The sequence below is a fragment of the Salmo salar genome, chromosome ssa01, assembly GCF_905237065.1.
Source record: "Salmo salar chromosome ssa01, Ssal_v3.1, whole genome shotgun sequence".
NCBI classification, from domain to species: Eukaryota; Metazoa; Chordata; class Actinopteri; order Salmoniformes; family Salmonidae; genus Salmo; species Salmo salar.
The window spans coordinates 94044283-94188461 of NC_059442.1; the positions used below are offsets into that span (position 1 = coordinate 94044283).

The 144179-nt window shown below is 44.7% G+C and overlaps 1 protein-coding gene across 1 annotated transcript; it reads right to left on the reverse strand.

Moving 5' to 3' along the window:
• Positions 1–35329: 35329 nt before the first annotated feature.
• Positions 35330–89453, reverse strand: LOC106610540 (heparan sulfate glucosamine 3-O-sulfotransferase 3B1). Its single transcript, XM_014209931.2, has 2 exons — positions 88567–89453; positions 35330–39647 (listed from the first exon to the last, which is right to left on the reverse strand). The coding sequence occupies exons 1-2, from the start codon at positions 89154–89156 to the stop codon at positions 39029–39031; spliced, it is 1209 nt and encodes a 402-aa protein (XP_014065406.1). The 5' UTR covers positions 89157–89453; the 3' UTR covers positions 35330–39028.
• Positions 89454–144179: the final 54726 nt, after the last annotated feature.

The window sequence follows — 144179 nt, forward strand, 5'->3', positions numbered from 1 at the left end:
GTTTTGGTCAATCATCTTTGCTTTTAGCTCCTCCCCTCTCTCCTTTCCTCTCATCTCTCCCCTTCTCTCCTCTCCGCTTCCATCCTCTCCTGCCCACTAACTGCGGTAGGATCAGGAAACCACAGAGAAGTCCTCCAATCCTACGTGGTCTCCTGTCCTGCAAAGAACTGTCATCACATTTCCCTGTATACCTATATTCCCCAAGCTATTAAAGGCTGCTCACAGTGTGTTTTAAGGAATGATAGCACCTCTTCCTGCACCTGTCATCGGGGTGACATGGAGTGGGCAGGCAGATAGAGAGAGCAGGAGAGAGGGAGATGAGAGGGTTAGGAGGAGAAAGATAGATTTTTAGTTGTTTTTTGTTTCTGCTCACTTTTGTTTATTGTTTATTTTACTTTTCTTTATTGTTTATTTCACTTGCTTTGGCAATGAAAACATATGTTTCCCATGCCAATAAACCCCTTTGAATTGAGTTGAGCCCGACAGAGCTGTGAAGTGGTGGAGGTACCAGAGAGCTACTGTGGGAATTCTGCAGTGTTCCTGCTGCTGTAACTACCTCTCTCCTCACTTATCTCCCCTCTTTCTTTCTTTCTTTCTTTCTTTCTTTCTTTCTTTCTTTCTTTCTTTCTTTCTTTCTTTCTTTCTTTCTTTCTTTCTTTCTTTCTTTCTTTCTTTCTTTCTTTCTTTCTTTCTTTCTTTCTTTCTTTCTTTCTTTCTTTCTTTCTTTCTTTCTTTCTTTCTTTCTTTCTGTCTCTGTCTCTGTCTCTGTCTCTCTCTCTCTCTTTCCACCACTATCAGGGGACGGCTCAGAAAAGAAACACTGCTAACTGCTCCTTTCCTCATACTTACTCTCGACAGAGGAGAGGAAAGAGGAGACATCCGTCTACAGACACATTGAGGAAACTGGGTAAAGGAGGCGGAAGAGGTGGATAGAGGTGGCAATCCTTGGGTCGTTCCACAAAATGAATGCATTTTGCTTCCCTTTAATCTTTTTGTAGAACTTGTGCACCAATATAGAATTTTAAAAGCCGTTTATCAAATCAAATTGTACTTGTAACATGGGTCGAATACAACTACTGTAGGCTTTACTGTGAAATGCTTGCTTACGAGCCCTTCCCAACAAAGCAGAGTAGTAATACAAGGAATTAAATAAAATACACAAGAATGAAGCTATATAGAAGGAGTACAAGTACTAGATCAATGTGGAGCTATATACAGGGAGTACCAGTACTAGATCATTGTGGAGCTATATACAGGGTGTACCAGTATCAGAACAATGTGGAGCTATATACAGGAAGTACCAGTATTAGATCAATGTGGAGCTGTATACAGGGAGTACCAGTACCGATCAATGTGGAGCTACATACAGGAAGTACCAGTATCAGATCAATGTGGAGCTATATACAGGGACGACCAGTACCATATCAATGTGGAGCAATACACAGGAAGTACCAGTACAAGATCAATGTGGAGCTATATACAAGGAGAACCGTTATAAGATCAATGTAGAGCTATGTATAGTTAGTACCAGTACTACTGTAGAACAATGTGGAGCTATATATAGGGAGTACCAATATCAGATCAATGTGGAGCTATATACAGGGAGTACCAGTACCAGATCAATGTGGAGCTATATACAGGGAGTACCAATATCAGATCAATGTGGAGCTATATACAGGGAGTACCAGTACCAGATCAATGTGGAGCTTTTTACAGGGAGTACCAGTACCAGATCAATGTGGAGCTATATAAAGAGAGTGCCAATACCAGAATAATGTGGAGCTATATACAGGGAGTGCCAGTACCAGATCAATGTGGAGCTATATACAGGGAGTACCAGTACCAGATCAATGTGGAGCTATATACAGGGTGTACCAGTATCAGATCAATGTGGAGCTATATACAGGGAGTACCAGTACCAGATGGATGTGGAGCTATATACAGGGAGTACCAGTACCAGATCAATGTGGAGCTATATACAGGGACTACCAGTACCAGATCAATGTGGAGCTATATACAGGAGGTACCAGTACAAGATCGATGTGGAGCTATATACAAGGAGAACCGTCATGAGATCAATGTAGAGCTATGTATAGTTAGTACCAGTACTACTGTAGAACAATGTGGAACTATATACAGGGAGTACCAGAATCAGATCAATGTGGAGCTATATACAGGGAGTACCAGTACCAGATCAATGTGGAGCTATATACAGGGAGTGCCAGTACCAGATCAATGTGGAGCTATATACAGGGTGTACCAGTATCAGATCAATGTGGAGCTATATACTTCCTGCATGGAATCTTCTCAGGTTTTGGCCTGCCAAATGAGTTCTGTTATACTCACAGACACCATTCAAACAGTTTTAGAAACTTTGGAGTGTTTTCTATCCAAAGCTAATAATTATATGCATATTCTAGTTTCTGGGCAGGAGTAATAATCAGATTAAATCGGGTACGTTTTTTATCCGGCTGTGAAAATACTGCCCCCTAGCCATAACAGGTTAAAATCTGACACCGCGATTGCATAAATGAGTTCTGTATCTATAATTCTTAAAATAATTGTTATGTTTTTTGTCAACGTTTATCGTGAGTAATTTAGTAAATTCACCGGAAGTTTGCGGTGGGTATGCTAGTTCTGAACATCACATGCTAATGTAAAAAGCTGTTTTTTGATAGAAATATGAACTTGATTGAACAAAACATGCATGTATTGTATAACATAATGTCCTAGGAGTGTCATCTGATGAAGATCATCAAAGGTTAGTGCTGCATTTAGCTGTGGTTTTGGTTTTTGTGACATATATGCTTGCTTTGAAAATGGCTGTGTGATTATTTTTGGGAGGGTACTCTCCTGACATAATCTAATGTTTTGCTTTCGTTGTAAAGCCTTTTTGAAATCGGACAATGTGGTTAGATAAAGGAGAGTCTTGTCTTTAAAATGGTGTAAAATTGTCATATGTTTGAGAAATTGAAGTTTTAGCATTTTGGAGGAATTTGTAATTCGCGCCATGCTATACCATTGGATATTGGTGAGGTGTTCCGCTAGCGGAACGTCTGTCCCTAATTAAGCACATTTTTATTCCTGGACTTATTTAGGGGTTGAGTACTGAAGACATTTCAGCTTTTCATTTTTATGAATTTAGCAATTTGTAAACGTTTCTCAAAACATACATCCACTTTGACATTATGTGTAGGCCAATGACCAAAAATCTCAGTTTAATAAATTGTTAATTCAGGCTGAAACACAACAAAATGTGGAAAAAGTCAAAAGGTGTGAATACTTTCTGAAGGCTTCGTTGGGTTAAGGAATTAGAGCAGGCTCTACCTCTACAAGTCTTCATATTGTTAAGGAGTGGGGGCTGTACCGACATATTGCTTTGTTGAGGAGTGGGAAGTAGAGGCGTGGGGGCTGTACCGACATATTGCTTTGTTGAGGAGTGGGAAGTAGAGGAGTGGGGGCTGAACCGACATATTGCTTTGTTGGGGAGTGGGAAGTAGAGGAGTGGGGGCTGTACCGACATATTGCTTTGTTGAGGAGTGGGAAGTAGAGGAGTGGGGGCTGTCCTGTTGTTCTAAGGTTGATGGTGATTCCCCGTCGGCTGCATCCATACCCATCAGGGATCAGGAAGGATCAGAGGCTGACATGACAGATTGCCCTGGTGGCATAGGGAGCGTGGGGCTATGTGCTCTCTCTTGACCTTCTATTGGAAAAGCCTCCAGCAACGTCACACGCCCTGCTGTCCTAGGGACTGGACCACAGACCACACATACCAGCATAGAATACAGAACACCAAATGAGATGATAACACCACATTAATGATATACCTTTATTTGACTGTTTTATCTTCAAATCAAATATTATCACTGATGATACCACCCTTATATACACTGAGTGTACAAAACAATACGAACACCTGGTGATGATGCCAACACTATATACACTGAGTGTACAAAACAATATGAACACCTGGTGATGATGCCAACACTATATACACTGAATGTACAAAACAATATGAACACCTGCTGATGATGCCAACACTATATACACTGAGTGTACAAAGAATTATGAACACCATGACATACACTGACCAGATGAATCCAGGTGAAAGCTAATGACCTTATTGAGGTCACTTGTTAAATCCATTTAATCAGTGTTGATGAAGGGGAGGAAACCGGTTAAAGAAGGATTTTTCAGCCTTGAGACAATTGAGACATGGATTGGATCTGACTGTGTGCCATTCAGAGGGTGAATGGGCAAGACAAAATATTTAAGTGCCTGTGAATGGGGTATGGTAGTAGCTGCCAGGCACACCGGTTTGAGTAAATCAAGAACTGCAACGTTGCTGGGTTTGACATTCTCAACAGTTTCCTGTGTGTATCAAGAATGGTCCACCACACAAAGGACACCCAGCCAACTTGGCACAACTGTGGGAAGCATTGAAGTCAACATAGGCCTGCATTCCTGTGGAACGCTTCCGACACCTTGTAGTCCATGCCCCAACAAATTCAAGCTGTTCTGAGGGCAAAAGGGGTGATGCAACTCAATACAAGGAAGGTGTTCCTAAAGTTTGGTATACTCAGTGTATATTTCACAGATACAAAAACTAATCTAGTTGTAAAGAGATCCATCCATGTCTAGTGGCATGTGAATGTTCCTTGAGATTGAAGCTCAATTTCCTTCTTTTTTTTGGAGATCTGTGGTCAGCAGCAGGGTATTGATACCCAGGTCTGTCCTCAGCTGTGGTCAGCAGCAGGGTATTGATACCCAGGCCTGTCCTCAGCTGTGGTCAGCAGCAGAGTATTGATACCCAGGCTGCCCTCAGGTCAGGGGGATGGTAGTGGTGATTTATTGAGATAGGCCCTATGGTCCCACACTCACTGAACTTCACCCTCACAGCAACAGTGTGGTGTGTTTACCCTGTCCACGGCTAGCATTCACCTTGATCTTTACTCCTGTTCTCTTCCTTTCCTCTCCTCTCTTCTCACCATGTTCCCAGTGAAGACTCATACCCCTGAGCCACTCCTCAGCTGACACAGACTGTTCTACACTTCCCAGTGAAGACTCATACCCCTGAGCCACTCCTCAGCTGACACAGACTGTTCTCCACTTCCCAGTGAAGACTCATACCCCTGAGCCACTCCTCAGCTGACACAGACTGTTCTCCACTTCCCAGTGAAGACTCATACCCCTGAGCCACTCCTCAGCTGACACAGACTGTTCTCCACTTCCCAGTGAAGACTCATACCCCTGAGCCACTCCTCAGCTGACACAGACTGTTCTCCACTTCCCAGTGAAGACTCATACCCCTGAGCCACTCCTCAGCTGACACAGACTGTTCTCCACTTCCCAGTGAAGACTCATACCCCTGAGCCACTCCTCAGCTGACACAGACTGTTCTCCACTTCCCAGTGAAGACTCATACCCCTGAGCCACTCCTCAGCTGACACAGACTGTTCTCCACTTCCCAGTGAAGACTCATACCCCTGAGCCACTCCTCAGCTGACACAAACTGTTCTCTACTTCCCTCTCCTCCCTTATACAGTCAGTGAACTTTATAAGGGATGGAGATGCAAGAATATTCCACATTGTACTTTTCAGTATTGAAAAGCCTGAATTGGAGTCTTCTATGTCAGAAGCCCTAACAAGGAGGACTGTTCTCCCAGGCAGAGGGAACAGATTTCTTGTCTTTCTTCTTGGCTTTTTTAATATGCAAATTAAATGGTATATTGATTAGACATTTGTCTTCCAAGCTGTTGAGGGTCTGTGGGCGCTCGGAGAGGCCTGCTGGGGGAACACATGGAGACCAGAGGGGCAGGAGTTGGAGAGAGATGAGAGAGAGGCCCCCTGTCCCACAGGTCATTGATTGGATCTGTGTCTGTTGAAGAGCACAGGGATGAAATCAGTGCAGATGTGCACACAGACGCACACATGCCAGATGCCAAATTCAGACACACGGAAACACACACACACATACACACATACACACACACACATATACACACCAAGCCTGCACCTGTTGAACAGCAGGAAACAAGGCTAGGAGTATTGACCAGTAAACGAATGCAGTAAGAGACCTTGTGAGGAATAACATGAGGACAAAGTAGGACAAAGTTATTGGTTATATTGGGAGGATGAATGCATCAACAATGCAGGTATACATTAAACAGATGTATGCATAAACAATACATGTATACATTATACAGACATATGCATCAACAATACATGTATAGATTATACAGATGTATGTATAAACAATATATGTGTAGATTATACAGAGGTTTGCATAAGCAGTACACGTATACCTTATACAGATGTATGCATAAACAATACATGTATACATTATACAGAGGTATGCATCAACAATACATGTACACATTATACAGATGTCCTGCCTGTTTGGCCCTGTCCGGGGGTATCATCGAATGGGGCCACAGTGTCTCCTGACCCCTCCTGTCTCAGCCTCCAGTATTTATGCTGCAGTAGTTTATGTGTCAGGGGGCTAGGGTCAGTCTGTTATATCTGGAGTATTTCTCTTGTCTTATCCGGTGTCCTGTCTGAATTTAAGTATGCTCTCTCTAATTCTCTCTTTCTCTCTTTCTTTCTTTCTCTCTCTCGGAGGACCTGAGCGCTAGGACCATGCCTCAGGACTACCTGGCATGATGACTCCTTGTTGTGTCCAGTCCACATGGCTGTGCTGCTGCTCCAGGTTCAACTGTTCTGCCTGCGGCTATCGAACCCTGACCTGTTCACTGTGATTACTATTATTTGACCATGCTGGTCATCTATAAACATTTGAGCATCTTGGCCATGTTCTGTAATAATCTCCACCCAGCACAGCCAGAAGAGGACTGGCCACCCCTCATAGCCTGGTTCCTCTCTAGGTTTCTTCCTAGGTTTTGTCCTTTCTAAGGAGTTTCTCCTAGCCACCGTGCTTCTACACCTGCATTGCTTGCTGTTTGGGGTTTTAGGCTGGGTTTCTGTACAGCACTTTGATATATCAGCTGATGTGACGGCCAGCCGCCCAACAAACTGCCCGCTTGACCCTATCCCCTCCACTCTTCTCCAGACCATTTCCGGAGACCTTCTCCCCTACCTCACATCGCTCAACTCATCCTTGACCGCTGGCTACGTCCCTTCCGTCTTCAAGAGAGCGAGAGTTGCACCCCTTCTCAAAAAACCTACACTCGATCCCTAAGATGTCAACAACTACAGACCAGTATCCCTTCTTTCTTTTCTCTCCAAAACTCTTGAGCGTGCCGTTCTTGGCCAGCTCTCTTGCTATCTCTCTGAGAATGACCTTCTTGATCCAAATCAGTCAGGTTTCAAGACTGGGCATTCAACTGAGACCACTCTTCACTTGGCTCTGTCATATCCTCACATGGTTTCTCCTATCATTGCTACGCAGACGACACACAATTAATCTTCTCCTTTCCCCCTTCTGATAACCAGGTGGCGAATCGCATCTCTGCATGTCTGGCAGACATATCAGTGTGGATGACGGATCACCACCTCAAGCTGAACCTCGGCAAGACGGAGCTGCCCGTTCCATGATCTCGCCATCACGGTTGACAACTCCATTGTGTCCTCCTCCCAGAGTGCTAAGAGCCTTGGCGTGACCCTGGACAACACCATGTCATTCTCAGCTAACATCAAGGAGGTGACCCGATCCTGTAGGTTCATGCTCTACAACATTCGCAGAGTACAACCCTGCCTTACACAGGAAGCGGCGCAGGTCCTAATCCGGGCACTTGTCATCTCCCGTCTGGATTACTGCAACTCGCTGCTGGCGGGGCTCCCTGCCTGTGCCATTAAACCCTTACAACTCATCCAGAACGCTGCAGCCGGTCTGGTGTTCAACCTTCCCAAGTTCTCGTACGTCACCCCGCTCCTCCGCACACTACACTGGCTTCCAGTTGAAGCTCGCATCTGCTACAAGACCATGGTGCTTGCCTACGGAGCTGTGAGTGGAAAGGCACCTCCGTAGCTTCAGGCTCTGATCAGTCCCTACACCCAAAGAAGGGCACTGCGTTCATCCAGCTCTGGCCTGCTCGCCTCCCGACCTCTGTGGAAGCACAGTTCCCGCTCAGCCCAGTCAAAACTGTTCGCTGCTCTGGCACCCCAATGGTGGAAGAAGCTCCCTCACGACGCCAGGACAGCAGAGTCAATCACCACCTTCCAGAGACACCTGAAACCCCACCTCTTTAAGGAATACCTGGGATAGGATAAAGTAATCCTTCTAACCCTCCCCCCCCAAAAAAATATATAGATGTACTATTGTAAAGTGGTTGTTCCACTGGATATCATAAGGTGAATACACCAATTTGTAAGTTGCTCTGGATAAGAGTGTCTGCTAAATGACGTAAATGTAAATGTAAATGTAAGAAGGGCTTTATAAATACATTTGATTTGATTTTGATTTGATTTATGATTCAACAATACATGTATACATTATACAGATGTATGCATCAGCAATGCATGTTTAGATTATACAGAGGTATGAATTAACAATACATGTATACATTATGCAGATGTATGCATGAACAATACATGTATACATTATACAGAGGTATGCATCAACAATACATGTATAGATTATACAGAGGTATCCATCAACGATATGTTTACATTATACAGATGTATGCATAAACAATACATGTATAGATTATACAGAGGTATGCATCAACGATATGTTTACATTATACAGATGTATGCATCAACAATACATGTATACATTATACATCTGTGTGCATCAGCAATACATGTTTAGATTATACAGAGGTATGCATTAACAATACATGTACACATTATGCAGATCTATGCTTAAACAATACATGTATACATTATACAGAGGGATGCATCAACAATACATGTATAGATTTTAGAGGTATGCAGCAAAAATATGTTTACATTATACAGATGTATGCATAAACCATACATGTATATATTATACAGAGGGATGTATCCACAATACATGTATAGATTATACAGAGTTATGCATCAACAATACATGCATAGATTATACAGATGTATGCATCAACAATACAGGTATATATTATTCAGATGTATGGATCAACAATACAGGTATACAGCTGAAGTCGGAAGTTTACATACACTTAGGTTGGAGACATTAAAACTCATTTTTCAACCATTGCACAAATTTCTTGGCAAGTCGGTTAGGACATCTACATTTTGCATGAAAGAAGTAATTTATCCAACAATTGTTTACAGACAGATTATTTCAGTTATAATTTACTGTACCACAATTCCAGTGGGTCAGAAGTTTACATACACGAAGTTGACTGTGCCTTTACACAGCTTGGAAAATTCCAGAATACTATGTCATGGCTTTAGAAGCTTCTGATAGGCTAATTGACATCATTTGAGTCAATTGGAGATGTACCTGTGGATGTATTTCAAGGCCTACCTTCAAACTCAGTGCCTCTTTGCTTGAAATCATGAGAAAATCAAAAGAAATCAGCCAAGACCTCAGAAAAATAATTATAGACTTCCTCAAGTCTGGTTCATCCTTGGGATTAATTTCCTAATGCCTGAAGGTACCACGTTCATCTGTACTATAAATAGTACGCAAGTATAAACACCATGGGACCACGCAGCTGTCATACCGCTCAGGAAGAAGATGCGTTCTGTCTCCTAGAGATGAACGCACTTTGGTGCGAAAAGTGCAAATCAATTCCAGAACAACAGCAAAGGACCTTATGAAGATGCTGGAGGAAACAGGTATCTACATCCACAGTAAAACGAGTCCTATATCAACATAACTTGAAAGGCCACTCAGCAAGGAAGATGCCACTGCTCCAAAACCACCATAAAAAAGCCAGACTACGGTTTGCAACTGCACATGGGGACAAAGATCGTACTTTTTTGAGAAATGTCCTCAAGTCTGATGAAACAAAAATAGAACTGTTTGGCCACAATGACCATCATTGTGTTTGGAGGAAAAAGGGGGACGCTTGCAAGCCGAAGAACACCATCCCAACCGTGAAGCACGGGGGTGGCAGCATCATGTTGTGTGGGTGCTTTGCTGCAGGAGGGACTGGTGCACTTCACAAAATAGATGGCATCACGTGGAAGGAAAATTATGTGGATATATTGAAGCAACATCTCAAGACATCACTCAGAAAGTTAAACCTTGGTCGCAAATGGGTCTTCCAAATGGACAATGACACCAAGTATACTTCCACAGTTGTGGCAAAACGGCTTAAGGACAACAAAGTCAAGGTATTGTAGTGATCGTCACAAAGCCCTGACCTCAATCCTATAGAAAATTTGTGTTCAGAACTGAAAAAGCGTGTGCGAGCAAGGAGGCCTACAAACCTGACTCAGTTACACCAGCTCTGTCAGGAGGAATGGGCCAAAATTCACCCAACTTATTGTGGGAAGCTTGTGGAAGGCTACCCAAAATGTTTGACCCAAGTTAAACAATTTGAAGGGCAATGCTACCAAATACTAATTGAGAGTATGTAAACGTCTGACCCACTGGGAATGTGATGAAAGAAATAAAAGCTGAAATAAATCATTCTCTCTACTATTATTCTGACATTTCACATTCTTAAAATAAAGTGGTGATCCTAACTGACCTAAACCAGGGAATGTTTTGTAGGATTAAATGTCAGGGATTGTGAAAAACTGATTTCAATGTATTTGGCTAAGGTGTATGTAAACTTCCAACTTCAACTGTACTTTATACAGATGGAGGATTTTCATTTGATCAGGAAATGTAAAACTGGTACATTTTGAGGTTTAAGTTGGTAATTTCCACTTTGAATTTTCAGACTTGATTTTCCTTGACATCATTTTTTTCCCCTAAAATATTAATGAATTATAATCCATGTAATGTTTCCTACACATTCCTGTACCCCTCACATTGACTCGGGACCGGTACCCCCTTTATATATTCTCGTTATTGTTATTGTATTGTTGCTCTTTTATTTTTAAATTTTTTAGTAAATATTTTCTTAACCAACAATGCACACACACACAAAACGGCAACACAACAAAAAACACATTAAATGTGTGCCAGCTGACCTTTGGTGAGGTGTCACCAGGGAGTTTGCCCCGTGGCCTTGTCAACATCTTTTACTGAGGAAAATCAAAGGGCCCCGAAAAACCAATCTCATATCCACTGATATTACGCTTCCTGGATCAACAAAAAGAGGAGTGGAGAGAGAGGAGGGAGAGAGAAGAGAGGAGAGAGGAGGGAGAGAGGAGGAGGGAGGAGAGAGAGGAGGGAGCAGAGAGAGGAGGACAAGGAGGGAGGAAGAGGGAGGAACAGGGAGGAGAGAGAGGGAAGAAGGAGGAGAGAGGAGGAATAGGAGGGAGAAAACGAGAAGTGAGAGAACAGCATGGTGAGAACTGTGTGGCTCAGTTGGTAGAGCATGGCAGTTGCAGTGCCAGGGTTGTGGGTTTGATTCCCACGGTGGACCAGTATAAAAAATGTATGCACTGAAGAAAGATGTTCTAAACGTAGTAGGGGAAGAATCTTCTACCGTACAGGATTGTTGACAGCATGGCTGCGATTGCTCAACTTGTCATGCCTTTTGTTGTTGGAGTGCTTGTACTGTATGTCACTCTGGATAAGAGAGTATGGTAAAAATGTAAATGTAAGCACTTAAGGAGGCACACACACTGGTCCCAGTGCTGTGGAGCAGAGCCCAGTGTGAGATGCTTTCTGATGATCATATGGCAGCGATACAGACACATATGAGTGCATGCCTCTGTCAATGTTGTATTTGTTTGTGCTTGATACTCAGCTATTAGGCCCTCATTGGAAGAATGTACTGTAAGTATGTAAAGTGCAAACAAATGTAAAATGAAATAAGGGTGACTGAGTACAAATTTTTCTCCAAATGCACCAACATTTCTATTATATGTAAATAGTTTATGATTAGATAATGCCATAATGTAGTTATTTGTTAGTTTTCCATGTTAGAGAAATCATATTTTTACCAAAAGCCATTTTAGCTCTTGCGCTAGCTGTTCGGTCCGAACAGATTCACATCTATGTAGACGTTGACTCCCTCAGAGGCACGTGTTTCTAGGCAACCCCTCTGAACTTGTCGGGGCAGGCCTGCTCCCTCCGCGACTTAAGCCAGTGTGAGAAACGTGCTAACAAACGTTTCTGCTATGAAACTAAATGAATACTGCACTCTGACCCACAAAATGTATTCGCTAGATTCATGATAGTGCTGTTAGACAAAGCAAGGAAAGTGGACTTCAAAAGGTGATGTTGTTTTATTGGAATTTGCAGCTGTTGTTGGTAAGTAATTAATCTGCTAGCAGTAAATTCAGCCCCAGTGTAGTCTGCTCTCCTCCTCTCCTCCCCTACTCTCTTTCAAAGGCATTCTTCCCTACCTCTACATTCCCCTGCCATTCCAGAGAACATTCCCTTCCTCCTTGCTCCTTACACATGGATCCTCATGCATGGGAAAGGAAGAAAAGTTTAGCCAGGTTTCCACAGAGACACGTCTCTCTCCTCCCAGTCTGACACTAACACAACACACAGAGACACATCTCTCTCCTCCCAGTCTGAGACACTAACAACACACAGAGACACGTCTCTCTCCTCCCAGTCTGAGACACTAACAACACACAGAGACACGTCTCTCTCCTCCCAGTCTGAGACACTAACAACACACAGAGACACGTCTCTCTCCTCCCAGTCTGAGACACTAACAACACACAGAGACACATCTCTCTCCTCCCAGTCTGAGACACTAACAACACACAGAGACACGTCTCTCTCCTCCCAGTCTGAGACACTAACAACACACAGAGACACGTCTCTCTCCTCCCAGTCTGACACTAACACAACACACAGAGACACATCTCTCTCCTCCCAGTCTGAGACACTAACAACACACAGAGACACGTCTCTCTCCTCCCAGTCTGAGACACTAACAACACACAGAGACACGTCTCTCTCCTCCCAGTCTGAGACACTAACAACACACAGAGACACGTCTCTCTCCTCCCAGTCTGAGACACTAACAACACACAGAGACAGATCTCTCTCCTCCCAGTCTGAGACACTAACAACACACAGAGACACATCTCTCTTCTCCCAGTCTGACACACTAACACAACACACAGAGGTTGACACTTCGACGCTGCATCTCTCACCCTTGGCTTCCCTTACACTACGACTTCTGTCACCCAGGTGTGAGCAGCAGCAGCCTTGGTATTTTATCCAGGTGTGAGCAGCAACGGCCTTGGTGTTTTATCCAGGTGTGAGCAGCAACAGCGTTGGTGTTTTATCCAGGTGTGAGCTGCAGCGGCCTTGGTGTTTTATCCAGGTGTGAGCAGCATCAGCCTTGGTGTTTAATCCAGGTGTGAGCAGCAGCAGCCTTGGTGTTTTATCCAGGTGTGAGCAGCAGCAGCCTTGGTGTTTTATCCAGGTGTGAGCAGCAGCAGCCTTGGTGTTTTCTCCAGGTGTGAGCAGCAGCAGCCTTGGTGTTTAATCCAGGTGTGAGCAGCAGCAGCCTTGGTGTTTTATCCAGGTGTGAGCAGCAGCAGCCTTGGTGTTTTCTCCAGGTGTGAGCAGCAGCAGCCTTGGTGTTTAATCCAGGTGTGAGCAGCAGCAGCCTTGGTGTTTTATCCAGGTGTGAGCAGCAGCAGCCTTGGTGTTTAATCCAGGTGTGAGCAGCAGCAGCCTTGGTGTTTTCTCCAGGTGTGAGCAGCAGCAGCCTTGGTGTTTTATCCAGTTCTGAGCAGCAGCATCCTTGGTGTTTAATCCAGGTGTGAGCAGCAGCAGCCTTGGTGTTTTCTCCAGGTGTGAGCAGCAGCAGCCTTGGAGTTTTATCCAGGTGTGAGGAGCAGCAGCCTTGGTGTTTTCTCCAGGTGTGAGCAGCAGCAGCCTTGGTGTTTAATCCAGGTGTGAGCAGCAGCAGCCTTGGTGTTTTCTCCAGGTGTGAGCAGCAGCAGCCTTGGTGTTTTATCCAGGTGTGAGCAGCAGCAGCCTTGGTGTTTAATCCAGGTGTGAGCAGCAGCAGCCTTGGTGTTTTCTCCAGGTGTGAGCAGCAGCAGCCTTGGTATTTTATCCAGGTGTGAGCAGCAGCAGCCTTGGTGTTTTATGCAACACTCTTTACTATCTATCTGTTTATTTATTTACCCTAGGCTTCTCTTGGGATGCATCCCAAATGGTACCATATTCCCTATTATTAATATTATTTCATATAGTGGACTACTTTAGACCAGAGAGAAGTGCACTATGTAGGGACTAATAGGTTGCCATTTGGGATGCATACTCCTTTTCTTCTCTCTGAAATCTCCTCTCATGTTTTGGTTCCACAGCGTTCAGGGATCTCTCTCTATCTATTCTATTATTCATGTATGTCTAGGCTACAGCAGTAATCCTGACTGACACTAAAAGTCTGTCTAGATTTAGAGTCATGAAACTTTTATCACTAAATGTACAGTCCTGCTCTCTCATCTTCTCTGTCTTCCTTGCGTTCTATCTATCTATCTATCTATCTATCTATCTATCTATCTATCTATCTATCTATCTATCTATCTATCTATCTATCTATCTATCTATCTATCTATCTATCTATCTATCTATCTATCTATCTATCTATCTATCTATCTATCTATCTATCTATCTATCTATCTATCTATCTATCTATCTATCTTTCTTTCTTTCTTTCTTTCTTTCTCTCTCAACACCTTTAGTCAGGATTCTGCTAGACCCATTCCTTCACACCACACACACCACACACGCACACACACACACACGCACACACAGAGACAGACACAGTTTATCACTGCCCTCTGGGCTGATGGGAGTGTTTACTGTGACACCTCTAGACTCTGTGATCTCCCTGGCCAGATACAGTAGCTGGGAGGGAGGGAGGGAGTGAGGGAGGGAGGTGAGGGAGAACTGTTGAACACACATCAGCTGCTGTCCATACTCACTAACAAGGAATATCACCCTGGAACTGTTTTGTCCTCTCTCCTCCTCGAAATCCTGTGGGCCACACGTGTCAAGGAGATGAGTGTCTGTCTCGCTATCTCCAGGCTAAGGGTTTTACTAAGGTGAGACCTGTCGGTCTGGGCCCTGGATTACACTGTCACACTTGATATTAGTGAGCCAAAATAACAACCCTGGTTTCCTTGTGAAGTCTGATTATGCAGTTCAGTCTTATGGTAAAACGTGTCCTATTCATTCACACAGAATCCTCCTGACATCCTGAATCCTCTTTGATTTGGTCTTTGCTCATTTGATGATTACGCTATTAGAATGTAGCAACATAAAGCTGGAACTAACTGCCCTACATTCTGCTGGAGACTATACCACACAGGCAGCTGCCTTGCCCAAGGCCAGGACCAGAGAACAGAGAAGAAAGTCATCATGGAAAACATGAAAATAATCATGGCCTGTTGGGAGGGGGGTAGAGTGAGACAGGATGAGAGAGAGAAAAATCCAATTCTTTCTTGGAGGAGGCAAAAACACTTAATGCGGTACATTTGTATTTGTATGGAAGAAGACCGAGGTTATGACTTTGCCCTGAGTACGTTTTAGGACAGTGCCGGTAATCTTCTGCAGCGTTTTCTTTCATATTTCAGCGACAACATAGAAAACAATCTTTTAAAACCCACTGAACCTTTCAAGTGAGTAATCTGTGGAAAGGGCAAGGCCCTGGCCTCCGTATCTGTTCATTCCCTTTGGCTTGGTGAGAAAGAAGAGGGGCAGAGGGTAGGGGGATTCGATCAACCTTCAACGCTCATTGATGTACATTTATTGAGCGTTAAGTGGCAGCCACTATAGAGCTATTAACAGGCTGTATTAACCTGTTAGGGCTAGGGGGCAGTATTGACACGGCTGGATAAAAAACGTACCCGATTTAATCTGGTTACTACTCCTGACCAGTAACTAGAATATGCATATAATTATTGGCTTTGGATAGAAAACACCCTAAAGTTTCTAAAACTGTTTGAATGGTGTCTGTGACTATAACAGAACTCATATGGCAGGCCAAAACCTGAGAAGATTCCATGCAGAAGTGGCCTGTCTGACAATTTCTTGCCCTTCTTGATTATCTCTATCCATTACAGGGGATCTCTGTACGTGACACTTCCTACGGCTCCCATGGGCTCGCAGAAGGCGGCAAAAAGCTGAATCGTGGCTTTGCAGGCTCTGGTTGAAAAAAAGTAGCGCGTTTGGGTAGTGGCTGGTTACAGTACTGTGAGACTCAGGCGCGTGCCCGCGTCGACCGAATGCTTTGTTTTCTTTCCTCTGTTTACATAAACGCAGATTCCCGGTCGGAATATTATCGCTTTTTTACGAGAAAAATGGCATAAAAATGGATTTTAAACAGCGGTTGACATGCTTCGAAGTACGGTAATGGAATATTTAGAATTTTTTTGTCACGAATTGCGCCATGCTCATGACCCTTATTTACACTTCGGATAGTGTCTTGAACGCACGAACAAAAACGCCGCTATTTGGATATAACGATGGATTATTTTGGACCAAACCAACATTTGTTATTGAAGTAGCAGTCCTGGGAGTGCATTCTGACGAAGAACATCAAAGGTAATCAAACTTTTGTAATAGTAAATCGGAGTTTGGTCAGGGCTAAACTTGGTGGGTGTCTTAATAGCTAGCCGTGATGGCTGGGCTATGTACTCTGAATATTGCAAAATGTGCTTTCACCGAAAAGCTATTTTAAAATCGGACACCTCGATTGCACAAAGGAGTTCTGTATCTATAATTCTTAAAATAATTGTTATGTTTTTTGTGAACGTTTATCGTGAGTAATTTAGTAAATTCAACGGAGGTTTGCTGGGGGTATGCTAGTTCTGAACGTCACATGCTAATGTAAAAAGCTGGTTTTTGATATAAATATGAACTTGATTGAACAAAACATGCATGTATTGTTTAACATAATGTCCTAGGTGTGTCATCTGATGAAGATCATCAAAGGTTAGTGCTGCATTTAGCTGTCTTCTGGGTTTTTGTGACATTATATGCTAGCTTGAAAAATGGGTGTCTGATTATTTCTGGCTGGGTACTCTGCTGACATAATCTAATGTTTTGTTTTCGTTGTAAAGCCTTTTTGAAATCGGATAGTGTGGTTAGATTAACGAGAGTCTTGTCTTTAAAATGGTGTAAAATAGTCATATGTTTGAGAAATTGAAGTAATAGCATTTCTAAGGTATTTGAAAATCACGCCATGGGATTACACTGGCTGTTGCGTAGGTGGGACGATTTCGTCCCGCCTAGCCCAGAGAGATTAACAACCTCCTTTATCAGGGACAGAAAGGCCCTTTAATTGGCTGTCAGGGTAATTTCTCTGTGAAACTCAACTAGTATAAAGGTACAAGGGAGGCAGCAGGGAGGATACAGTCATTGAGGGAGACAGGCAGGACGGGAGGCAGAGATAGGCTGTTTACAAAAGCAACCCACCAATTATAACCTTCATGACTTGAGACGGGTAGGACTAGAAATGACTTGAGATGGGTAGGATTAAGAATGATTTGAGACCGGTAGGACTAGAAATGACTTGAGACGGGTAGGACTAGAAATTACTTGAGATGGGTAGGATTAAGAATGATTTGAGACCGGTAGGACTAGGAATGATTTGAGACCGGTAGGACTAGAAATGACTTGAGACGGGTAGGACTAGGAATGACTTGAGACAGGTAGGACTAGGAATGACTTGAGACGGGTAGGACTAGGAATGACTTGAGATGGGTAGGACTAGGAATGACTTGAGACGGGTAGGACTAGAATTTACTCGAGATGGGTAGGACTAGAAATGCCATGAGACGGGTTGGATTAGGAATGACTTGAGACGGGTAGGACTAGGAATGATTGAACCGTTCAAACACTGCACTGATGCAGACAATTGATATAATCGTCATTAAAAAAATGCTAAATTCATCTTCATCCTGCCTCAGAGAAAACCCCAGAACGGGCCTGATGTACATGCCAGGGCTGGGGGAAGTACAGCTGAGAAGGTTCCACCGCTAAACCACCTCAAACAGACCCAGACCCAAGCTGAGCCCCAGGGACAGGGGAAGGGGCAGAGGGAGGCAGGCCTCTCATCAGGGTAGATTGGACTCAGTGGGTCCTGGACGGGCTGGAGGAAGTGGGGACACAGGGTGATGATTTCCAGATTGAAGCAAGAGAGGAAAGTGGATATTCACTACTCAGTTTGGAGGCCTGCAGAAGAAGAGAGAACTGGAGGTGGGTTTTTTTAAGTTCCCCTCACTCTGACATTACCCAAACATCTATTTCCCCCGGGGACTCAATGGTGTTTATGATAAATACTGTATATGATATTGTGAGAATAATTCAAAATGTGAAAACACACATACGTACACACACACACGCACACACACACACAAAAGGAGTGGAGAGCTAACCTTATGAAGATACATGAATTGAGACAGGAGTTAGGACTTAAACACTCCCAGAGACTTGGGGAACCTGACTTCTGTCTTCTTCCACATCTGGTGAAACTCTAATGCCTTGGGACAGAATAACAACCATTAGATGAAGCTGAAATGAACTGATGAGGTAGAAATAGAGGGAGAGAGAAGGTTTTTGCCTCTGACTGTCTCTCACACACACCCCTTAATAACAGCTGGTCTGGCCCCACTTTGACTAAGCATGAGATATTGCCTCATCTGTAAGTTAATGTTTTAAAATCAAATCAAAGTTTATTTGTCGCATACACAGATTGGCAGATGTTAAAGCAGTTACAGCGAAATACTTTTGTTTCTAGCTCACAATACTAATACACACATATTCTCCCCCAAACAAGAACAAACAAGACATTAAGAAATATCAGAACGAGCAATATCAGAGTCAGGGATGTAAATATGTGGTGTGTATAGACAGTGTGGACAATATATAAGTAAGAAAAGGGACGTAGTTATATAGGATGCGCTATGTCCAGAATACGGTATGTACAGCAGTGGTTATATAGGATGAGCTATGTCCAGAATACAGTATGTACAGCAGTGGTAATATAAGATGAGCTATTTTCAGAATACAGTATGTACAGCAGTGGTTATACAGGATGAGCTATGTCCAGAATACAGTATGTACAGCAGTGGTTATATAGGATGAGCTATTTTCAGAATACAGTATGTACAGCAGTGGTAATATAGGATGAGCTATGTCCAGAATACAGTAAGTACAGCAGTGGTTGTATAGGATGTGCTATGTCCAGAATACAGTATGTACAGCAGTGGTTATATAGGATGAGCTATTTTCAGAATACAGTATGTACAGCAGTGGTAATATAGGATGAGCTATGTCCAGAATACAGTAAGTACAGCAGTGGTTGTATAGGATGTGCTATGTCCAGAATACAGTAAGTACAGCAGTGGTTATATAGGATGTGCTTGTCCAGAATACGGTATGTACAGCAGTAGTTATACGGATCAGGTCAGCGCATTAGGGCTCAATGTCGCCCCTAGTGGCCGGTTTCCACGTCATCTCCCTTCGTCTTCAGACATGGATGGATGTCGAATACTGAATCAAATTAGAATAAAGTCGAATATCATGGGTGATCTGGCTGAATTTTTCAGAGATAAAATAAAATGTCAACAGAATAATGTTGAAGGAATTGGAATCTTATCTGATCCTAGCTACAGAAATGATTTCACAACAATAAACAGTATGGTAACATTATTAAAGTGACTAGTTTTCAATGACTCTATGCCTATGGACAGAGTACACACATAAACTTTTTTTTACATTTTGCTGCCTTGAAATTAAATCTAAAAAGGGCTCAAATTAGATGCTTACCACAGTTGTTTCAAGTTGGCTGGATGTCCTTTGGGTGGTGGACCATTCTTGATACACACAGGGAACTGTTGAGCATGAAAACCCCAGCAGTGTTGCAGTTCTTGACACAGACTGGTGCGCATGAAACCTACTACCATACCCTGTTCAAAGGCACAAAAATATTTTGTCTTGCCCATTCACCCTCTGAATCTCATTCAAATCCTTCTTTAACCTGTCCCCTCCCCTTCATCTACACTGATTGAAGTGGATTCAACAGGTGACATCAATAAGGGATCATAGCTTTCACTTGGATTCACTGAATATACATTGTTTTGTCAAAATTGCTGAAGCTCATTACATTTGTTGTTGATCAGTGATGGAGAGTGATATTTAAACCTTGCCTCCTATGTATTATGCAAATTTAAGTCAGGACTGAGACTATGCCACTCAGGAATTATTTTTCTATTCCATTTTTCTATTGTGTAATTGACTGTACGTTTGTTTATCCCATGTGTAACTCTGTGTTGTTGTTTTTATCGCACTGCTTTGTTTTATCTTGGCCAGGTCGCAGTTGTAAATGAGAACTTGTTCTCAACTGGCCTACCTGGTTAAATAAAGGTGAAATACATTTTAAAAAAGGAACATTCAGCTCCTATTGGAAAGCCATTCTGGTGTGTATTTTGCATAAACATTTCTGCAATTGTCCCATAAAAATAAAACCTTATACCAGGGTTAGGTTTTTTGAAAACTTAGGTGTGTTTTCCTCTGACGTTTTACCTGGGCTTTTCTCATTTCATATTGATGTTGATCCTGACAAACTCCCCAGTCCATGCCGGTGACAAGCATACCCATGACATGCTGTCACCACAATCCAAAATTATAGTATTTAGGGTGGGGGGCAAAAATTAAATGGGGTTTTAAAGCTTTTTTTGTAATGGGGTTTTCGAGCTTCTGCTTCTGGTGGGTAAATGCTGCCAGCAATGTTTCAAATAGGCCTAACTTGTATATCACTATCACTAGCTATCACCAGAAAGGACGAGGCGAAGCGAGACGATCTGTCCCGCAAGGTGAGCAGACCTTTTTGCATGGAGGTCTATGAGAGAGTGTGAAATTACATGAGGATTATTTGATCAGAGAGTAATGTTAATGTTATTACAAATGTACCGATATAGATGGCATTTGGCAACTTTGAGAAAAAACTACTGATTTGTGCCTGTTGTTCACACGCGTATCTGCCCTCTCTTTGGCTAGATAGGTCCCACCTGTTCTCCTCTCTTTTCACTGTTAGAGTGGTTAGTTAAACATCTTGTCAATATAATAGATCATCTTTGATATCACTAGCTAACAAGGAAGATATCCGACACAGAGACAGCAGAGAAAGCGAGACACCCCCCAAAAAAATCCTGTTTGCCAGTGAGATGTTTCCCTCTGAGGCACCCCCTCCGCGGGAAGGGGCAATAAGCAGACAAAGGTTGTGTTCCCCTGCTCAGTTGTTGCATGCATTAACTAATGGTTGAGTGCCACGTCATCGACTGTGTCATCGACTGACAGATTGCTTTAACATATGATGTGGTTAGCTGATACTTAATTCAAAAGGCACTAGCACATCTGAGCTATCTTTGTTGCAGGTGCACGGTAACAGTAGAATAAGATGAGAAAAAGAAGAAACCTGCACACTGCTCTTGCTAGTATCACTGCTCTTTATTAAGCTTTACGTATCGGCCTCAAGGCCTTCGTCAGAGCTTGGTTAACTGATACTTAAAATACCTATCCAGGCGTTGTGAGATCTCTCAGTCGTCAGCAACGTCTAAGCTCTGGGAAGCAGCCTATGATTGATTTATAATTTAAACCAAACCAAACCTATGACCATACCCTTACTAGCTTTAAGCACCAGCTGTCAGAGCAGCTCACAGATCACTGCACCTGTACATAGCTCATCTGTAAATAGCCCGTCCAATCTACCTCATCCCCATACTGTATTTTTGTATTTATTTATCTTGCTCCATTGCACCCCAGTATCTCAACCTGCACATTCATCTTCAGCACATCCTACCATTCCAGTGTTAAATTGCTATATTGTAATTACTTTGCCACCGTGGCCTATTTATTGCCTTACCTCTCTTATCCTACCTCATTTGCACATGCTGCATATAGATTTTTCTACTGTATTATTGATTGTATGTTTGTTTATTCCATGTGTAACTCTGTGTTGTTGTATGTGTTGAACTGCTTTGCTTTATCTTGGCCAGGTCGCAGTTGCAAATGAGAACTTGTTCTCAACTAGCCTACCTGGTTAAATAAAGGTGAAATATATATATATATATTTTATTACTGCCCCCCCCAGTGGGATGAAGTGACATCTCAAAAGACTATAGGCCTACAACACATAAATGTCTCCTAGCCTCCCAGTAATAGACTACTTTCTGTCCCTAACAGTAACACGGAAACTGAAAATATATACAAAAAAAATATAAATGGTTTTATCAAACTGAAAATAAATAAAAACCAGTAAATCAAATAGAAAAACATAAATAAAAGCTAATAAAAAATCACCAAACTGCAATAACCTTGGTGTGTTCTCTCTGCTGTCTCCTGTAGTCCACGATGAGCTCCTTAGTTTTGTTGACGTTGAGGTTATTTTCCTGGCACCATTTGTAGGCTGGCTCTCAACTCCCTGTCCAACTGGTCTACACCTGCACTGAAGACAGGGCTTGGGTTGCCATCTGTGCCGGCAGCCTTGTAAGAGTTAACACACCTGAATGTCTTACTCACGTCAGACACAAAGATGGAGAGCACACAGTCCTCATGAGCGGCAGAGGCCCACTGTCTTTTACTATTAGGCTAGATACCCTCTGTGTCTCCGTCACACACACATCCAGACTCATGCAGTGGTCTAATGCTAGTCACAATTTAGATTAGATGTTACTCGCTCATATACTAGACTAGGCTACAGTAAACTATTGTCCGGGATGGTTTCTCATCAGATTAGAGATTGAAGTCATCCATCCATCTGTGGAGGATGAGGCTTCTAACAGTGGGAAACAGTAGAATGTCCATCCCTGGTGATGTGTGTGTGTGTGTGTGTGTGTGTGTGTGTGTGTGTGTGTGTGTGTGTGTGTGTGTGTGTGTGTGTGTGTGTGTGTGTGTGTGGCTTGATCCCTATGCATTCTACATTATTAATGGACGTCAGTCAGCGTGTCTCTGACCGCACTTAAGTGTCTCTGCAGGGGCTCCTGCAGTAATCACAACACACACAAGCTTGTCTACACTCCACACTGGCCCTAATGAAACACACACACACCCACACCACAGGCTCACTGACTCCTACTGTTAATCTGCTTTCTAGTGTCCTCTACATGTTTATTGTCTGGGTTTGTTCTGTCTTCTATCAGTAACCTGTGATGTCTCAAAACCTTGTTCTGTCTTCTATCAGTAACCTGTGATGTCTCAAAACCTTGTTCTGTCTTCTATCAGTAACCTGTGATGTCTCAAAACCTTGTTCTGTCTTCTATCAGTAACCTGTGATGTCTCATAACCTTGTTCTGTCTTCTATCAGTAACCTGTTATGTCTCATAACCTTGTTCTGTCTTCTATCAGTAACCTGTGATGTCTCAAAACCTTGTTCTGTCTTCTATCAGTAACCTGTGATGTCTCAATAACCTTGTTCTGTCTTCTATCAGTAACCTGTTATGTCTCATAACCTTGTTCTGTCTTCTATCAGTAACCTGTGATGTTTCAAAACATTGAGGAGCTACATTATACAGGTCCTGTACCATGTACCTTTATCTATTTATCCATCACCACAGAGACATACAGCATTCAGCTCACCATCACCACAGAGACATACAGCACTCAGCCCACCATCACCACAGAGACATACAGCACTCAGCCCACCATCACCACAGAGACATACAGCATTCAGCCCACCATCACTACAGAGACATACAGCACTCAGCCCACCATCACCACAGAGACATACAGCATTCAGCCCACCATCACCACAGAGACATACAGCATTCAGCCCACCATCACCACAGAGACATACAGCACTGAGCCCACCATCACCACAGAGACATACAGCATTCAGCCCACCATCACTACAGAGACATACAGCATTCAGCCCACCATCACCACAGAGACATACAGCATTCAGCCAACCATCACTACAGAGACATACAGCATTCAGCCCACCATCACCACAGAGACATACAGCATTCAGCCCACCATCACCACAGAGACATACAGCATTCAGCCCACCATCACTACAGAGACATACAGCATTCAGCCCACCATCACCACAGAGACATACAGCACTCAGCCAACCATCACTACAGAGACATACAGCATTCAGCCCACCATCACCACAGAGACATACAGCCTTCAGCCCACCATCACTACAGAGACATACAGCATTCAGCCCACCATCACCACAGAGACATACAGCACTCAGCCCACCATCACCACAGAGACATACAGCATTCAGCCCACCATCACCACAGAGACATAGAGCATTCAGCCCACCATCACCACAGAGACATACAGCACTGAGCCCACCATCACCACAGAGACATACAGCACTGAGCCCACCATCACCACAGAGACATACAGCATTCAGCCCACCATCACTACAGAGACATACAGCATTCAGCCCACCATCACTACAGAGACATACAGCACTCAGCCCACCATCACCACAGAGACATACAGCATTCAGCCCACCATCACCACAGAGACATACAGCATTCAGCCCACCATCACCACAGAGACATACAGCACTGAGCCCACCATCACAACAGAGACATACAGCACTGAGCCCACCATCACCACAGAGACATACAGCATTCAGCCCACCATCACTACAGAGACATACAGCATTCAGCCCACCATCACTACAGAGACATACAGCATTCAGCCCACCATCACCACAGAGACATACACTATTCACTGGAGGAGCAGTGTTATATAGACACACACATGCAGTACACATTTACTTATATGCACACGTGCTCACACATTGTGTGCAAGCATATAATATAGTTATCCTAAATACACACAAACACACACACACGGAAAGGAACAGTCATTCTGTTCACACTGGACTGGCAGGTGTATCAACATCCTATCTTGGTACTGTAAGTGCCCACGTTCACCTCTCTGTTCTTCAAACCATTTTTCTCCTAAAGCCTTCTCTTTGTTCTGGGCGCCTGTCACCAACCTATATTTATGTTTCCTCTAACGTCCATCTCTAAAGGCTGATAGGACGACGTCACTTTGCCACCACGTGAAAGGCAGCTGCAAGAAGGGTCTTGCAGAAGGGTCTATTGATCCCCAATACAACAACACTTACCAGGCCAAACCCCCTGGCCACAGAGATCCTCAATACAACAACACTTACCAGGCCCAACACCTGGGCCACAGGGATCCTCAATACAACAACACTTACCAGGCCCAACACCTGGGCCACAGGGATCCTCAATACAACAACCCTTACCAGGCCCAACACCTGGGCCACAGGGATCCTCAATACAACAACACTTACCAGGCCCAACACCTGTGCCACAAGGATCCTCATGTCAACAACACTTAACAGGACCAACACCTGGGCCACAGGGATCCTCAATACAACAACACTTACCAGGCCAAACACCTGGGCCACAGGGATCCTCAATATAACAACACTTACCAGGCCCAACACCTGGGCCACAGGGATCCTCAATACAACAACACTTACCAGGCCAAACCCCTGGGCCACAGAGATCCTCAATACAACAACACTTACCAGGCCCAACACCTGGGCCACAGGGATCCTCAATACAACAACACTTACCAGGCCCAACACCTGGGCCACAGGGATCCTCAATACAACAACACTTACCAGGCCCAACACCTGGGCCACAGGGATCCTCAATACAGCAACACTTACCAGGCCCAACACCTGGGCCACAGGGATCCTCAATACAACAACACTTACCAGGCCCAACACCTGGGCCACAGGGATCCTCAGTACAACAACACTTACCAGGCCCATCACCTGGGCCACAGGGATCCCCAATACAACAACACTTACCAGGCCAAACCCCTGGGCCACAGAGATCCTCAATACAACAACACTTACCAGGCCCAACACCTGGGCCACAGGGATCCTCGGTACAGCAACACGTACCAGGCCCAACACCTGGGCCACAGGGATCCTCAATACAACAACACTTACCAGGCCCAACACCTGGGCCACAGGGATCCTCAATACAACAACACTTACCAGGCCCAACACCTGGGCCACAGGGATCCTCAGTACAACAACACTTACCAGGCCCAACACCTGGGCCACAGGGATCCTCAATACAACAACACTTACCAGGCCAAAACCCCTGGGCAACAGGGATCCTCAATACAACAACACTTACCAGGCCCAACACCTGGGCCACAGGGATCCTCAATACAATAACACTTACCAGGCCCAACACCTGGGCCACAGGGATCCTCAGTACAACAACACTTACCAGGCCAAACCCCCTGGCCACAGAGATCCTCAATACAACAACACTTACCAGGCCCAACACCTGGGCCACAGGGATCCTCAATACAACAACACTTACCAGGCCCAACACCTGGGCCACAGGGATCCTCAATACAACAACCCTTACCAGGCCCAACAACTGGGCCACAGGGATCCTCAATACAACAACACTTACCAGGCCCAACAGCTGGGCCACAGGGATCCTCAATACAACAACCCATACCAGGCCCAACACCTGGGCCACAGGGATCCTCAATACAACACCACTTACCAGGCCCATCACCTGGGCCACATGGATCCTTAATACAAAAACATATACCAGGCCCAACCTCTGGGCCACAGGGATCCTCAATACAACAACACTTACCAGGCCCAACACCTGGGCCACAGGGATCCTCAATACAACAACCCTTACCAGGCCAAACCCCTGGGCCACAGAGATCGTCAATACAACAACACTTACTAGGCCCAACACCTGGGCCACAGGGATCCTCAATACAACAACCCTTACCAGGCCCAACACCTGGGCCACAGGGATCCTCAATACAACAACACTTACCAGGCCCAACACCTGGGCCACAGGGATCCTCAATACAACAACACTTACCAGGCCCAACACCTGGGCCACAGGGATCCTCAGTACAACAACACTTACCAGGCCCAACACCTGGGCCACAGGGATCCTCAATACAACAACACTTACCAGGCCAAACCCCTGGGCAACAGAGATCCTCAATACAACAACACTTACCAGGCCCAACACCTGGGCCACAGGTTCCTCAATACAATAACACTTACCAGGCCCAACACCTGGGCCACAGGGATCCTCAATACAACAACACTTACCAGGCCAAACCCCCTGGCCACAGAGATCGTCAATACAACAACACTTACCAGGCCCAACACCTGGGCCACAGGGATCCTCAATACAACAACACTTACCAGGCCCAACACCTGGGCCACAGGGATCCTCAATACAACAACACTTACCAGGCCCAACACCTGGGCCACAGGGATCCTCAATACAACAACCCTTACCAGGCCCAACACCTGGGCCACAGGGATCCGCAATACAACTACACTTACCAGGCCCAACACCTGGGCCACAGGGATCCTCAGTACAACAACACTTACCAGGCCCATCACCTGGGCCACAGGGATCCCCAATACAACAACACTTACCAGGCCAAACCCCTGGGCCACAGAGATCCTCAATACAACAACACTTACCAGGCCCAACACCTGGGCCACAGGGATCCTCGGTACAGCAACACTTACCAGGCCCAACACCTGGGCCACAGGGATCCTCAATACAACAACACTTACCAGGCCCAACACCTGGGCCACAGGGATCCTCAATACAACAACACTTACCAGGCCCAACACCTGGGCCACAGGGATCCTCAATACAACAACACTTACCAGGCCCAACACCTGGGCCACAGGGATCCTCAATACAACAACACGTACCAGGCCCAACACCTGGGCCACAGGGATCCTCAATACAACAACCCTTACCAGGCCCAACACCTGGGCCACAGGGATCCTCAATACAACAACACTTACCAGGCCCAACACCTGGGCCACAGGGATCCTCAATACAACAACACTTACCAGGCCCAACACCTGGGCCACAGGGATCCTCAGTACAACAACACTTACCAGGCCCAACACCTGGGCCACAGGGATCCTCAATACAACAACACTTACCAGGCCAAACCCCCTGGCCACAGAGATCCTCAATACAACAACACTTACCAGGCCCAACACCTGGGCCACAGGGATCCTCAATACAACAACACTTACCAGGCCCAACACCTGGGCCACAGGGATCCTCAATACAACAACCCTTACCAGGCCCAACACCTGGGCCACAGGGATCCTCAAAACAACAACACTTACCAGGCCCAACACCTGTGCCACAAGGATCCTCATGTCAACAACACTTAACAGGACCAACACCTGGGCCACAGGGATCCTCAATACAAGAACACTTACCAGGCCAAACACCTGGGCCACAGAGATCCTCAATACAACAACACTTACCAGGCCCAACACCTGGGCCACAGGGATCCTCAATACAACAACACTTACCAGGCCAAACCCCTGGGCCACAGGGATCCTCAATACAACAACACTTACCAGGCCCAACACCTGGGCCACAGGGATCCTCAATACAACAACACTTACCAGGCCCAACACCTGGGCCACAGGGATCCTCAATACAACAACACTTACCAGGCCCAACACCTGGGCCACAGGGATCCTCAATACAACAACACTTACCAGGCCCAACACCTGGGCCACAGGGATCCTCAATACAACAACACTTACCAGGCCCAACACCTGGGCCACAGGGATCCTCAATACAACAACACTTACCAGGCCCAACACCTGGGCCACAGGGATCCTCAATACAACAACATTTACCAGGCCCAACATCTGGGCCACAGGGATCCTCAATACAACAACACTTACCAGGCCCAACACCTGGGCCACAGGGATCCTCAATACAACAACACTTACCAGGCCAAACCCCTGGGCCACAGAGATCCTCAATACAACAACACTTACCAGGCCCAACACCTGGGCCACAGGGATCCTCAATACAACAACCCTTACCAGGCCCAACACCTGGGCCACAGGGATCCTCAATACAACAACACTTACCAGGCCCAACACCTGGGCCACAGGGATCCTCAATACAACAACACTTACCAGGCCCAACACCTGGGCCACAGGGATCCTCAGTACAACAAGACTTACTTAGGCTATATGTCCACATAGTTTTTGTTGATACATTGTTAACAAAGTGACTTTTGACACAGTGACTCTCTGCGGTCACTAAAGGATCCCATGGCACTTATCGTAAGAGTACAGTTGTTGACCCCGGTGTCATGGCTAAATTCACAATCTGGCCCTCATACCATCATGGCCACTTAATCATCCCCAGTTTCCAGTTGGTTCATTCATCCCCCTCCTCTCCCCTGTAACTATTCCCCAGGTCGTTGTTGTAAGAATGTGTTCTTAGTCAACTTACCTGATAAAATAAGGTTTAAATAAAAATAAATAATTGTACTTTTCTAAAATGGTAGGAAGGGAGAGATGGTGGGGGTGGGGGTAAAGGGGGGAAAGAGGGGGAAAGAGAATAACTAGAAGAGGGATAAGACCAGGCGTGAGCTGGGGTGAGGCCAGCGGAGGCAAAGTATAATTGAATGATCTTGTAGATGGCAAACTGGATACGGTGTCACTCATAATGCCCCTTAACCCTGCATGGCTTAATCAGTCATTACCTTGTGTAAACTACCTGGTGTAGCATTACCCCTCCCCCTCAGGTGTGCCAGCTAATCTCCTCCTGAGCTGATAAAATGATAAGATTGACTTTCTCTCCTCCTGTCAGATAAACAGGTCGGCTAACCTGTTTCTCTGACAGCTGTGGACCAGTCAGTCTCAGCATGTTTGACATCTGTCAGACAGAAAGGGGCACTGGAAGGGTAGAGGAGTAGATGGGTAGAGAGGCCTCCAAATTTAAAGAGGCTTTTAGTGAATGGGGAGGACACTGTCTGTATGGATGGCTGCTTGGCTGGTGAGGGGATTAGCAGAGAGCAGGTATCGTTTAGCCTGTTTGCTCCTAGAGAGCAAGAAGCTAGTTCTTCCAAGAAGAGGCTGAACATAACACATTTGACTCATTGGATATGACTCACCCTGTCTCTCTCTTCACTCCTTCACAGCCCCACTATTACTGTTGTTCACTCTCCTTCACTCTCCATCAATTTAAATGGAAATGCTACAATTGAAAATCCCAGTATTAATGGTAGACACCCCCAAGCCCCTCTTTCTTTACCAAAGGACGCAGAAATACCTCCAAGCAAGCAATTGAGGTGGGCTTGCCTTGCGTGTGAGGGAGGCAATCCATCCTCCTTACAGCCATTTGTATGGATAGTGGCTCCATGTTGAGTTTTAAAAGGATAGCGGGGCCAGTGGCCTAAATTATTGATGGCCCCCCTGCAGCCCCATGGCTGTGTTCCAACCATTGTGACAAGACTGTTTGGATATTGTGCAATTGCTTTACAGCTTGAAGTTAATAAGATCAAACACACCTCATATAGCAACCCGCTCTGGAGACGAGAAGGGCTGGGGGAGGGGGATTGAGGGGATTGGGAAAGAGGAGGAGGGGGATTGAGAGGGGAATGAGAAAAAAGGGCAAAAAAGAAATAGCAAAGAAAGAGAGGGAGAGAGAGGATGGGGGTTTGGCTTTGTGTGTCTATAGGGCTGACAAGTGTCTTGCTGGGCTCTCATGATCTAAACCTCCAAACCTCACAACAACAGCAGCAGCCTATCAGCCTAACCCACTGTAGCCATCAGCCGCCCTGGGAACACTGCAACTACCCACACTGCCTTTCCTCTGCTCCAGCTCCAACATTGATTAGACCAGTCAAACGGTTTCCTCTACGATGACGACCCAGTAACATACTCTGATGACATCTGACAGTCCCAGGCCAAGTCTGAAATTGCACCATATTCCCCATATAGTCCACTAATTTGTCCAGAGTCCACATGGGACTCTATATAGGGACTCTATAGGGAATATAGGGAACAAGGTACCAAGTTGGATGCACCCAAACCCATTTCCAAGGCCAAATGCCTGTCCCATGTTCTTCCTCTCTCTGTCCGTCTTTCTGTCACCTGTGAGCTACACGTTTATCAGGTTATTAATCATTAGTTTAATAATACAGGGGTCTGTGATTCAGCTGGAGGAAACTGGGTGCATGCCAACAGACAGACAAAGCCATATCGGCTCCACTCCAGCCACCACTCCAACCACCATGCCAACCGCCACTCCAACCACCACTCCAGCCACCACGCCAACCACCACTCCAACCGCCAATCCAGCCACCACTCCAACCCCCACTCCAGCCACCACTTCAACCACCTCTCCAGTCACCTCTCCAGTCACCACTCTAGCCACCACTCCAACCACCACTCCAGCCACTACTCCAACCACCACTACAGCCACCACTCCAGCACCACTTCAACCACCACTCCAGCCACCTCTCCAACCACCACTCCAACCACCACTACAGATACCACACCAGCACCACTTCAACCACCACTCCAACCACCACTACAGCCACCACTCCAGCACCACTTCAACCACCACTCCAACCACCACTCCAGCCACCTCTCCAACCACCACTACAGCCACCATTCCAGCACCACTTCAACCACCACTCCAGCCACCTCTCTAACCACCACTCCAACCACCACTACAGACACCACACCAGCACCACTTCAAACACCACTCCAACCACCACTACAGCCACCACTCCAGCACCACTTCAACCACCACTCCAACCACCACTCCAGCCACCTCTCCAACCACCACTACAGCCACCACTCCAGCACCACTTCAACCTCCACTCCAGCCACCTCTCCAACCACCACTCCAACCACCACTACAGACACCACACCAGCACCACTTCAACCACCACTCCAACCACCACTACAGCCACCACTCCAGCACCACTTCAACTACCACTCCAACCACCACTACAGCCACCACTCCAGCACCACTTCAACCACCACTCCAACCACCACTCCAGCCACCACTCCAACCACCACTACAGCCACCACTACAGCACCACTTCAACCACCACTCCAGCCACCAATCCAACCACCACTACAGACACCACACCAGCACCACTTCAACCACCACTCCAACCACCACTACAGCCACCACTCCAGCACCACTTCAACCACCACTCCAACCACCACTCCAGCCACCTCTCCAACCACCACTACAGCCACCCCTCCAGCACCACTTCAACCACCGCTCCAGCCACCTCTCCAACCACCATTCCAACCACCACTACAGACACCACACCAGCACCACTTCAACCACCACTCCAAACACCACTCCAACCACCACTACAGCCACCACTTCAACCACCACTCCAACCACCACTCCAGCCACCTCTCCAACCACCACTACAGCCACCACTCCAACCCCCACTCCAGCCACCACTTCAACCACCTCTCCAGTCACCTCTCCAGTCACCACTCTAGCCACCACTCCAACCACCACTCCAGCCACTACTCCAACCACCACTACAGCCACCACTCCAGCACCACTTCAACCACCGCTCCAGCCACCTCTCCAACCACCACTCCAACCACCACTACAGACACCACACCAGCACCACTTCAACCACCACTCCAACCACCACTACAGCCACCACTCCAGCACCACTTCAACCACCTCTCCAACCACCACTACAGACACCACACCAGCACCACTTCAACCACCACTCCAACCACCACTACAGCCACCACTCCAGCACCACTTCAACCACCACTCCAGCCACCTCTCCAACCACCACTCCAGCCACCACTCTAGCCACCTCTTCAACCACCACTCCAGCCACCACTCTAGCACCTCTTCAACCACCACTGCAGCCACCTCTTCAACCACCACTCCAGCCACCACTACAGCCACCACTCCATCACCACTTCAACCACCACTCCAACCACCACTCCAGCCACCTCTCCAACCACCACTACAGCCACCACTCCAACCCCCACTCCAGCCACCACTTCAACCACCACTCCAGCCACCACTACAGCCACTACTCCAGCCACCACTTATAAGATCTACAGAAAATACAGAACAGCCAATGGGGGCAGTGTTGCTGTTTATATTCAGAACTACATTCCTGTAAAGCTTAGAGAAGATCTCATGTTAAATACTGTTGAAGTAATATGGCTACAGGTTCATATGCATCACCTAAAGCCCATTCTGGTGGGAAGCTGCTACAGACCAAGTGCTAACAGTCAGTATCTGGATAACATGTGTGAAATGCTTGATATTGTATGTGATATCAACAGAGAGGTGTATTTTCTGGATGATTTAAATATTGAATTGCTTTCATCAACCTTCCCACTCAAGATAAAGCTTCAAACTGTAACTAATTCCTGCAACCTTGTTCAGGTTATCAGTCTACCTACCAGGGTAGTTACAAACAGCACAGGAATGAAATCATCAACATGTATTGATCACATCTTTACTAATGCTGTAGAAATGTGCTTTAAAGCAGTATCCAAATCCATTGAATGTAGTGATCACAATATAGTAGCCATATCTAGGAAAACCAAAGTTCCAAAGGCTGGGCCTATAGTTTAGAAGAGGTCAAACAATACGTTTTGTAGTGATTATTATGTAAATAATATTTTCTGCTCTGTGGTGTGTAATGAGGAGCAACCAAACGCTGTACTTGACACATTTATGAAATTGCTTATTGCAGTTACTAAAAAGCATGCACCCATTAAGAAAACAGCTGTAAAAACTGTTAAATCCCATTGGATTGATGAAGAATTGAAAAATGGTATGGTTGAGAGGGATGAGGCAAAGGGTATAGCAAATAAGTCTGGCAGCACAACCGATTGGCAAACATACTGAAAACTGAGAAATCATGTGACTAAACTAAACTAAATAAAAAATAAACTATACTATGAAACAAAAAGAAACGTCTATGTCTTGTGTACAGTACTACGGCATGCTATTTTTCTGTTTACTATTTTGCATGTTTGTTTGACATATTTCATGTGGAAGTGTTACGGAGCGTACAGAACGCCCCTGGTTTGGAACCTAGTTCCAGCATGTCAGCATCCTCTTCAGAACACAGCGAGGTAAACACAGCACCTCTGACATGGGGAATGGGGCCCTGTTAAGACATGGAGGTGTTCCATTCTCTTTCTCTCTCTCTCTCTCTCTCTCTCACACACACACACACACACACACACACACACACACACACACACACACACACACAAAAAAAACAGCCCCATAAATAAACAGCCAGAGGTGTATCTTCTTAGCCAACACTAGGTACTAGGGAACAGTGTGTCTCTTTCAACAGAGGGTACCAGGGTATGTGCGCGGGGGGCATCAGCCCCACCACTAAGCCCAAACCTCCCACGCTGCTCTGGGTCACCCCACAACCACAAACGTCCCTAGTTCCACTAACACACACACAGAAGAACACACAGACACAAATGCAGACACACCCCACACATGCACGCACGCGCACTCGCACACGCCTCCCAACCATGGTGGATGACACAACATGGCCTCAGTCTGCACCTCCCAACCGTGGTGGATAACACAAAATGGCCTCAGTCTGCACCTCCCAACCGTGGTGGATGACACAACATGGCCTCAGTCTGCACCTCCCAACCGTGGTGGATAACACAAAATGGCCTCAGTCTGCACCTCCCAACCGTGGTGGATGACACAACATGGCCTCAGTCTGCACCTCCCAACCGTGGTGGATAACACAACATGGCCTCAGTCTGCACCTCCCAACCGTGGTGGATGACACAACATGGCCTCAGTCTGCACCTCCCAACCGTGGTGGATGACACAACATGGCCTCAGTTTGCACTAGAGCTCCTCTGACTATAATGAGATACTCTGACAGTAACTTCATTGAAGAGGAAAGGTACACCACAGGAAAAGTACTATAGATCCAATTGTGCAATGTCTGAGTGCACTATGAACAACTATTTACTGTCTGGGTGCACTAGGAACAACTAGTTACTGTCTGAATACACTAAGAACAAGTATTTACTGTCTGGGTGCACCAGGAACAACTATTTCCTGTCTGGGTGCTCAAGGAACAACTATTTACTGCCTGGGTGCACTATGAACAACTATTTACTGTCTGGGTGCACTATGAACAACTATTTACTGTTTGAGTGCACTAGGAACAACTATTTACTGTCTGAGTGCACTAAAAACAAATATTTACTGTCTGAGAGCAACTATATGTGTAAACAACGGTTTACTAGCTTACTTATTGGAATTGCTAGACAGCTAAACTAACACTTTGTGCATTTCATGTGGAAAGAACGACAGATCATTACTTTATTATGTTCTTTTGATGTGCAAAGACTCCATATTCTACATTTCATATTCTGACATTGACAATTTCATATTCTTTTCATATTTTCACATTTACATTCAAAAGATGAACTTATAAAGTTAGACAAAGTTTTGGTAAAATATATACTTTATTTCTTCATACAAAGAAATAGTATGAATGTTCAGCATTTCATTATTTAAAAACATTTCTTCCATTTTGCTCTTTCACTGTGTAAAATTCCTTTGATGTAAATGATACCACAAAATACTTGATGTACATTTTCTTTTTCATTTTTAAACATACAGAATCTGCTAAACCTCTAAATATTAACCATATTATATGCAGATGGGGTGGGAAAGACAAACAACACTAGCATTATATTTTGTAGATCTCTAAAAGGGTTGAATAAAACTCAACCAGAACAGATGCAGCAGCATGGATCGTGACCATGAGTGCAAGCTTTTGAGATAGGGTTTCATTTCAGACAGATCCTATTTACTATAAAGTGCACTATTTTTGACCAGAGCCCTGTAGGCCTTGGTCAAAAGTAGTGCACTAAATAAGGAATAGAGTGACATTTGGGATGCAACCCTACTCTCTTAGTAACATGAATAACACCATAATTCCAATGCATTAGTGGGACTGTAAATGTAACAGAGGGCAACTGCCCCAGTCTCCTTTACTCCAACCGTTACAGGGAGAAACATTGACATTACTCAGATTCAGAATTTCCTGCTCTATACAAAGGCCATTTTGAATGCTTTCAACAAACATTGCACTATAAGGAGAGAAGGGGAGGTTGAGGCGTTGTCCATATAGGCATGATAATTGAAAATAGGTGTAAATTCCTTGGTGGTAAAAGCCACTATGTGAATAAGGGACCAGTAAAATGCAAGGACAAGCCCTCATCTCCACTAATACCATCCACTGGTTTGAGATATAAATCAACCTTCAGAACTGGTTGCACACTGTTGAATTGAGACGGAGGCTGGGTATTTGAATTAGAATGGGTGGTTTAGAGGCGCATACATTTTCTTAAAACTTGAAAAAAGTACCATACTGTCACTTCTTTTTTTATATACTTTTCAATGGCCAATAGTCAGTGACAGACACGTTCCACTTTGCATTTGATTGGAGGGAATTTAATGTGTAGTATGTAGGGGAAAGGATGTGCATATTCACTCTGGGTCCCTCCACACTCAGCCGTTTTAGGCTTACCACCCAAATGGTCTCCTATTCTCTATGGGCCCTGGTCACAAGTAGTACACTGTAGGGAATAGGGTGCATATTCAGCAGTCTTACAATCCAAAGAGGATAGGATGGCTTTGAAGTAGCCCTTACCTGCGAGAGTATGGGCAAGCATAACTAGACTGTTTCTCATATGAAGAAAGTTTTCAGAGTCCTACCTCAACTCATGCCAAGCATTCTCACTGCACCATGAAGACAATGGGTGTCTCAAATGGCACCCTATCCCCTTTATATTTCACTAGTTTTGACCAGGGAACACAAGGCTCTGGTCTAAAGTAGTGCACTATATAGGGTAGTGTGCCATTTGTGATGCATTCAAGGACTATACTACAGTCCTCCCTGGATCCAGTGTGTCCTCCCCTCTCTGTCTCTTCAACAAATAAAATGTCCCTCAGAGCAAGTTTGATTGTGTATGACCTTTGAACCTTGGCTCTGAGCCAACAGTGTCTTGTAATGGGAGCAAGAGTATAGCGGAGAGGAGACCTGAATCAATGGGCCTCAGTAACGTTATTCCATTAACATCATGTCAACATGGAGCCATATCAATGTAATGCGGTCAGAAATAGGATTTAGACCTTTGGTGGATGGGCCATTCATTAGAACAGGCTATAGGAGCACTAGAAGAGGAAGGCCGCACATTAAGCATGGCTGACACAATGAGCAGCAGTTAGGCCTATTGATCCACCTGTTATTAAGTGAAAGGGACATCAGATTAGCTGGTTAGGCCAATGACAGGGCAGAAGATCAGCTGGTTAGGCCAATGACAGGGCAGGAGATCAGTTGGTTAGGCCAATGTCCTAATTTCAATGAAACACAGTGTTTGAATGGATGGAACAGAAACCTATAGGAGTAGATAAGGAGACATCTGTGTGGGGGGGGTCTGATGATTGCTATTGAGGATGGGTTTGATGATGGCTATTGAGGAAGAGTTTGATGATGGCTATTGAGGAAGGGTTTGATGATGACTATTGAGGAAGGGTTTGATGATGGCTATTGAGGATGGGTTTGATGATAACTATTGAGGAAGGGTTTGATGATGGCTATTGAGGAAGGGTTTGATGACGGCTATTGAGGATGGGTCTGATGATGGCTATTGAGGACGGGTCTGATGATGGCTATTGAGGAAGGGTTTGATGATGACTATTGAGGAAGGGTTTGATGATAACTATTGAGGAAGGGTTTGATGATGGCTATTGAGGATGGGTCTGATGATGGCTATTGAGGAAGGGTTTGATGATGACTATTGAGGAAGGGTTTGATGATGACTATTGAGGAAGGGTCTGATGATGGCTATTGAGGAAGGGTTTGATGATGGCTATTGAGGAAGGGTTTGATGATGGCTATTGAGGATGGGTCTGATGATGGCTATTGAGGAAGGGTTTGATGATGACTATTGAGGAAGGGTTTGATGATGACTATTGAGGAAGGGTTTGATGATGGCTATTGAGGATGGGTCTGATGATGGCTATTGAGGAAGGGTTTGATGAAGGCTATTGAGGAAGGGTTTGATGATGGCTATTGAGGATGGGTCTGATGATGGCTATTGAGGAAGGGTTTGATGATGACTATTGAGGAAGGGTCTGATGATGGCTTTTGAGGAAGAGTTTGATGAAGGCTATTGGGGAAGGGTTTGATGAAGGCTATTGAGGAAGGGTTTGATGAAGGCTATTGAGGATGGGTCTGATGATGACTATTGAGGAAGGGTTTGATGAAGGCTATTGAGGAAGGGTTTGATGAAGGCTATTGAGAAAGGGTTTGATGATGACTATTGAGGAAGGGTTTGATGATGGCTATTGAGGAAGGGTTTGATGAAGGCTATTGAGGAAGGGTTTGATGATGACTATTGAGGAAGGGTTTGATGATGGCTATTGAGGAAGGGTCTGATGATGGCTGTTGAGGAAGGGTTTGATGAAGGCTATTGGGGAAGGGTTTGATGATGGCTATTGATTATGAATGTTTAAATCAGAATGCACATGAATGGAGTATGCATTACTGTTCTGTCAACACTCTATACCCATAAAACAGGGCCTTAATCAATATCCCTCTATTCTTACTTAAACTATACTGTTAACATGAGGGACCATTTTAACTCTACTGAGTTGACATGAGGGACCATTTTAACTCTACTGAGTTGACATGAGGGACCATTTTAACTCTACTGAGTTGACATGAGGGACCATTAAGTGAAGAATAAAGAAAAAAACATTAAAGGTGGAATGTAAAAAATATAAAACAAAGTGTGGGCCAGATATTATGCATGTACATATATGGTTAGGCAGCTTAGTGAATTAATTGCTTAGAAATAAAAAATAAATTATTATAAAATAGATTTCTGTACATTTTACACACACACACACACACACATACATGTACATATATATGCATATACATATATATATATATATATATATATATATATATATATATATATATATATATATATATGCATATACATATTTATATATATACACACATACATATATATATATATATATATAGCAACATCTCCCATGTCTTATTTGCCATTCATTGAATTACAGAGAAGAAAATAAACAATGTGTTCTCCCAAATTCACATCCATCAATCCCAACCAAAGTTATGTCCCGTCATCTGGTAGAACTTCATGTTGAAAGGCCTGTAGAAGTCCCGTAGCCTCTGCACCACCTCTGGGTGGATGTTGGGGTGGGTCCGCCCTTTGGTTTTGCCCAGGCAGTGGGGCTTGCTGCTGCCCTCAGCCTTCTTGAGGCAGGGGAAGCCCTTGGTCTGGTTGAAGTAGAAGTGTTTGTCTGTGATGATCCTCTTGAGTCCCAGGAAGTCCTGCACCCGGCCCAGCTCTCCGGCCGGGTCGCTGATCAGACGCTCCCCGCTCACGAACAGAATCTGGCCCATGGGGAAGTACTGCAGCCAGTTGTCCAGGTGCTTGGCATAGATGCCGATCTGGATGGCGCTCCAGGATGTGTCGATAAGCCCCGTAGTCCTGTTTTTGAAGGTCAGGCTCTCGAAGGTGGGAATGTCTGGGTTCTTGGACAGCGTCTGTGTGTAGTCAGAGATGGCCCTGGTGATGGGGTCCCTCACCACCACAATCAGCTTGGTGTCCCGGGACATGACGGAGATCCGGGCTGGGGCCTCTCTGGTCACAAAGTAGCTGGGGGTCTTCTCCATGGTGATCTGGCCCTCCAGGGTCTTGGGCATCAGCTCCCTGAGGAGAAGGAGGACAGGGTTAAAAGAAAATCTATGACTCATGACTATTACAACTATGAAATATTACATTTTAAAGCAATCAGAGAGAGAGAGCGAGAGAGAGAGAGAGAGAGAGAGAGAGAGGATCATCTTGCATATAGACATCAACCAGATGGAGAGCAGTGTTCTACAATCAATGAGCCAGTGAGTCAGAGAAGGCCACTTCTTACCTGGGCAATAGCAAACAGAGAAGTGCCCGGTCTCATCCCTCTGTCTGTCTATCTGTCTGGCTGTGCCAACTACCCTAATGGTCCAGTGAGGCTGGGCTAAGTCTAAATCCACCCTGCCTCTTCAAACCATTAACCACTTAGGCAGCAAAGCTTAATCTGCCTTTCACTGACTCAGCTAGAGCCCTCTGTGGCATGCCCATGGTGGAGTGCTGCTACAACAACAAGACCTGGAGCTGTCTGAAAGGAGATGCGACATGTTTCAGACCAGCCAATGTTTCTAACAAGGCCCGGGCCAGCCAGGGTGGCTGTGATAGGGGGAGTGAGACAGACATGTAAAACCTATAAAGTAAAACCTATAAGAACAACACATTTTGAATGAAAAGTGAATGTGCTCTCCAATGCGGTTTCGTGTTTCAGAAATGGTAGCCAATCATAGAGAGTGGATTATGGTGAGGCGTTAAGAGGGGCTTTGAAGGACACCAGGAAACAGATCCCATTTCCCTCACTGGTGGAGAACCCCTGGAGCCTCTGGCATAAAACCCTGTATGTCTCTGATTTCTACATGTGATCACATGTGTTTCTGATACCCGCTAGCTGGAGGTGAGGTGGTCCTGCTATAAACCGGAGATTATAGGATCTAGTACTTCTGCTTATACATGCTCATTAACACACACACACACACACACACACACACACACACACACACACACACACACACACACACACACACACACACACACACACACACACACACACACACACACACACACACACACACACACACACACACACACAGCCTTGATACAACCCTGCAGGGCACACAGCCTTGATACAACCTTGCAGGACACACAGCCTTGATACAACCCTGCAGGACACACAGCCTTGATACAACCCTGCAGGACACATATGCATAAATGCACACTAGAAGCATGATATTGTCTTGTTTGAACCCTGATCAAGTGCAGCAGTGTGCAGTAACAGCAGCAGATTTTTCTGCTACAAGAAAAGGTTAACAAGTGAGTCAGAAACACCAATGGAAATACAACCCATATTAATCTGTTTATTTATTCCCCCCTCCCCCCATTTACTGTTCATGTCCAGTTGTTGTTGGTTTTTGTCATTGTTTTGTTTTTGTTTTTTTCATTTGCATTGGCAATGTAAACACGTTTCCCATGCCATTGGAGCCCTTTGAATTGAGTTCAGATAACCCATGCAGGCAGGCTGTCAGGGTGCATACACTGACCGAGATAAGGGTTCCTGTTAGCCTATTGTCGCCTGAGTATCAGACTGTTTTGTTGTGCAGGGGCAGAGTTACACAGCATGATAAAAGGCCCTGCACTGTGTAATCCCACTGTGAGTGTTTACACACCCGGACTGCTGTTAAGGTGACTACAAGCTTCACTCAGTTGATCTACATGTGTGTTTGTGTGCGGAGCAGGATTTTTGGAGCATTGGACACTTTGTTAACATGATATCCCCACCAGTCCCACTCCCATTCACAAGGTGGCAACGTTTTCTTGTTATGTCTTTTCATTTGGTGAAATCAAGGAAGAGTTGCTTTCCCTTGCTAGTAGTAGCTAGCTGGCAGCCTGGCTAGCTGGCTTTAGCCTGGCTAAAAACATAGCAAGCTAGCTAGCCTTTTTAGCTTCCCACATTCAGTCCATGTGAAATAATCAGATGTATAATTGTAAAACATATTCATATACTTGCCGGCTTGTGTATTCTCTGTCTAATTCTTTCTTACTTTCTCTCTCTCAGAGGACCTGAGCCCTAGGACCATGCCTCAGGACAACCTGGTCTGATGACTTCATGGGGTCCCCAGTCCACCTGGCCGTGCTGCTGCTCCAGTTTCAACTGCTCTGCCTGCGGCTATAGAACCCTGACCTGTTCACCGGACGTGCTACCTGTCCCAGACCTGCTGTTTTCAACTCTCTAGAGACAGCAGGAGTGGTAGAGATACTCTGAATGATCGGCTATGAAAAGCCAACTGACATTTACTCCTGAGGTGCTGACCTGTTGCACCCTCGATAACCACTGTGATTATTATTATTTGACCATGCTGGTCATCTATGAACATTTGAACATCTTGGCCATGTTCTGTTATAATCTCCACCCGGCACAGCCAGAAGAGGACTGGCCACCCCTCATAGCCTGGTTCCTCTCTAGGTTTCTTCCTAGGTTCTGGCCTTTCTAGGGAGTTTTTCCTAGCCACCGTGCTTCTACAACTGCATTGCTTGCTGTTTGGGGTTTTAGGCTGGGTTTCTGTACAGTACTTTGAGATATCAGCTGATGTAAGAAGGGCTTTATAAATACATTTGATTTGATATTCATTCCAATATCAGCTAAAAATAGAACATCGTGTTTTGGTCATGGAGAAAAAAAACACATGGCTAGCTAGCTGGCTACAGCAGGTTCTAATTCATGGACATGTACTTCTGGTTAAGACTACTACAACTCATGGCTAATTCATGGACATGTACTTCTGGCTAAGACTACAGCACCTCATGGCTAATTCATGGACATGTACTACTGGCTAAGGCTACTGCACCTCAGGCTAATTCATAGACATGTACTTCTGGCTAAAACTACTGCCCCTCATGGCTAAAACTACTGCCCCTCATGGCTAAAACTACTGCACCTCATTGCTAAAATTACTGCACCTCATGGCTAAAACTACTGCACCTCATTGCTAAAACTACTGCAGCTCATGGCTAAAACTGCTGCACCTCATTGCTAAAACTACTGCACCTCATGGCTAAAACTACTGCACCTCATGGCTAAAACTACTGCACCCCATGGCTGATTCATGAACATGAACTACTGGCTAAAACTACTGCACCTCATTGCTAAAACTACTGCACCTCATTGCTAAAACTACTGCACCTCATGGCTGATTCATAGATATGAACATTGGCTAAGACTACTGCACCTCATGGCTGACTCATGGACATGAACTACTGGCTGGTCCCTTCAATGAACTACTAGACATGGTGTATAGTGCAAATTCCCTTTCTGAGAGAGACAGTGCAAGTAAGAGAGGAAAGAGAGGGGGGTGTTGGAAAGGGAAACAGAGAGCAAAACAGAGACCTCCAGCCAAATGTATGACCATATTAGAGACACATATTTCCCTCAGATTACACAGACCCACAAAGAATTTGAAAACAAATCAAATGTTGATAAACTCCGATATCTATTGGGTGAAATACCACAGTGTGCCATCACAGCAGCAAGATGTGTGACCTGTTGCAACCAGATAAGGGCAACCAGTGAAGAACAAACAGTATTGTAAATACAACCCATATTTATGTTTATTTATTTTCAATTTTGTACTTTAACAATTTGCACATCATTACAAAACTGTATGTAGATTTCATGTGACATTTGCAATGTCTTTATTGTTTTGGAACTTCTGTGAGTGTAATGTTTACTGTTAATTTGTATTGTTTATTTCACTTTTGTTTATTATCTACTTCACTTGCTTTGGTAATGTTAACATATGTTTCCCATGCCAATATAGCCCTTGAATTGAAATTGAATGAGAGAGGGGGTGTTAGAGAGAGGGGGGGGTAGAGAGGGGAGAGAGTGATGAAATAAAAGAGACAAAGCCCAGGGGGGTGTGAGGTAACTAGTGAAATGGCAGATATGTGTAGTAGTTTCAACAGAGTATTTCAAGAGCCAGCCATTGATCTAATTCTGATTATAAACTGGGTGGTTCGAGCCTTGAATGCTGATTGGCTGACAGCCGTGTTATATCAGACCATTTACCATGGGTATGACAAAACATTTATTTTTACTGCTCTAATTACATTGGTGACCAGTTTATAATAGCAGTAAGGCACCTCTGGGGGTTGTGGTATATGGCCAATATACCACGGCTAAGGGATGTATCCAGGCACTCCGCACAGCTCTTAGCCATGGTATATTGGCAATGTACCACACCCCCTCGGGCCGTATTGCTTAATCATATGAGATTGATTGCTGACATATCAGAAGAGAAGAAAGCAGAGGGAAGAGAACCAAGGCTCCTTCCAAAAGCTCATTAACTGCCTATTGAAATCAAAAGAGATAGGGGGATGTACTGAATCTCTCTCTGCAAGAGCATGACAGATCTCCCCTTAGTAAGCAGAACCATTATTAGATAGAGAAGTACAGGCCAGACTGATTATATATATACACACACACAGGTGAGCCCTTACACATACGCGCACGCACGCACACACACACACACACACACTCCAATCCACTGTTTCCTCAAGAGCGTTGATCCCACTTAAAGTGTTTATACAGCCTTCTAGAATGTCTTCAAAGAATATAAACCACAGTCAGCCTTCAAATACAAAGCATTAGTCACTAATTCTCTGTAGAAATGATGGTGATACAGCCGGCAACCTTTTTGTCTTATGTAGTGCTAACATGCTGCATAAAGTGCCTAGAACCAAAACAACTCAGAACAACAGCTCTCATTCGAATGACAATGGGGCCTGGCGATATGAAGGGATAGGAAGAGATAGATAGGGATAGGTCGGGATAAGGAAGGGATAGGGAAGGATAGGAAGGGATAGGGAAGGATATGAAGGGATAGGAAGCGATAGGGAGGGATATGGGAGGGACATGGGAAGGATAGGGAGGGATAGGGAGGGATCCTCCTGATTCCTGCTTACAAGCAAAAATTAAAGCAGGAAGCACCAGTGACTAGATCAATAAAAAAGTGGTCAGATGAAGCAGATGCTAAGCTACAGGACTGTTTTGCTAGCACAGACTGGAATATGTTGCGGGATTCCTCTGATGGCAATTTGGAGTACATCAATCATTAGCTTCATCAATAAGTGCATTGATGACGTCGTCTCCACAGTGACCGTACGTACATACCGCAACCAGAAGCCATGGGTTACAGGCAGCATCAGCACTGAGCTAAAGGCTAGAGCTGCCGCTTTCAAGGACTGGGACTCTAACACGGAAGCTTAATAGAAATCCCGCTATGCCCTCTGACGAACCATCAAACAGGTAAAGCGTCAATACAGGACTAAGATTGAATCGTACTACACAGGCTCTGACGCTCGTCGGATGTGGCAGGGCTTGCAAACCATTACAGACTACAAAGGGAAGCACTGCCGAGAGCTGCGCAGTGACACGAGCTTACCAGACGTGCTAAACTACTTCTATGCTCGCTTCGAGGCAAATAACACTGAAAAATGCATGAGAGCACCAGCTGTTCCGGAAGACTGTGTGATCACGCTCTCCGCAGCCGATGTGAGTAAGACCTTTAAACAGGTCAACATTCACAAGGCCGCAGGGCCAGACTGTGACCATGCGCTGATCAACTGGCAAGTGTCTTCACTGACATTTTCAATCTCTCCCTATCCGAGTCTGTAATACCAACATGTTTTAAGAAGACCACCATAGTGCCTGTGCCCAAGAACACTAAGGTAACCTGCCTAAATGACTACCAACCCGTAGCACTCATGTCTGAAGCCATGAAGTGCTTTGAAAGGCTGGTCATAGCTCACATCAACACCATTATCCCAGAAACCCTAGACCCACTCCAATTTGCATACTGCCCCAACAGATCCACAGATGATGCAATCTCTATTACACTCCACACTGCCCTTTCCCACCTGGACAAAAATAACACCTATGTGAGAATGTTATTCATATTGAGTACAGCTGTAACGTCTTGTCTGTAGTGTGGCGGAAAGAAGCGCAGGAAGCAGCGAACACTGTGTGGTAATTTTAATGGAACCACCTGTACAAAATAAAAGGTCTCCCAACAACAGGGAAAAATACAATAGACAAGCGCAGTCGAACAAACGCAGTCGACACACAGAAAAACAATCCCGCACAATAGGGTGCGGGCCAGCTGAACTAAATAGCCCTCTTAATTGCCTAACTCAGGGCAGGTGAGAAAACATAAAAAAGGGAAAAACAAAAAGGGAATCGGTGGTAGCTAATAGGCCGGTGACGACAACCGCCGAGCGCCACCCGAGCAGGAGGGGGCGCCACCGTCGGTAGGAATCATGACAGTACCCCCCTCCTGACGTGCGGCCCCTGCAGCGCGCCGACACCGGCCTCGAGGCCGACCCGGAGGATGAGGCGCAGGGCGATCCGAACGGAGGCGGTGGAACTCCTTCAACATGGATGGGTCCAAGACGTCCTCCGCCGGCACCCAGCACCTCTCCTCCGGACCGTACCCCTCCCAGTCCACAAGGTACTGCAGGCCCCCCGCCCGGCGTCTCGAGTCCAGAATGGCCTTACGCTGTACGCCGGGGACCCCCCGATGTCCAGGGGGGGTGGAGGGACCTCCGGCACCTCATCTTCTTGTAGGGGACCAGCCACCACCGGCCTGAGGAGAGACACATGAAACGAGGGGTTAATACGGTAATAGGAAGGGAGTTGCAACCGATAACACACCTCGTTTATCCTCCTCAGGACTTTGAAGGGCCCCACACACTGCGGCCCCAGCTTCCGGCAGGGCACGCGGAGAGACAGGTTCCGGGTCGAGAGCCAGACCCTGTCACCCGGTGCGAACACCGGCGCCTCACTGCGGTGGCGGTCAGCACTCCTTTTCTGCCTAGCACTGGCCTCCTTCAGTGAGTCCTGTACTGCTTTCCAGGTCTCCTTGGAGTGCTGAACCCAGTCCTCCACCGCAGGAGCCTCGGTCTGGCTCTGGTGCCATGGGGCCAGGACCGGCTGGTACCCTAGCACACACTGGAAGGGTGACATGTTAGTAGAGGAGTGGCGAAGTGAGTTCTGGGCTAACTCTGCCCAAGGAATATACCTCGCCCACTCCCCTGGCCGGTCCCGGCAATACGACCTCAGGAACCTGCCCACCTCCTGGTTCACCCTCTCCGCCTGCCCATTGCTCTCGGGTGATAACCGGAGGTTAAACTGACCGAGACCCCCAGCCGCTCCATAAACGCCCTCCAGACCCTGGATGTGAACTGGGAACCCCGATCAGAGACAATATCCTCCGGCACCCCGTAGTGCCGGAAGACGTGGGTAAATAGGGCCTCCGCAGTATGCAGGGCCGTAGGGAGACCGGGCAAGGGGAGGAGACGGCAGGACTTAGAAAACCGATCCACAACCACCAGAATCGCAGTGTTCCCCTGAGAGGGGGGAAGATCTGTCAGGAAGTCGATAGACAGGTGCGACCATGGCCGTTGCGGAACGGGGAGGGGCTGTAACTTCCCTCCCGGTAAATGCCTAGGAGCCTTACTCTGGGCACACACCGAACAGGAAGAGACATATGACCTCACGTCCTTAGCCAAGGTGGGCCACCAATACTTCCCCCTTAGACTCCGCCCTGTCCCCTCTACACCAGGATGACCCGCCGCAGGTAGTGTGTGCGCCCACCGAATCAACCGATCGCGAACATCGAGCGGCACATACATGCGCCCCACGGGCACCTGCGCAGGATCCAACACCAGTGCCCGCTCGATGTCCGCGTCCACCTCCCACACCACTGGTGCCACCAGCCTAGACACTGGAATGATGGGAGTTGGATCGATGGGGCGGTCATCCGTGTCATACAGACGGGACAGCGCGTCGGCTTTAGTATCAAGGGAACCCGGTCTATATGAGATGGTAAACCTAAACCGGGCGAAGAACATGGCCCACCTTGCCTGACGTGGATTCAGTCTCCTCGCTGCCCAGATGTACTCCAGGTTTCGGTGGTCGGTCCAGATGAGAAAGGGGTGCCTAGCCCCCTCAAGCCAGTGTCGCCACACCCTCAAGGCTTTGACTACCGCTAGCAACTCCCTGTCCCCCACATCGTAGTTACGCTCCGCCGAACTGAGCTTCCCTGAGAAGAAAGCGCAGGGGCGGAGTTTCGGTGGCGCACCCGAGCTCTGTGATAGCACGGCACCCACCCCAGCCTCGGATGCGTCCACCTCTACTACGAACGCTAAAGACGGGTCCGGGTGCGCCAACATGGGCGCGTCGGTGAACAGGGTCTTCAACTTCTTGAAGGCTCCGTCCGCCTCCGTCGACCATCTCAAACGCGCCGGCCCCCCCTTCAGCAGTGAGGTAATGGGAGCCGCTACCTGGCCAAACCCCCGGATAAACCTCCGGTAGTAGTTGGCAAAGCCCAAGAACCGCTGCACTTCCTTCACCGTGGTTGGAGTCGGCCAATTACGCACGGCCTTAACGCGGTCACACTCCATCACCACCCCCGTGGTGTAAATGCGATAACCCAGAAAGGAGATGGCTCGTTTGAAAAACTCACACTTCTCAGCCTTAACGTATAGGTCATGCTCCAGCAGTCTACCAAGCACCTTGCGCACCAGGGACACATGCGCGGAGCGGGTGGCGGAATATATCAGAATGTTATCGATATAGACAATCACGCCCTGCCCGTGCAGGTCCCTGAGAATCTCGTCAACAAAGGATTGAAAGACGGCTGGAGCATTTTTCAACCCATACGGCATGACGAGGTACTCATAATGACCTGATGTGGTACTAAAGGCGGTTTTCCACTCATCTCCCTTCTTGATACGCACCAGGTTATACGCGCTCCTGAGATCCAATTTTGTGAAGAACTGTGCTCCGTGAAATGATTCCACCGCCGTAGCGATAAGAGGTAGTGGGTAACTAAACCCCACCGTGATCGCGTTTAGACCTCTATAATCAATGCACGGACGCAGACCTCCCTCCTTTTTCTTCACAAAAAGAAACTCGAGGAAGCGGGTGAGATGGAGGGCCGAATGTACCCCTGTCCCAAGGATTCCGTGACGTATGTCTCCATAGCCGCCGTCTCCTCTTGTGACAAGGGGTACACGTGACTCCTGGGAAGCGCAGCGTTAACCTGGAGATCTATCGCACAATCCCCTTGTCGATGAGGTGGTAATTTAGTCGCTCTCTTTTTACAAAAGCGATCGCCAAATCGGCGTATTCAGGGGGAATGCGCACGGTGGACACCTGGTCTGGACTCTCCACCGACGTGGCACCTATGGAAACTCCTAGACACCTCCCTGAACACTCCTCCGACCACCCCTGGAGAACCCCCTGTTTCCATGAAATGAGGGGATTGTGACCAGCCAGCCAGGGGACCCCCAGCACCACTGGAAACGCAGGTGAATCAATAAGGAAAAAGTTAATGCTTTCCTTATGATTCCCCAGCGTTACCATGTCCAGCGGCACCGTAGACTCCCTGACTAGCCCTGACCCTAATGGTCGGCTATCTAAGGAGTGCACGGGGAAGGGGGAATCTATCGGCACCCGTGGAATGCCCAGCTTAATGGCAAGTCCACGGTCCATAAAGTTCCCAGCTGCGCCTGAATCGACTAGCGCCCTATGCTGGGAAGAGGGAAAAAATTTAGAAAATGAAACAGGCAAAAACACATGACCAACAGGGGGTTCTGGGCGAATCTGGTGCTGACTCACCTGAGGTGAACGAGAAGTGTTCTGCCTGCCCTCTCGACTCCCAGACTGGCTCCTCCAGCACCGGTCGTCCGTGTGTCCTCTCCGACCACAGCTGGTGCAGGAGGAGCCACCTCCTCCGGTGCCCCTTGGCACGGGCCCCCCTACCTCCATAGGGGTAGGGGCGGGGGTGCACGGGGGTGGAACGGGCAGGACCCTCTCCGAACGCCCGCGGGCAGCCAGCAAATTGTCCAACCGTATGGACATGTCAATGAGTTCGTCCAGGGATAGATTGGTGTCCCTACAGGCCAGCTCCCTGCGGACGTCCGCCCGGAGACCACACCGGTAGTGGTCTATGAGGGCCCTGTCATTCCACCCCGCTCCAGCAGCCAAGGTCCTAAACTCCAGCGCGAAGTCTTGAGCGCTCCTCGTCTCCTGCCTGAGGTGGAACAGCCGTTCACCCGCCGCTCTACCTTCGGGGGTGGTCGAAAACAGCCCGAAAGCGGCGGGTGAACTCTGGGTAGTGGTCCCTCGCCGAGTCTGGAGCGTTCCAGACCGCATTAGCCCACTCCAGAGCTCGGCCCGTCAGGCAGGAAACGAGGGCACTTACGCTCTCCTCTCCTGTAGGAGCAGGTCTGACGGTGGCCAGGTACAACTCTAGCTGGAGAAGAAACCCCTTGCACCCAGCCGCCGTCCCATCGTACTCCCTCGGGAGTGCCAGGCGAAGCGCGCCAGAGCCAGACGTCGTAGGAGGAGGAGATGGTTGTATCGGGGGGGGTGTAGGTGGAGAGAGGATACCACTCCTCTCACATCGGTCCATCCTCTCCATCATCTGGTCCATGGCGGATCCAATGCGATGCAGGACCGATGTATTGTGCTGGACACGTTCCTCCATTGAGGGTAGTGGAGTGCCCGCTGCTCCCGCTGATTCCATGCTCCTTCTGGTGGTGCGGGATTCTGTAACGTCTTGTCTGTAGTGTGGCGGAAAGAAGCGCAGGAAGCAGCGAACACTGTGTGGTAATTTTAATGGAACCACCTGTACAAAATAAAAGGTCTCCCAACAACAGGGAAAAATACAATAGACAAGCGCAGTCGAACAAACGCAGTCGACACACAGAAAAACAATCCCGCACAATAGGGTGCGGGCCAGCTGAACTAAATAGCCCTCTTAATTGCCTAACTCAGGGCAGGTGAGAAAACATAAAAAAAGGGAAAAACAAAAAGGGAATCGGTGGTAGCTAATAGGCCGGTGACGACGACCGCCGAGCGCCACCCGAGCAGGAGGGGGCGCCACCGTCGGTAGGAATCGTGACAACAGCTCAGCGTTTAACACCATAGTGCCCTCAAAGCTAATACAACAAGCTAAGGACCCTGAGACTAAACACCTCCCTCTGCAACTGGATCCTGGACTTCCTGACGGGCTGTCCCAAGGTGGTAAGGGTAGGTAACAACACATCCGCCATGCTGATCCTCAACATAGGGGCCCCTCAGGGGTGCTTTCTCAGTCCCATCCTGTACTCCCAGTTCACACATGACTGCACGGCCAGGCACAACTCCAACAGCATCATTCAATTTGCCAATGAAAAAAACAGTGGTAGAGCTGATCACCAACAACGACGAGACAGCCTATAGGGAGGAGGACAGAGACCTGACCGTCTGGTGCCAGGATAACAACCTCTCCCTCAACCTGATTAAGACAAAGGAGATGATTGTGGACTACAAGAAAAAGAGAACCGAGCATGCCCCCATTCTCATCGATGGGTCTGCAGTTGAGCAGGTTGAGAGCTTCAAGTTCCTTGGTGTCCACATCACCAACAAACTAACATGGTCCAAGCACACCAAGACAGTCGTGAAGAGGGCATGACAAAACATTTTCCCCCTCAGGATACTGAAAAGATTTAGCATGGGTCCTCAGATCCTCAAAAGGTTCTACAGCTGCACCATCGAGAGCATCCTGGTTGGTTGCATCACTGCCTGGTATGGAAACTGCTTGGCCTTCGACCGCAAGGCACTATAGAGGGTAGTGTGAACGGTCCAGTACGTCATTGGGCCAAACTTCCTGCCATCCAGGACCTCTATACCAGGTGGTGTCAGAGGAAGGCCCTAAAAATTGTCAAAGTCTCCAGCCACCCTAGTCATAGATGGTTCTCTCTGCTAACGCATCGCAATCGGTACCGGAGTCTCGCTATTGTTGTTTTACTGCTGCTCTTTAATTACTTCTTACTTTTATCTCTTATTCTTGTCCGTATTTTTTTTAACTGCATTGTTGGTTGGGTGCTTGTAAGTAAGCATTTGACTGTAAGGTCTACACCTGTTGTTTTCCGCACATATGACTAATACAATTTTATTTTATTTGATATGAAGATATAGGGAGGGATATGAAGGGATAGGGAATGATAGGGAGGGGTATAGGAGGGATATGGGAGGGATAGGAATGGAAAGGGAAGATAGGGAGGGATAGGGAGAGGTAGAATGGGAAGGCAGATTGAGGTAGAATGTGCATGCTGATAGATTATGCTGATTTAGGGAATCCCTTGTGAATCAATTGTTGGAGGTTGGGATGGCTGGAGGGATGGAGGGATGGAGAAGGTAAAAGGAGGGTAGAGTTGGACAGAGAGAGTAGGAAGACAAGACCTGACAAATCCACCACAAGAGTAGAAGAGAAGGCCCCTCAATAAAAACATCCCCCTCTGACTTGACCCACTCATCTCTGAGAAGAGTGGCAAAGAATCAGAAAGGGAGGGAGTAGAATAGAAGAGAAGAGGAGGAGGGATATCAGTTCAGTGGGAAGAGTAGCTCTTGTGGGGAACAATGCCTATTATGCTCAATTTGATTTATGAGGTAGTTCTGTCAGCAAACCGGCAATTGTGTGACAACAAGCCCCTCTTTTTCCCTGCTTTCCTTTCAAAACGAGGGCATTGTCCTTTGGTGGCGGGGTGAACAGGGCAGTGGCCAGGCCATGGGGGCGGGGGTGGAGGGTGGAGGGGGCTGGGTGCCTATTGAGGACTGAGTGGAAGCACTTCTCGATCACTCTCAGCTTTGAGTGAGAGGAGCTTTTGGAGAGCTCTGGAGTGGAACGTGTGCCTAGAGGTTCCCCCTGGAACACTCGGCTGCCCCCTAGGTTCCAGGAGCTCTAGGAGGGTTCCACTGTCTCTCTCTGCTCTGTCTCACATGGGAGAAATGTCTTTACACTAAACAACTAACATCTATTCATGCTTTAGTATGATATATGTTACCAATGAAATTGTACTATTATTTTTCTATTCTCTCTCTCTCGCTCTCTCTCTCTCGCTCTCTCAGATGAACACGAGAGGAGAGATGTAGATACAACGTCGTCTGCTAAAATACAAAGACTTGTCTTTCCTTCGCAGTTTAAGATAGGCATCTTCAGCCCCACTTGTTCCTTGACTGGACACAGAGTTTGGAGAATGTTGTGAATTAGACCTATTTAACCCCTGTTCTAGACAACTCGCTGACAATTAAGTCTGGGCTCAAAGTAGTCTATTAGGTATTCTATTGGTGCCCCTCTCTCTGTTCTGAATATAGAAGAATCCTTTTGCATTGTTCGACTCTGAGGACACATTAAAGTTGGCTGTTTTCCTATACACCATTTATCACTGCATGGATGATGAAGGGTCCATTCAACAAAGGAAAGTGTATTATATTTGACCGTTTTTTGTAAGAACTAATTTGAACAAATTCAACAGCTTGAAGCCTCTATAGGGTGCTGAAAGAAAGGTACTACAGTTTGTTTGTAATGGCCCAGCTTGTCTGTCTGTGAAATGGTATTGAAATTAGTAGTTTATGTAACAGTTTATGTAACACACACCACTGACTGAGCAGACAGGCAGGCAAGCTCAACTCTCCTGGATCACTGCATACATATTTTCAAAGCAGTGTTGAGACACACACAGAAGCCAGATGTTTTGAAATATACCCCGATGAACCTGGAGTCTGACATTATATTTAACCGCAGAGCAAGGTTGCGGCTATAAATTCTAAATAATAAGAGGAGATAAGAGGATAGGAGAGGACAGGAGAGGAGGAGATAAGAGGAGAGGAGATAAGAGGACAGGAGAGGAGAGAAGGAGATAAGAGGAGAGGATAGGAGGGGAGGAGCTAAGTGGTGAGGAGAGGATGAGGAGATCAGAGGAGAGGAGGAGAAATGAGGAGAGGAGGGGAGAGAAGAGGAGGAGATAAGAGGACAGAAGATGAGGAGAGGAGAGGAGAGGAGAGGAGAGGAGAGGAGAGGAGAGGAGAGGAGAGGAGAGGAGAGGAGAGGAGAGGAGAGGAGAGGAGAGGAGAGGAGAGGAGAGGAGAGGACAGGACAGGACAGGACAGGACAGGACAGGACAGGACAGGAGAAGAGAGGGGAAGATAAGAGGAGAGGAGGAGATAGGAGAGGAGGAGATAAGAGGACAGGAAAGGGAAGGAGAAGATAAGAGGAGAGGAAAGGAGGTGAGGACAGGAGAGGAGATAAGAGAAGAGGAGCGAAGGGGAGATAAGAGGAGAGGATGGTAGGTTCTGGTACATGGCCATTTAGTGTTTCCTGGCATCATTTCCAGTTTGAAGAGATCCAGGGATCTCCTCTTAACCTAAGGGGCAGGAGATTGCATGCGTGGATTGCCTGTGTTCGCACTTACATCCGTGCGTTCTCTTGATTGTGTGTGTAGTCTCTATTTGTTAGTGAGTAAATGACTGACTGGCTGCCTGACCAGCTGGCTGGCTGACTGCCTGGCTGACTGTGTGATGAACCCTATTTGATACTAAAGCACCATTAAGCCTTGAGAAGGGGCCCCTCTTCAGACTGTCAGGATGCTTTCCATCCAGGCCTGGAGCTACACATTAATAGACCTCGCTGAATAAATGGTGTCACTGGATCCCTGTAAGATGTCGGGTTGGATGGTGGAACAGGCACAAACAATCACACCACATACAGACACAAGCCCCTGGAAGAGGCTGTCTGAGCGGTCTACTGAAGAGGAGAGATGAATAATGTAGACAGGCGTAGCCTCACAGATACACTGACACACTGACCTGGCTGGCTGGCAGAGCCCAGCCTCTTTCAAACCTCTACCGCATACCAGGAGTCAGACTCTCAGAACATCGTAGGAAAGAATTGACCTTCGGCTCCAACGTTAACCTGTTATGGCTAGGGGGCAGTATTTTCACGGCTGGATAAAAAACGTGCCCGATTTAATCTGGTTACCACTCCTACCCAGTAACTAGAATATGCATATACTTATTACATATGGATAGAAAACACCGTAAAGTTTCTAAAACTGTTTGAATGGTGTCTGTGAGTATAACAGAACTCATTTGGCAGGCAAAAACCTGACAAGGTTTCAGGCAGGAAGTGGCCTGTCTGACAAGGTGTCGTTCTTCTTGTCTCTGTTTATTGAAGAGTGAGGGTCTTAGCTGTCCCGTGACACTTCCTACGGCTGCCATAGGGTCTCAGAAGGCGGTAAAAAGCTGAATCGTGGCTTTGCAGGCTCTGGCTGAAACAAAGTAGCGTGTTTGGGTAGTGGCTGGTTACAGTACTGTGAGACTCAGGCGCGTGCCCGCGTCGACCGAATGCTTTGTTTTCTTTCCTCTGTTTAGCTAAAAGGAGATTCCCGGTCGGAATATTATCGCTTTTTTACGAGAAAAATGGCATAAAAATGGATTTTAAACAGCGGTTGACATGCTTCGAAGTACGGTAATGGAATATTTCGATTTTTTTTTGTCACGAATTGCGCCACGCACGCGACCCTGATTTACCATTTCAGATAGTGTCTGGGACGCACGAACAAAACGCCGCTATTCGGATATAACGATGGATTATTTTGGACCAAACCAACATTTGTTATTGAAGTAGCAGTCCTGGGAGTGCATTCTGACGAAGACAACAAAAGGTAATGAAACTTTTATAATAGTAAAGCTGATATTGGTGAGTGCTAAACTTGCCGGGTGTCTAAATAGCTAGCCCGTGATGCCTGGGCTATGTACTTAGAATATTGCAAAATGTGCTTTCACCAAAAAGCTATTTTAAAATCGGACATATCGAGTGCATAGAGGAGGTCTGTATCTATAATTCTTAAAATAATTGTTATGCTTTTTGTGAACGTTTATCGTGAGTAATTTAGTAAAATGTTAGCGAATTCCCGGAAGTTTGCGGGGGTATGCTAGTTCTGAACGTCACATGCTAATGTAAAAAGCTGTTTTTTGATATAAATATGAACTTGATTGAACAAACATGCATGTATTGTATAACATAATGTCCTAGGGTTGTCATCTGATGAAGATCATCAAAGGTTAGTGTTGCATTTAGCTGTCTTCTAGGTTTTTGTGACATTATATGCTAGCTTGAAAAATGGGTGTCTGATTATTTCTGGCTTGGTACTCTGCTGACATAATCTAATGTTTTGCTTTCGTTGTAAAGCCTTTTTGAAATCGGACAGTGTGGTTAGATAAAGGAGAGTCTTATCTTTAAAATGCTGTGAAATAGTCATATGTTTGAAAAATGGAAGTTTTTGTATTTTAGAGGAGTTTGTATTTCGCGCCACGCCCATCATTGGATAATGGAGCAGGTGTTCCGCTAGCGGAACGTCTAGATGTAAGAGGTTTTAACAAACAATGAACCTGAACAGCCCCACACATCACTGAAATCACAGGGAAAAATATGCCAACAAAGGGCATTCTTATCTAAGCATGTTCACTCTTAATGTCTATCTGGTTTTAGTTCAGGCTAAGGACCAGCCAGGGAAGAGTAAATCAAGAGAAAGTAACCGACACATACAGAGTGAGGGATTATATCTCAGGCAGAGTCAAAAAGACACACCAACACTGTACCCACCAGCTTTATATACTTGGTTGCACTACAAATGGTACACTATTCCTTATATAGTGCACTTTGGACTAGATCCCTATGGGCCCTGGTTAGAAGTAGTGCACTTTATAGGGAATAGGGTGCTATTTGGAATGCATGCACAACACAACAGTCTCTGTTTTTACCATGAATACACTTAACTGAGGATAGAGTGCTCCAGAAGCCTTTCTCACAACCACAGTGGTTCCTTTGTGGTGGGTTACCATCCCCACAGCATGACACACACAAATCACTCAATTCAATAACTCACCATTTGCTACACGGTCTGTTTCAGGTATATTCTTTGCTAATCAGCACCTCTGGAAGGAAAAATAACAGTAAGAAAGTGGCATTGTTCTAATCTGAGGGAGTTACAGGCCTGAGGCCATGCAGGGTGAGTGACATCACTGAGCGTTAATAAAAGGACTGTGGTAAGGAGAGGCAGCTCTCCATGTGGTATAAATAAAACAGTGAGGATGGTGGGGGAGTAGGGGGTGGGGGAGGACGGTGGTGGGGGAGTAGCAGGGTGGGGGAGCAGGGGAAATCGGTGGGTGATGGGGGAGTAGCGGGGTGGGGGGAGTGGAGGAGTAGGGGAGTGGGGGAGTGGTGAAGTAGGGGAGAGGTGGAGTAGGGGAGTAGTGGAGGAATAAGGTGGTGGGGGAGTAGGGGAGTGGGGGAATAGGGTGGTGGGGGAGTATGAGAGTAGTGGAGTGGGGGAGTAGGAGATGGGGGAGTAAGGGAGTAGGGGAGTGTGGAAATAGGGGAGAGGTTGGGGAGAACGGGAGTGGGGGATTAGGGAAATGGGAAGTGGTGGAGTAGGGGAGTGGTGGGTGAGTGGGGGAGTAGGGGAGTGGTAGGGGAATAGGGTGGTGGGGGAGTGGTGGAGTAGGGGAGTGGTGGAGGAGTGGGGGAGTATGGGAGTGGTGGAGTGGGGTGGTAGGAGATGGGGGAGTAAGGGAGTAGGGGAGTGTGGAAGTAGGGGAGAGGTTGGGGAGAACGGGAGTGGGGGATTAGGGAAATGGGAAGTGGTGGAGTAGGGGAGTGGTGGGGGAGTGGGGGATTAGGGGAGTGGTAGGGGAATAGGGTGGTGGGGGAGTGGTGGAGTAGGGGAGTGGTGGGGGAGTGGGGGAGTGGTGGAGTAGGGGAGTGAAGGGGGAATAGGGTTTTGGGGGAGTGGGGGGTGGTGGAGTGGGGGAGTGTGGAGGTAGGGGAGTGGTGGGGGAATAGGGTGGTGGGGGAGTGAGGGAGAGGTGGGGGAATAGGGTGGTGGGGGAGTAGGGGAGTGGTGGGGGAATAGGGGAGTGGGGGAGTAGGTGAGTGGGAGAGTAGGAGAGTGTGGAAGTAGGGGAGTGTGGAAGTAGGTGAGTGATGAAGTAGGGGAGTGTGGAAGTAGGGGAGTGGTGGAGTAGGGGAGTAGGGGAGTGTGGAAGTATGGGAGTGGTGGGGATTAGGGTGGTGGGTGTGGTAGGGAAGTGGGGGAGTAGGGGAGTGGTGGGGGAATAGGGTGGTGGGGGAATAGGGTGGTGGGGGGAGTGGGGGAGAGGTGGGGGAATAGGGAGGTGGGGGAGTAGGGGAGTGGTGGGGGAATAGGGTAGTGGTGGAGTAGGGGAATGGGAGAGTAAGGGGGTGTGGGAGTAGGGGAGTGGGAGACTAATGGGGTGTGGGAATAGGGGAGTGTGGAAGTAGGGGAGTGTGGAAGTAGGGGAGTGGTGGGGGATTAGGGTGGTGGGTCTGGTAGGGAAGTGGGGGAGTAGGGGAGTGTTGGAGTAGGGGAGTGGTGGGTGAATAGGGTGGTGGGGCCATCGGATGGGGCCACAGTGTCTCCTGACCCCTACTGTCTCATCCTCCAGTATTTATGCTGCAGTATTTTATGTGTCGGGGGGCTAGGGTCAGTCTGTTATATCTGGAGTATTTCTCCAGTGTCCTGTGTGAACTTAAGTATGCTCTCTCTAATTCTCTCTTTCTCTCTTTCTTTCTTTCTCTCTCTCTCGGGGGACCTGAGCCCTAGGACCATGCCTCAGGACTACCTGGCATGATGACTCGTTGCTGTCCCCAGTCCACCACCTGGCCGTGCTGCTGCTCCAGTTTCAACTGTTCTGCCTGCGGCTATGGAACCCTGACCTGTTCACCGGACGTGCTACCTGTCCCAGACGTGCTGTTTTCAACTCTCTTGAGACAGCAGGAGCGGTAGAGATACTCTCAATGAACGGCTATGAAAAGCCAACTGACATTTACTCCTGAGGTGCTGACCTGTTGCACCCTCGACAACTACTGTGATTATTATTATTTGACCATGCTGGTCATTTATGAACATTTGAACATCTGGCTCCTCTCTATGTTTCTTCCTAGGTTTTGGCCTTTCTAGGGAGTTTTTCCTAGCCACACCTGCATTGCTTGCTGTTTGGGGTTTTAGGCTGGGTTTCTGTACAGCACTTTGAGATATCAGCTGATGTAAGGGCAATATAAATACATTTGATTTGATTTGATTTTGGGGGAGTGGGGGAATAGGGTGGTGGGTGAGTAGGGGGCTGCTGGAGAATAGGGTAGTGGGGGAGTAAGTGAGTGGGGATATAGTGTGCCCCCTTCACTTCCTCCTCTCATGCATGCTTTACACATTCTGCCCACCTAGGTTGTGTCCCTATTCCCTGAATAGTTCACTATTTTTGACCAGGGCTGTCCCAAATGGCCACCTATTCTCTATGTAGCTCACTGTTTTTGACCAGGGCCCATAGGCACTAGAGAATAGGGTACCATTTGGGATGCAACCCTTGTCTCTACCTTGAGCTGTTGCCATTTACAGAAGTGGTTTTCTACTGAAGCAGGAGGAATGAGGACTAGCTATGCTAAAAGGGTCCTTCTACTTCACAATTCCTTTCAGAACGATGGAGGTCCTATTTGGTTCCTTGGGTAAGACAACGTTCACCTCATCACTTTGATTGACATGTGATACAAAATAAGGTATACCTGACACTGCAATAGTGAGCCATGCCAACAAGTAGATCTACTCTGAGCGCAGACATTTCCTCTACACATACACACCAGTGGTGGCCGGTGCCGTTTAAGATGGGCATGGCCTTATTTCTACTACAGCATGTTGGATGACTGTCATTCATATTCCATTCACCCAGTTCAATGTAACATTGATAGGTTTAGTCTACTACATGATACTCAAATGTTCCCTGTACCCATCATGAGGGTGCTACAACCTAGCCTATGAATGAAAATTTACAATATAGGTGCACAGATCGAGATAATTTTGGTAAATCAAGGTGACAGTCACTGACACATTCAGTAACTCCTTGCACAATCTTGTCTGCATCTACCTGATCTAGGGTGTAATCATTAGTCCAACAGTTGCAAATGTGAGTTTCTATTGGACAAATTCAGGTATGTTTATCCCTGTTTCATTCTGTTTGCATCCGTTTAAGATACGTTTTTCAACAGTATCGGTGGAATTAATACACCCCTGATTACACACAAACACAGTTCACTTGCATAGCAGCCACATAAAAATAGCATGATCACTTATTTTTTATATATATATACTGTGCATTCGGAAAGAATTCAGACCCCTTGACTTTTTCCACATTTTGGTAGGTTACAGACTTATTTTAAAACTGATTAAAAAAAGTTTAAAAAATTGCCTCATCAATCTACCCAGAATGACAAAGCAAAAACTGGATTTGAAAAATATTTGCTAATTTATTAAAAAAAAAATGAAATATCACATTTACATAAGTATTCAGAACCTTTACTCAGTACTTTGTTGAAGCACCATTGGCAGTGATTAAAGCCTCGAGTCTTCTTGGGTATGACACTACAAGCTAGGCACACCTGTATTTGGGGAGTTTCTCCCATTCTTCTCTGTAGATCCTCTCAAGATCTGTTAGGTTGGATGGGGAGTGTTGCTGCATAGCTATTTTCAGGACTCTCCAGAGATGTTCAATCGGGTTCAAGTCCGGGCTCTGGCTGGGCCACTCAAGGACATTCAGAGACTTGTCCCGAAGCCTCTCCTGCATTGTCTTGGCTGTGTGCTTAGAGTCATTGTCCTGTTGGAAGGTGAACCTTCGCCCCAGTCTGAGGTCCTGAGCTCTCTGGAGAAGGTTTTCATCAAGGATCTCTCTGTACTTTGCTCTGTTCATCTTTGCATCAATCCTGATTAGTCTCTCAGTCCCTGCCGCTGAAAAACATCCCCACACCATGATGCTGCCACCACCATGCCACCACCATGTAGGGATGGTGCAAGGTTTCCCCCAGAAGTGAAGCTTGGAGGACTCTGTGTTCTTGGGGACCTTCAATGCTGGAGAAAAAGTAATACAATAAAAATAACGATGCTATATACAGGGTACCTGCATAGATAATAAACAGTGAGTAGCAGCAGTGTAAAAACGAAAGGGGGGGGGCTTGTCAATGTAAATAGTTGTGGGTGAACAGGGAATACAGGAGGGGACTAAGCACGCACCCCTGAGGGGCACCAGTGCTGAGGATCAGCGTGGCAGATGTGTTGTTGCCTACACTTACCATCTGGGGGCGGCCCGTCAGGAAGTCCAGGATCCAGTTGCAGAGGGAGGTGTTTAATCCCATGGTCCTTAGCTTAGTTATGAGCTTTGTGGGCACTATGGTGTTAAACACTGAGCTGTAGTCAAGGAACAGCATTCTCACATAGGTGTTCCTTTTGTCCAGGTGGGAAAGGGCAGTGTGGAGTGCGATTGAGATTTCATCATCTGTGGATCTGTTGGGGAGGTATGCGAATTGGAGTGGGTCTAGGGTTTCCGGGATGATGGTGTTGATGTGAGCCATGATCAGCCTTTCAAAGCACTTCATGACTACCGACGTGATTGCTATGGGGCAGTAATAATTTAGGCAGGTTACCATCGCTTCCTTGGGCACAGGGACTATGGTGGTCTGCTTGAAACATGTAGGTATTACAGAATCGGTCAGGGAGAGGTTGAAAATGTCAGTGAAGACACTTGCCAGCTGGTCCATGCATGCTTTGAGTACACTTCCTGGTAATCTTTCTCAGAGCTCTACAGGCTACTCCTTCGACCTTGTGGCTTGGTTTTTGTTCTGACATGCACTGTCAACTGTGGGACTTTGGATAGACAGGTCTGTGCCTTTCCAAATCATGTACAATACATTTAATTTATCACAGGTGGACTCCAATCAAGTTGTAGAAACATCTCAAGGATGATCAATGGAAAGAGGATGCACCTGAGCTCATTTTCGAGTCACATAGCAAAGGGTCTGAATACTTGTGTAAATAAGGTATTTATGTTTTTTTAACTGTTTTTGCTTTGTCATTATGGGGTATTGTGTGTAGATTGTTGAGGATTTTTATTTATTTAATCCATTTTAGAATAAGACTGTAATGTATCAATGTGGAAAAAGTCAAGTGGTCTGAATACTTCCCGAAGGTAGAGTAATTCCTTCTCGCAACTATCTACGCGCTCTCCTCTCACCTTTTCCCTCTCACATTCCCTCATGAGCTGTCTGTGACCAGGCAAAAAATAAATCAAAGCCAAACCTTCATATCATGACCACTAAGCGCTACACACAGCCTACATCGTTGTCAAGTCATAGTCAACATAACTGCTAGAACAAATGTGTTAGTAAACCCCCTATGATCATGCAGCCCAATTTACAGTCAGAAAGCAGTTCAGCAGGCCCCGATGGCATTAAATTAATAAAACCAAAAGCTTACCTTGACTTGGAAGAGTTCCAGTGTTGGATAGCCATAGCCAGCTTGATAACATCCCTTTCTGTGAGTTGGCTGCATTTGCTAGCTATGTGAAAGTAAAAAATAAAAATAATACAACCAAATCACTCTCTCTGGTCTAGATACAGCCCTGGCTCTCTGGTCTGGATACAGCCCTGGCTCTCTGGTCTGGATACAGCCCTGGCTCTCTGGTCTGGAAACAGCCCTGGCTCTCTGGTCTGGATACAGCCCTGGCTCTCTGGTCTGGATACAGCCCTGGCTCTCTGGTCTGGATACAGCCCTGGCTCTCTGGTCTGGATACAGCCCTGGCTCTCTGGTCTGGATACAGCCCTGGCTCTCTGGTCTGGAAACAGCCCTGGCTCTCTGGTCTGGATACAGCCCTGGCTCTCTGGTCTGGATACAGCCCTGGCTCTCTGGTCTGGATACAGCCCTGGCTCTCTGGTCTGGATACAGCCCTGGCTCTCTGGTCTGGATACAACCCTGAATCGCTGGTCTATAAACAGCCATGACGCTCAGCCATGATGAACAAAATATGAAACAGACTATAGAGGAACATAAATGTCACCATCCCCATGACAGACAGACAGACAGACAGACAGACAGACAGACAGACAGACAGACAGACAGACAGACAGACAGACAGACAGACAGACAGACTGACTGACTGACTACCGGTCAAAGGTTTTAGAACACCTACTCAATCTAGGGTTTTTCTTTATTTTTATCACTTTCTACATTGTAGAATAATAGTGAACACATCACAACTATGAAATAACACATATGGAATCCTGTAGTAATCAACAGATGTGCGTTCTTAAAAAGTTAATTTGTGGAATTTCTTTCCTTCTTAATGCGTTTGTGTTGTGAAAAGATAGGGGTGGTATACAGAATACAGCCCAATTTGGTAAAAGACCAAGTCAATGCTATGGCAAGAACAGTTCAAATAAGCAAAGAGAAATGACTGTCCATCATTACTTCTTCTTCAGGCTAGGGTCTATTTTTCTCAAATTCCGTATGACTGACGTGCCCAAAGTAAACGGCCTGTTGCTCAGGCCCTGAAGCCAGGATATGCAATAATTGGTACAATTGGAAAGAAAACACTCTGAAGTTTGTAGAAATGTTAAAATAATGCAGGAGACTATAACACAATAGATATGGTAGGAGAAAATCCAATGAAAAACCAACCAGAATAAAAAGAATTGAGAGCACATGCTCTTCCAATGGAACGTCTAGGGAAATAATAAAATCTAGCTCCCAGAATGCAATTCCTATGGCTTCCACTGTGTGTCAGTAGTCTTTGTTCAAGGTTTCAGGCTTGTTTCTTCCAAAACGAGTAAGAAATATGAGTTTTACTACAGGGACACAGACTTGGAAATGCGTATATGTGTGCATGATGAAGAGGACGCACACCTGCTACAGTGAGGGGAAAAAGTAGTTGATCCCCTGCTGATTTTGTACCTTTGCCCACTGACAAAGAAATGATCAGTCTATAATTTTAATGGTAGGTTTATTTGAACAGTGAGAGACAGAATAACAACAACAAAATCCAGAAAAACACGTCAAAAATGTTATAAATTGATTTGCATTTTAATGAGGGAAATAAGTATTTGACCCCCTCTCAATCAGAAAGATTTCTGGCTCCCAGGTGTCTTTTATACAGGTAACGAGCTGAGATTAGGAGCACACTCTTAACCTGTTAGGGCTAGGGGGCAGTATTTGCACGGCTGGATAAAAAAATGTACCCGATTTAATCTGAGGAATATTTTGGCACTTCCTATTGCTTCCACTAGATGTCACCAGCCTTTACAAAGTGTTTTGAGTCTTCTGGAGGGAGATCTGACCTAACAAGAGCCATGGAACAATGATGGCCCATTAGACACCTGGCGCGCGAGTTCATGTTGGGTACCCTCGTTCCAATACGTTATAAAAGAGAATGCATTCGTCCACCTTGAATATTATTCATGTTCTGGTTAAAAAAGGCCCTAATGATTTATGCTATACAACGTTTGACATGTTTGAACGAACGTAAATATATTTTTTCCCCTCGTTCATGACGAGAAGTCCGGCTGGCTTAGATCATGTGCTAACAAGACGGAGATTTTGGACATAAATGATGAGCTTTTTTGAACAAAACTACATTCGTTATGGACCTGTGATACCTGGAAGTGACATCTGATGAAGAGAATCAAAGGTAATGGATTATTTACATAGTATTTTCGATTTTAGATCTCCCCAACATGACGGCTAGTCTGTATCGCAACGCGTATTTTTCTGGGCGCAGTGCTCAGCTTATTGCAAAGTGTGATTTCCCAGTAAGGTTATTTTTAAATCTGGCAAGTTGATTGCGTTCAAGAGATGTAAATCTATAATTCTTTAAATGACAATATAATATTTTACCAATGTTTTCTAATTTTAATTATTTAATTTGTGGTGCTGACTTGACTGCCGGTTATTGGAGGGAAACGATTTCCTCAACATCAATGCCATAGTAAAACGTTGTTTTTGGATATAAATATGACCTTGATAGAACAAAAAATGCATGCATTGTCTAACATAATGTCCTAGGGGTGTCATCTGATGGAGATTGTAAAAGGTTAGTGCATCATTTTAGCTGGTTTTATGGTTTTGGTGACCCTGTCTTTGAATTGACAAAACATTACACACAACTCTTGTAAATGTACTGTCCTAACATACTCTAAATTTATGCTTTCGCCGTAAAACCTTTTTGAAATCGTAAAACGTGGTTAGATTAAGGAGATGTTTATCTTTAAAAGGGTGTAAAAATAGTTGTATGTTTGAAAAATTTGAATTTTGACATTTATTTGGATTCAAATTTGCCGCTCTTGAAATGCACCTGCTGTTGATGGAGTGCCCGCTAACGGGTGGGACGCTTGCGTCCCACCTAGCCCATAGAGGTTAAAGGGAGTGCTCCTAATCTCAGCGTGTTACCTGTATAAAAAACAACTGTCCACAGAAGCAATCAATCAATCAGATTCCAAACTGTCCACCATGGCCAAGACCAAAGAGCTCTCCAAGGATGTCAGGGACAAGATTGTAGACCTACACAAGGCTGGAATGGGCTACAAGACCATCGCCAAGCAGCTTGGTGAGAAGGTGACAACAGTTGGTGCGATTATTCGCAAATGGAAGAAACACAAAAGAACTGTCAATCTCCCTCGGCATGGGGCTCCATGCAAGATCTCACCTTATGGAGTTGCAATGATCATGAGAACGGTGAGGAGTCAGCCCAGAACTACACGGGAGGATCTTGTCAATGATCTCAAGGCAGCTGGGACCATAGTCACCAAGAAAACAATTGGTAACACACTGAAATCCTGCAGCGCCCGCAAGGTCCCCCTGCTCAAGAAAGCACATATACATGCCAGTCTGAAGTTTGCCAATGAACATCTGAATGATTCAGAGGACAACTGGGTGAATGTGTTGTGGTCAGATGAGACCAAAATGGAGCTCTTTAGCATCAACTCAACTAAGCCGTGTTTGGAGGAGGAGGAATGTTGCCTATGACCCCAAGAACACCATCCCCACCGACAAACATGGAGGTGGAAACATTATGCTTTGGGGGTGTTTTTCTGCTAAGAGGCCAGGACAACTTCACTGCATCAAAGGGACGATGGACGGGGCCACGTACCATCATATCTTGGGTGAGAACCTCCTTCCCTCAGCCAGGGCATTGAAAATAGGTCGTGAATGGGTATTCCAGCATGACAATGACCCAAAACACATGGCCAAGGCAACAAAGGAGTGGCTCAAGAAGAAGCACATTAAAGTCCTGGAGTGGCCTAGCCAGTCTCCAGACCTTAATCCCATAGAAAATCTGTGGAGGGAGCTGAAGGTTCGAGTTGCCAAAAGTCAGCCTCGAAACCGTAATGACTTGGAGAAGATCTGCAAAGAGTGGGACAAAATCCCTCCTGAGATGTGTGCAAACCTGGTGGCCAACTACAAGAAACGTCTGACCTCTGTGATTGCCAACAAGGGTTTTGCCACCAAGTACTAAGTCATGTTTTGCAGAGGGGTCAAATACTTATTTCCCTCATTAAAATGCAAATCTATTTTTTTTTTTACATGCGTTTTTTCTGGATTTTTTTGTTGTTATTCTGTCTATCACTCCTCAAATAAACCTACCATTAAAATTATAGACTGATCATTTCTTTGTCAGTGGGCAAACGTACAAAATCAGCAGGGGATCAAATACTTTTTTCCCTCACTGTAATATCGCTTTCCTATTGAACATACTTCTTTCCGTACTAAATATTATAGTTTAATTACATTTTAGGGTATCTGAGGATTAAATACAAACATATTTAGGGGTACATTTTCTGATTCCTGTCTTGGCATGTTGAACGAGTGGATTACTCAAATCGATGGCGCCAACTAAACAGACTTTTTGGAATATAAAGAAGGATTTTATCTAACAAAACGACACTATATGTTATAGCTGGGACCATTTGGATGACAAATCAGAGGAAGATTTTCAAAAAGTAAGTGAATACTTAATCGCTATTTGTGAATTTATGAAACCTGTGCCGGTGGAAAAATATTTTGATGTGGGGCGCCGTCCTCAAAACAATCGCGTGGCAGGCTTTCACTGTAAAGCCTACTGTAAATCAGACAGTGCAGTTAGATTAACAAGAATTTAACTTGTTATGGATAGGGGGCAGTATTTTCACGGCCGGATAAAAAACGTACCCGATTTAATCTGATTATTACTCCTGCCCAGAAACTAGAATATGCATATAATTATTAGCTTTGGATAGAAAACACTCCAAAGTTTCTAAAACTGTTTGAATGGTGTCTGTGAGTATAACAGAACTCATTTGGCAGGCCAAAACCTGAGAAGATTCCTTACAGGAAGTGCCCTCTCTGACCATTTCTTGGCCTTCTACACTCTCTTTATTGAAAACTGAGGATCTCTGCTGTAACGTGACACTTCCTACGGCTCCCATAGGCTCTCAGAAGGCAGCAGAATGTTGAATGATGACTTTGCAGGCCATGGCTGAAAAACAGTAGCGCATTTGGATAGTGGTCGATCAGAGAACAATGAGACTGAGGGCGTGTGCACGAGAAGACTCCATGTTTTTATTTTCAGTCTTTGAACGAAAACAACGACTCCCGGTCGGAATATTATAGCTTTTTTACGAGAAAAATCGCATAAAAATGTATTTTAAACAGCGTTTGACATGCTTAGAAGTACGGTAATGGAATATTTTGACATTTTTTGTCACGAAACGCGCTGGGCGCGTCACCCTTCGTCACCCTTCGGATAGTGTCTTGAACGCACAACAAAACGCCGCTATTTGGATATAACTATGGATTATTTGGAACCAAACCAAGATTTGTTATTGAAGTAGAGGTCCTGGGCGTGCATTCTGACGAAGAACAGCAAAGGTAATCCAATTTTTCTTATAGTAAATCTGAGTTTGGTGAGGGCCAAACTTGGTGGGTGTCAAAATAGCTAGCCTGTGATGGCGAGTTATCTACTCAGAATATTGCAAAATGTGCTTTCACCGAAAAAGCTATTTTAAAATCGGACATAGCGATTGCATAAAGGAGTTCTGTATCTATAATTCTTAAAATAATTGTTATGTTTTTTGTGAACGTTTATCGTGAGTAAGTTAGTAAATTCACCGGAATTTTCGGTGGGTATGCTAGTTCTGAACGTCACATGCTAATGTAAAAAGCTGTTTTTTTATATAAATATGAACTTGATTGAACAAAACATGCATGTATTGTATAACATAATGTCCTAGGAGTGTCATCTGATGAAGATCATCAAAGGTTAGTGCTGCATTTAGCTGTGGTTTTGTTTTTTGTGACATTATTTGCTAGCTTGAAAAATGGGTGTCTGATTATTTCTGGCTGGGTACTGTGCTGACATAATCTAATGTTTTGTTTTCGCTGTAAAGCCTTTTTGAAATCGGACAGTGTGGTTAGATAAAGGAGAGTCTTGTCTTTAAAATGGTGTAAAATAGTCATATGTTTGAAAAATTGAAGTTTTCGGATTTTCGAGGACTTTGTATTTCGCGCCACGCCCATCATTGGATATTGGAGCAGGTGTTCCGCTAGCGGAACGTCTAGATGTAAGTTAAGCTTTTAACCAATATAAGACAATTGTATGTACCTAAATGTTTAATATCCATAATTTTTAAGATTATTTATTTGAATTGCGTGCCCTCCAGTTACACCGGAAGTTGTCCCGCTAGCGGGACGCCTAGCCTTAATTAACCTCTTGGGGCTAGGTGGGACGCTAGCGTGCCACCCGTGGTGCACTCCATCAACAGCAGGTGCATTTCAAGAGCGGCAAATTTGAATCCAAATAAATGTCAAAATTCAAATTTTTCAAAAATACAACTATGTTACACCATTTGAAAGATAAACATCTCCTTAATCTAACCACGTTTTACGATTTCAAAAAGGTTTTACGGCGAAAGCATAAATTTAGAGTATGTTAGGACAGTACATTTACAAGAGTTGTGTGTAATGTTTTGTCAAGTCAAAGACAGGGTCACCAAAACCATAAAACCAGCTAAAATGATGCACTAACCTTTTACAATCTCCATCAGATGACACTCCTAGGACATTATGTTAGACAATGCATGTATTTTTAGTTCTATCAAGTTCATTTTTATATCCAAAAACAGCGTTTTACTATGGCATTGATGTTGAGGAAATCGTTTCCCTCCAATAACCGGCAGTCAAGTCAGCGTCACAAATTAAATAATTAAAATTAGAAAACATTGTTAAAATATTATATTGTCATTTAAAGAATTATAGATTTACATCTCTTGAACGCAATCAACTTGCCAGATTTAAAAATAACCTTACTGGGAAATCACACTTTGCAATAATCTGAGCACTGCGCCCAGAAATATACGCGTTGCGATACAGACTAGACGTCATGTTGGGGAGATCTAAAATCGAAAATACTATGTAAATAATCCATTACCTTTGATTCTCTTCATCAGATGTCACTTCCAGGTATCACAGGTCCATAACGAATGTAGTTTTGTTCAAAAAAGCTCATCATTTATGTCCAAAAATCTCCGTCTCGTTAGCACATGATGTAAGCCAGCCGGACTTCTCGTCATGAACGAGGGGAAAAATATATTTCCGTTCGTTCAAACATGTCAAACGTTGTATAGCATAAATCATTAGGGCCTTTTTAACCAGAACATGAATAATATTCAAGGTGGACGAATGCATACTCTTTCATAACGTATTGGAACGAGGGTACCCAACATGAAGTAGCGCGCCAGGTGTCTAATGGGACATCACCGTTCCATGGCTCTTGTTCGGTCAGATCTCCCTCCAGAAGACTCAAAACACTTTGTAAAGGCTGGTGACATCTAGTGGAAGCAATAGGAAGTGCCAAAATATTCCTAAACCCCTGTGTTTTTCAATGGGATAGGTTTAAAGTCAATACAACACATCAGGTATCCACTTCCTGTCAGAAAATGTCTCAGGGTTTTGCCTGCCAAATGAGTTCTGTTATACTCACAGACACCATTCAAACAGTTTTGGAAACTTTAGAGTGTTTTCTATCCATATATAATAAGTATATGCATATTCTAGTTACTGGGTAGGATTAGTAACCAGATTAAATCGGGTACATTTTTTTTTATCCAGACGTGCAAATGCTGCCCCCTAGACCCAACAGGTTAATGAATGTCAGTCAATACGGAACATTTCAAGAACTTTGAACGTTTCTTCAAGTGCAGTCGCAAAAACCATCAAGCACTATAATGAAACTGGTTCTCATGAGGTCCGCCAAAGGAATGGAAGACGCAGAGTTATCTCTGCTGCAGAGGATAAGTTCATTAGAGTTAGCAGTCTCAGAAATTGCAGCCCAAATAAATGATTCACAGAGTTCAAGTAACAGACACATTTCAACATCAACTGCTCAGAGGAGACCGTGTGAATCAGGCCTTCATGGTCGATTTGCTGCAAGAAAACCACTACTAAAGGACATCAATAATAAGAAGAGACTTGCTTGGGCCAAGAAACACCAGCAATGTACATTAGACCAGTGGAAATTTGTTCTTTGGTCTGGAGCCCAAATTTGAGATATTTTAGTTCCAACCGCCGTGTCTTTGTAAGACCCGGTGTGGGTGAACGGATGATCTCTGCATGTGTATTTTTCACCGTAAAGCATGGAGGAGGAGGTGTGATGGTGCTTTACTGGTGACACAGTGTGTGATTTATTTAGATTTCAAGGCACACTTAACCAGCATGGCTACCACAGCATTCTGCAGCGATACGCCATCCCATCTGGTTTGGGCATAGTGGGACTAACATTTGTTTTTCAACAGGACAATGACCCATCACACCTCCAGGCTGTATAAGGGCTATTTTACCAAGAAGGAGAGTGATGGAGTTCTGCATCAGATGACCTGGCCTCCACAATAACCCAACCTCAACCAAATTAAGATGGTTTGGGATGAGTCGGACCGCAGAGTGAAGGAAAAGCAGCCAACAAGTGCTCAGGATATGTGGGAACACCTTCAAGACCGTGTGAAGCTGGTTGAGAGAATGCCACGAGTGTGCAAAGCATGGCTATTTGAAGAATCTCAAGTATAAAATATATTTTGATTTGTTTAACACTTTATTCATTACAGAATGATTCCATATGTGTTGTTTCATAGTTTTGATGTGTTCACTATTATTCTACGATGTAGAAAATAGTAAAAATAAAGAAAAACCCTTGAATGAGTAGATGTTCTAAAAATTTGACCGGTAGTGTACACACACACACACACGTATATATACACACTCGCTACTCTTCATTCTGTTTGAATTGGCTGACATCCATAACTGCCTGAGCACTTTTTAAAGGCAGGTGAGCTACAAAACGAGGGGATTTCCTCCTTGTCAGTCAGTGTACAGGGATCCATATTCGTGTGTGTGTGTGTGTGTGTGTGTGTGTGTGTGTGTGTGTGTGTGTGTGTGTGTGTGTGTGTGTGTGTGTGTGTGTGTGTGTGTGTGTGTGTGTGTGTGTGTGTGTGTGTGTGTGTGTGTGTTCACCATGACATGTCTCTCCTCCATTACTCCCAGACAGTACAGCTGTGGTGTGGGTTAATGGTGTACAAATTCCACAAGACAAGATGTCTCTCTGGCTAACATATAATTAGTGTTGTGTGGCAATAGTAACACAAGTGACAATTAAGCTGTTCATTTGTGAGGAGAATAATGACAGCAGTGTTGTTGTGCTCTTGGATCCTCAGGCAGTTCTAAAGCTCGGTCTTGGATGATAGCCTAGATAATGTCTGCTATGATATCTCAGTGCATCCCGAAGACAAGATAAATTGTGTTTAAGTATAGTGAGATGGTCGGGGCACACGTTGATAACCAACTGCTGCAAGTTCCAGTTATCGGCCAGCGTTGATGTCCAAGATGGAGCAAGATTTCAGGGTTTCATTATTTCATTTGTATGTCGGATAACCGTCGGCAGCACGATGACAAATGTTTTCTTTTCGCCCCGCTGTCTCTAGCGAGGGCCTCATGGTTCGCAGCGAAACATGATCCGCCCACACTCCATGCCAGAAAGACAAAAAAAATCTAAGATGTGAAAAAGACATTTGAGAAATGGGTCCTGCCAACAAAATATGTGAGCCTTGGCCAGAACACTTTAGAGTGTTTTCACAAGACTTTTCAACTGTTATACAGTACTTCTTCACTGTCTTTTTACCTCACGTACGTCTTGCTGTGCTTTTCTGTGCTCAGTTCCACAGGATAATCAGAACCTGTTGTCTCACTATATGATAGTTTATTTTTCTCTCACAATTATTTAGGAAACTCAAACTATTCCTGCCAAAGTTAGTCCAGTCCTGTGTCTCAGGGGTCTTCAACCTTTCCTTGCCCAGTGACCCCCTCGCAGGCAAACCGGCAACCCAGGGACATTAGCAAAAAAAGAAAAGGCCCTCCCACTGGGGAGCCAGAACCAGCCAATAACAATTAGTTTTTGCCCAAAAATGGGTTTTATTACAGACAGAAGTACTCCTCACATTCATCAGCTGTCCGGTTGGCTGGTCTCCTGCAGGTGAAAAAGCCGGATGTGGAGGTCCTGGGCTGGCGTGGTTACATGTGGTCTGCGCTTGTGAAGCTGGTTGGACGTACTGCCAAATTCTCTAACACTGGTAGAGAAATTAATTAATATTAAATTCTCTGGCAACAGCTCTGGTGAATGTTCTTACAGTCAGCATGTCAATTGCACACTCCCTCAAAACTTGAGACATCTATGGTATTGTGTTGTGTGACCAAAACATGATTATTTTAGAGTGGCATTTTATTGTCCCTAGCACAAGGTGCACCTGTTTATTCAGCTTCTTGATATGCCACACCTGTCAGGTGGTCCTGTGTGGCTCAGTTGGTAGATCATGGTGCTTGCAATAGCAGGGTTGTGGGTTCAATTCCCACGGGGGACAAGTCAGTTGCTCTGGATAAGTGTCTGCTACATTTATTAAATGTAAAATTATCTTGGCAAAGGAGATACACTCACTAAAGTGGATGTAAAAGAGAAATACGCTTTTTGTGTGTATGGAAATTTCTGCCATCTTTTATTTCAGCTCATGAAACATGGGACCAATACTTTACATGTTGTGTTTATATTTTTTGTTTAGTGTACACCACCGGTCAAAAGTTTTAGAACACCTACTCATTCAAGAGTTTTTCTTTATGTTTACTATTTTCTACATTGTAGAATAATAGTGAAGACATCAAAACTATAAAATAACACATGTGGAATCATGTAGTAACCAAAAAAGTGTTAAACAGATCAAAATATATTTGAGATTTGAGATTATTCAAATAGCCACCCTTTGCCTTGATGACAGATTTGTACACTATTGGAATTCCCTCAACCAGCTTCATGAGGTAGTCACCTGGAATGCACTTCAATGAACAGGTGTGTCTTGTTAAAAGTTAATTTGTGGAATTTCTTTCCTTCTTAATGCATTCTGTCATGACAAGGTGTGTGTGTGTGTGTGTGTGGGGGGGGTATACAGAAGATAGCCCTATTTGATACAATACCAAGTCCATATTATGGCAAGAACAGCTCGAATAATCAAAGAGAAACGACAGTCCATCATTACTTTAAGACATGAAGGTCAGTGAATACGGACCATTTCAAGTACTTTGAAAGTTTCTTCAAGTGCAGTCGCAAAAACCATCAAGCGCTATGATGAAACTGGCTCTCATGACGACTGCCACAGGAAAGAAAGACCCAGAGTTACCTCTGCTGCAGAGGATAAGTTCATTAGAGGATCAGCCTCAGAAATTGCAGCCCAAATAAATGCTTCACAGAGTTCAAGTAAGAGAATACATCTCAACATCAACTGTTCAGAGGAAACTGTGTGAATCATGGTCATGGTCGAATTGCTGAAAAAGAAACCACTACTAAAGGACACCAATAATAAGAAGAGACTTGCTTTGGCCATGAAACATGAGGGATGGACATTAGACTTGTGGAAAATTGTCTTTTGGTCTGGAGTCCAAATTGCCAATTTTTTGTTCCATCCGCTGTGCCTTTGTGAGACGTGATGTGGGTGAACAGATGATCTCCACAGGTGTATTTCCCACCGTAAAGCATGGAGGAGGAGGTGTTATAGTGTTATGGTGCTTTGCTGGTGACACTGTCTGTGATTTATTTAGAATTCAAGGCACACTTAACCAGCATGGCTACCACAGCATTCTGCAGCGATACGCCATCCCATCTGGTTTGGGCATAGTGGGGCAATCATTTGTTTTTCAACAGGACAATGACCCAATACACCTCCAGGCTCTGTAAGGGCTATTTTACCAAGAAGGAGAGTGATGGAGTGCTGCATCAGATGACCTGGCCTCCACAATCCCCTGACCTCAACCAAATTCAGCTGGTTTGGGATGAGTCTGACTGCAGCGTGAAGGAAAATCAGCCAACAAGTGCTCAGCATATGTGGAAACTCGTTCAAGACTGTTGGAAATGCATTCCAGGTGAAGCTGGTTGAGAGAATGCCAAGAGTGTGCAAAGCTGTCATCAAGGCAAGGGTGACTTTTGGAATAATCTCAAAAATAAAATGTATTTTGAGTTGTTTAACCTGTTAGGGCTAGGGGGCAGCATTTGCACGTCTGGATAAAAAAAATGTACCCGATTTAATCTGGTTACTAATCCTACCCAGTAACTAGAATATGCATATACTTATTATATATGGATAGAAAACACTCTAAAGTTTCTAAAACTGTTTGAATGGTGTCTGTGAGTATAACAGAACTCATTTGGCAGGCAAAACCCTGAGACATTTTCTGACAGGAAGTGGATACCTGATGTGTTGTATTACCTTTAAACCTATCCCATTGAAAAACACAGGGGCTGAGGAATATTTTGGCACTTCCTATTGCTTCCACTAGATGTCACCAGCCTTTACAAAGTGTTTTGAGTCTTCTGGAGGGAGATCTGACCGAACAAGAGCCATGGAACGATGATGTCCCATTAGACACCTGGCGCGCGAGTTCATGTTGGGTACCCTCGTTCCAATACGTTATAAAAGAGTATGCATTCGTCCACCTTGAATATTATTCATGTTCTGGTTAAAAAAGGCCCTAATGATTTATGCTATACAACGTTTGACATGTTTGAACGAACGTAAATATATTTTTTCCCCTCGTTCATGACGAGAGGTCCGGCTGGCTTAGATCATGTGCTAACAAGACGGAGATTTTTGGACATAAATTATGAGCTTTTTTGAACAAAACTACATTCGTTATGGACCTGTGATACCTGGAAGTGACATCTGATGAAGAGAATCAAAGGTAATGGATTATTTACATAGTATTTTCGATTTTAGATCTCCCCAACATGACGTCTAGTCTGTATCGCAACGCGTATTTTTCTGGGCGCAGTGCTCAGATTATTGCAAAGTGTGATTTCCCAGTAAGGTTATTTTTAAATCTGGCAAGTTGATTGCGTTCAAGAGATGTAAATCTATAATTCTTTAAATGACAATATAATATTTTACCAATGTTTTCTAATTTTAATTATTTAATTTGTGACGCTGACTTGACTGCCGGTTATTGGAGGGAAACGATTTCCTCAACATCAATGCCATAGTAAAATGCTGTTTTTGGATATAAATATGAACTTGATAGAACTAAAAATGCATGCATTGTCTAACATAATGTCCTAGGAGTGTCATCTGATGGAGATTGTAAGAGGTTAGTGCATCATTTTAGCTGGTTTTATGGTTTTGGTGACCCTGTCTTTGACTTGACAAAACATTACACACAACTCTTGTAAATGTACTGTCCTAACATACTCTAAATTTATGCTTTCGCCGTAAAACCTTTTTGAAATCGTAAAACGTGGTTAGATTAAGGAGATGTTTATCTTTCAAAGGGTGTAAAATAGTTGTATTTTTGAAAAATTTGAATTTTGACATTTATTTGGATTCAAATTTGCCGCTCTTGAAATGCACCTGCTGTTGATGGAGTGCACCACGGGTGGCACGCTAGCGTCCCACCTAGCCCATAGAGGTTAACACTTTTTTGGTTACTACATGATTCCATATGTGTTATTTCATAGCTTTGATGTCTTCACTATTATTCTACGATGTAGAAAATAGCAAAAATAAAGAAAAATCCTTGAATGAGTAGGTGTTCTAAAACTTTTGACCGTTAGTGTATATATCATCATTTCATTTTTCGCGGACCCCAGGTTGAATACCCCTGCTGTATCTAATTTGTGTATTTATTTTATTCAAATTGTTCTGGTGGGGGTTTGCAAAGGTAAAGGTGCATACCTTGCTGCTCAGTAAATCAACATTGTCCCGGGATTTGTCCAACAATTCAGCAAAGCTCCACTCAACTCTGCTCTCTCTTACAGGAACAACCTGCATATTAACTTCAAACAGTCCAACTGAACACACAGAGAGGGAATCTGGTCCAGGTTAAAACAATTTCTTACATGCATGTGGCCATGCAGGGTGAGTGACATCACTGAGTGTTAATAAAAGGACTGTGGTAAGTAGAGGCAGCTCTCCATGTGGTATAAATAAAACAGTGAGGATGGTGGGGGAGTAGGGGGGTGGGGGAGAACGGTGGTGGGTGAGTAGGGGAGTGGAGGGGTGGGGATAGAATGTGCCCCCTTCACTTCCTCCTCTCATGCATGCTTTACACATTTTGCCCACCTAGGATGTGTCCCAAATGTCCACCTATTCCCTATGTAGCTCACTGTTTTTGACCAGGCCCCATAGGCATTAGAGAATAGGGTACCATTTGGGATGCAACCCTTGTCTCTACCTTGAGCTGTTGCCATTTACAGAAGTGGTTTTCTACTGAAGCAGGAGGAATGAGGACTAGCTATGCTAAAAGGGTCCTTCTACTTCACAATTCCTTTCAGAACGATGGAGGTCCTATTTGGTTCCTTGGTAAGACAACGTTCACCTCATCACTTTGATTGACATGTGATACAAAATAAGGTATACCTGACACTGCAATAGTGAGCCATGCCAACAAGTAGATCTACTCTGAGCGCAGACATTTCCTCTACACATACACACCAGTGGCGGTCGGTGCCGTTTAAGATGGGTATGGCCTTATTTCTATTACAGCATGTTGGATGACTGTCATTCATATTCCATTCACCCAGTTCAATGTAACATTGATAGGTTTAGTCTACTACATGATACTCAAATGTTCCCTGTACCCATCATGAGGGTGCTAAACCTAGCCTATGAATGAAAATGTACAGGTCGAGAGAATTTTCAATAACTCTTTTCACAATCTTGTCTGCATCTAGCTGATCAAGGGTGTAATCATTAATCCAACAGTTGCAAATGTGAGTTTCTGTTGGACAAATTCAGGTATGTTAATCCCTGTTTCATTCCGTTTGCTTTCATTTAAGGAACGTTTTTCAACAGAATCGGTTTTCAATATGGTCCAAGTTAAAACGATTTCTCTGAACTTTTTATTTTAGATGTACAGTTTGGAAAACTGCTATAGTGTAGCTTTACAACTGTTTAGGGAAAGAATGCTAACTCCACCCAGTGCTATAGTGTAGCTTTACAACTGTTTAGGGAAAGAATGTTAACATCAACCAGTGCTATAGTGTAGCTTTACAACTGTTTGGGGAAAGAATGCTAACATCACCCAGTGCTATAGTGTAGCTTTACAAATGTTTGGGGAAAGAATGCTAACATCACCCAGTGCTATAGTGTAGCTTTACAACTGTTTAGGGAAAGAATGTTAACTCCACCCAGTGCTATAGTGTAGCTTTACAACTGTTTGGGGAAAGAATGCTAACATCACCAGTGCTATAGCGTAGCTTTACAACTGTTTAGGGAAAGAATGCTAACTCCACCCAGTGCTATAGTGTAGCTTTACAACACTGCATAGGAAGAATTCTAACTCCACCCAGAGCTATAGAGTAGCTTTACAACTGTTTAGGGGAAGAATGCTAACTCCACCAAGTGCTATAGTGTAGCTTTACAACATTGCAGGGGAAGAATGCTAACTCCACCCAGCGCTATAGTGTAGCTTTACAACTGTTTGGGGAAAGAATGCTAACATCAACCAGTGCTATAGTGTAGCTTTACAACTGTTTAGGGAAAGAATGCTAACTCCACCCAGTGCTATAGCGTAGCTTTACAACTGTTTAGGGAAAGAATGCTAACTCCACCCAGTGCTATAGTGTAGCTTACAACTGTTTAGGGAAAGAATGCTAACTCCACCATGTGCTATAGTGTAGCTTTACAACACCGCAGGGGCAGAATGCTAACTCCACCCAGTGCATTGATCAGGAAATAAAGGAAAGCAGAAGATTGAGACAATACAGAGAGAGAGAGAGAGAGAGAGAGAGAGAGAGAGAGAGAGAGAGACAATGGGAGTTTGGCCCCTGGGTTTGATTGGCTGGGTTGCCTTGGAGCTGAGCTGTTCTCCTCTGAGGCCCATTCACTATCGAGAGAGAGATAGAGAGAGACGGCAACACAATTAGACCCAGCCAAATCATGAGAAAACAAAAAGATAATTACTTGAAACATTGGAAAGAATTTGCAAAAAAACAGCGCAAACTAGAATGCTCTTTGGCCCTAAACAGAGTACACAGTGGCAGAATATCTGACCACTGTGACTGACCCAAACTTAAGGAAAGCTTTGACTACGTACAGACTCAGTGAGCATAGCCTTGTTATTGAGAAAGGCCGCCATAAAATGTGGAAACTAAGCTGCACATCCTAACCTCCTGCCAAATATTTGACAATATTAGAGACACATATTTTCCTCAGATTACACAGATCCACAAAGAATTTGAAAACAAATCAAATTTTGATAAACTCCCATATCGATTGAGTGAAATATAAGTGTGCCATCACAGCAGCAAGATGTGTGACCTGTTGCCACAAGAAAAGGGCAACCAGTGAAGAACAAACACCATTGTAAAGAAAACCTATATTTATGTTTATTCATTTTCCCTTTTGTACTTTAAATATGTGCACATGATTACAACACTGCATATAAACATAATGACATTTGAAATGTCTCTAATCTTTTGCACTTTTTGTGAGTGTAGTGTTTACTGTTCATTTTTTATTGTTTATTTCACTTTTGTTTATTATCTATTTCACTTGCTTTGGCAATGTAAATATATGTTTCCCATGCCAAATAAAAGGCCCTTGAATTGAATTGAGAGAGAGAGACCAAGAGAGAGAGAGAGAAATCACTCAGAGCTCCTAATGAGGTGTGCTCTTTTATGGTCGAGGGTAAATAGAACACATCCTAGTCCCTGCTACCTAACTCTCACTTTCCCTCTCACAGCCCCAGCCCCTACCCCATCCTCATTCCCTGCCAATACTCAACCGCACCCTAATGGTTACCTCTGGGACTTAATACCTGGGACAAGTCGAGGTTTACTGTCATCTCCTTCTCCTCCTCCTCCTCCACTCCCACCCCTTTCTCACCTACCACTCTCGTCTCTTAATATCTGGGGGAGCAAAGCCAACAGAACACTGACTGACCATGGTGTTGGAAGGAAAGCTGTGTAAGAAAGAGGCTAATGAATAACAAAGCATATAGGAAAGCTTATGTGTTTTTCTCTCTAACTCCAAGCCCCTGGGCTCTTTTTAATGTGCCAAACAGTGTTTATTTAGCAGCAATGAATGACCATTAACTCAGGGGGAGGTCTGATATTGCTCTGACATGTGTTCCCACATCCAAATAATCACCTCGTTAAATACTGCCCCAATTCACCAACGCCACAGAGGAGGGTCTGTTCAAGGAGAGAGAGAGGGGAAGAACATCACTACCTCAGAAGACAATAGCTTATCTTCTTCTTCGATTATTTCTTCTTCTCCCTTTCCATCCTTGCCTCCCTCAACTAGCTTTGACTCCAGTCCCGGGGGGAATACATAAATGATTTCTCAAGAAACAGTCAGACAAACAAGTGTCTGCTCTCCTCATCCAGAGTGAATGAATGAGCGCAAACAATAGTCAGAGTTTTTAAAACGTTATTTACTGTGTGTGTGTTTGAGTGCGTGCATGTGACACAGAGTTCCTGTCAGGCTCAGTGTCCTTTATCCATAGTTCCAGCAGGAGGTTCCTGCCTATGGCGGCCATCTTCTTCCCAATGTTGTGGTCAGTCCTCAATAGGCTCTCACATGGGCCACCAGGCCACCGCAATGCTGCACTAGCTAGCTGCCACTCCCCTCTCCCCAGGTCACCCCTTTCACAATTAGCCGGTGGTAATTTGGGGATGAAAGCTCAAAGCTGCCTTTCTCCAGCATCCAGCCCCCTCCTCCACCCCTATTCTAGCCTCCATTCAGTAGGGCCATGCCGGCTTAGGCAGCGGGAGCGAGGGCCTCTTCTCCCCTTCTGTGCTGACCAAAGGGCTCTCTGGGTCATTGAGGCCTGCAGGGAGACCCGCCCAGTATCGGGCGGACAGAGCACAACATGTGACACTATTCTTATTTGCCAATAGACGGAGTGCACAGCTGGAGAATGGAGAAAAGACATTCTGAAAAGAGAGGATGGGTTATTTTGGGGTGGAGGGGAGAATGGGGGGGGGGTTGAGGGTTGAAGCCTGACCACAAAGAAAATAATCCGCTCTCATTTGGGACCACTGGGGAAGTTTACCCAACACTGAGGAATGGTTTTGAGCTACTTTTTTATGTTTGCGGCTCTCGCTCTTTGAGGAGGGGATGTCAACCTGCTGTCAGCGGTACGGTTGGCTGGTCGGCCATGTTGGCCCCTGAGGAGGGGAGCTGTGGAGGGAGGGAAGGCCAGGATGTAGGATACAGGAAGCCATCAGAGCGCCAAAGTATCAGACCGTCGCAGAGTCAACATTCCTATCTAGCTATAGCCACAACGTAATAGCAGCCGTTTCCAGTTTGGGGTTTCACAGAATATTTCAGCTACTTCATCAGACAAATCCCTTACAGTGAATAGATTTCCTGTCTCAGAGATGGAAAGTCAGGTTCCTTAATTCAGCATGTTAGTTTGTATATCGACATAACAAATCATGTTATCCTGTGTTGATAGTGGATACTCAGCTGGTTAGTCTGTAAATCAACGTAACTAAGCATATTTCCCAGTGTGGACTGGGGGAGTGAAAAGATTTGGAATACCCAATGGGACCTGTAAGGTCCAGCAGCCCTGTAGGGTCCAGCAGCCCTGTAAGGTCCAGCAGCCCTGTAGGGTCCAGCAGCCCTGTATGGTTCAACAGCGTTTTCCTGCTCTGCAGATGGTCAAGCACATAGAGCCTGTCAGTCAGCAGCAGCCACACTGGCTTCCAGTCAAAGGCCCTTAACCCATCTAACCCTTCTACACGCTTCACCTACAATCAGGCCAGACTAATCAATACACACTACTCCCTAAGGACCCAGGGACAAGGCTTTGTGTCATCTGTGTGTGTTTGGTGTCTGTCTATGTGTGTTGACCATTCTTTTGACTGGAGAAGAAAATTATAGTGTTTCACAGCTGCGTCTCAAAGACTTTCCTCATCACAGGAAAATACTTAAAAACTGGTTGACTGACTCCATCATTCTCCATTTACAGTAGTTTCTATTTTTTTGGACAACACTCACATTCCTTCCAGACTTTTGTGTTCGATCATATTAGTTTTAACTTTGCCAGCGTGGCATTAAAACCAGGTGGCCTTTCTGCCATTCTGCCTGCCAGAGAGAAAAGGGTGAGGAATTTCTGCCATTCTGCCTGCCAGAGAGAAAAGGGAGAGGTATTTCTGCCATTCTGCCTGCCAGAGAGAAAAAGGAAAGATATTTCTGCCATTCTGCCTGCCATAGAGAAAAGGGAGAGGTCTTTCCGCCATTCTGCCTGCCAGAGAGAAAAGGGAGAGAACTTTCTGCCATTCTGCCTGCCAGTGAGGAGGAAGAGGTCTTTCTGCCATTCTGCCTGCCAGAGAGAAAAGGGAGAGGTCTTTCTGCCATTCTGCCTGCCAGAGAGAGTAGGGAGAGGTCAGTGGAGAGGACAGTATGTGTTGGGTCACCTACATGTAAACAGGAGTGCTCCTGTGGTGAAGAGATAAAGAAGAGACATCCAACCAGAACTCTCCTTGACATGGACATGAGCCCCTGTCTGGTCTCTGGACGCAGGGGGCAGGATAGGCCGGCCCATAGATAACTATCAACTCACCGACTTCCGCAACCATCTCCAGTTTGATAGCGTAACAGGATTTTTCCACTATGAAGCCCCCTTTTGAACAATGCTCCACTTGTCCCTTTGTTGTGGTGAAGTTTCTAAGCAGGACCTAACTAGCTAACCAAGCTAGCTGCCATTAAGTGTTTACTTATTTTGTTCTTTATCACGGGGTGGAGAGAAACAAAGGTTCAACGGCCCAAAAAGACACCCCGCTCAGGGATGGCGCCATTTCAGTCCAACTAGTCCTTCAACAGAAGACTGAAGCATAACCTTTGATCAACCACTGCAAACAAAACAGCAGCCAGATTAACTTGGTATTGTTGAGAAAGCCCATCCACATTTCAATGATCGATTATGAGTTATGTCTGAGTTATGTATATTTATTTAATACATCACATGAATGGATTGTAATCTCTATATGGGAATGGCATTACTACAACACTCCTTCCGAGGCCTCCAACTACTTTTAAATGCAAGTAAAACGTAATGCATGCTCTTCAACCGATTGCTGCCAGCACCCTCCTGCCCGACTAGCATCACTACTCTGGACGGTTCTGACTTGTGGACAACTACAAATACCTAGGTGTCTGGTTAGACTGTAAACTCTTCTTCCAGATTCACATTAAGCATCTCCAATCCAAAATTAAATCTTCCTACTTCGCAACAAAGCCTCCTTCACTCATGCTGCCAAACATACCCTCGTAAAACTGACTATCCTACCGATCCTTGACTTCGACATTGTCATTTACAAAATAGCCTCCAACACTCTACTCAGCAAACCGGATGTAGTCTATCACAGAGCCATCCGTTTTGTCACCAAAGCCCCATATACTACCCACCACTGCGACCTGTATGCTCTCATTGGCTGGCCCTCACTACATATTCGTCTCCAAACCCACTGGCTCCAGGTCATCTATACATCTATGCTAGGTAAAGCCCCGCCTTATCTCAGCTCACTGGTCACCAAAGCAACACCCACATGTAGCACGCGCTCCAGCAGGTATATTTCACTCGTCATCCCCAAAGCCAACACTTCCTTTGGCTGCCTTTTCTTCCAGTTCTCTGCTGCCATTGACTGGAATGAATTGCAAAAATCACTGAAGCTGGAGTCTTATATCTCCCTCTCTAACTTTAAACATCAGCTGTCAGAGCAGCTTACCGATCACTGTACCTGTACACAGCAAATTTGTAAATAGCACACACAACTACCTCATCCCCATATTGTTTTTTATCCTCTTGCTCTTTTGCACCCCAGTATCTCTACTTGCACATCATCATCATCTGCACATCTTTCACCCCAGTGTTAATGCTAAATTGTAATTCGCCTCCATGGTCTATTTATTGCCTTACCTCCCTACTCTTCTACATTTGCACACACTGTATATAGATTTTTCTATTGTGTTGTTGACTGTACATTTGTTTATGTGTAACTCTGTGCTGTTGTTTTTGTCGCACTGCTTTGCTTTATCTTGGCCAGGTCGCAGTTGTAAATGTGAACTTGTTCTCAACTGGCCTACCTGGTTAAATAAAATATAACTTACATATAATGGTGAACTAAGGGCCATTTTGTAATGCAGGGCCATTATATAGATGTTTACACCACCTCAGCTCTCCATGGTGGTGTCATTGTTCTGAGTATAGAGGTTCCAGAGAGGTTCAAACAGCCCTCATTCCCTAATGTATAATAATAAACGTGACAGTTAACAAGTGTCATAAGTACACTCATTAACCACAGACAGTAACGGTCAACAAAGGAACATTGCACATTCCCCAAGAGCTCCAAATCAAGGGAAGAATCCACTTTATTTTCAAGACAAAAAAGTTTGAATGCCAGAAACTCAATATAAACTTTTGTTCAGACAAAGCTCAACTATTATTTTTCTTATAGGCAGAGGCTGGGGACATTATGCAGAAGTACAGATTGATCTTTCCTCAGTTATTCACACAAGAGTGACAGATTCCATATCTAGAGCTTGAAAGTTAGAAGGGGCCTTGTGGCTATAAGTGTTCAGAACTACTTGTTAAATCATAAAAACACTTTTTGGGAGGAGCCGTGAAAGAGCACAGTACAGCACTGCATAGAGCTGACAGGCAGCTAAGATGAAAGCCCACGACACGTTAGCAAACCACAGAACCAGTAATTATAAATCAAAGCCCCTTCATGATCAATACATCTGTATGGAATGTGAACACAGAAAGAGAAGCACCACATACCACCAACTGTCATCAACTTGACAAATGTAGACTAAGGTGTATATAAAATCTACATGTCATTTGGATGAGGAAACAAAAACTTTGACATGACAGAAGAAACAGTAAAAAGGTAGGAAATAGAGAGTGAAAAGTGTGAAGAATGAATTGTGAGCAGCTAATGGAAACAGTCCAACTGAATGGACCTAACAGTACCTCTAGAACTAATAAATCCACATTCAGGTTCAGTTCCAGGAGGTAGAACCATAGAATTAGAATACAAATTGAATACGATCTCTATGTGTAGAACACCAAGTGATCCATGTTCTGTTCTAAAAAGTATAACACTGAGAAAATCTCTCTCTCTAGTTGGAGGAATTCCAAGGCTAAATTTAGGTGTCCATGGGCTCGCAGAGACAAAGATGGTACAAACTAGCCAGAGAAGAAGAGTGGAAGGCAAATGAACATCATGGCATTGCACAATCACTTTACACTATTGTAAAACCCTTTATAAATGAGCCACACATCTCTTTCGTTGATCTTCTCCTTGAAGAAAAAAAAAGAAACCGGTGGCCAGATATAGACATCTGTGATTGCATGAGAGGAGTCACTACAGCACACTAAAAACATGAGACGCTTTCTGACAAACTGGGTTAGATCGAAAAGCTCAGCTGAACTTTTCAGTCAGTTGAACAGATTGTGGGTGTGTGGATGTGTTTAACTATTCTTGTGGGGACCAGAAGTCTCCACAAGAATAGTAAACTAACAAAAATTTGACCAACTGGGGACATTTTGTTAGTCCCCACGAGGTCAAAAGCTATTTCTAGGGGTTTAGGTTTAAGGTTAGAATTTTTTTGGGGGGGTTAGAATTATGTTAAGGGTTAGCAGCTAGGATTAGGTTTAGGGTAAGAGTATAGGTTAGGGTTAGGAGCTAGGGTTAGTTTTAGGGTTAGGAGCTAGGGTTAGGTTTAGGGTTAAGGTTAGGTTTTTGGGTTAAGGTTGGGGTAAGAGTACCGGTTAGGGTTAGAGGTTAGGGAAAATAGGATTTTAAATGGGACTGAGTTGTGTGTCCCCACAAGGTTAGCTGAACAAGTGTGTGTATGTACTAAACAGCAGTTTGACCACAGATCTAACTGTGTTCCAATATTGTTAATATTGTCCCATCAAATGATAAGTCTAAAGAGATAGAAACAGATAGGGGTTTATGGGCCCAGATAAACCACAGCCAGGAGCCCAGATAAAACACTACTAGGAGACCAGAAAAAACACAGCCAGGAGTAGATAAAACGCAGGTGCATTTGTGTTTATTTTATCTGTTCCTGACATGGTGCCCGCCAGCGTCATATTTTGTCTGTAAACAGCGATCAGAGAGAGGGTTGCAACCATAGAATTAGAATACTAGAATGGCCATGAACCTTCTTATGATGGGATAAAGGTCAGCCATTTTGGTCAGGGAGTTGGTCAACCATGGTTTGCCAGTCCTGTGATAAGATAGTGTAGAATTGATCTGCACTGTATGTTTGTTAACTAGCTAGCCAGCCTATTTTAGGGGAATGATTACATACATTTTTCAAATTAGCTGCCAATATGCCAACATTCCATTCAAACAATGCAGTCAATCCACAGCCGTACACTGGCTGAAATCAGTTGATGATTGGACTGAGACAAGTTGTAAATGCAACAACTACTAATACTGTATCATAAAAGCATTCACAACTTTCCAAAAGAACAAAATGTTGACATTTATGGTCTGTTTACATATATTTCAGAGGCTTTTGTATACAGAAAATGTGTATAAAACCTGTATAAACTGTATTTATAACTTTGTGACAATATTTTACATTGACAATAATTATATTACACAATTTCTGATATATCCCATGCCTTTCTTTTATTTTCGTGTTTAAGAAAAATCTGGATTATGTCTCTACTGCCATTCATTCCAATTAAACTGGTTTTGATTTCTCCCGGACCAATGTGGCTGCCAATTTCTTTCCATTCTGGAACTTTGAGGGTTTATGACATTGCCCCTCTAATTTAGGGTGCGTTAGTAAATTCCCTCTGGCTATCTACCCTGACTTCAGAGCACTCTCATATGAGTGCTCCGAGCCCAGAATAACTGATGAATTTACGAACGTTCAACACATGTTGAATATGACCAGTAAACGTCGGCAAAAAAAAGCTAATTAAATTGTTGTCAGCAGCACAGTTACAGTCGCCAACGCTCTGAATTTATGAACACCCAGAGCGCAGTCTGAGTGCACTCTGGCACTCCAGATTGAATTTACGAACACACCCGCAACACCGACCCAAAATAATCCACCGTAGCCATTGTCCACATTTACCGTTATCACCAACTGTTCAATGTTCCCTATTACCCGTGGATGTTCTTTCTAAAATGATGCAATTGTGACGAGGAGATTGGGTTAATGGACAATGTAAATAAAATGATATAACTAGCCCTATTTGAATAACGTATTTCAGCCAAAGTGTGCACAGTTTAATAAAGCCTACTTGTAAACTATGTCTATCAATGCAAATTCAAAAGCTCAAATTGGATCCCACCCTGAATAATACATTGGGCGGCAGAAAGTGTTTTTATTTTTAGTCAAATCCATAAAGCCCATCACCCCCTCTAAACACCCAGGTTTCTCATGCCGCTTTTTCTTTCATTTCATTGCTTTAGTTGGGGCCCTCAACCAGCTCGCATATTTAACAGCCCGGATCTTCACACCACACTGCACCAAATCCGGTTATTCAGAGGGGCATGCAATCCAGAAGTGTTTTTATCAACTTGTCAGATAAGCTATTAGTTCTGCTCCGCGTCCAGGGAAAAGAGAGGAAGAAACTCTCCCTAAGCTAAAACAATGTCCCCGGGGTCAAGGCGACAAGGAAACCATCCACTATGCTCTCGGATTTTGCTGCAAAGACCTTCAAGTTTTTTTCGGCTACGTTTCACTTAAATTAAAATTCACATATTTAATCCATTGACTTCATTCTTTTAAAGTGTTGCTTTGACTAATTTAATTAGGTAAGATGATTAGGCTACATAATGTTCCATTCATATTGATTTGATATGAGTTGCAATTGCCGAGTCGTCGTTGACTATAGTTGCCTATTTAAAAACACGTCTAAATTATATTACTAAACCAAGCGCCATCAATTGAGTAGGCCCTAGTTCTTTTATAGGTCGAGTCAAGAGAATGCAACGCGAGGTAGAGTGCTCATTATTTCTGTTAGAAGTCACACTTGTTCTGCACGTTGTTTAATAATGTTTAATTATGCATGAATAATATAGGAGAGGGCGGGACAGTGTGGGTCATGTATTTCCAAATATTGATCAAGGTATAGCGCTCATACTGTCGGTGGGATTTTGTATTAATTTATTATTTAATTAATTCTGGCATAAATGTTTTATTCTTTATACTAGAGTAGCCTACTTAGCCTAGTATATTAGGCCTCCTCCCACTCATTGTCTGTTAAAATGTAAATGGTTGGTGTAAAGGTATAGCTACCATCTTAAAACACGTTTGAATAATTTTTGTTTGATTGATGTTCTCAGAGAAGCTCAGTGCTATTGTGTTGTAGAGTAATTACTGTTCCATTCGAGTGCATGTATTATGTATTTGTATTGAAGGAGAGAGCTAGGACAAATCCGCTTAGTTTAGAATTTATTTAAGATTAACATCATTTCTTCAAACTCAAATAGGACTAACTAAAAGAATAAGTATAGCCTGACATTGCATATTTATTTACATTGAAATGTGTAAATATAAAAAAATAATAATAATAATAATTGGAGTAATCAAGCACATCTTACTTCAAATACATTAGGCCTATACTTTCTCGATCTTGAATTCATTACATTTCCACATTAGACCACAACTTGCACATTGCCTAACCTTTTCAGCGTTGTAGTATAAGAAACGCATGTATAACTAGCTTGTATTCATTCCAATTATTTATTTATATTCAAAGGTTAAACTCACCTCAACAGCGCTGAAAAGTAACCCGTTAACTTGCAATGTTGCACTGTGTCCAATAGAGACCACTGCACAACGTGGAAACCGCACAGCCCATAGCTTAGTCTATGTGGCTGTGACCGTGCATTGATTCATTATTCAGGCATAGTCTAGCCTACTACCGGAACATGGTGAAAGATGAATACAGAAATATGAATTTGTTCTCACTAATGCTATTCAATGACCCTACAGTTTTACTCAGGTTTGAATACTGGATGATCATATGTCCACGTTGATGCCAAGACTGCTTGGATTTTGGAAAAGCACCCTACTAACAAATACACAGAACAAAACATCGATTGAAATAATAGTAAACAACTGTATCTTATAAAGATATTCTATCGGCCTAAATATGGTCAATGACATTATCTCTAAACATTTATTTAGAATACATTTATGTGGCAAATAGAGATTAAGATATGAGCAAGGCCTATTAGTATGCATTATGGAGCTAACTAAATTGAGTTTTGGGACATATTTAGTTCTATTTGATACATTATTTATACAAATCGTATTGTAAAAACGCACATATATAATTCGCCTGAATTATGCTATCGAATCCTTTATACATGCATTGTTTAAGTATATAATGATTATAACTTTGTAATAAATAGGATAATCAAACTTTTCCTGTGATTTAAATACATTGTCAACTGTACCACTAAGTCGATATTCGAATGTTTTAATGCGAAGAAACCCGTCACAGTTTGCAATCCAATATGTTGTTTGTGGAAGATATAGGCAACGAAACGAAAAGCAATAGGCTGCTATGGACAACTATTGGAAGTTGAGCTCTAATAACTGGACGGATAGCTAGTACTGTCATGCCTATTCCCTCACCGTTTCTTGTATAGCGCTGGTTGATCTATGGGAATCATTGATGTACGTCTGATAGCCTATCTTTAATGCACATCGAACGTGAGAGCATACAATGTTGATGTATTTACCTGTACCACTCCAGTCCGTTCTCGTAGTTGCGGTCGAAGAAGTGCGGCTCGGCTCCCACCGCTCTGATGTCTGGGTGTACGCGGAGGAACTCGAGTAGCGCGCGCGTCCCTCCTTTCTTTACCCCGATGATGATCGCCTGCGGCAGTTTCTTGCTCCCCAAGTCGTTGGAGAAACTTGACATCGCACCGGGTTCAGGAGCTCTCTGCCCCTCACCCCTCATCTCACCCCAGTCCTCAACTCCTCTGTACGCGTCTACCTCTTTATTGAGCAGGTCTCTGGAGGAGGTCCGGACGGATGGTTCGTCGTAATCGGATTCTATATCCACCCAGGGTGGGAGTCTAGGGAGTAGTCTGGACATGAGGTCCGCTCTGGCGTTATTCTCGGTCCTTTTACCTACCACGGACCCCGTCCCAGTCTCCTTTCCCCGGTTATTGTCCACGACCAAATTTGGCATGGTGGCACAGTAGCCCACGCAGGAGTAAAGCATATATACCCAGAGTAAAAACATGATGCCGAGCAGAAATAATTTATTTTTAACCGGGCTGAATGAGAACGCATACAGATTGTGAGAAATCTGGCTATATTCCATAAGCCTTTAGGTTGCATACCATATTGCAGCAACACATATGGCCAAAACCACTCACTCTCGATTGTACCTCAAGTATCCTCGCCATTCACCTAAAACGAAAAAAATAATAAACCAAGCAAATAATCTAAAGCGGATGATGTATCCACGAGTGCAAAGTCATTGCATGCTATAATTGTTATTCACCAGAGCCACGGGAAATAATTCGAAAATTGATAGGAACGACTGGTGCACTTCAGTGGTGCTACTCCAAGCCCCAGCCGTCTCTCTCCACAAGCACCACCGTCGCCAAACCTTTCTTCAAACTGTTAGTTTGAGGGCTTCCTCCGAGGACTAGACATTTACAGCGCGAGAGGGCGTACCGGTACTTCTGATTGACAATCACCATGGCCAATTGACGCAGGCAAGCTAATTAACAAGCTAAACTGACCTATCACAGGAGATTGTGGGAGGGCGCTCGCGTGGGATCCTCGTTGAGATCATTAAGTAAGCGATAGTCAACGAGCGGCTAAGCGTTCTACGGAAAACAATGAACGACGTGGAACAGACCTTCCACGGAGTTGCATTATTTTCCAGAGAACGCATGGAGCCCCGACTTGATCATCCCTTTTATACCAAGGCTATAATTTAATACATTTGCTGCTAGAAATTAGTTAATTTGCCGGTAGAAATGTGTTCAACATTAACTGAAGTAGCTGGCAAGTTTTCTAGATAACTACAGTAGTTGCCGTGGTAACCAAACCATCAGTCCTAACTTGCTATTATGAACATCAAATTCAACAATGCCAATAATGTTTTCAATTCGACTTTTGCTTTCAAAAGCAGCTCAAACAAAAAATGTAAAGAATAACTATAGCCATTAAATTCTACTATGTAAATATAATGTTCCTTATTTATGCAATTAGGCCCGAGGGGATGTGGTATATGGGCAATATACCACGGATAAGGGCTGGTATATTGGCCATATATCACAAACCCCCGAGGTGCCATATTGCTATTTTAAACTGTTTACCAAATAAGTGTTTTGTCATACCCCTGGTATACGGTCTGATATACCACGATTGTCAGACAAATCAGCATTCAGAGCTCGAACCACCCAGTTTAAAAAGGGAAATAATGCACGCTCTAGAATGCCCTTCAAGCCATTCAGAAACAAGTATTCAACAATGCCATGGTATATTTAAGCAATAAGGCCCGAGGGGGTGTGTTATATGACCAATATATCAAGGCTAAGGACTGTTCTTAACCACGACAATGCAGAGTGCCTGGATACAATCCTTAGCCCTATACCACAAACCCCTGAGGTGCCTTATTGCTATTATAAACGGGTTACCAACATAATTAGAACAGTAAAAGTAAATGTTTTGTCATTCAGCCCGGTGGTCTGATATACGATGGCTTTCAGCCAAATCAGCATTCAGGCTCGAATCACCCAGTTTATAATATCTGTATACCACGGCTGTCAGCCAATCAACATTCAGGTCACGAACCACCCGGTTTATAAATGCTCTTATTGGATGAAGAGACATTATGGATTCTAACCACTAAGGAAATTCAAATTATTTTTGCCGAGGCAGCTGTGAAGTCCACCAGCTGTGCTATTCCTTTTTTATCTTTGAGCATTATTTAATGTGTATATGAACACATTGGATTGGATAGGGTAGTCTGCTCTGGTTCTGTGTCATATATCCTACAGGCCTACGGTAATACATGATTTATTATGCATAACTATGAAGTTACAGTTATGACCCATCTTGTCTTCTCAAACTCAATATCAACTGATATAATTGTTGCTGGCACAGATCTTCTGTATTGCCAAACATATAGGCCATATAGGCTGCATATAAGTCAAATAGGCTGCATTATACGTTAAATATTTCCTTCCATATTTTCAAGTAGAAAAACAGTTCGATTATTGTGCTTGCAAGTAATTTCAGATGAAGAAAGTAGCGGTGGTTATCAAAGGAGAGTAAATAGCCTTAGCCACATGATTATTATTGTTTATTTTTTTACACTGAACGTAAGTAGCCATTAATTAAATATTAATAACAATGGTTCATACCTTTATTATTGATAACAATACATTAATTATCAGCAGTTTCATGACAACGACACGATTAAAAAAAATATATATATATTATGTTATTATTATTATGATCGAAATCGACACAGTAATTCATTTTGAGTTATGTAAGTGTTGTAAGAAAAACATTTTCTTCATTCGTTGAGGACTTTGGCCTATCCGTTTGTTATTTGTTAAACTACGTTTTTATGCCAACGGCAAATACTCCATGTTGGCCTAAATTCAATGTAAATACTCAGAGAAATGTTGACTTTAAATGAAAACTGTGTGTGCTGGAACTTTCGATCCAGTTTACCAACAAGTCCCCAAACGTTATGCTCGCTCTGATAAGGTGGCTATTTATGATTAAATAAACGCATTTGAATACCTGTTGAGAACTTTTTCACTCTCACATGGATATGAATGTTATAATGTGGATTAAACATGTTTTACGTTTTTGGAGCAACATATGAATGCTCATTCATGAAGGTACATTTTTGTTTATTATTTCTTACTGCAGATCATAAGGCTACCTCATGAACTGGTGAACATATTTTTCTTAAATAAATTAGACAAACGTTTGGTAAATAAATCAAGTATTTTTTCGTAAATTGTAGTAGCCTAGTAGCCAACAGACCTCTGCCAGCGCCTGCCCAACAGCCTACAAACTGATGCATGGTACATGAAAAATAAACCCATTTTCCGAGGACAAAAAACTATTCTATTTTAGCATGATCGTGTTAGCAATATTTTCAAACCATCAAAAAGGACAAAACATCAAGAAGATCTTAGGAGGCCTAAATTACAGCAATATTTTAACACAACTTTGCAAGGCAGACGTAAGTCAATGACAACCCTAACATTGTTTAATTTAACTTCAAAGGACATCTAACTTCACATGAATTAGGGGTCCTAGCACCGAAGTTACTGGAAAATAATACTGTTATTGTAGGAGTTATTTTACTTATTATTATTATTAAAATGAATAACTGATAAACCAAATTATAAAACAACGACTGCCTAAAAAGACTAGCCGACTTGAGCCTGAACATTTAACAAAGACACTTCACATTTCAAAGATATCAGTAAATGTTAATGCTATATAATTTACAGGCCACCCTGAAAAGACAGTTCGGGATACAATTCAAATCCGCGCGGAGACACTGCCAGATGTTACCGTCAAGAATCAACTCAGTCCTCCTTCGGGAGCCGGGCTCGGTCGGGAGTCGGGATACACATCGAGTGTACAAAACATTAAGCACACCTTCAGGACAGCCTCAAGTAGTTGGGGGCATGCACTCTACAAGGTGTCGAAAGCGGGGATGCAGACCAATGCTGGCTTCAATGTTTCCCACAGTTGTGTCAAGTTGGCTGGACGTTCTTTGGTTGGTGGACCATTCTTGATACACACCGGAAACTTTTGAGCATGAAAAACATGGCAGGGTTGCAGTTCTTGACGCACAAACCGGTGTACCTGGAACCTACTACCATACCCTGTTCAAAGGCACTTAAGTATTTTGTCTTTCACATTCACCCTCAATGCCACACATACACAATCCATGTCTCATTGTCTGAAAGAATATAACTCATTCTTTAACCTATCTCCTCCCCTCATCTACACTCATTGAAGTGGATTTAACAAGTGACATCAATAAGGGACCATAGCTTTTTCACCTGGATTCCCCTGGTCAGCTTGTCATGGAAAGAGAGTGAATGTGAAAGACAAAATACTTAAGTGCCTTTGAACAGGGTATGGTAGTAGGTTCCAGGTACACCGGTTTGTAATGTTTTGTCCACTGAGTAAATCTTCTGTTAATGGTAGCCTATAGCTACACAATCACACTCAATTCGTGCAAATATGTACAACAAATATTTCAGCAGATTTTGTGCATATCTGTGTGACTTTTTGTGCTAATTAATTTGTAGGAAAATACCCCCCCAAAATGTAATTTTTTTATTTGTATTTAACCTTTATTTAACTTGGCAAGTCAGTTAAAAACAACTTGTTATTTACAATGACGGCCTACCCCGGCCAAACCCAGAGGATGCTGGACCAATTGTGTGTCACCCTATGGGATTCCCAATCACGGCCGGATGTGATACAGCCTGGATTCAAACCAGGGACTGTAGTGACACTTCTTGCACAGAGATCCAATGCCTTAGACTACTGCACCATTCACAGGAAAAACAAAAATTCGGGGGCAAACTTCTGGAACAACATTTCTAAAGTTATTAGAGCAATGCATTTCTGGCAATGGTGTTCTACACTGCCTTTTTTTGTGTCCCACATTTATTTATATAAAAAACCAAACGTGCTAACTCAATATTGTTATTATATTATTGTATGTCTTTGAAACCCATAGCTTAATGGCTTCAGACTGAGCATTTCTCACCATTTATTTATGGAGAGCAATTTCCATTTTATAACAGGGAGTGTACATTTATTTACAGTAGTGTTGATTAATTATTGCTTTCTTCAGTGGAAATACAGAATATGTATAAAAATGCCAAATATACCAAATGCTAAATCAAGCTGAGATTTAACACTATTTAGGCATGTTATTCATAACTGAAACGTGCAAACTACAAACATCTAACCAGTTAAAGATAATGAAGACATGTTCTGAACACCTCCAAAACATTGGTCATGTGGTTTGGTAAGAAGAATGCCCCTCTCCCCACAGGTGTGATTACTACCTCTGAGGGTTTAGAGCTTGAGGTAGTCACCTCATACAAGTACTTGGGAGTATGGCTAGATGATACACTGTCCTTCTCTCAGCACATATCAAAGCTGCAGGCTAAAGTTAAATCTAGACTTGGTTTCCCCTATCATAATCGCTGCTCTTTCACCCCAGCTGCCAAACTAACCCTGATTCAGATAACCATCCTACCCACGCTCTCGAGCGGCTAGATGTTCTTTACCATTTGGCCATCCGAATGTGCTAGAAGGCCAGCATCCCGGAGTCGCCTCTTCACTGTTGACATTGAGACTGGTGTTTTGCTGGTACTATTTAATGTAGCAGCCAGTTGAGGACTGTTTCTCAAACTAGACACTCTAATGTACTTGTCCTCTTGCTCAGTTGTGCACCGGGGCCTCCCACTCCTCTTTCTATTCTGGTTAGAGACATTTGGTGTTGTTCTGTGAAGGGAGTAGCACACAGCGTTGTACGAGATCTTCAGTTTCTTGGCAATTTCTTGCATGGAATAGTCTTCATTTCTCAGAACAAGAATAGACTGATGAGTTTCAGAAGAAAGATCATTGTTTCTGGCCATTTTCAGCTGTGCTAACATAATTGCAAAAGGGTTTTCTAATGATCAATTAGCCTTTTAAAATGATAAACTTGGATTAGCTAACACAACGTGCCATTGGAAGACAGGAGTGATGACTGCTGATAATGGGCCTCTGTACGCCTATGTAGATATTCCATTAAAAAATCAGCCGTTTCAAGCTACAATAGTCATTTACAACATTAACAATGTCTACACTGTATTTCTGATCAATTTGATGTTATTTTAATGGGATAAAAAAAAAAAATGATTTCAAAAACAAGGACAAAGACTTTTGCATTTTGGTTGGCCGTCATTGTCAATAAGAATTTGTTCTTAACTGACTTGCCTAGTTAAATAAAGCTTACATAAAATACAATAAAACATGTTACTTAAGGTGGCGATAAACACCATCTTTCCCACTAGCTGGATATCTAGTTTGGAAAACAATAATCCACATCTGAGTCGCTCGGAAGAGTCAGATTTGAACCAGTTTAATAACAGAGTTTAACATGTGTAACAGTAGGATGTAGTACACAGACATTAACTTTCTAACACACCATAGCTGCTCTTTGGCCCAAAGTTGGATCAACAAGTATGGGTGTATCCTTCTTTTCTCTCCTCAATCCCCCATTTAACAACATATTCAGTTTGAACAGCTCGTCATACACCCACTGCTTCATCGTGAAACATAAGATGAGGTATCAGTACTGTGTGTGTGTGTGTGTGTGAGAGAGAGTTTGAGAGAGAGAGATCCATAGGATCTAGTATCATGACTGTGTGTTGGAGAGGACCATAGGATCCAGCAGACAGAGGTGGTCAGTGTGTGTGTGTGTGTGTGTGTGTGTGTGTGTGTGTGTGTGTGTGTGTGTGTGTGTGTGTACATTGTGTGTGTCCTCCAGTTCAGTACCTGTGTCTCAGTCCATGACAGGGGAATGGCCCCCACCACGGCTCCTACCCAGGTGTAGGTGATGCTGAGTCGTCTTCAGGGCGGTGTAACAGCAGGTGTAGAGGAAGATGTTGAGGGCCCCCAAGGGCCCTGTTAGAGGGTTCACAGCCAGGGTCAACACAATGATACCAGGGACCCCACAGGCTAAGGCAAAGCCCACCGCATGGAGAGGACTGAGGGAGAGAGAGAGAAAGGATAGAGGGAGAGGGAAGGACAAAATGAGGGAAGTACAGAAAGAGGGAGGGGGGGAGCGGGAAGGAGGCAGAGAAAGACACAATCTTAACACAACTTCCCCCACATTTGTATTTCACCAATAACAAATTCAGCAAGCAATAGCAATACTGAACACCGGGCTTAATGACAGAGCGAATAGTGAACACCGGCTTAAAGACAGAGCGAATACTGAACACCGGGCTTAAAGACAGAGCAAATACTGAACACCAGCTTAAAGACAGAGCGAATACTGAACACCGGGCTTAAAGACAGAGCGAATACTGAACACCGGGCTTAAAGACAGAGAATACTGAACACCTGGCTTAAAGACAGACTGAAAAAAGGGAATAGAACAATTGCTCAATCCCCATCACAGATCTACACTACAGCCTTCATGGTCTGATTGAGATATGCAGACGTGGAGATTATAGGATAAAATGATAATAGCCCCACTTGCAAAGACACACACACACACACACACACACACACACAGCGAGCGCCACAGAGCTGGGCCACAGAGCTGGGCCACAGAGCTGGGCCACAGAGCTGGGCCACAGAGCTGGGCCACAGAGCTGGGCCACAGGGCTGGGCCACAGGGCTGGGCCACAGGGCTGGGCCACAGGGCTGGGCCACAGGGCCGGGGCACAGGGCCAGGGCACACACTCAGACAGTTTGCGACAGTCTGACAACAGGGGCTTAGAGGAGAGCTCATGTGATCAGCATTTGTCAGGGATAAAAGTGGCCCTGCAAGACAAAGAGTGTGGCTACGTGGCTGTAGGCATTACACACACCCAGAGATCAAACCCTCCTCAGCCATAACCACAGAGACTCCGGCTTTTAACCGGATGAACACTTCCTCCTTCTCTCTCTGGCTTTTATTGAAAGCAGCTAGCTAGAGACTGGTTCAAATTCACAAGTAAATACATTGTAAATTGGGGGGGAGGTTTGGAGATTAAAATCTTGACCAAACGCAGCAGGCCTTCAGAAGAGAAAACTGGGCTTTTATTTTTTGTCGAGTGTAGGAGATAGTGTATTAATGGGACTACTGGTGTTATTTCTGTTTTATGTGGCCGTGGTGGTGGTGTGTGGTGTGTGTGTGTGTGTGTAGGCTGGGTTTGGGTTATCTCTGTGTCGGTCGAAGTACGGAATGTGTCACGCGGCCTGAGGGGGGTTATCTGGCTTTTGTTTACAGTTTATTTATTTTGTACTTTTACCCCTTTATCTCCCCAATTTCATGGAATCCAATTGGTAGTTACAGTCAACTCCCGTACGGACTCGGGAGAGGTGAAGGTCAATATCCTAATATGGGCATATCAACTTCCTAACACACCATAGCTGCTCTTTGGCCCATGCGTCCTCCGAGAGCCATGCGTCCTCTGAAACACGACCCTGCCAAGCAGCACTGCTTCTTGACACACTGCTCGATTAACCTGAAAGACAGCCACACCAATGTTTTGGAGGAAACACCTGCCGACACCTGCCGACCATGTCAGCGTCCGGCCCTCCAAAAGGAGTCGCTAGGGTTCGATGAGACAAGGACATCCTGACTGGCCAAACCCACTCCTAACTCAGACAATTGTTCGTCGCCTCATGGGTCTCCTGGTCGGCTGCGACAGAGCCTGGTATCGAACACGGATCTGCAGTGAAGCCTCAACACTGCAATGCAGTGCCTTAGACTGCTGCACCACTCGGGGGGGCCTCTTTGTTTACAGTTTGACACTGTCCCAGTCATAACGCGGTCAGCCAGGTGGGTAAAGTCAGCACTAAACACTAAGGCCATGTATCTGAAGCTGGCTGGCTATCAGAGGGAACTTACTCTCCACAACTGGGGGATTAAAAGGTCTTCACCAAGTTCTAAGTTATTCAAGCTAGAGTGAGAGAATGAAGAGACGATGAGGATTTATAGAGGAACATAAGTTCAAGGGGTGTCTCAGAGTGATGAGGGGTGGTTAGTGTCAGGCATCCAGGCTTTTCCAATTAGATCAATGAAAAGGGCTACACTAAGGAATGTGTCTGTGTTCAATTGAAATGAGATCAAGAGTGTGAGGTGCTAGAGGAGACGGTGATGAGATGAGCCGTCTCTCCCTCTCTCGCCCCCGTCTCTCTCTCTCTCCCCCTGTCTCTCCCCGTCTCTCTCTCTCTCTCCCGTGCCCCCCCCCCCGCCACCGTCTCTCTCTGAATTGGTTATGTTCCAGAACCACCACATGGTTCAACATAACACCACAATAGAGAACGACTCAATTTAATTGAAAGATTAGAGGGAGAGGAGAGCTCTGACAAGATGTCCAGAAAGTTTATCAAAGATATCCACCAGTATGCTTGGTTATATAAGACAAAAAAAAAAACTTTTCTTCATTGAGCATATTTTATCATCGGAGCTAAGCTTGAGCTGGGTACAGGGAGCCTCATTGAGAGAGAGCGGATGGAGAGAGAGAGAGAGAGAGAGAGAGAGAGTGAGAGAGAGAGAGAGAGAGCGGATGGGGAGAGAGAGAGAGTGGGTGGGGAGAGAGCGGATGGAGAGAGAGAGAGCGGATGGAGAGAGAGAGAGAGCGAGAGAGAGAGAGAGAGAGCGGATAGAGAGAGAGAGAGAGAGCGGATGGAGAGAGAGAGAGAGAGCGGATGGAGAGAGAGAGAGAGCGGATGGAGAGAGAGAGAGAGCGGATGGAGAGAGAGAGCGGATGGAGAGAGAGAGAGCGGATGGAGAGAGAAAGAGCGGATGGAGAGAGAAAGAGCGGATGGACAGAGAAAGAGTGGATGGACAGAGAGAGCGAATGGAGAGAGAGAGAGCGGGTGGAGAAAGAGAATGTGAGATGCTGAGGGCTTGTTTGACAGCGACTGTAACGGTTGTCTAGGCCACAAATAGCACCTTATTCCCTATATAGTGCACTGCTTAGGCTATGGTCATATTCCCTATGTAGGAAATGGGGTGCCATTTGGGACCCAGTTGTAGCCATCCAGCTGGTCCACAGGTTACGTGTGTGTCACACACATTACTCAGTCACGTCAACAACAGGAGGTACGGACACAGCCAAGCTGTGTTTGGAGAACAGTCTACATCCTGAATCACCAAATCAACAAGAGGAGTGTCCTTTAAACAACACGTCCCATGAGGATTCCACTGTGGACATGACGAGATAGGGCCAGGTCAGGGTTCAACACAGTTGTTATGGTAGGAGTCTTCTCATTTACCCTGGAGTTCCCCTAGTCCAGGGATCATCAACTAGATTCAGCCGGGGAACGATTTGTTCTTGAGTGGATGGTCAGGAGGACAGAACATAATTACTAAGAATTTGTAGACTGCAAATTTACCCACAAGAAGCTCAAACATGGTCCAGTGTGCTTCAGTTGGTAGAGCATGGCGCTTGCAACTCCATGGTTGTGGGTTCGATTCCCACGGTGGACCAGTAAGGGAAAAAAGTATGAAAATGTATTCCTTCACTACTGTAAGTTGGTCTCTGGATAAGAGCACCTGCTAAAAATGACTAAAGAAAGTCATATTTGACTAAAACCTAATCATTTTCAAGTCTTGCTTACATTTGTATACAATCACACATCTCTCTAATTTGTGTGGGAATACTTTGGAACAGATTTTCCAAATTAAAATCACTTGAAGCTGATTTGGTGGTGTTTTTACCCTTTTTTCTGTCCCCCCCACCAGTTGGGGAACCCTGCCCTATGCTGTGTGTGCATGTAGTCTACCATGCTTCCGAACCAGCACAATAATTAGGCTTCTATATTCTAGGTGGCAGGTAGCCTAGCGGTTAAGAGCGTTTGGCCAGTAACCGAAAGGTTGCTGGTTTGAATCCCTGAGCTGACTAGGTGAAACATCTGTCGATGTGTCATTGAGCAAGGCAGCAATCTACATGTCTCCTGGCCAATGTTCTGAGCTCCCTGGGACTGCTATGCAGAAATATCATTACATGGAGAGAAGCACGACATTGAATTTCACTCAACTTTCTAAAGCAGTGGTCACCAACTGGTCGATTGTCAAACATTTTCTGTAAAAAACAAGCCTTGTTTTCCTATTTTTTATTTTATTTGTCTAGGGCTGTTGGCGGTAGATGCACCCGATTCAGCTGCCCTGCACGCCGGTAGGCAAACTTTTGCCATTTTTATCCATTTCATGTGTCAGAAGGCACAAACTCTGTCTTCCCGGCAAGCCCAGAAAGCAAATTAAGTGCACTATAGGCCTACCACTGGCCAATCGGATGGCTCAGATGACCGTGTCTACAGTAACGTAGCAGACATAAAAGAAAGCAACAGCAAAGTTGATACTGTGAGATTTCAAAACGTTTAAAACTATGACTAGAGAATCTCAATGAATACAACAAAGAGATGCTGTTTTTAGGAATGAGTTCATGTTAAGTTCTTTCTTAAAACTTTTATAAGTGAAATGCACATTCTTCCCATTTCCACTCAGCGCTACAACAAGCAGTGCAGCAGTGCAGCAGTGCAGTAGTTAATGAGTAAGAAAGTGTATCTATAGGCATTGTTATTAATATCAAGAAATGCTCCACCATCTTGGCACCGCCATGGACCGCGTTGTCCAGACAATGGACCGCTGGGAGAGACAGGGAGTTCTCCCACGCCTCCACAAGCACAACCGGGGTTTCCACTACGCACCCCTCCTTCTCCTGGTCCCAGTGGGATTCGTCTCTCCCTTCTCCAGGAATATGATGGGATGGCTGCGAACTGCCAGGGGTTCCTGTTGCAGCTGGCTTCGGGCCATGAGAGGTTGTCTGCCCTCGTCTCGTGCCTCACCGGGAAAGCCCTGGAGTGGGCCAACGCCATGTGGAGAGAGGGAGATGCGGCGTTGAACCAGTTTTAGGAGTTCACCCACCGCTTCCGGGCAGTCTTCGACCACCCGCCCGAGGGTAGAGCGGCGGGTGAACGCCTCTTCCATCTGAGGCAGGGGACGAGTAGCGTCCAGGAGTTCGCCCTGGAGTTTCACACCCTGGCTGCCGGCCGGGGATGGAACGACAGGGCCCTGATCGACCATTATCGCTGCAGTCTGCGCGAGGACGTCCGTCGGGAAAAGGCCTGCAGAGATACCCCCCTCACGTTCGACCAGCTGGTGGACCTGTCCATCCGGCTGGATAACCTGCTGGCTACCTGCGGACGTTCAGATCGGGGTCTGTTGGTTCCATCCCCCCGCACCCCCTTTCCGATACCCATGGAGCTGGGAGGGGCGGTGTGCAGGGAGACCGGAGGGGGTTCCAGCTCGTGCACCATCTGTGGCCGCAGAGGTCACACTGCCGGTCGGTGCCGGGTTGGTTCCTCTGGGGATCGAGGCAGAAGGCAGTGCGCTCTGGTGTCACCCCAGGTGAGCCGGCACCTTTCTCACCCAGAGCCCTCTGTTGCACATATGTTTGTGTCTGTCACTTTCCTTGAGTTTCCCCGCATTCCCAGCATTGGCGCTCGTCGATTCAGGCGCGGCTGGGAATTTTATAGATCGTTCACCCATTGTTTAGGGATCCCCATTGTTCCTGTGGCTGTGCCCTTCCCTGTTCACGCCTTAGATAGTCGACCATTAGGGTCAGGGTTGATTAGGGAGGCCACTGCTCCTCTGGGCATGGTGACGCAGGGGGGTCACAAGGAGAGAATTAGTCTCTTCCTTATTGACTCTCCTGCATTTCCCGTGGTGCTAGGACTACCCTGGTTAGCTTGTCATGAACCCACTGTTTCTTGGCCACAGAGGGCTCTCACAGGGTGGTCACAAGAGTGCACGTGGAGGTGGTTAGGGGTTTGTGCTACTACGGTGGAAAGTCCAGACCAGGTCTCCACCGTGCGCATTCCCCCTGAATATGCCGATTTGGCTCTCGCCTTCTCCAAAAAGAAGGCGACTCAATTACCACCCCATCGACGGGATGATTGTGCGATAAATCTTCTTGTAGACGCTGCATTTCCCAGGAGTCATGTGTATCCCCTCTCACAGGTGGAGACGGAGGCTATGGAAACATGTCTCCGAATCCCTGCGTCAGGGGTACATTCGGTCCTCCACTTCACCCGCCTCCTCGAGTTTCTTTTTTGTGAAGAAGAAGGATGGAGGTCTGCGCCCATGTATTGACTTTTGGGGTATTAACCAGATCACTGTGAGGTATAGTTACCCGCTACCGCTCATAGCCACAGCGATTGAGTCAATGCACTGGGCACTCTTCTTCACCAAACTAGATCTCAGGAGCTCTTACAACCTGGTGCGTATCCGGGAGGGAGGCGAGTGGAAGACGGCTTTCAGTACCACCTCAGGGCACTATGAGTATCTCGTCATGCGATACGGGTTGATGAATGCGCCATCAGTCTTCCAAGCCTTTGTAGATGAGATTTTCAGGGACCTGCACGGGCAGGGTGTAGTGGTGTATATTGATGACATTCTGATATACTCCGCTACATGCACTGAGCATGTGTCCCTGGTGCGCAGGGTGCTTGGTCGCCTGTTGGAGCATGACCTGTACGTCAAGGCTGAGAATGTCCTCTTCTTCCAGCACTCCGTCTCCTTCCTAGGGTATCGCATTTCCACCTCAGGGGTGAAGATGGAGAGTGACCACATTTCAGCCGTGAGTAATTGGCCAACTCCCAACATGGTAAAGGAGGTGCAATGGTTCTTAGGGTTTGCCAACTACTGCTGGAGGTTTATCCGGAGTTTTGGTCAGGTAGCGGCTCCCATTACCTCACTGCCGAAGGGGGCCCGGTACGTTTGCAGTGGTCAGCTGCGGCGGACAGGGCATTTAGTCACCTGAGTGCTCTGTTTACCTTGGCTCCCGTGCTGGCCAATCTGGATCCCTCTTTGGCATTCACAGTGGAGGTGGACGGGTCCGAGGCTGGGATAGGAGCTGTGCTCTCTCAGCGCTCGGGTACGCCACCGAAGCTCGCCCCTGTGCTTCTTCTCGAAGAAGCTCAGCCCGGCAGAGTGAAACTATGACGTGGGGGACCGGGAGCTGTTGGCTGTCGTCAAGGCCTTGAAGATGTGGAGACATTGGCTTGAGGGGGCTAAACACCCTTTTCTCATCTGGACTGACCACCACAATCTGGAGTACATCCAGGCAGCGAGGAGACTGAACCCTCGTCAGGCAAGGTGGGCCACGTTTTTCACCCGTTTTGTGTTCACCCTTTCCTACAGACCAGGCTCCCAGAACGTGAAGGCAGACGCAATGTCCCGGCTGTATGACACAGAGGAGCGGCCCATGGATCCAACTCCCGTACTCCCGGCCTCCTGCCTGGACATGGACATTGAGCAGGCGTTACGTGCAGAGCCTGCTCCCGTTCAGTGTCCCGCTGGGCGTCTGTACGTCCCGTCTGCTGTTCGTGACCAGCTGATCTATTGGGCCCACACGTCACCCTCCTCTGGTCATCCTGGAATCGGTCGGACAGTGCGCTGTTTGAGCGGAAGGTACTGGTGGCCTACCTTGGCTAAGGACGTAAGGGTTTATGTTTCCTCCTGCTCGGTGTGCCCCCAGTGTAAGGCTCCTAGGCACCTGTCCAGAGGGAAGCTACACCCCTTACCCGTTCCACAACTGCCTTGGTCGCACCTGTTGTTGGATTTTCTTACCGATATTCCCCCCTCACAGGGTAACACTGCGATCCTGGTCATTGTGGATTGGTTCTCTAAGTCCTGTCATCTCCTTCCTCTGCCCGGTCTCCCTACAGCCCTACAGACTGCGGAGGCCTTGTTTACGCACGTCTTCCGGCACTACGGGGTGCCTGAGGATATAGTGTCTGATCGAGGTACCCAGTTCACGTCTAGGGTCTGGAAGGCGTTCATGGAACGTCTGGGGGTCTCGATCAGCCTTACTTTGGGGTTTCACCCCGAGAGTAATGGGCAGGTGGAGAGAGTAAACCAGGATGTGGGCTGGTTTGACCGTTAATTAACAGACACATTTAGCATCTCCTGGCTTCCACACATTGATGCAAACCTATGGAACATCTACATTTAAAAAGTCAAGTAAATCCATCTAATATAGCCTACAGCTTCACAACACACCCATTATTTATTTTAGACAGGTCTAAAGAAACATGATGTGAAGAACAGAACAGAAGAGCTCACTGAGTTGACCTTATGTTAGGTCCTGATCTGGCTATGTCATATGGCTGTGGGCTACACTAGTTCATTTAGAAGACAAGATTTGATTAGAATTTTGTGGCATTATTTAATGGCATGAAGAATACAATTGAACATATCAGAAAAAATATAAATTATATTTTCTTCAAATGATTTGAGGGAGTGCGCACATGCGGCTATTCCGTGTTGAGCGGTTAACCATGAAATAAGTACTCCTATATGCTTAATTTAGAGTTACTAATGTAACTTGTTGTTCTACAAACGTTGGGCTATATGTTTAGTTCTTTTCATATATTGTAAGACTGCATGATGCGACTAATGATGATTTGAATGATTTGAGTTTGCTTAGTTTTTTTACGCAGGCTGTACACACTTTGTCAGTCTCTCATTCACAATTTGAGAAGCACTTGATAATGCCTCGAATATCCCAGCAGCATCCCCTTTGTGTGGCCATAATGCAACCTAACAAAATCCATGCCTTTTGCAGCCCTTCTCCCTGAGTGCTGCCTGCTCCAATGTACCTCTCACTCACACAGCTCTCCATCACGTGATCGGGTCTTACTAACAGGCTACAAGTGAAGATTAACACATCGGGGACACAACTGCACACGTCCTTATCCAATTCGGAGGTGCATATAAATGCAGCAGAAAAAGAAAAGTCCCTATTTCAGACACTGTCGTTCAAAGATAATTCACAAAAATCCAAATAACTTCACAGATCATCGTAGGGTTTAAACACTGCTTCCCATGCTTGTTCAATGAACCATAAACAATTAATGAACATGCATCTGTGGAACAGTCATTAAGACACTAACAGCTTACAGACGGTAGGCAATTAAGGTCACAGTTATGATTACTTAGGACACTAAAGAGGCATTTCTACTGACTCTGAAAAACACCAAAAGAAAGATGCCCAGGGTCCCTGCTCATCTGCGTGAACATGCCTTAGGCATGCTGCAAGGAGGCATGAGGACTGCAGATGTGGCCAGGGCAATAAATTGCAATGTCCGTACTGTGAGATGCCTAAGACAGAGCTACAGGGAGATGGGACGGACAGCTGATCGTCCTTGCAGTGGCAGGCCAAGAGTAAACCTGCACAGGATCGGTTCATCCGAACATCATACCTGCAGGACAGGTACAGGATGACAACAACAACTGCCTGAGTTACACCAGCAACGCACAATCCCTCCATCAGTGCTCAGACTGTCCGCAATAGCCTGAGAGAGGATAGACTGAGGGCTTGTAGGCCTGTTGTAAGGCAGGTTCTCACCAGACATCACCGGTGTCATGACGTTGCCCTGTTTGGGTACATCGAGCACCATCCCCTTCTCTCTGCACCATCCCCCTCTCTCTCTTCCCCCTACACCAGGCTCTGTTAGGCAGGTCATAAATTCCTGGAGGACATTCCTCCTCATGGCCAGACAGCGTATAGAGAGAGAGTGAGTTTTGAGAGAACAAAGGAACTTCTTCCACCTCACAGAACTTGAGAACTGAACAATAGTCATGTTCTGGAGAATGTATAAACGGTCAGTGAAGTAGCCAGCTACGAACTTCTAAGTACGGTAATGGAATATTTTGACATTTTTTGTCACGAAATGCGCTCGCGCGTTGCCCTTCGGATAGTGACCTGAACGCATGAACAAAACGGAGGTAATTGGATATAACTATGGATTATTTGGAACCAAAACAACATTTGTTGTTAAAGTAGAAGTCCTGGGAGTGCATTCTGACGAAGAACAGCAAAGGAGATGCGTGAACGCGTATCTCCAGTCTCACTGTCCCCAGGCAGGCCACTTACAAACTCTGCTGCTGTACTTTGCCCAGAGACAGGAGACGCCCCATTCCACTTTCTGGCGGCTTTAGAGAGCCAATGGAAGCCTTAGAAAGTGTCACGTTACAGCACAGATGCTGTAATGTTGATAGAGATGCAACAGAAGGACAACAAATTGTCAGACAGGGCACTTCCTGCATGGAATCTTCTCAGGTTTTGGCCTGCCATATGAGTTCTGTTATACTCACAGACACCATTCAAACAGTTTTAGAAACTTTAGAGTGTTTTCCATCCAAATCTACTAATTATATGCATATTCTGGGCAGGAGTAGTAACCAGATTAAATCGGGTACGTTTTTTATCCGGCCGTGAAAATACTGCCCCCTATCCCAAAGAAGTTAATATTAGGAACGTTGAGAAATAAATATAGTAGGTCTAGCCTATAGAAAGCTGATGGAATCCTCCTCTTTTTAAGAGGTCATTACTCTGTTTTCTCACACAATTGCATTACCTATAGAAATATGGCGCAACATGAGCTCATGGGCTCTCATGAAGTGTATGATTAGATTTTCAAATACATTTGCATTGATGTCAGAGTGGTTAGAGGGACAATAGAGTGCTGAGTACCAGACAGTTAGCACGTTTGGTAAGATACTAATGACCATCAGCATCGTCAGAGCTTGGAGAAGCCTGATTACTGTGAATAAACGGTCACTTGGAATTTGACTGCCTTCATGACTCGTGGCGATAATACGGTCACCGCAACAGCCCTATTTTCAATGCAACAAACCGAAACAAAAACTATGCAACGGATTTTGTCGTAGGCAGAACGCATCAGAGTAGGCTTCAATTGCATTGACACTCATGACTCAGGTGCTCCATAACCAATCAGAGCTGCAGTAGGCGTATATGCAAATAGACCATTGCCATACATGGATCTCTGCCATTTACTTTGAAATGGACTGTGTTTAACACATCTTTGAAAAGAGAGTCAGGTAAAGTTTTTTTTTTGTCTTAAAGGGACAATGTTGCATTTTGAGACAGACTTGAATAAGCGAAGTAGCCAATAGGCAGGGGGTAGAATAATTTGTCTGATTCTCTGTAATAATGGTATGAGAATAATAATGCATTACATTTTGTAAACTGATTTCTTGTATCAAATAACAACACTTTCAGTCACCTCCTTGTCTGAAGTGTGTGTGTGTGTGTGTGTGTGTGTGATGCTGTGCTTTGCGTGCGCAGCAACACTACTGTTTCATTGAAGGTGTACCCATGGCGCTCCCTACCTCCCCACGGCGCTCCCTGCCTCCCCACGGCGCTCCCTGCCTCCCCACGTTATCATATGAGACACACAATAACACAGAGTTGCTATTACAGTGATCCAGTTTCCCCACTGGTAACACACTGCACTAGATAGATCAGATACCAATATGGAGATGATAAGGGCAGTGGCAGTGTATTTGGTGATAATATCCGGGTCTCACTCAAAAGAGAGGGATTAAAGTAAAATGATTTTATCCTGATCAAATAAAGGCTGAATATATTTTATGCAAAAATGTTGTGAGACATAAACAGATGTAGAGAAACAAAGACAGGCTACGTCCCAAATAGCACGCTAATCCCTATCTAGTGCAGTACCTTTTGACCAGGGCCCATAAGACTCTGAACTATATAGGGAATAGGGTGCCATTAGGGATGCACTTTAGAGGAAGTATAATTGTTAGTTTACCTTATCTGTCCTCTGACCAAGGGCCGGTTCTTTGTGCGGTTCATGTTGGAGTCAAAGGGCACCTCAAAGTAATGTGGAGAGGAAAGTATGGGTTAATGAGTGAGTCACGCAAACACAGACTCCAGATCAGTGGCTTTTTCCAAAAATAACACCCACACAGACCCCAGATCAGTGGTATTTTCCTAAATAGCACCCACACAGACCCTAGATCAGTGGTACTTTCCTAAATAACACCCACACAGACCCAGATCAGTGGCACTTTCCTAAATAACACCCACACAGACCCCAGATCAGTGGCACTTTCCTAAATAACACCCACACAGACCCCAGATCAGTGGCACGTTCCTAAATAACACCATCGCTCTGGCATAGTGGGTGTCTTAACCAATATCATCTTCTATGGGAGCATAAAAAATATCACCACAACTAAATGGTGGTGAACATACACTGAAAAATATTTAGACATCGGTAGTGAAGGAAAGTGATGGGAACAGCTCATGGCAAATCTCTGAGCAGAACAGTGTCCCTTTACTTCACAGTGCAGAGACAGAGGAGGGACAGAGCAGGGACAGAACAGAGTCCCTTTACATCACAGAGCAGGGACAGAGCAGAGTCCCTTTACATCACAGAGCAGGAATAGAGCAGAGTCCCATTTACATCACAGAGCAGAGTCCCTTTACATCACAGAGCAGGGACAGAGCAGAGTCCCTTTACATCACAGAGCAGGAAAGAGCAGAGTTCCATTTACATCACAGAGCAGGGACAGAGCAGAGTCCCTTTACATCACAGAGCAGGAATAGAGCAGAGTCCCATTTACATCACAGAGCAGGGACAGAGCAGTACCCTTTACATCACAAAGCAGGGACAGAACATAGTCCCTTTACATCACAGAGCAGGGACAGAGGTGGGACAGAACAGTGTCCCTTTACATCACAGAGCAGGGACAGAGGTGGGATGTGGTGGGGGGCGTGACGAGGGGGTTGAAGGGATCTGGGGTACATAGGGGGACAATTATGTGGGAAAAGTACTTATTTTTCAGTTTTCTGATCTACTCTGGGGGAGTCTGCTTCAAAGTGGCCCCAAGAGATCAGCGATGTGTGACTAACACACAAACACATGGGGGTACTTAAACGCAGGAACTGGCTAATCTGTGTGTGTGTGTGTGTGTGTGTGTGTGTGTGTGTGTGTGTGTGTGTGTGTGTGTGTGTGTTTATGAGCCAGCACCCTAATGAATAAAACAGAGTACTCGGACCTAAGTCCAGACGACCAGAGAATATCAAGATCCATTACTTTTGAAATATGGATGGAATAAAATAAACAGATAATACACTTCTCTCCTCCATCCTTAAATTACTGTCTGTTTGACATCGGAAAGTCTCCATTTTTAAAAACACCCCTGTGGTCAGTAATAGGTTTCACATAGAGTACATTTATATTTTGCTAGAGGCCTCTGGGAGTTGGGTTATACCACTTTAGTGGCACAGCAGGGGGGAAATGTCTTTGCATTAACTGTGACAAAGGAGTCTGTCTGCTTGGCCTGCCTGCACAGTGTTCAGGGAACAAAAACCTCCTTGGATAGGCTAGCTAGATGAGCGGCCTCATAACGACCTTCAGGATTCACCTAATAGGGCCCTGGTCAAAGTAGTTCACTAGCCACTATAGGCAATATTGTGCCAATTGGGGGACACAGTGAATTGTTCACTATATTCACACACTACTGAGGGGATGAATACAACAATGATTGATGACCAACAGGTAATACTGTACAAACAGGTGGGTACTCTACTAGTCAGGTCTAGACTGCATCCAGAGGTTTGGGTTGATAATTGATGTCTTTCATTTTGTTTTAGTGGCTTCTGGCAGCAGAGTGTGTAACACAAACCCACAAGCCACCCACAGTGATAAAGTTAGTGGAGGGATAAGCTAAGCTCCATAGCTTCATGTGTTCCATATAGAGTCAGTCTTCCGTCTTTCCCTCCATGCTACAGCTGTGGTCCATACAGCACTGTACTGGACCTGGCCTGACTGTGCTGCAGACCTGGGTTCAAATTAGGGCTGGGCGATATGGCCAAAATATTAAGATCGCACTATTTTTCAAATTTTGACGGTATTTTATGTTTCTGAATAATAACAGTTGTAGCTAAATATGCTTTATGGGAAGTGCATGGAAACAAATAAATGCTAAGTGGTTTTAATGAGCTTTCTCCATTCTGATTGCGTAGGAATCAAAATCGTCTTTTGTAGCCTCCAACTCTGGTACTCGACCATGTCTTCATTTCCTGCACTCATTTGTTATCATTTAGACACAGTCACGTTTCTTTTATCTTAGAATGCCTCTATTTCATACAAAATAATAAAACGTTTCCTTTATGAGAATAATTATTCTCGTCTTTGACAATATTTTCCGCTTCAATTGCAGTTCTTACTTACATAGTCTGCCGATTTCCAGGGGCAAGCTTGCCCTTCCGAAATTGTTGACTTGTGCTACTAAATTAGCTAGCAGTTCTCAGCTGTTAGCAGTTTCTTAGTGATCAGCTAACAGTTCTCAGCTGTTAGCAGTTTCTTACTGGTCAGCTAGCAGTTCTCAGCTGTTAGCAGTTTCTTACTGGTCAGCTAACAGTTCTCAGCAGTTTCTTACTGGTTAGCTAGCAGTTCTCAGCTATTAGCAGTTTCTTACTGGTTAGTTAGCAGTTTCTTACTGGTTAGTTAGCAGTTTCTTAGTGATCAGCTAGCAGTTCTCAGCTGTTAGCAGTTTCTTACTGGTGAGCTAGCAGTTCTCAGCTGTTAGCAGTTTCTTACTGGTCAGCTAACAGTTCTCAGCTGTTAGCAGTTTCTTACTGGTGATCAAAAGGGATTATTGCCATAATTTTTTTGAATGAACGACTTAATGTAACAAATCAAACTTCAAAATATCGCTTTAGAAGGTAAAGTAAAAATCCAAACTGGTCCGTGATTGAATACCGGTTTATGGTTTACCGTAAAGCCCTGGGTTCAAATAATATTTGAAATATTTCAAATACTTTCAGCGTTTGCTCTAGCTTGCCCGGAGTGCCAAATGGGCTGACTTGCCACTTTTGGGACTATTCTATTGGTCTATTAAGTCAGGCAAGCTCAATCAAGCACAGCTAAAATACAGTGCTTTCATAAAGTATTGAGACTTTTTCCACATTTTGTTACGTTATAGACTTATTCTAAAATTGATTAAATAGTTTTTTCCCCCTCATCAATCTACACATAATACCCCATAATGACAAAGCAAAACAGGTTTCCAGAATTTTTTTCAAATGAATATAAAACCCCCTGAAATATCACATTTACATAAGTATTCAGACCCTTTACTCAGGACTTTGAAACACCTTAAGCAGTGATTACAGCCTCAAGTTCTTTGGAGTATGATACTACAAGCTTGGCAAAGATGTATTTGGGGAGTTTCTCCCATTCTTTTCTGCAGATCCTCTCAAGCTCTGTCAGGTTGGATGGGGAGCGTCGCTACACAGCTATTTTGAGTTCTCTCCAGAGATGTTCGATCGTTTTCAAGTCCGGGCTTTGACTGGGCTACTCAAGGACATTCAGATACTTGTCCCAAAACCACTCCTGCATTGCCTTGGCTGTGTGTTTACGGTCTTTGTCCTGTTGGAAGGTGAACCATCTCCCCAGTCTGATGTCCTGAGAGCTCTGGAGCAGGTTTTCATCAATGATCTCACTGTACTTTGCTCAGTTCATCTTTCCGTCAAACCTGACTAGCCTCCCAGGCCCTGCCACTGAAAAACATCCCCACATCATGATGCTGCCACCACAACACTTCATCGTAGGGATGGTGCCAGGTGTCCTCCAGACGTGACACTTGGCATTCAGGTCAAAGATTTCAATCTTGGTTTCATCACACCAGAGAATCTTGTTTCTCATGGTCGGAGTCCTTTAGATGCCTTTAGGCAAAATCCAAGCGGGCTATCATGTGCCTTTTACTGAGGAGTGGCTTGTCTGGCCACTAACATAAAGGCCTGATTGGTGGAGTGCTGCAGAGATGGTTGTCCTTCTGGAAGGTTCTCCCATCTCCACAGAGGAACTCTGGTGCTCTGTTAGAGTGACCATCGAGTTCTTGGTCACCTCCCTGACTAAGGCCCTTCTCGCCCGATTGCTCAGCTTGGCCGGGCGGCCAGCTCTAGGAAGAGTCTTGGTGGTTCCAAACTTCTTCCATCTAAGAATGATGGAGGCAACTGTGATGGAGGCAACTTCTTGGGGACCTTCAATGCTGCAGAAATGTTTTGGTACCCTTCCCCAGATCATGGCTTGGTTTTTGCTCAAACATGCATTGTCAACTGTGGGACCTTATATAGACAGGTGTGTGCCTTTCCAAATCATGTCCAATCAATAACATTTACCACAGGTGGACTCCAAAATAGTTGCAGAAACATCTCAAGGATGATCAATGGAAACAGGATGCACCTGAGCTCAATTTATTTAGAGATTCTGAATACTTATGTAAATAAGGTACTTTTTTTTCTAAAAACCTGTTTTCACTTTGTCATTATGGTATTGTGTGTAGAATAATGAGGAAAAACATTGAATCAATTTTAGAATAAGGCTATAACGTAACAAAATGTGGAAAAGGGAAGGGGTCGGAATACTTTCCGAATACACTGTATTTGAAAGAAAACAAATACTATTCTACTGCGGATGTGGGACCCAGGGCTCAGGCTGAGGTGTTAATTCTATTCCTGGGTCAGGAAACACGTCAGGATGTCAGTGGCGGCGGGACGGTACATAGGGGAAAGAGAGAGGGACAGAGCTTCGTACTCCAGCTGGAGTCACAGCCTGGGCCAGAGCAGAACTGGCCCTCAGGCAGACCAAGTTATCACATGCAGGACCGGTCACTGGTCACATAAAAACACAACAATCGTTTCAGTTTCCAATAACGCCATCATTCTGACTTGTACATAAAAACTGACTCCCACCTATCGGACCCTCACATAACTGGACTTCTCTGTGATGTTCTCTCCCTTCAAGGCCTGTGTGGGGAGGAGTTTCGCTGAATACAGCCCTGGCGTTTGGAGCTGTACAGATACTGACACATTGGCTGGTTTGTCTATGTGCTTGTCCTCTATGGATGCCTGGATTGATATGAATGTCATACTCTAGTTACTCAGTGAGCCCACTGTGTGTCCGCCGTGTGTCCCCATCACAGTGTGTTCTCTTCTATTCTCCTCCTGTCAGCCTTTCATCTGGATCACAACACTACCAGGCCTCTCCTCACAGCCCATTACTTCCCTACAACCACACAGTCCCATGTTACAACCATTGGTCCTTGGCTTTAAGCAATTATGCCATTCCACTGTGTGTGTGTGTGTGTGTGTGCGTGTGTGCATGCGTGCTTGCTTGCCTTTGTGTAGGAGCAGGTAAAAAGGGTCAGAGCAGTTCGAAACTGTTTAAAGCTGTTTAAATCTGATTGGCACAATAACACAACCACCTGACAACTTAATCACTTCCTGTTCCTGGGAGACGCTCAGTCCACAACCAATCACATCACGAGGGCATAAATGTCAATCTGATATCATTTTGAACAGTGGAATGTCAAACACTCTATTAAGTGTTCTGTGTAAGTAATAGAGACTGTCCCAGATGGAACCCTATTCCCTTTATAGTGCATTACTTTTGACCAGGTCCAGAGGGTTTGTGTCAAAAGTGTTGCACTGTAAATGGAATAGGGAGCTATTTGGGAACCTGTCATAAAGAGGCTCACAGCTAAAGCTGTAGGTTTTATGTCCAGGACTGTAGTACTCAGATCCTCTGAGGTTGCACAGAGAGAAGACTGAGCTTCCAGCCAGTTAGATTGATGGTGTACAAATGAAAGGTGGTCCAGACAGAGGGGAGCTGGAAGCTGTGGAGGGGTTGTGCTGCTTTTGATTACACACACACTCCACCACCACTGTAAAGACAACTATCCACCTGATGAGGGCAGAAAAAGAGGTGAGACCAGAGAGAGAGAGACAGAGAGACGGACAGAGAGACGGACAATAGGGTACCATACAGACAGTAGAGCGACCACATCCTGGTGGTATCACAGACAAATTGTGATCCTCCAACCACCACCAGTTCTCAATTGATAAAAGGCCTTTGAGAGAGAGAGAGAGAGAGAGAGAGAGAGAGAGAGAGAAAACATGTAGATGACATAGCAATCAGTCCAACACACACACCTCAAGGACTACGAGCGAGGAGCTGTGTTTGTGAATTAAAGATGTATGGGCCCAGCTCTATCCATTCAGTCTATTACAACACAGCTGAGCAACACACACACACACACACACACACACACACACACACACACACACACACACACACACACACACACACACACACACACACACACACACACACACACACACACACACACACACACACACACACACAGACAGACCAAAGCAGCTGCTTCCCTCAGTCGTCAATCATAACCATAGTGCTACAGTGTGTGTGCGTGTGTTATAACAGTAACTAGCCCCATTGGGCACCTTTTACTCCCACGGGGAGAGGGCTTGCCCTACCAACCTACCCACAACAGACACAGCCAGCCAGGCCCCACAAACAACAACAGGAGAGTGACAGACGTCAGGGCAAGGAACAGCTGTACAGTATCAACCCCACGGCAGCGCCAGCTGACCTAACATCTCTAGCCGTCTCCTCCTCTCCCTCTCCTCCTTTCTTTCTATCACTCTTTTTGTCTGGTTATTGAGGGAAACTCAGGTGTACTGTGTCTACACAGTAAACTCTACAGAATCACCAAGTCATCACTTGTTGGAACCGTCACCTGTTTGTACTGTACACCTGTACAGTGACTCGGTACCGGCACCCCCTGTATAAAGCCTCGTTATTATTTAATTTTCTTGTGTTACTTTTTGATTTTCAGGTAAGCATTTCACGGCAAGGTCTACACCTGTTGTATTCGGAGCATGTGACAAATAATATTCGAATTGACCTGTTTATACTTTACTGTACACTGATTGGTCCAGTCACCTGTTTGTACTGTACACTGCAGCTAAATGGGACGTGAGACTGTTTCAACTCCAAACATTCATGGAGTGGTTTCTAGCTTCTCGTACACGCCAGTCCTCTTTACACACCACCTGAGAGCTCTCTACAAAGCCCTCTAAACCGGAGAATGAACCATTCCTCTTTACACAACACCTAAGAGCTCTCCACCAGAGTATATGAGCGGATTTTAGCTGTTGAGAGGTGCTTGCTCACCGCTCTGGGGCCTCCAACCGCTCCGCTAAAAACCACTCCGCGTTCACAGGAAAAAAAACCTGCCACTCCAAATTCGATCCATTCATTAAAATCACAATTTAACAAACACATCTATTTTTGTGACTACCTGGACCTACCATTTGGTTTTGAAGCATTGAAACCGAACCATATGATTTGAATGAAAAGTTTTTTAATAAACATAAAAAGGTCAATGTAAGAAGCACTCAAAATTTCAAATAGGCTACATGTTGTATTAAACAGCATATAAACACTCTAAATAGGTCAGGAGGCAGACAGGGAACATAAGAAGGAATGGTAATTCATTATTTAGGCTATATTACTTAAATTATTTCAAGGCTATAGCCTACAAAGAAAAACTTTACATTGTGAGGCATTTGTGAGTGTGACACAATAGGCTGGTGTGGGCATAAAGCACTCAGCAGTTAAACAATATTTGATTGTATTAAATCACTATAGTCTATAAATTGTGCATATAGGCTGTGACTTACAATTAAATAAGAGATCAGATTTTTTGTTTAGAAATACATTGCTACAATGACACACTTGGTTATCTACCCACCTCATTCCTTTCTTTTAGCATGTGTACATAGTGGTTACACCATCATACTTTCTGCATATGTGTCTTTTCAGATTCCACAATGATAGTTGTGGACACTACGTCACCGCACTCCCTCTCTTGCTCTTGGTCCTCATCTTTGTAAGTCATCTTGATTTAGCACCTGTGTGTTATATCCGTTTCTTTACGAAAATATTTAGCCAACTCCATGACAGTAACTAAAGCAAGGGGCTATAGCAGCACAGAAGTAGACAACAGATGCATGCTGGGCCGGGCATGCCCTGAGCTCATGAAGTGAGCGCTACTGGAGCAAAACTGGAGCAGGTGAGAAGGCTGATGCTCCAGCCTTTGGGAATCTTGCTCCGCACTACAGACAAATTGTCAGCAACGGGTGTGGCTGAAATAGCCAAATCCACTCATTTGAAGTGGTGTCCACATGCTTTTGTATATTTACTGTATGTCTTGGAGCTATGTCTTGGGGCTATGTCTTGGAGCTATGTCTTGGAGCTATGTCCTGGAGCTATGTCTTGGAGCTATGTCTTGGAGCTATGTCTTGGAGCTATGTCTTGGAGCTATGTGAACAATGCTGTGGCTTCTCACCAGAACCAGATTAGTCTTGCAGAGTGCTTATTAAACTGTGAACACGCAACAGGGGGTTAACAATAGGACTGTCTGGCATGTAGGAGAGGAGAAAAAGAAATGGAGAGAAAGGGAGAAAGACAGAGAGACAGACATACAGAGAGGGGGCTGTGCAAAGCACAATATTTATTTCACACCCTTAGTTGTGGCCGTGGGTGGTGAGAGATAAAACGGAAGACAGACAGCTGTGTCTGGTTGGAATGCTGTGTTGTGGACGGCTGGCAGATGTTCCTGAGGTGCTATTGGTTCTATAGCCAGCCAGATCTATAACCCTCTGATCCAGAGACGTAATGAAATGACTGGGATCACCACAGTTTTATCTAAATGTATGTGTGATCTAAGTACACAGAGAAAAACCCCAACTCACTCAGTCTTACACTCTGGTCCATGTGTGTAGAGGTGATAGGGGACATTAACAAAAGGAGTTCAGATCTCTCTCTCTCACTCCCTCCATCTCTCACTCACACTCCCTCACTCCCTCTTTTTTTCTCACACACTCCCTTTTTCTCTCTCACTCCCTTCCTCCCCCCTTTCCCTCCCTCCCTCCCTCCCTCCCTCCCTCCCTCCCTCCAACCCAGCTGTGAAATCTATATCAGAGGTCCTCATGGCACCATTTGCATGAGATAGTCTATGCAGAAACAGACCGTTGGCTGACTTACTCTAGACATATGGAGCTGGTAAGGGTTACACCTCTCCTCTCTGCCTACTAAATCCCTCAACCATGGAGGTATAGCCTAGCTGTACAGTTGAAGTTTGATTTGGGGGTTGCTAGGCTACACAGCGGTCTAAGACTACATCATTACATCATCTCTCCTGTTGGCTGTGCTTGCAGGGCTAAGCTATACATTCCTCTGTTCCTCCCTCCCTATCGCCGGGCATATAGCCTCGCTCTCCTCTCTCCAAGTCTCTCCCTCTCTTTACGGGTATAGCCTCGCTCTCCTCTCCCACTCTCTCCCCTCCCTCTCCTCTCACAGTAGTGTAACAGTCTGTGTTGGCAGTGAGTTGGCACAGCCTTGTCTTGATTAATGGGCTGAGTGTGGGACAGTGAAGTGCTAAACTGGCCTCATGTTAAATCAACCAATTACTGCAGTGTGGAGCAACATTACCCAGCATTACCCCTATAGCCTAGCCTGGTGACAGTAACTCCCTCAGGTTGTAGCAAGGGGATCTGGAGTGCATCTCAAAAGCCACCCTATTCCCTATGTAGTGCACTATTTTGACCGAAATGCAGTGTACTATATAGGAAATAGGGTGCCATTTGGGATGCACTCTGGGAAAGCTAGGACTATGCTAAATGCAGAGCATTAGGCAGGGGCATGCCTTCTTAACCAGATAGAGGAAGTTGAGGAGGATGAGGAAGATGAGAAGGTGGAAGAGAAGCAGGACGAGGAGGGGCTTCCGAATGGCGCAACGGTTTAAGGCACTGCATCTCAGTGAAAGAGGCATTACTACAGACCCTGGTTTGACTCCAGGCTGTATGATTGGGAGTCCCATAGAGCGGCGCACAATTGGCCCAGCGTCGTCCGGGTGTAGGGTTTGGCCAGGGTAGGCCGTCATTGTAAATAAGAATTTGTTTTTAACTGACTTGCCTAGATAAATAAAGGTTAAAAACATTTTTATAATAATAAATAAATGAATTAACATGGAAAAGTAGGGTCAGGACAATAGTGTCCACATTCCTACTAAAATTCCAAATGAAATAACTGGGATCACCAGAGTTTGAGGGAGGGAGGGAGGGAGGGAGGGAGGGAAAGGGAGAGAGGAAGGGAGTGAAAGGGAGGGAGGAAGGGATTGAGAGAGAAAGAAAGAGGGAGTGTGTGAGAGAAAAAGAGGGAGTGTGAGTGAGAGAGAGAGATGGAGGGAGTGAGAGAGAGAGATCTGAACTATTTTTGTTAATGTCCCCTATCAGCTCCACACACATGGACCAGAGTGTAAGACTGAGTGAGTTGGGGTTTTTCTCTGTGTACTTAGATCACACACACATTTAGATCAAACTCTGGTGATCCCAGTCAGTTTACAATGTGTGTGTGTCAGAGTGAGTGTGTGTGTGCCGCGTCTCACGTGTCTGTGTGTGGGATAGCAGTGGGGATGATGAGATGGTGATTACGTTAGCTATGGATCTAGAAAGACAGACACATACTCAACCCTCCCAGAGAGACAGACACACGCACAGTGAGCCTACTCAACTCTCCCAGAGAGACACACACACAGTGAGCCTACTCAACCCTACCAGACAGACACACACGCAGTGAGCCTACTCAACCCTACCAGACAGACACACACGCAGTAAGCCTACTCAACCCTACCAGACAGACACACACACAGTGAGCCTACTCAACCCTCCCTGAGAGACAGACACACAGTGAGCCTACTCAACACTTCCAGAGAGACACACACACAGTGAGCCTCCTCAACCCTACCAGACGACAGACACATGCAATGTGTTTTTCAGAAACCATGTTGTGGATTTAAAGTGACAGACGGTTGACAACTCATTCTCATGATGCATCATAGGAGCTAACTGGCTAAGATGAGAGGGACAGAGGGAGAGAGCCTAGGTCTCTGGGGCTCTGCTCATGGAGTGGGCATGGACAGGCTATGACAGGAACTCTCCATTTAGTTTGTCTATTCACTGAGGGACTGTGAATAGTATTGTACAGTATTTATCCTCACTAGTTTACCCCCTCAGTTCAAACTGTTTCTTCTGAGGTTTTACCAGTTAATATGCTGCCACCCCCATTGCTTGCATGGGGCAGCAGGTAGCTTAGTGGTTAGAGTGTTGGACTAGTAACCGGAAGGTTGCAAGATCGAATCCCCGAGCTGACATGGTATAAATATGTTGTCTTGCCCCTGAACAAAGCAGTTAACCCACTGTTCCTAGGCTGTCATTGAAAATATGAATTTCTTCTTAACTGACTTGCCTAGGTAAATAATTGAACCATTTAACTCAATCCATTTCCTTTCACTCAAATGCATGTTGAACTAATAATGGGTTAGTGAGGGGCATCTGATCAATGCAGTCTTCTAAACCCCTCATATAGAGGGTGGGGGAAACCACACTTACATCCTGGTTCATAATTGAAGATTATCAAGATGTTGCTTCTATTCAACTCTCCAGCCTCCATGTGATGGTTGAAGGGATCTCTCCTTCCCACTCCCTCCCTGTGTAACATATTCAGAGACAGCGCTGATATTAACCATGTGCTCTCTGGCAGACTGGCTCCATGCTTTGCTAAACTACTATAGTGGAGGATGTGGCTGTGTAGTGTGTTGAGGAGGAGATATATAATACTAGCACTGAGTCCCAAATGACATCCTAGTCCACAGGGCTCTGCTCAGAAGTAGTGCACTGCGTAGGGAATAGGGTGCCATTTGGGACAAAGACTAGGATGGTTTGGAATTGAATTGTTTGTGTCCTTCTCATTGATACTTGCTGTCAAACTGGACTGTTGCTCCATAGGGAGACAGAGACAGAGAGAGAGAGAGAGAGAGAGAGAGAGAGAGAGAGAGAAGAAAAGCAGCCCTGTTTGAGGAATGCAGCAGCGTTGATTGGGTGTCATTGTGTGAGTGGCAGGGCTGTATGGCTGTTTTCAGAAGTAGCCCTGACATTTTAATTTTATTTAACTAGGCAAGTCAGGGACAGACGTTCCGCTAGCGGAACGCCTCACCAATGTCCAATAGTATAGCGTGGCGCAAAATACAAACACCTAAAAAATGCTATAACTTACATTTCTCAAACATATGACTATTTTACACCATTTTAAAGATAAGACTCTCGTTAATCTAACCACACTGTCCGATTTCAAAAAGGCTTCACAGCGAAAGCAAAACATTAGATTATGTCAGGAGAGTACCCTCCCAAAAATAATCACACAGCCATTTTCAAAGCAAGCATATATGTCACAAAAACCAAAACCACAGCTAAATGCAGCACTAACCTTTGATGATCTTCATCAGATGACACTCCTAGGACATTGTGTTATACAATACATGCATGTTTTGTTCAATCAAGTTCATATTTATATCAAAAACCAGCTTTTTACATTAGCATGTGATGCTCAGAACTAGCAAACTTCCGGGGAATTTACTAAATTACTCACGATAAACGTTGACAAAACACATAACAATTATTTTAAGAATTATAGATACAGAACTCCTTTATGCAATCGCGGTGTCCGATTTTAAAATAGCTTTTCGGTGAAAGCACATTTTGCAATATTCTGAGTACATAGCCCGGCCATCACAGCTAGCTATTTTGACACCCACCAAGTTTGGCCCTCACCAAACTCAGATTTACTATAAGAAAAATTGGATTACCTTTGCTGTTCTTTGTCAGAATGCACTCCCAGGACTTCTACTTCAACAACAAATGTTGTTTTGGTTTGAAATAATCCATAGTTATATTGAAATAGCTCCGTTTTGTTTGTGCATTCAGGTAACTATCCGAAGGGTGACGCGCCGGCGCGTTTCGTGACAAAAAAATTCAAAATATTCTATTACCGTACTTCGGAGCATGTCAAACGCTGTTTAAAATAAATTTTTATGCGATTTTTCTCGTAAAATAGCGATAATATTCCAACCGGGAGACGTTGTATTCGTTCAACCAGTGAAAGAAAAAATGGACTCATCTCGTGCAGGCGCGCGCCAGTGTCATTGTCCTCAGAAGGACCACTCACAAAAACCCCTGCTGAGACTGCAGAGCTATCATTCCACTTTCTGGCACCTTCCTTGAGCCAATGGAAGCCTTAGAAAATGTCACGTTACAGCAGAGATGCTGTATTTTTGATAGAGAGGCTCCAGAAAGACAAGAAATGGTCAGACAGGGCACTTCCTGTATAGAATCTTCTCAGGTTTTGGCCTGCCATATGAGTTCTGTTATACTCACAGACACCATTCAAACAGTTTTAGAAACTTTAGAGTGTTGTCTATCCAAATCTACTAATTATATGCATATTCTAGCTTCTGGGCGGGAGTAGTAACCAGATTAAATCGGGTACGTTTTTTATCCGGCCGTGAAAATACTGCCCCCTATCCCTAACAGGTTTTAAGAACAAATTCTTATTTACAATGACGGCCAAACCCGGACGACGCTGGACAGCTGTGTGCCGTCCTATGGGACTCCCAATCACTACCGGATGTGATCAGCCTGGATTCGGACCAGGGACTGTAGTGACACATCTTGCACTGAGATGCAGTGCGTTAGACCACTGCGCCATTCGGGAGACATAAAAACGAGGCAAAACACCAGAGGCCCGTGACCCATGTCTCAGCATGCTAGAGCACTTACGACACGACCCTGATAAAAGAGAATCATAAGAATTGAACAGGTTTTTCTGTGTAGCCTGTAAAGTGTGTGCCCATGTGTTTGTGTATAAGACTGGCGACTAGGCATTTCTATCGTAGATGATGGATCACTCAAATTAACTAAATAGCCCAATATGTCTGTAAGCCTGTCAGTTGGACATTTTCACCAGCCCTCCCAACACAAACTCACAAACATGTCCTGACGGGGAGCATGAAGAAAGGTATATTTGGTTTGTTTTACACATTGTCTTTTTGAATTTGTATCAATTTGTCATTTTCCATAGCCCTGTACCCTACAAAAAAAGGGTATTTTTCCAAATTCTGAAGTCTAAAACCTTTAATCGACAGGCAGTTGTCTAGTCTGTCTAACCAAACTATGAGCATTCTGAATTCAGTGTTTCCACCATGTTAGTGGATTAGAGAGCACTGTTAGTTCTCTCTATGAATGTTCTTCTCTGAGAGTTCCATCATGTTAGTGGATTAGAGAGCACTGCTTGTTCTCTCTATGAATGTTCTTCTCTGAGAGTTCCACCATGTTAGTGAATTAGAGAGCACTGCTAGTTCTCTCTATGAATGTTCTTCTCTGAGAGTTCCACCATGTTAGTGGATTTGAGAGCACTGTTAGTTCTCTCTATGAATGTTCTTCTCTGAGAGTTCCACCATGTTAGTGGATTAGATAGCACTGCTTGTTCTCTCTATGAATGTTCTTCTCTGAGAGTTCCACCATGTTAGTGGATTAGAGAGCACTGTTAGTTCTCTCTATGAATGTTCTTCTCTGAGAGTTATGATGTTCTATCAGTGTGATTTGAGCAGCTTGATGAATGACCCTATCCAGATGAATGAGTGGATATAACTGTGGGTCGCTGGTGCCCACAGCTTCAACACAAACCTGCCAGAGGTGCTGATGGGGCCCTGTCATGTTTAGAGAGATCAGACCAGGGAGGCCCTCCTTCAGATGTTTGACTGTCTGAGTTGGGACAAAACCATAGAGGAGCACCCTACCTCCCTAGACCTCAAGGGCTCACCATCTGGGTTGTATTAACCTCTATGGGCTAGGTGGGACGCTTGCGTCCCACCTACGTAACAGCCACTTGCAGCCTGTGGCGCGATTTTCAAAACCTTAAAAATCCTATTACTTCAATTTCTCAAACATATGACTATTTTACAAGCTATTTAAAGACAAGACTCTCGTTAATCTAACCACACTGTCCGATTTCAAAAAGGCTTTACAACGAAAGCAAAACATTAGATTATGTCAGCAGAGTACCAAGCCAGAGATAATCAGACACCCATTTTTCAAGCCAGCATATAATGTCACCAAAACCCAGAAGACAGCTAAATGCAGCACTCACCTTTGATGATCTTCATCAGATGACAACCCTAGGACATTATGTTATACAATACATGCATGTTTTGTTCAATCAAGTTCATATTTATATCAAAAACCAGCTATTTACATTAGCATGTAACGTTCAGAACTAGCATACCCCCCGCAAACTTCCGGGGAATTCGCTAACATTTTACTAAATTACTCACGATAAACGTTCACAAAAAGCATAACAATTATTTTAAGAATTATAGATACAGACCTCCTCTATGCACTCGATATGTCCGATTTTAAAATAGCTTTTTGGTGAAAGCACATTTTGCAATATTCTAAGTACATAGCCCAGGCATCACGGGCTCGCTATTTAGACACCCGGCAAGTTTAGCACTCACCATAATCATATTTACTATTATAAAAGTTTGATTACCTTTTGTTGTCTTCGTCAGAATGCACACCCAGGACTGCTACTTCAATAACAAATGTTGGTTTGGTCCAAAATAATCCATCGTTATATCCGAATAGCGGCGTTTTGTTCGATGCGTTCCAGACACTATCCGAAATGGTAAAGAAGTGTCGCGCGCATGGCGCAATTCGTGACAATAAAATTCTAAATATTCCATTACCGTACTTCGAAGCATGTCAACCGCTGTTTAAAATCAATTTTTTACGCCATTTTTTTCGTAGAAAAGCGATAATATTCCGACAGGGAATCTCCTTTTCGGCAAACAGAGGAAAAAATCACAAAGGCGGGGGCGGTCGGGTCACGCGCATAAGCCCAGAGTCCCTTGATCGGCCACTTGAGAAAGGCGATAATGTGTTTCAGCCTGGGGCTGGAATGACGACATTCTGTTTTTTCCCGGGCTCTGAGCGCCTATGGACGACGTGGGAAGTGTCACGTTAGAGCAGAGATCCTTAGTAAAAGATAGAGATGGAAAAGAAGTTCAAGAAATGGTCAGACAGGCCACTTCCTGTAAAGGAATCTCTCAGGTTTTGACCCGCTATTTGAGTTCTGTTATACTCACAGACACCATTCACACATTTTTAGAAACTTTAGGGTGTTTTCTATCCATATGTAATAAGTATATGCATATTCTAGTTACTGGGTAGGAGTGGTAACCAGATTAAATCGGGTATGTTTTTTATCCAGCCGTGTCAATACTGCCCCCTAGCCCTAACAGGTTAATTAGGGCAAAACATTTTCTAACAGAAAACAAATGTTTTTCTTATTGGACAAGTTTAATAATAATTGGATTTATATAGCGCTTTTCTACCAACTGAGTTACTCAAAGTGCTTTACATAGTAGGGGGAAACTCGCCATCCACCACCAGTTAGTCCCTTCTTGTTTCTGTTTTCAGTCTGTTTTCTGATGTTTGGTGCTTAATGAATACAACACAGCACAGCATTCAGACTGAACCCTTCCTAGGAACCCATTTACTGTTTCACACAGCTGGAGGAGAGCCTTTACTGTTTCACACAGCTGGAGGAGAGCCTTTACTGTTCCACACAGCTGGAGGAGAGCCTTTACTGTTCCACACAGCTGGAGGAGAGCCTTTACTGTTCCACACAGCTGGAGGAGAGCCTTTACTGTTCCACACAGCTGGAGGAGAGCCTTTACTGTTCCACACAGCTGGAGGAGAGCCTTTACTGTTTCACACAGCTGGAGGAGAGATATGGAATCTGATCCCTCTTGTTCTCTCCCCCTATACACAGTCATGCACATACCTGGTATGTGACTGTCTCTCTGAATCTCTTTTTTTCTGGCATACTGATGTTTTTCGTCCAGCTCCACCGATCCGGTCATATCACAGATGGTTTCGCGGCTGACACTCTGGTTGTTAAGAAACCATGAAGAACATTTCCTAAGCCCTTGACTCCCTCACCAGTGTCTCATGATGGATGACTCTTGTCTATTCTGGTTGGGCGTTGGAGTCTTTTGGAGACAAGCAGGGGTCCTGGGGGAGGAGGGGGAGTAGAATGTCCCTTGTAGAGGTGATGGAGCCGTAGTTCATCATGAATCCCACAAGATGTCATATCGCATCACTACGCTCATCGTTTACGGCAGCACCACGGCCCGGCTATAGCCCCTCCTACTGAGAAGGAGGGCTCCGGTTTCAGTTTACAGTGTGTGTGTGTGTGTGTGTGTGTGTGTGTGTGAGTGTGTGTGTGCGTGTCTCACGTGTCTGTGCGTGGATAGCAGTGGGGATGATGAGATGGTGATTACGTTAGCTATGGCTCTAGAAAACCCAGAGGGTGGTATTCTGTTACAGGTCATGTTTCTATTATCTCACGCAGCAGGTAGACATATTGTACCTTTCTGTTTTGACCTTACTGCATATTTCTAGTCATCTGGAAGCAAACTACCCAATATGCATCCCACCACGAAGTGATCAACAGAGCTGCTTAAAGGCCATGTGTGCTAAGTAGTGCACTACTTTAGACCAAGGCTAATAGGGAATAGGGTGCCATTTTATGACTCTGGTTGTGACCGCGGTTGGCATCAGAGACAATGGGTCTGAAAGTAAATCCATAATCACAAAACGAGTTCCAATTTCAAACTTTGTTGTAGTTTAAATCTTCCATCTTGGCTAATGACCTAATTCTCCAAGTAGGGACTAAGTTGGTGCAATGTCCCCACAATGAATGTCTTCCTAGTTCCCTCCCAATCAGACTCACTGCAGCCTAACACCCTGGCAAAGTAAACACCAGTGTAGAAGTGGATTAGTTAGGTGATAGGCCTGACATTTTCACTCCACTGTAAACACATCAATTGTGCTAATAGGACAAATTCCTTTCTCTGGAGCACTTCTTGGCTGGCCATATCTATCTCTGTCTCGGACTGATAAGTTAACACGTACTCTTACTAACAAGAGCATTCCACTGAGGCTCCTGTTAATCGTTAACTCTCAAAAATGGACTAGTCTTTACAACCAGCCTTAGAGTGTGTGTGTGTTTACACACCCACATGTTACAATGTTCCAAACACTTAACATGTTTGAAGGGAAATATTACAATCACTTGACAATAACTGAGTGAGATGACATATGTTTTGCAAGCTTGTAACATTATCTCTCTCAACAGTTTAGTTGGAGACCAGGTATGTGCATGACTGTGTATAGGGGGAGAGAACGAGAGGGTTCAGATTCCATATCTCTCCTCCAGCTGTGTGGAACAGTAAAGGCTCTCCTCCAGCTGTGTGGAACAGTAAAGGCTCTCCTCCAGCTGTGTGGAACAGTAAAGGCTCTCCTCCAGCTGTGTGGAACAGTAAAGAATCTCCTCCAGCTGTGTGGAACAGTAAAGGCTCTCCTCCAGCTGTGTGGAACAGTAAAGGCTCTCCTCCAGCTGTGTGGAACAGTAAAGGCTCTCCTCCAGCTGTGTGGAATAGTAAAGGCTCTCCTCCAGCTGTGTGGAACAGTAAAGAATCTCCTCCAGCTGTGTGGAACAGTAAAGGCTCTCCTCCAGCTGTGTGGAACAGTAAAGGCTCTCCTCCAGCTGTGTGAAACAGTAAAGGCTCTCCTCCAGCTGTGTGAAACAGTAAAGGCTCTCCTCCAGCTGTGTGGAACAGTAAAGGCTCTCCTCCAGCTGTGTGAAACAGTAAAGGCTCTCCTCCAGCTGTGTGGAACAGTAAAGGCTCTCCTCCAGCTGTGTGGAACAGTAAAGGCTCTCCTCCAGCTGTGTGGAACAGTAAAGGCTCTCCTCCAGCTGTGTGGAACAGTAAAGGCTCTCCTCCAGCTGTGTGGAACAGTAAAGGCTCTCCTCCAGCTGTGTGAAACAGTAAAGGCTCTCCTCCAGCTGTGTGGAACAGTAAAGGCTCTCCTCCAGCTGTGTGAAACAGTAAAGGCTCTCCTCCAGCTGTGTGGAACAGTAAAGGCTCTCCTCCAGCTGTGTGAAACAGTAAATGGGTTCCTAGGAAGGGTTCAGTCTGAATGCTGTGCTGTGTTGTATTCATTAAGCACCAAACATCAGAAAACAGACTGAAAACAGAAACAAGAAGGGACTAACTGGTGGTGGATGAGGCAAGTTTCCCCCTACTATGTAAAGCACTTTGAGTAACTCAGTTGGTAGAAAAGCGCTATATAAATCCAATTATTATTAAACTTGTCCAATAAGAAAAACATTTGTTTTTTGTTAGAAAATGTTTTGCCCTAATTAATACAACCCAGATGGTGAGCCCTTGAGGTCTAGGGAGGTAGGGTGCTCCTCTATGGTTTTGTCCCAACTCAGACAGTCAAACATCTGAAGGAGGGCCTCCCTGGTCTGATCTCTCTAAACATGACAGGGCCCCATCAGCACCTCTGGCAGGTTTGTGTTGAAGCCGTGGGCACCAGCGACCCACAGTTATATCCACTCATTCATCTGGATAGGGTCATTCATCAAGCTGCTCAAATCACACTGATAGAACATCATAACTCTCAGAGAAGAACATTCACAGAGAGAACTAGCAGTGCTCTCTAATCCACTAACATGGTGGAACTCTCAGAGAAGAACATTCATAGAGAGAACTAGCAGTGCTCTCTAATCCACTAACATGGTGGAACTCTCAGAGAAGAACATTCATAGAGAGAACTAACAGTGCTCTCTAATCCACTAACATGGTGGAACTCTCAGAGAAGAACATTCATAGAGAGAACTAGCAGTGCTCTCTAATCCACTAACATGGTGGAACTCTCAGAGAAGAACATTCATAGAGAGAACTAGCAGTGCTCTCTAATCCACTAACATGGTGGAAACACTCAAGTCAGAATGTTCATTGTTTGGTTAGACAGACTAGACAACTGCCTGTCCATTTAAGGTTTTAGACATCAGACTTTGGAAAAATACCCTTTTTTTGTAGGATACAGGGCTATGGAAAATGACAAATTGATGCAAATTCAAAAAGACAATGTGTAAAACAAACCAAATATACCTTTCTTCATGGTCCCCGTCAGGACATGTTTGTGAGTTTGTGTTGGGAGGGCTGGTGAAAATGTCCAACTGACAGGCTTACAGACATATTGGGCTATTTAGTTAATTTGAGTGATCCATCATCTACGATAGAAATGCCTAGTCGCCAGTCTTATACACAAACACATGGGCACACACTTTACAGGCTACACAGAAAAACCTGTTCAATTCTTATGATTCTCTTTTATCAGGGTCGTGTCGTAAGTGCTCTAGCATGCTGAGACATGGGTCACGGGCCTCTGGTGTTTTGCCTCGTTTTTATGTCTCCCGAGTGGCGCAGTGGTCTAACGCACTGCATCTCAGTGCAAGAGGCGTCACTACAGTCCCGGGTCTGAATCCAGGCTGATCACATCCGGTAGTGATTGGGAGTCCCATAGGACGGCACACAGCCGTCCAGCGTCGTCCGGGTTTGGCCTTCATTGTAAATAAGAATTTGTTCTTAACTGACTTGCCTAGTTAAATAAAAAATTTAAATGTCAGGGCTACTTCTGAAAACAGCCATGCAGCCCAGCCACTCACACAATGACACCCAAACAGGGGGTCTCTCTGTCTCTCTGTACACTAGACAGATGAAACAGGACAGCCTTTGGAATACACAAGGCACGATCAAGTTAACACTGCAAACATCTCAGACGAGAGATATACACTATGAATGCAATGTCAAATGGTCTGCTCTATGGAGCAACAGTCCAGTTTGACATCATGTACTGTATCAATGAGAAAGACACATTCAATTCCACACCATCCTAGGCTTTGTCCCAAATGGCTCCCTATGCAGTGCACTACTTTTGAGCAGAGCCCTGTGGACTAGGGTGTCATTTGGGACTCAGTGCTAGTATTATATATCTCCTCCTTAACACACTACACAGCCACATCCTCCACTATAGCAGAGTAGTTTAGCAAAGCATGGAGCCAGTTTGCCAGAGAGCACATGGTTAATATCAGCGCTGTCTCTGAATATGTTACACAGGGAGGGAGTGGGAAGGAGAGATCCCTTCAACCGTCACATGGAGGCTGGAGAGTTGAATAGAAGCAACATCTTGATAATCTTCAATTATGAACCAGGATGTAAGTGTGGTTTCCCCCACCCTCTATATGAGGGGGTTAGAAGACTGCATTGATCAGATGCCCCTCACTAACCCATTATTAGTTCAACATGCATTTGATTGACAGGAAATGGATTGAGTTAAAGGTTCAATTATTTACCTTTATTTAACTAGGCAAGTCAGTTAAGAACAAATTCATATTTTCAATGACAGCCTAGGAACAGTGGGTTAACTGCTTTGTTCAGGGGCAGGACAACAGATTTATAGCATGTCAGCTCGGCGATTCTATCTTGCAACCTTCCGGTTACTAGTCCAACACTCTAACCACTAAGCTACCTGCTGCCCCATGCAAGCTATGGCAGCATATTAACTGGTAAAACCTCAGAGGAAACTGAGTTTGAACTGAGGGGGTAAACTAGTGAGGATAAATACTGTACAATACTATTCACAGTCCCTCAGTGAATAGACAAACTAAATGGAGGGGCAGGAGTTCCTGTCATAGCCTGTCCATGCCCACTCCATGAGCAGAGCCCCAGAGACCTAGGCTCTCTCCCTCTGTCCCTCTCATCTTTGCCAGGTAGCTCCTATGATGCATTATGAGAATGAGTTGTCAACCATCTGTCACTTTAAATCCACAACATAGTTTCTGAAAAACACGTTGCGTGTGTCTGTTGTCTGGTAGGGTTGAGGAGGCTCACTGTGTGTGTGTCTCTCTGTGAGGGTTGAGAAGGCTCACTGTGTGTCTGTCTCTCAGGGAGGGTTGAGTAGGCTCACTGCGTGTGTGTCTGTCTCTCTGTGAGGAATGAGTAAGCTCACTGTGTGTGTGTCTCTCTGTGAGAGCTGAGAAGGCTCACTGTGTGTGTGTCTTTCTGGTAGGGTTGAGTAGGCTTACTGCGTGTGTGTCTCTCTGGGAGAGTTGAGTAGGCTCACTGTGTATGTGTCTCTCTGTGAGGGTTGAGTAGGCTCACTGTGTGTGTGTCTGTCTCTCTGTGAGGGTTGAGTAAGCCCACTGTGTGTGTGTCTCTCTGTGAGAGTTGAGTAGGCTCACTGTGTGTGTGTCTCGCTGTGAGAGTTGAGTAGGCTCACTGTGTGTCTGTCTCTCTGTGAGAGTTGAGTAGGCTCACTGTGTGTGTGTCTCTCTGTGAGAGTTGAGTAGGCTCCCTGTGTGTCTGTCTCTCTGGGAGAGTTGAGTAGACTCACTGTGTGTGTGTCTCTCTGGGAGGGTTGAGTAGGCACACTGTGTGTGTGTGTGTGTGTGTGTCTGTCTCTCTGGGAGGACTGAGTAGGCTCACTGCGTGTGTGTCTGTCTCTCTGGGAGGCTTGAGGAGGCACACTGTGTGTGTGTGTGTGTCTGTTGTCTGGGAGGGTTGAGTAGGCTCACTGTGTGTGTGTCTGTTGTCTGGGAGGGTTGAGTGTGGACAGTGACTGAGCTGAGAGAGAGCAGTCGGAGGAAACCACAGAGAAATGGAGCCAGGTTACGTGACCTCAGGATTGGGACACTTCTACATGGCTGAAGACAAGCTTGCTAACACGTGATTTTACAGCTATAATGTACTGTGGACAGTGTTAGCTGAAGAAACTGGAGATGCTCCTCCAATACCTAGCCTCTATCAGTCAGGAAGCACTTAATAGAAGAGGATGTAGCCTATCAGATAAAAGTTCTCTAAACATCAAACAGCCACAGAAACGACAGAGACACTTTAGAAGACAGACAGACAAAGTGGAAACGACTAATCCCAAGGATTTGGATAGGAGAAACAAAGGCAGTTTCAAGTCCAATCCTCTCCATTACACATAACATCTCTCCATCTCTGACACACACACCTACTAGGAGGGAATAATACAACCCCTATCCCAGTCACACCTCCTCTGAAGTACCACTATGAGGGTACGAAATTAATGGGCAGAGAAGCTGTGCCCTACCTGAACGACTGGCTATAGAACCCTTCATTTCTAGCTAAGTGGGTTGGTGGAGTGTGTGTGTGTAGTAGGAGTGGTTGTATTTCTTTGTGGCATGATCATAGCCGTGTCTGTATTGGGATGGCATGATCGTAGCCGTGTCTGTATTGAGATGGCATGATCATAGCCGTGTCTGTATTGAGACGGCATGATCATAGCCGTGTCTGTATTGAGACGGCATGATCGTAGCCGTGTCTGTATTGAGATGGCATGATCGTAGCCGTTTCTGTATTGAGATGGCATGATCATAACTGTGTCTCTATTGAGATGGCATGATCATAGCCGTGTCTGTATTGAAATGGCATGATCATAGCTGTGTTTGTATTGAGATGGCATGATCGTAGCCGTGTCTGTATTGAGATGGCATGATCGTAGTCGTGTCTATATTGAGATGGCATGATCGTAGCCGTGTCTGTATTGAGATGGCATGATGGTAGTCGTGTCTATATTGAGATGGCATGATCGTAGCCGTGTCTGTATTTAGATGGCATGATCGTAGCCGTGTCTGTACTGAAATGGCATGATCGTAGCCATGTCTGTATTGCGTGGAAGCGAGTAGCAGGTAGGCAGATCAATGTTGAAGATGAGAGTAGCTACTGGACCAGGCCCCATTTCATTAGATAACTACTGGACCAGGCCCCGTTTCATTAGATAACTACTCTTTCATCACGTACCAACAAAACAAAGGATTGAGAGAAAGATGCCACCAACTCACTGTGTTTAGCTATTGGTTTAGTGATGACACCAACTCACTGTGTTTAGCTATTGGTTTAGTGATGACACCAACTCACTGTGTTTAGCTGTTGGTTTAGCGATGACACCAACTCACTGTGTTTAGCTGTTGTTTTAGTGATGACACCAACTCACTGTGTTTAGCTGTTGGTTTATCGATGACACCAAGTCAATGTGTTTAGCTATTGGTTTAGCGATGACACCAACTCACTGTGTTTAGCTGTTGGTTTAGCGATGATACCAACTCACTGTGTTTAGCTATTGGTTTACTGATGATACCAACTCACTGTGTTCAGCTATTGGTTTACTGATGATACCAGCTCACTGTGTTCAGCTATTGGTTTACTGATGATACCAACTCACTGTATTTGGCGATTGATTTATTGATGATACCAACTCACTGTGTTTAGCTATCGGTTTAGCGATGACACCAACTCAATGTGTTTAGCTATTGGTTTATTATTTATTTCACCTTTATTTAACCAGGTTGGCTAGTTGAGAACAAGTTCTCATTTACAACTGGGACCTGGCCAAGATAAAGCAAAGCAGTGTGACACAACAACACAGAGTTACACATGGAATAAACAAGCGTACAGTCAATAACACAATAGAAAAAAATAAAAGTAAGTCTCTATACAGTGTGTGCAAATGGCGTGAGGAGGTAAGGCAATAAATAGGCCATTGTACCGAAGTAATTACAGTTTAGCAAATTAACACTGGAGTGATAAATAGCAGATGATGATGTGCAAGTAGAAATACTGGTGTGCAAAAGAGCAGAAAAGTACATAAAAACAATATGGGGATGAGGTAGGTAGATTGGGTGGGCTATTTACAGATGGGCTATGTACAGCTGCAGCGATCAGTTAGCTGCTCAGATAGCTGATGTTTAAAGTTAGTGAGGGAAATATAAGTCTCCAGCGATTTTTGCAATTCGTTCCAGTCATTGGCAGCAGAGAACTGGAAGGAAAAACGGCCAAAAAGGTGTTGGCTTTGGGGATGACCAGTGAGATATACCTGCTGGAGCGCGTGCTATGGGTGGGTGTTGTTATCGTGAGCAGTGAGCTGAGACAAGGCGGAGCTTTACCTAGCAAAGACTTATAGATACCTGGAGCCAGTGGGTTTGGCGATGAATATGTACGGAGGGCCAGTCGACTTGCGCCTACAGGTCGCAGTGGTTGGGGGTATAAGGGGCTTTGGTGACAAAACGGATGGCACTGTGATAGACTGCATCCAGTTTGCTGAGTAGAGTATTGGAAGCTATTTTGTAAATTACAAGTCGAGGATTGGTAGGATAGTCCGTTTTATGAGGGTATGTTTGGCGGCGTGAGTGAAGGAGGCTTTGTTGCGAAATAAGAAGCCGATTCTATATTTAATTCTGGATTGGAGATGTTTAATATGAGTCTGGAAGGAGAGTTTACAGTCTAGCCAAACACCTAGGTATTTGTAGTTGTCCACATATTCGAAGTCAGAACCGTCAAGAGTAGTGATGCTAGACGAGCGGGCGGGTGCGGGCAGCGAATGGTTGAAAAGCATGCATTTGGTTTTACTAGCGTTTAAGAGCAGTTGGAGGCCACAGAACGAGTGTTGTATGGCATTGAAGCTCGTTTGGAGGTTAGTTAACACAGTGTCCAAAGAAGGGCCAGATGTATAAAGAATGGTGTCGTCTGCGTAGAGGTGGATCAGGGAATCACCCGAGCAAGAGCGTCATGGTTGATATATACAGAGAAAAGAGTCGGCCCGAGAATTGAACCCTGTGGCACCCCCATAGAGACTGCCAGAGGTCCGGATAACAGGCCCTCCGATTTGACACACTGAACTCTGAGAAGTAGTTGGTGAACCAGGCGAGGCAGTCATTTGGGAAACCAAGTTTGTTGAGTCTGCCGATAAGAATACGGTGATTGACAGAGTCGAAAGCCTTGGCCAGGTTGATGAAGACGGCTGTACAGTTCTGTCTTTTATCGATGGCGGTTATGATATCGTTTAGTACCTTGAGCATGGCTGAGGTGCACCCGTGACAAGCTCGGAAAACAGATTGCACAGCGGAGAAGGTACGGTGGGATTCAAAATGGTCAGTGATCTTTTATTAACAAGGCTTTCGAAGACTTTAGAAAGGCAGGGCAGGATGGATAAATGTCTATTACAGTTTGGGTCTAGAGTGTCACCCCCTTTGAAGAGGGGGATGACCGGGGCAGCTTTCCAATCTTTAGGGATCTTGGATGATACGAGAGGTTGATGAGACTGGTAATAGGGGTTGCAACAATGGCGGCGGATCATTTTAGAAAGAGAATGTCCAGATTGTCTAGCCCAGCTGATTTGTACTGGTCCAGGTTTTGCAGCTGTTTCAGAACATCTGCTATCTGGATTTGGGTGAAGGAGGAGCTGGGGAGGCTTGGGAAGTAGCTGTGGGAGATGCGGAGCTGTTGGCCGGGGTTGGGGTAGCCAGGAGGAAAGCATGGCTAGCCGTAGATAAATGCTTATTTGTCACAACTGTCGTGGAAGAGAGAATGGGACCAAGGCGCAGCGGGTTGTGTGCTCAACATATTTATTATAAAAAATGCGAACACCACGGAAAAACAATAAACAAACTAAAGACAGGAACAGAGAAGCAGGCTCAACAAAAGCAGTGCTCTCAAACAACTACCCACAAGTGACAAACAAAACACACAACTATTTAAAGGACTCCCAATCAGAGGCAACTAGAAACACCTGCCTTCAATTGAGAGTCCAGCACCCAACTTACACATAGAAAAACTACCCTAGAACATACCATAGAAATACAAACATAGACCAGTGACCAAAAAACCCCGTAATACATAAATAAATTACCCTCTGCCACGTCCTGACCAAACTACAATAACAAAATATCCTCTATACTGGTCAGGACGTGACATTATTTAAATTCTCGATTATCGTGGATTTATCGGTGGTGACAGTGTTACCTAGCCTCAGTGCAGTTGGCAGCTGGGAGGAGGTGTTCTTATCCTCTATGGGCTAGGTGGGACGCTGGCGTCCCACCTACGTAACAGCCACTTGCAGCCTGTGGCGCGATTTTCAAAATCTTAAAAATCCTATTACTTCAATTTCTCAAACATATGACTATTTTACAGCTATTTAAAGACAAGACTCTCGTTAATCTAACCACACTGTCCGATTTCAAAAAGGCTTTACAACGAAAGCAAAACATTAGATTATGTCAGCAGAGTACCAAGCCAGAAATAATCAGACACCCATTTTTCAAGCCAGCATATAATGTCACCAAAACCCAGAAGACAGCTAAATGCAGCACTCACCTTTGATGATCTTCATCAGATGACAACCCTAGGACATTATGTTATACAATACATGCATGTTTTGTTCAATCAAGTTCATATTTATATCAAAAACCAGCTTTTTACATTAGCATGTGACGTTCAGAACTAGCATACCCCCCGCAAACTTCCGGGGAATTCGCTAATATTTTACTAAATTACTCACGATAAACGTTCACAAAAAGCATAACAATTATTTTAAGAATTATAGATACATTACTCCTCTATGCACTCGATATGTCTGATTTTAAAATAGCTTTTTGGTGAAAGCACATTTTGCAATATTCTAAGTACATAGCCCAGGCATCACGGGCTCGCTATTTAGACACCCGGCAAGTTTAGCACTCACCATAATCATATTTACTATTATAAAAGTTTGATTACCTTTTGTTGTCTTCGTCAGAATGCACTCCCAGGACGTCTACTTCAATAACAAATGTTGGTTTGGTCCAAAATAATCCATCGTTATATCCGAATAGCGGCGTTTTGTTCGTATGCGTTCCAGACACTATCCGAAATGGTAAAGAAGTGTCGCGCGCATGGCGCAATTCGTGACAATAAAATTCTAAATATTCCATTACCGTACTTCGAAGCATGTCAACCGCTGTTTAAAATCAATTTTTACGCCATTTTTCTCGTAGAAAAGCGATAATATTCCGACAGGGAATCTCCTTTTCGGCAAACAGAGGAAAAAATCACAAAGGCGGGGGCGGTCGGGTCACGCGCATAAGCCCAGAGTCCCTTGATCGGCCACTTGAGAAAGGCGATAATGTGTTTCAGCCTGGGGCTGGAATGACGTCATTCTGTTTTTTCCCGGGCTCTGAGCGCCTATGGACGACGTGGGAAGTGTCACGTTAGAGCAGACATCCTTAGTAAAAGATAGAGATGGAAAAGAAGTTCAAGAAATGGTCAGACAGGCCACTTCCTGTAAAGGAATCTCTCAGGTTTTGACCTGCCATTTGAGTTCTGTTATACTCACAGACACCATTCAAACAGTTTTAGAAACTTTAGGGTGTTTTCTACCCATATGTAATAAGTATATGCATATTCTAGTTACTGGGTAGGAGTGGTAACCAGATTAAATCGGGTATGTTTTTTATCCAGCCGTGTCAATACTGCCCCCTAGCCCTATTCTCCATGGACTTTACAGTGTCCCAAAACCTTTTGGAGTTAGAGATACAGGATGCAAATTTCTAGCCTTTCCTTTCCTGACTGACTGCGAGTTTTGGTTCCTGACTTTGCTGAAAAGTTGCATATCGCAGGGACTATTTGATGCTAGTGCAGTCCGCCACAGGATGTTTTTGTGCTGGTCGAGGGGAGTCAGGTCTGGAGTGAAACAAGGGCTATATCTGTTCTTAGTTCTACATTTTTTGAAAGGGGCATGCTTATTTAAGATGATGAGGAAATTACTTTTAAAGAACAACCATGCATCCTCTATTGACAGAATGAGGTCAATATCCTTCCAGGATACCCAGGCCAGGTCGAATAGAAAGACCTGCTCAGGTTTTAGGGAGCATTTGACAGTGATGATGGGTGGTCATTTGACCATGCACCCATAGCAGATGCAGGCAATTTTACCTTTATTTAACTAGGCAAGTCAGATAAGAACAAATTCTTATTTTCAATGAGAGCCTAGGAACAGTGGGTTAACTGCCTTGTTCAGGGGCAGAATGACAGAGTTGTACCTTGTCAGCTCAGGGATTCACACTTGCAACCTTTCAGTTACTGGCCCAACACTCTAACCACTGGGCTACCTGCCACCCCAAATGAGGCAGTGATTGCTGAGATCCTGATTGAAAACAGCAGAGGTGTATTTGAAGGGCAAGTTGGTCAGGATAATATCTATGAGGGTGCCCATGTTTACAGATTTAGGGTTGTACCTGGTGGGTTCCTTGATAATTGGTGTGAGATTGAGGGCATGTATCTTAGATTGTAGGACTGCCGGGGTGTTACGCATATCCCAGTTTAGGTCACCTAACAGAAAAAACTCTGAAGATAGATGGGGGGCAATCAATTCACATATGGTGTCCAGGGCACAGCTGGGAGCTGAGGGGGGTCTATAACAGGTGGCAGCAGTGAGAGACTTATATCTGGAGAGATTAATTTTTAAAATTAGAAGCTCGAACTGTTTGGGCACAGAAAGTATGACAGCACTTTACAGGCTATCTCTGGAGTAGATTGCAACTGCTCCCCTTTTGGCAGTTCTATCTTGACGGAAAATGTTTTAGTTGGGTATGGAAATCTCAACATTTTTGGTGGCCTTCCTTAACCAGGATTCAGACCCGGCAAGGACATCGGGGTTGGCGAGTGTGCTAAAGCAGTGAGTAAAACAAACTTTAGGAGGTGGCTTCTGATGTTAGCATGCATGAAACCAATGTTTTTTTTCAGTTACAGAAGTCAACAAATGAGAGTGCCTGGGGACACGCAGGACCTAGGTTAACCTCCACATCACCTGAGGAACAGAGGAGGAGTAGGATGAGGGTGCGGCTAAAGGCTATCAAAACTGTCCGTCTAGTGCGTTGGGGACTGAGAATAAAAGGAGCAGATTTCTGGGCGTGGTAGAATAGACTCAGGACATAATGTTCAGACAAGGGTATGGTGGGGTGCGGGTACAGTGGAGGTAAACCCAGGCACCGTGTGATGATAAGAGAGGTTGCATCTCTGGACAGGCTAGTTATGCTGGGTGAGGTCACCACATGTGTGGGAGGTGGGACAAAGGAGGTATCTGAGGCATGTTGAGTGAGACTAGGGGCTCCGCAGTAAACTAAGACAATAATAACTATCCTAAGGCATATTGGCATATTGACATTTGAGAGAGACATAAAGCGAGGCATAAAGCAATCACAGGTGTTGATTGGGAGAGCTAGCTAAGGCAACAACGGTTAAGACAACAACAGCTAATCAGCTAAGACAACAACAGGTAAAATGGCGATGAATGGGCAGAGAGTGTCGGTTAACTACACACACGGCCTGAGTTGGGGCCGACAGATAAACAAAAAATAAACAAAATGGAGTACCGTGATTAATGAACTGTCCAGCAGGCATCAGCTATGTAGCCAAGTGATTATAGGGTCCAGTGAACAGTAATAGATGGAACAGGGAAGCCGCGGGGTAGTCGTTACTATGCTAGCACGTGGGAGACACGGCGTTTAAAGTTAGCAGGCCGGGGTAATTAGAAGCGAGGCGACCATCTCTGTCAGCGCCACGGCTCTGGAGCGCCGCTTCTGGGTGAGCATTTTCTTCTTTGCTTATGGCCTTATAGAATTGGTTGAGAGCGGTCTTAGTGCCAGCTTTGTTCTGTGGTGGTAAATAGAAGGCTACAAATAATATAGATGAGAAATCTCTTGGTAGATAGTGTGGTCTACAGCTTATCATAAGGTACTCTACCTCAGGCGAGCAATACCTCAAGACTTCTTTAGTATTAGACATTGCGCACCAGCTGTTATTGACATATAGACACACACGTCTTACCAGATGAAGCTTCTCTGTTCTGCCGGTGCATGGAAAATCCTGCCAGCTCTATATTATCCATATCATTGTTCAGCCACGTCTCGGTGAAACATAATATATTACAGTTTTTAATGTCCCGTTGGTAGGATAATCTTAATCGTAGGTCATCAATTTTATTTTCCAATGATTGCATGTTAGCAAGAGGAATGGATGGCAGTGGGAGTTTACTAGCTCGCCTACGGATTCTCAGAAGGCAGCCTGATCTGCAGCCCCTTTACCTGCGTCTTTTCTTCAAGCAAATTATGGGGATCTGGGCCTGTTCCAGTGAAAGCAGTATATCCTTCTCGTCCGACTCATTAATGGAAAAAGTTTCTTCCAGTCCGCAGTGAGTAATCGCTGTTCTGATGTCCAGAAGATATTTTCGGTCATAAGAGATGGTAGCAGTAACATTATTTACAAAATAAGTTAAAAAATACATTTCAAAAACTAACAAAATAGCACAATTCCTTGGGAGAACGTAAACCTTTAACCATGTTCTTCGGCGCCATCTTTTCTGGCATCTATGGACAAGTTCCTTAAACAACATGGGCGCAATTGACCAGTAAACATTCACATGGGCATGGTTTCGCACATAAATGCCTATAAATCAGTCAAGGATATTTCTATTGGTAACAAAATTTTGTACACATGTTGCAATCACTGTTAAGACTCAACATATGCAAGAACATTCATATCAACCTTACGGTGGAGCTATAACGTGCACATGTTCATATCTCGATCTGTTTGACTCGATTGGTGAAATTTGGCTCACATGTTTAGGAATGTGAGTCCAGCTGACCAATGCGATATATGACACCATTGGCCCTGATTTTGATGAAACTTGGGTGATGCGTCTTGCCATAGAGATCCGGCATTTACAGATTACACTGATTGGCCAAAGGGTGGTGCTGCGTCATTCGTGGGGGACGACATGTTTACTGTTGCCTTGTTTTAATATGTATTCGCACAGTTCCTTGCCTGGCTTTTAAAAAGTATAGGCTGCCACTTGACAGTGTATGTCTCAAAAGAGCAGTCTTTTGCAGGACCACCCATGGTTCTTTTGACAAATGGTGGTTTTCTGCTAAAAACAGGAAATTATAGTCTGAAACACTACCTTGATACCACAATCCATAATCTGCTGTGCATCTGACATTTTGAAGACATTTGATGTTATTCTATGCAATGCAGAGCGAAGAAGACATTGTTATGGTGTCACACAAAATTGTTCCCCTCTCCTTTCCTTTCTAAACAAATGTCCCCTTCACAACCTATTGCATACATGTGCGAATACATGTGAGATGCTACTACATTTTACCATTGATCTGTTTACTCCTCTTGTTGTCTGATCCCACCTGCACTCCTTTCCCAGTCAACTGGCTCTCACCTGGTCTACCTGATAGTCCACGTTGAGGCGACGTGGGGCTGGGCAGTGTGGAGGGGAGAGGGGCCCCTGTCTTGCTCGCTGGCCCTGGTGGTGTCATGTGGGCTGAGCAGTGTGGAGGGCAGAGGGCCCCCTGTCTGTCTCTGTGCTCTAGGTAGACTACAGGTGGTCTGGTGGAATGGAGGAATCCACTGTTTTGTCCGCAGCTGTGTGGCGCTTTGGCAAACTGTCTGACCCTGTCACGCTCTAGTTACTGATTACTGTCCACATGAGCGGTAGAACTCCCTCTTTAATCAACCTACACTTTACAGCTCGCCCAAACTCAGATATACAGGTTCTGAAGTACCACTTTGTTTTTGGCTTACATCATCTTTCCCCCTTCCAACAGTGTGAAATAACGTTAGTTATCCATGCACTGATGCTTAATAACCGTTTTCCTGATTCTCCATAGCTCACCTGCTAGCTCACCTGCGCTTAGAATTCTCCCTGTCTCTGTCAACCAAGGCCAAAACAAACCTGAAAGCCTTTGGAGTGTGGCTGGCAGGCAGCACCAGTACTTAACTGTTGCTTTGTCTCAAGGAGATACAGTCATTATGTCTGTGGTATTTTCAATAGTGTCACTAAACCAATAGCTAAACACAGTGAGTTGGTATCATCACTAAACCAATAGCTAAACACAATGAGTTTGTGTCATCACTAAACCAACAGCTAAACACAGTGAGTTGGTATCATCACTAAACCAATAGCTAAACACAGTGAGTTGGTGTCATCACTAAACCAATAGCTGAACACAGTGAGTTGGTGTCATCGCTAAACCAATAGCTAAACACAGTGAGTTGGTATCATCAGTAAACCGATAGCTAAACAGTGAGTTGGTGTCATCACTAAACCAATAGCTAAACACAGTGAGTTGGTGTCATCACTAAACCAATAGCTTAACACAGTGAGTTGGTATCATCGCTAAACCAATAGCTAAACACAGTGAGTTGGTGTCATCACTAAACCAATAGCTTAACACAGTGAGTTGGTGTCATCGCTAAACCAATAGCTAACACAGTGAGTTGGTATCATCAGTAAACCGATAGCTAAACACAGTGAGTTGGTATCATCACTAAACCAATAGCTAAACACAGTGAGTTGGTGTCATCACTAAACCATATCATCCAAGATGGCGTAGCAGTGCAGACGTGGTTTGTTGTCCTCTCGTGTACTTTTGTATTTTCCGTCTTTTTCTGTGTATATTTAAATTTATTTTCAATCTCTTTTCCATTTTTAAATTAAATATACCTTCTGGTAACCCGCTTCACCCAATGTGACACGGATCCGCAATTTTTTAGACCTTATAGCCAGAACCTCCATTAGCAGCTAGCCATCAGAAGCTAACCAGCTAATTAGCTACTAGCTATTTAGCCATTGTTAGCCACTGCTAGCGACCTTTCCTTCTGCACAGAAACCAGGATAATACATGCCAGCATCGGACTGTTTTCTCCACTACAACGCCGGATTCCTGCCGTAAACCCTGGACCATTACTCCTGATCATCACAGCTAGCTAGCTGCCACTGAGTGACCCAGCCCCGAAGCTAGCCCTCAGCCAGGCCCACCTCCCAGCCTAGTCTGAACACCCGGCTACTCATCCGATGCCTCCCGGACTCTACCCCAACACGGCTAGAATCCACCCCTCCACCGGATCCTTTCCGTAAGCTCTGGACCTTTGCATCGGATCATCGCTGCTAGCTGCTACCGAATGGCTATAGTGGCTATCGCCCCTGCCCTGAAGCTAGCACCAGTTAGCCGCGAGCCAGGCGCATCTCCCGACTAGCAAATGAAATTACTACAACTACAATTACCTATTTCGCCATCTGGTCTGGACCCTTTGTCAGTGTTACCCCAGGAAATCTTTTTACATACAGCAGGGAAAAAATATTGGATATAAGAACAAACGTCAACTTACCAACATTACGACCAGGAATACGACTTCCCTGAAACGGATCCTCTGTTTTGACCACCACCGAGGACAATGGATCGGATCCCAGTTGGCGACCCAATACAACGGCGCCACAAAAGGGTCAGACGGAGTGGTCTTCTGATCAGGCTCCATATACGGGCACATCGGTCATCACTCCCGAGTATACTACTCGCCAATGTCCAGTCTCTTGACAGCAAGGTAGACGAAATTCGAGCAAGGGTTGCCTTCCAGAGAGACATCAGAGGTTGTAACATTCTCTGTTTCACGGAAACATGGCTCTCTCGGGATACGTTATCAGTGTCGATACAGCCACCTAGTTTCTTCACGCATTGCGCCAACAGAAAAAAACATCTCTCTGGTAAGCAGAAGGGCGGGGGTGTATGCCTTATGATTAATGAGTCGTGTGACAAACGGAAATGGTCCACCCACACAGACAGCGTGGTGAAGAAGACACAACAGCACCTCTTCAACCTCAGGAGGCTGAAGAAATTTGGCTTGTCACCGAAAACACACAAACTTTTACAGATGCACAATCGAGAGCATCCTGTCTGGTTGCATCACCGCCTGGTATGGCGACTGCTCCACCCACAACCGTAAGGCTCTCCAGAGGGTAGTGAGGTCTGCCCAATGCATCACCAGGGCAAACTACCTGCCCTCCAGGACACCTACACCACCCGATGTCACAGGAAGGCCAAAAAGATCATCAAGGACAACAACCACCCGAGCCACTGCCTGTTCACCCTGCTATCATCCAGAAGGCAAGGTCGGTACAGGGTCATCAAAGCTGGGACAGAGAGACTGAAAAACAGCTTATATCTCAAGGCCATCAGACTGTTAAACAGCCATCACTAAAATTGAGTGGGTGCTGCAAACATACTGACTCAAATCTCTTGCCACTTTATTAATGAAAAATTGGATGTAATAAATGTATCACTAGTCACTTTAAACAACACCACTTTATATAATGTTTACATACCCTACATTACTCGTCTCATATGTACAGTTGAAGTCGGAAGTTTACATACACCTTACCCAAATATATTTAAACTCAGTTTTTCACAATTCCTGACATTTAATCGTAATAAAAATTCCATCTTAGGTCAGTTTGGATCACCACTTCATTTTAAGAATGTGAAATGTCAGAATAATAATAAAGAGAATGATTTATTTCAGCTTTTATTTATTTCATCACATTCCCAGGGGGTCATACTTTTACATACACTAAATTAGTATTAGGTACCATTGCCTTTAAACTGTATAACTTGGGTCAAACGTTTCGGGTAGCCTTCCACAAGCTTCGCACAATAAGTTGGGTGAATTTTGGCCCATTCCTCCTGACAGAGCTGGTGTAACTGAGTCAGGTTTGCAGGCCTCCTTGCTCGCATACACTTTTTCAGTTCTGCCCACAAATCTTCTATGGGATTGAGGTCAGGGCTTTGTGATGGCCACTCCTATACCTTGACTTTGTTGTCTTTAAGCCATTTTGCCACAACTTTGGAAGTATGCTTGAAGTCATTGTCCATTTGGAAGACCCATTTTCGACCAAGATTTAACTTCCAGACTGATGTCTTGAGATGTTGCTTCAATATATCCACAGAATTTTCAAGCCTCATGATGCTATCTATTTTGTGAAGTCCACCAGTCACTCCTGCAGCAAAGCACCCCCACAACATGATGCTGCCACCCCCGGGCTTCAAAGTTGGGATGGTGTTCTTTGGCTTGCAAGCCTCCCCCTTTTTCCTCCAAACATAACGATGGTCATTATGGCCAAACAGTTATATTTTTGTTTCATCAGACCAGAGGACATTTCCCCAAAAAGTACGATCTTTGTCCCCATGTGCAGTTGCAAACCGTGATCTGGCTTTTTTATGGCGGTTTTGGAGCAGTGGATTCTTCCTTGCTGAGCGACCTTTCAGGATATGTGGATATAGGACTCATTTTACTGTGGATATAGATACTTTTGTACCTGTTTCCTCCAGTATCTTCACAAGGTCCTTTGCTGTTGTTCTGAGACTGATTTGCACTTTTTGCACCAAAGTGCATTCATCTCTAGGAGACAGAACGCGTCTTCTTCCTTGACGGCTGTGTGGTCCCATGGTGTTTATACTTGCGTACTGTTGTTTGTACAGATGAATGTGGTACCTTCAGGCGTTTTGAAATTGCTCCCAAGGACGAGCCAGACTTGTGGAGGTCTACACATTTTTTTTCTGAGGTCTTGGCAGATTTTTTTTGATTTTCCCATGATGTCATGCAAAGAGGCTCTGAGTTTGAAGGTTGGCCTTGAAATACATCCACAGGTACACCTCCAATTGACTCAAATTATGTCAATTAGCCTATAAGAAGATATATATATAATATATAATTTTCTGGAATTTTCCAAACTTTTTAAAGGCACAGTCGACTTAGTGTATGTAAACCTCTGACCCACTGGAATTGTGATACAGTGAATTTAAGTGACAATCTGTCCAAACAATTGTTGGAAAAATTACTTGAGTCATGCACAAAGTAGATTTCCTAACTGACTTCCCAAAACTATAGTTTCTTAACAAGAAATTTGTGGAGTGGTTGAAAAAAGAGCTTTAAATGACTCCAACCTAAGTGTATGTAATATTCCGACTTCAACTGTATATACTGTACTCTATACCATCTACTGCATCTTGCTTATGCTGCACGGCCATTGCTCATCCATATATTTTCATGTACATATTCTTATTCATTCCTTTACACTTCTGTGTATAACCTGTTAGGGCTAGGGGGCAGTATTTACACCACCGGATAAAATACGTACCCGATTTAATCTGGTTACCACTCCTACCCAGTAACTAGAATATGCATATACTTATTACATATGGATAGAAAACACCCTAAAGTTTCTAAAACTGTTTGAATGGTGTCTGTGAGTATAACAGAACTCATTTGGCAGGCAAACAACTGAGAAGGTTTCATGCAGGAAGTGGCCTGTCTGACAAGGTGTCATTCTTCTTGTCTCTGTTTATTGAAGAGTGAGGATCTTAGCTGTCCCGTCATACTTCCTACGGCTGCCATAGGGTCTCAGAAGGCGGTAAAAAG

What these genes read in the sequence shown, in the direction of transcription:
- LOC106610540 (XM_014209931.2), bottom strand. Translation starts at nt 89,156, where the DNA reads ATGGAATATAGCCAGATTTCTCACAATCTGTATGCGTTCTCATTCAGC. An exon ending in AACGGACTGGAGTGGTACAG is followed by an intron (nt 39,648 to 88,566) that starts GTAAATACATCA and finishes CCTTCTCCTCAG; the next exon opens with GGAGCTGATGCCCAAGACCC.